Below are 138344 nucleotides of genomic sequence, written 5' to 3'. Positions count from 1 at the left end.
TTAATTAGAGGTATAACAGTGTCCAGTAGTTAGAATTTGTTTGTATTGTTAAAAGGACAAATTTTTTAAGTAACACACATGCATCCCTTGTTTATGTATACATCATTTAAAATCATTATCAGGAAATTAATAAGCTAAAAGTAATTACTTTTAATGTTTCTCCATTAGATGATTGTTCTGTGTGGTATAAATCTGTAGGGTTATCAGTGTACATTTTGGTAAGATCATTAATTAATCTGGAATTTATGAAAAGAATCTTTTGAATTTTCGGGGGAAATTTTTTTTATTATATTTTGGATGTAAACTCTTCATATATTCTGCTAAAAATTTTAAGAATATACATGTAATTAAAATGCATTTACAAAAATCTACATGAAATATTAATGCAAAATAATGACATAAAACGTATATTGCTTGACAAAAGAGTGAAGATGTATACATATTATAATGCAAGATGTATTTATTTTATCGAATATTCGAATATATTCGAATACTACTATCGAATATTCGAATATCAATTATTGACAATTTTGACATCCCTAGTATTTATGAAAGAGGATGCGTTAGAATGAGAGAAAAATATGTAGAGGGGATGAGAGAGAGATTTGATAATGAGAGAGAGAGAAGCGTCACCCATAAGAGAATCCTATTGTTTTACAAACAACGCTAGCGTCTCTGGTGTCCCAGTTTTCATCACATATCGTGCCCCAGTCTCCATCCTCATAGATTTCAACATGGCCCTCCATCCAAGATTCTCCGTTAACCAATCGAACACCATCTGTAAGTTAGTGATGCTTATAAGTGGCCTTATAATGTGATATAATACAATAATGGACTCTTTCGATGATAAATACGGTTTGTTTATCATTCACAAGAAAATATCAACAATGACCGAGGCGTTTGTACAGATTATAAAGGTGCTATTCTATGTCTCCAATTTAACCACGTGCAGGTGATGAAGGTATATTGGTACATGTATATATGTAAGGAAAACACACGTACGTATCAATCAATTCATGCACAGAAAACTGATTTAACCACAGACAAATGGATGAAAACAGAAACATTAAATGACAAACCATGCAAAACATAATAGTTTACTACTCCTTGTCAACTGGAAGGATACTTTACCTTTAATGGCGCTGACATCACGTATGTTGTCCGTTTCCTTGAAAGATTCAAGATTGGAATCACCTTTATCTATGCTAGTTACATTTTGATCCAACATATTGCTTTTTACTATATATCTGTCACGATTCTTTAGTTGTCTTAGAACTATTGATAGGTCAGAGTGGATATCATCAAGTTCGGAACGCTGCTCTAAAATAGTTTTGCTGTTCGTCGCCACTGAAATAAAAACAACCATATTCCATTTCTCAACCGCAAACTCATCAAAACTGGAAGTAGTAATGTGAAAGCCTACCTTTTTCGTGAATGGATCCGTTTATGTCTCTCACAAAGCCCTGTATTGTTGAGTTTACTGTCAGGGACAAAGTTTGGAGTTCACCTTCCATCATCTTCAACGCTGCTCTTTGTTGATCCATCTCTTGCTTTTCGACCATATTTTCTCTGACATCTGTAACGTTTTTACGCTGGTTCTCACATATTCGACGTAGTTCATTTATTTCTTTCCCGTAAGTCTCAAAGATAATACTCACTTTCTCTAAGGTAACGTTCATGACATTCACATCATTCTGTAGGGCTCTTATCTGGTATTTCATATTTTCATTTTCTTTTATTAATTCAGACATTTTATCCTTTGAAGTAATTTGTTCCTCTGTCAAAACTTCAAGTTTTCTCATCAAAAAATCGTTATTTTTCTTCATTTCTATGACGTCCATTGTAAACTCTTGCATTTTCTGGACCATGGAGAATCTCACCATACTCTCTTGATTCAATATATCTCGCAGAATTCCAGACTCCTTTCTCGGGGTGGAATTTAATGAGGAAACATCGGTTTCTGTATTATTAACAACCAAGAGAGAGAGACCAAAAAGTACATTTTGTAGAATGAGGAACACAAGACATTGTATAAAACAAACTTTCTGCATTGTACTCGTGCTTGTACAAATTAAGTATTTTCTCGTGAATGAAAAAGGACAAAAGATAAAATGAATTGGAGCTTGTACCAACAACAGTACATATATATATATATATATATATATATATATATATATATATATATATATATATATATATATATATATATATATATATGTTAATTAAATTAATGAAATAATGGATGATATAATAGTTTATTCACTTAATTGGACAATTAAGAGGTAGATTATTAGATTATTATAAGAAATAATATATTTTGTGTTTTACATCTAAACGTTCCTCTATAATGTCATTATTGTTATTATATGTAATTATATAGAAAATATGAAGATTATATATATGCTGCATGCAAATACAAAACTTCACTGGAATTGGCTTAAAACATTCCCCGAGCAAAAGTCTTACACAAAGATATCATAAGAGTTTTGCATATCTATAAAATAAAGTTGAAGATATCAGTGACCAATTTCAAAATTCAATTATTAAACATAAACGAAGTAATCTATTGACAAACAAGTTGATGAAACAAGAATATCAGCAGTCTCGTTTAAAGTCATCATTTCGTAAGTTCTATGATCGATACAACGACCTTGTCAGCAAATACAATCTATCATTATACAATCATCAAATGCTGACCGACGTTTTTCACACTTATTGTTAAGACGTTATTTACTTAATTGTCCACAAATTTTCCCGTTATTTCCCGATCATGACAGAGGATGTGACTGGTCGGCAGGGGATGTTCATTCCTCCATGGCATTCGATGTTTTTGGAGGTCCATGTTTGATCTGCTTCCGTATTGCTGTATTGGACTTGAATACCATTCATTATCACTATATTTAAACAAAACGGATATGTGAACAGGACTCAAAACAGGAAAGACGTGATAAAATTTTCAAACACACTTAATAAAAAATAAAACAAAAATACAATCACTTTTATTAAAAAAAAATTGAAGTAAATATGAAATAATTAAGAATAATTACGATCTTTTGAATTTGCTACAATCCTGATAAATATTGAAGTAAAACCAACCAATTATTTTAAAAAATAAATCAATTTACACCTGATGCACATGTGAATATAGAGTTTATGGCCGATTGTTATACCCCCGCTTGAAAAGTATTGATTAGTAATCGGGATTTCCTTCCGTCTGTACAGCCGTCCGTCCGTCCGTCTGTTACGCTTTATCTCTTAACCGCAACTCCACTTATACTACTGAGTGAAATTTAATGAAACTTTCACAGAATCTTGATTACATATTGCCATTGTGCATATCCTATTTTACTTTTTTATTCGACACGTATTTTAGGTTTCCCATAGCAAAACATGGACATTGCCATTATATTGTAAGCTCCCCACGGATGGCCATCCTGGAATGGGGGCTATACAAAATAATAACACACAACACTTCTCAAGGTCACTCCTTATTACTTGTTTCATATTTTTCAGTAATGCAACTTCTCAGTAAGGACAAGGCTTGGTATCAGTTTAATAATTGGTTTATTAATTGATCATTCAACAGGAAATAACAATAGGTAAACAAACATCTATATTAGATACACATAGATAATTAATATTCGTTTTTGGTCCTTAATGTCAACCGTACTTTAATGGTAAAAAATAGTAAGAAAGTTGATTTGGCATTAAAAAGCTCTAATAGAATCTAACATCAGGTGTCCAGTGTGTTGGGAGATAATTTTCAGTTGTCTCACCTAGGATTAGGCTTCTCCTGCGATGTTGCTTGTGCAACTCTATCTGCCATAGAGACTGGCGAGGCACTTGTATTTATAACCTTCGGAAGTAGTCAGGTGACACGAATTAACCAATGAAAAAGCTGTACGGCGACGTTCCACCAATCACGGCACTGTACGGTACCGTACAAACAGAGATCTGTCAAACAGTGTCAAACAAGGCTGTCGTACAATGAGGATAATAACTACAAAACGGAATTAAAATGAGAAAAGACAAAATAACCAAAAAATATATATGGATTACAAAAGATGTGTCTATAATAAGTAAGTAAACAATCCATGTGAATTAAACGCGTATTTCATGATAGAAAACTGCAATCGTATAAGCAGACGATATTCACATAGCTTTGTCAAAGTAAAAATATGTAACTACCATTAAATCCCGTTTAACGTAAAAACCCTTGATAAATCTTAGTAAAACATATTCAAACATTAATTTTGTGGATATTCACAAGCAATTATAACATCGAATTGCATAACAAAATACAACTTGCTCAAATACGAAACTCTGGCTAATACAAATAAGATGTCGGCGGGTTGTAAACAACATTCCATGACACCAACAATCGTGTGCAATTGTGGCTATGTCAAGCGCTTATTTGACTCAAAAATAATCAAGTAAAATACAGCAACATGCAAAGATTCTGAAGGTATGCACATGAATTCATAAAATGTAGGATTTCCTGTATAAATCCAAACAACAAGTATGTCAAATGTGCTAAAAATAGACAATACCACGTTGAGTAAATAATCAAAGGACTGAAATGTCGTAGTGTAGTTAATGCATAATAAAATCTACCCAGATAATATTCCCAATAAATGTTGACACAATTAAATCATTAAAAAAATAACTAATTAATTAAATTCTACCCCAGGCCATTACGCTTCCCTCACCCGAAACTCTTAATTCTCCTGAATTATCCTAAATTAAAGCATTTCTGCACAATGTAGAAAACACACATATAAATTTGTAATATATGCACTAATAGTTAGTAAATGTTAATTTTCTTTCTGATTTAGTCACTTAAACTTAGAAGAAATCCAGCATCTAGGTGAAATCGTCACAACGTCTCTTCCACTGGCTGCTTCCACACTCCAGAAAGTCCACCACTATTCCATCCTCCTACCTCAGCAAGTACCATGCAGCGATGTTCCCAATGTGCCCGCCAGGACATACTTGACTTCGAAGATGGGGCTCTCTCAACTTCCCTGGAGACGAAGTAAGCGCTCTAGGCAAGGCCAAATATTAAATCCATTCAAGAGGCCGGGATGCCCCATGCCACATCCACCTGGCCAGTTTCTCCCTAGAGTGAGGGCTGCAAACTCCCCCTGTGGAAATGGACCTGATTCCTTTGGTTGGCATGACACAGAAACATTTCTGGTGGAATTGGCATACATCCCAGGGCCAGGATGTGTCCTGTCTGTAGTGGCTAGTGAACCTAAGGTAAGAGGGGAGGAACTTGGACAGGATATTATCGGGATGGACATGGAACAGGTCCAGATATGGTGTTTGGAAAGGTTATACTGTTGGAAGCCAATGGGGTTGTGAGGGCTGTCAGAAAGATGGCAGGCAATGGAATATTAAGGGATCCACTGGAATACGGGGCAGTGAGGTGGTATGGCGGGAGGACAGAGTTACCAATGGAGGATGTACAGGCTTTGGATTTTTTTTCTGTCTATCAAAGGATTTGGCAAGGTACAAGGAGTTGTGGACTGCAGAGGTAATTATGATTGATGAGTGGAGGATCTAGGATTCTATACAGGGAAGGATTTGATGTCACCACAGCTGAGTATTAATAAACAATAAGAACAACTACAGCAATCAATCTTAATTTATTTTCGTTGAAATAGCTGGATACAGGTAAACTTAAATCATCAACTGGTTACACCCGTGAGATGCACTGGCCAGGTACATCTCGGTGCCTACCTCTGGTTAGGGCCAGAGATTGCACGTGTCCGTCACCTCCCTATATCAGAGGCGTGGGCCATAGATGGTGCACCATCCGTCCCCTCCCTCCACCTACTGATGCGGGCCATAGACCGTGCACATCCGTACCTCCCTCCACCAGCACCAAAATCCACAAGTAAAAATAAAAAAATATATATCTGCATCCAGTATCAATCATAGGTTAAATCTTCCACTCAAGTCTAATTTCGGCTTTGGCTTGGTACAGTGGTTTGGTTAAGTTTTTGTTGATATTGGTTTTGGTATGCCTGGAGCCTGTGAGGGCAAGCTCTCATGAAGTGATTTGGTGAATTGCATATATGGCAGTTTTTGTGCGATGGGTAAGGCCTATGGTTCTTATTGGAGCTGTGTTCAAGGCGATCTAATCTTGAAATAAGGTTTTGAAGAATGGAGTTAATCTCGCTGTTTACATCTTTTTCGGGCTTCTGCTCATCAAATGACCTTTTTGCTCTCCCGTGTGATTCAACTGCACAAACATTCAACTTGCGCTTTCCGGAACTATCCCCAAGAATAGACTCATACCGTTCGATTACATCTACCACTTCAGCCACCGTCTGACAATCTTTGTCAATGCACCGATACTTCATTTCAAGGGAGATAACTTTATACAACTGATTGAGAGCTAATGCTTCTTGAGCTAAGGCATCTAAATTATGGTAGGCTCTTTGTGCCATCTGCCTGATGTCATCACCCAGTTCTGCTATGGACTCACCTGGAAGGCGTTGTCTCATCTCAAGTTTAGAAAGCCATCTGTTCTGATTTCTAGTACTACCAAACCTTTGGTTAAGTTTGTGAACAAGAGACTGAAAGGTTTCTTTATCTTCAGGAGATAAACCCATATAGTAAGTTCTGGCTTGCTCGCGAAGACTTGCGGCTAGGAAAAGTAACTTAGTGCGGTCAGACCATCTGCCCAACTCAGCACAATTTTGAAAATGGGAAAGGTATTCATCCCCGTCATCTTTACCATTGTAGGACTCTGGCTTTACAACTATATTAGTCTCAGGGAACTGTCTAGTCACATCATTCAATCTGTCATATTGCATTCTGGGATGAAAACTTTCTGGATATGTTACAAATCGATCTCTGTTGCAAAGGTCTGGTTCATCATTGGGAACTGGGCTATGGCTAGGTCTCTCTGGACGTTCTGGGGAGGGGGAAGAGTCAAAGAACTGGTCACCTTGGCCTATCTCATCATCATCATCACGAAATTACACTTCAGGGTCTGGGGATTGAGTTGTTGCCATCTTACTAGTATTAATTAAAATGCAAAACCACAAACTATAAGTTAACAAACACTCTATCTACATTATCTACATGTAATACCAACACACTGGACAGCTGAGCGGTTACTTGGCAGGGAATGGGCTTGTATCACTGAATGCCTTAAGGAAAATAGGCATCCCACTTCTGACACCAAAGATTGTAAGCTCCCCACGGATGGCCATCCTGGAATGGGGGCTATGCAAAATAATAACACACAACACTTCTCAAGGTCACTCCTTATTGCTTGTTTCATATTTCTTAGTAATGCAACTTCTCGGTAAGGACAAGGCTTGGTATCAGTTTAATAATTGGTTTATTAATTGATCATTCAACAGGAAATAACAATAGGTAAACAAACATCTATATTAGATACATATAGATAATTAATATTCGTTTTTGATCCTTAATGTCAACCGTACTTTAATGGTAAAAAATAGTAAGAAAGTTGATTTGGCATTAAAAAGCTCTAATAGAATCTAACATCAGGTGTCCAGTGTGTTGGGAGATAATTTACAGTTGTCTCACCTAGGATTAGGCTACTCCTGCGATGTTGCTTGTGCAACTCTATCTGCCATAGAGACTGGCGAGGCACTTAAATTTATAACCTTCGGAAGTAGTCAGATGACACGAATTAACCAATGAAAAAGCTGTACGGCGACGTTCCACCAATCACGGCACTGTGCGGTACCGTACAAACAAAGATCTGTCAAACAGTGTCAAACAAGGCTGTCGTACAATGAGGATAATAACTACAAAACGGAATTAAAATGAGAAAAGACAAAATAACCAATAAATATGGATTACAAAAGATGTGTCTATAATAAGTAAGTAAACAATCCATGTGAATTAAACGCGTATTTCATGATAGAAAACTGCAATCGTATAAGCAGACGATATATTCACATAGCTTTGTCAAAGTAAAAATATGTAACTACCATTAAATTCCGTTTAACGTAAAAACCCTTGATAAATCTTAGTAAAACATATTCAAACATTAATTTTGTGGATATTCACAAGCAATTATAACATCGAATTGCATAACAAAATATAACTTGCTCAAATACGAAACTCTGGCTAATACAAATAAGATGTCGGCGGGTTGTAAACAACATTCCATGACACCAACAATCGTGTGCAATTGTGGCTATTGTCAAGCGCTTATTTGACTCAAAAATAATCAAGTAAAATACAGCAACATGCAAAGATTCTGAAGGTATGCACATGAATTCATAAAATGTAGGATTTCCTGTATAAATCCAAACAACAAGTATGTCAAATGTGCTAAAAATAGACAATACCACGTTGAGTAAATAATCAAAGGACTGAAATGTCGTAGTGTAGTTAATGCATAATAAAATCTACCCAGATAATATTCACCAATAAATGTTGACACAATTAAATCATTAAAAAAAAAATAACTAATTAATTAAATTCTACCCCAGGCCATTACAATATGTTTACCTATGACGTCACATATAGAAGTTTCTGGATAACATTTGATAGGACGAGTTATTCCTCTTTACACGTTACCGTAAAACAATATATATATAGCAACACGTGGACATTATGGGAGGCGGTGGTATCATTTAGTGAGCTCATTGCTCACAGTACCTCTAGTTTTTATACCCCGCTTGAAAGTGGGAGGGTATACTGTAATCGGTATGTCCGTCCGTCCGTCTGTCTGTTACGCTTTGGGGTACCCATCTCTTATCCACAACTCCTCTTATAGCAATGAGTGAAATTTAATGAAACTTTCACTGAATCTTTATTACATATTGCCATTGTGCACCTCTTATTTTATTTTTTGATCCGACACATATTTTGGGTTTCCCGGCCACAGCAAAACATGGACTTTGCCATTATAATCATATGGGAGGCAGGGGGGGGGGTATCATTTAGTGAGCTCATTGCTCACAGTACCTCTAGTTTTTATATGCAAAAAATGTTCTACGTACAAAGAATTTCTTAAATAAAGCAATTTATCGACAAACAAGTTGATAAAACAAGAATTTCACCAGTTAAAGTAAATATTTCGCAACTTTTAGGTCGATGCAATGCAATTGTTAGCAAAACAATCAATCATCAGTTCAAATGTTGATTGATGCTTTCATGTTTATTGTTTGGCAATTACTTTTATTCACACTGAATTGTCTCCGATTTTTATGTTTACCCGATCATGACAAAGAGCACATTGCGGGTTTGACCTGCTTATGAACAGGGAAAGTTTATTACCACATGGCACCTGATTCCACCTCTGATGTTTTAGAGGTCCGTGTTTTCTGTGATTTCTCTGCCTTCGAAATAATGACTTCAAACGAGACCTGTTTCATTAATTTGTTTGACAATAGTTTGCCTATTTTTGGAAATTGTTCATACACATTTAGCATGCTCTTGTGTATCGAATCATATGAGACACTAGACTGCATATGCAGGTGATATATATAATATAAGCATCTTTTAATTAGTAACAGATTGCGCAAACAATTGATTTTTTTACCATTCGAAATTGCCATTTCGAAAATGTAAAATCTCCTATTGGAATAATTGATATCATCCATTCAAATAGGTTATATCACATATTTATATAACTGCACTGCATATCATAGTATGATTTTTAAGATTGAATAGTCGAAATCTTTAATGGGCAATAAATAAAAACCCGAGCCTGATAGACATACCGTCGTTATATATATAAATGTGAGATAAGATCAATGTTTATTGTTTATTAATTAAAGAGAGCTACAAAACAATGCCTCGGTTTTGAATAAAGTTCTTTGATCGTTTGTTTGAGGACAATGTCCCAAAGAACTAGCGATGTGCGTTTATTTGTTTAAACAATTTAATGCAGATGACAACAATTTTAACATGTAATTACCTTCTCTGACAAGGACAAATTCCCAAAAAGATAATGTATATGAAGAAGAAATGGAGGAGGAAGAAAATGTTGTGGATGATCCTTTCCCTGGCATTACTGACATAGCACTTATCGTGGAGGATAGAGAAATCCACACCGTTAAAGCCTTCTTAATGAGTGCTTCTCCGGTATTCAACGCCATGTTCACCTCTGATTTTAAAGAAAAATCAGAACAAAGGATACATTCGCCAGAGAAAACGTACGATGATTTCGTGTTGTTTTTAAAAATGTTACACCGCAAGGAATACTTAGAACTGAACGGTGAGATATAAGTATGCTTCTTATGCATTGTTTAAAAGTTACTATAATTACGTAATAAATTTTCCACAAAATACATAGATATACTTTTTCTTCAAATGAATTATGTATACTTAAACATAAACCGAATTTTTAATCCTTTATCTATATGATCATATTGTTATTATTTACCAGAAATCCCTCTGGAGGAAACCAACAATTTTTTTATCATCTTCATGAGTTTTTCCTGAAATTCTTTATAATGCATTTCACAGAGGACAAAGTGTTCAAAGCGAATCCTTCCGTTGGCAAGAGAATATGAAACACGGCAGATAGTGAAAGACTGTGAAGCCTGGATGATATCACGACTGTCTGTAAAGAAAAGTCAAGAAAATGCTTTCATGTGGAGGGGCAACAGATCTCAGGATCTTTATTACCTGATTGAATGGTTGACAATTGCAGACGATTATCATCTTAACAATCTCCATAGCAACCTTTTTGACATCATTACAAAGTACGATTTTCTGATGTCATTAGATAACTGTGGAGCTTATAAACGTCTATCCCCAGAGACAAAGACAGAAATTTTAGAAAAAAGACTATCCAATGTTGAAAAGAGCATACGCGATGCATATCACTGTGCATGTCAACGTGAATATGCTTTGAACTGTCCCATTGCAAAAATAAGAGAGGACATGTGGATCTATAAGTAATAGCCAGATTGAAGTATTACTTTTGGACAATATCTCGTAATAATATAGAAACTTAAATAATATTTATTTCCTTTTGGAATATCTTGTTTCAATTCCTATGTATGATAATGAAATTCAAAAGTGTTTTAATTCGGAAAAAAATGTCCCATTTTACTACAGCAAAAAAAAAAAAACAACAACAACAACAAACAACTAAATTTCAATAGACAAGGTCAGTAAAATGGTGCACCTCCTTTCTTACCTTTTCATGTATTTCTTTTGATTTATTTTGGGTTTCCCAGAGCAAAACATTGACTTTGCATTTATAACCATATGGGAGGCGGGGGATGTCATTTAGCTCATTGCTCATATTTTTCATTTCTTTTCTTAGCTCACAAGTATCCACCTGTATTTTGCACTTTTAAAGTAATTTATAACTTAAAATACTGTGTAATAGGTCATTTAACCCGAAAATTAGTTTTCATTAAAAGTCGACAAACTAAAAATGCTAATAACAGCAATGAAAAACAACTAACCTAACCTCGAGGAGAGACATCGGGGCCCCAACGTCTCTCCTCGAGATGAGGTTAACTGTTTAAGATGCATGCTGGGAAGGGGCCGGCTACCCTCCCCCTCATACAGCAGTAAAATGCTCGTTTTCTTCATTTATCCGGTTGATATTTTCGTATTAAATCTATTGTGTTTGAAAATGTGAATTGTTTCCTCTTTTCATCAAAAGAGAATTAATAAAAACGTTGTTATTTTTTAAAAGATTTGTTTTACACCAAACAATGCATTTACTCTTTAGAATCTTGTATGATTGGTAATCTGTTTTGTCCAATGACTTTGAAAATAATTAATGAAAAAATTACCAGTCTAATCAGTAAAACCAAAACACGAAAACGAAAGTAGCATATATTTCAGGTGTCTCCATATTCTGTTTTTATGCCCCCCGTAAACAAAGATTCGGGGTATATAGTTTTTGCCCTGTCCGTCCGTCCGTCTGTCTACATGTTAGTCTGCAAATGTTTTAACCTTGCTCATTACTTTTGAGAGGGTTGGGCTTTTGCTTTAATACCCGGTATTTGACAGGCGTATGTCCTGGTTTACCATCAAATTTGGCCTATTGACGTTTTGGAGTTTGACCCACTTTTACAAAAACTTATCACTTTAACCTTGGCCATGACTTTTGAATAGTTGGAGCTAGCGCTTTCATACTTCACATATGTATTTATTGTGACAAAACCATTCTGTTGAAAGAAATATTTTTCACCTTGAACTCAGAGTTTGACCCACTTTTCAAAAACATAAACCTTCGCCATAACATTTGAACAGTTAGAACTAGGGCCTTCATATTTCCTTGTGACAAGGTCCTTGGGTTCCAACAAATATGATTTTAAACCTTGACCTTTGGAGTTTGACATTCATTTTAGAAAATTCAGCCTTTGCCATAAGTTGTCATACGGGGGCATCAGTGTTTCACAAACACATCTTGTTTTTAATATTTTCAAATGACATGTATACTTAACTAGAGCTAAATGTAACGGGGACCGTTACAGATGTTCCCCAAACGCTCCCCAACTCCCTTTTGGTGCCATATTCCCTGTAAGCTCTATTAAATAAGACATACTTTATGCAATTTAGACTTAAACATCGTTTTTCCAGAAGAATACAAATTATATTTAAATTTTAGCTTTGCACGCGTGCTCATTTGAATGCATGTGCGTAATAACCATATCATCTTGTCTACACTATCTATATATTTTGATATACTTAATTTCAAAGCATTTAATCCAAAAGTATTAAAAATATACTCATTCAAACGTATTTTTAATTTTACTCATTTCACGTGCACGCACGTGCAAGCATGTGCATGATGACCATACCTTCTTGTAGGATTTTATTATGTCTATCTATATTCTAAATCCCATCTTGTTTGGTTGAAAAACAAGGGAGTTATAACCATTTTAAGCTTAGGCCAATCAGATTGCAGCGCACGTGCATGCGCGTACTCTCATGACAATTTTTATATATCATATTGTAGGACATCCTAAAGTATGCTTATGTTTTAAGTTTCATAGCATTTAGTCAAAAAACAAAAAAAGATATTGAAATTTTTGTTTCAGCCAATCACAGCAAAGAGCACGTGCACGCACTTGCATGCATGTACATGAGGACCATACCTTCTTGTAAGAGTCCATTATGTCTGTCTATGTTCTAAATCCCGTCCTGTTTGGATGAAAAACAAGGGACTTATATCCATTTAAAGTTTAAGCCAATCAGATTGCAGCGCACGTGCATGCGCGCGTTTTCATGACAATTGTTATATATCATATTGTAGGACATCCTAATGTATGCATATATTTTAAATTTCATTGCATTTCGTTAAAAAACAAAAAAAAGATATTAAGGTTTTTGTTTCAGCCAATCAGAGTGAAGCGCACGTGCACGCACGTGCATGCATGTGCATTATGACCATACCTTCTTGTAGGAGTCCGTTATGTCTGTCGATGTTCTAAATCCCACCCTGTTTGGATGAAAATCAAGGGACTTATAGCCATTTAAAGTTCAAGCCAATCAGATTGCAGCGCACTTGCATGCGCGTGTTTTCATGGCAATTGTCTTATATCGTATTGTAGGGCATCCTAAAGTATGCATATATTTTAAATTTCATTGCATTTCGTCAAAAAACAGTTAAGATATTGAGATATTTGTTTCAGCCAATCAGAGCGAAGCGCACGTGCATGCACGTGAGTTCATGCTAATTTGACAGTGTCATATTATATACACTATTAATATATTCTTATATAATGAGTTTCAAAGAATTTCATCAAAAAATGTAAAAGTTATGGCTATATTAAATATATCAGTCATTTCACCCATTTCACGCGCACGCACGTGCATGCGTATGCGCGCAAAATGACCTTCGTTCCGCAAACCTACACTACACACCTATTAACCCTAAAAAGGTTTTGAGGTTTCGTGGTCTAGCGGTATGTCTCACGCTTCTCTTGTGAGAGGTCCCGGGTTCCACTCCCAGCCGTTCCATTTTCTTTTTTCCCGAAATACTTTTTTTTTTACTAAATGATAGTATTCAGCACGTGAAATGAAAAATTTATGAGGTCTGGATTGTACAAACTCATAAAATCATCATTACCGTGTGATAAATATTCATCTAAAAAGAATCTTCTATGCACATAATAAAGAATAAGCAATCAAATCTTTATATCCATATTGGCATATTTTATTTACTTCAGTATACATGTATACATTTAATAATTTTACAAATTCAGTCAGGGGGATCCGACTCCCCCCCCCCCCTCCCTCCTCCGAACTGCGCGTGGTTTACTTTTTCCCTCAGCGGGGGACACACATTTTCTGAATTAGCTTGTTCACCCCTGCATTATTGATTACAGAAGGATAGACGTGTTTCATACCAATTTTTTGTAGGCTTTTTTAAAACTAATTTTTTTCTACCGGATGTTATACTTACTTGAGGTTTTAGAGGTCCATGTATGCTCTGCTCCAAGTTTGTATTGTTCAAGCTTTTATTGTTGATTGTACCAACCTCTCTATAGTGGGTGCGTTCAGAGTACTACCGTTGACTGACAAAAGTTACCACTGGTAGAATTTCTGATCATTGGTATGCCAATAGTACCAATGTTTGCCGACAAAATTTACCATGGGTAGACTTTTCTGCAGACGAATTAGTGCTCTGTTAGCGATGGTAACCTTTTTAATGACGTAAGACAAAATGACGGGTACTGATCGAGTCGGTCCTACTAAACAGAGAACACGAGAGAACTCAAAGTTTTTTGGGGTAAATTCAAATAAATTTTATTCATAATTGAGTTCATATTTACTCTCCAAATCTTTTTCTATCATAACATAAATAACATGATTGTTCTATGAAAGTTTTCCCTCGGAAAAAAGTTGAAAAGTTACAAATCTGTAATTATGTTTTTATCACACCTATATGCATGAACTCTGTATACATATATATATAGGTGTGGTACGTCTGATTTAAATGTAGTTTTTCATGACTGAAAGTTTCAAAATCTTTATTTTATAAAAACTTCTAACTGTATTTAAATGTAGAATCAAAATTTTATTAATTTGATTGTTTTATATTTGACAATCCGGAAGACAAGTTGAGAAAAATTCTGCTGGGGAGAAGTGCTTAACTGTGCTAAAAAAGTATTTCTGAACTCATTCTCTCAAGATACGAGTACATGTGCATGTACACTTAACAAAACTTCTAAGTGTTCACTTTAATAAATGCATATATTGAAAAACTACTTTATAGAATGGTATGATATTTTCAAATTATTACAACAAATGAGTCTTCTCAACAATTGTAGAAAAAAATAAAATATCACCGATGAAAACCAATGTACCGTGACGAAGCTTAAAAACGATAAATCTTTACTTTGTGGCACGTGTTTCGTGTAATAAACATCTTTTTGTGATCATTATCAAATTTTAAATGCTGGTTTCACTAAAAACCACAAAAGATTGGAAAAATGACCATTGAGATAGAAGGGAGAGCCGTTGGAATGTCGATATCTGGATTATTCTTTCACCATGTTTTACTCACTTTTATTTTAGTGTTTAATTGACCTTGATATTACTTTTAAAAATTAACAACCAGTATCAAAACCCATTTAAACACATTTTTCTATAGGCTGTGCGTCATTTTTCACCGCAAATTTATCACAATTTGAAAGTTATGGACAAAATTTAACCAAACCGGAAGTGACCTTGATCTTTGTCAAAGGCCAAAATTTCGCGTCACACCAGGTTAAAAGAGTGTAAATTGTTCTGAAACAATCTTAGAAACATGAAAACAAACAATTTCAATCACATGAAAATGATATGAAATCGGTGCTCGTCACAGTCTAATATCAGCTCAAGCAGTCTGAATCATCCTTAAATCGGTGCACTTGAGTGCTAAACACCCTAAGATATTGACCAAAAGGCATCTGTTTGATGATACACTGTCAAATTTCCGGATCTGAATCTCACTGAACACATTTGGGATTTTTATACGGAATGTCAAAGCCCCCCCCCCCCCTCCACACAATTTCAACGGTTTGGAAAGATCTATGCAGTAAGTGTGGCAGCAGATGGGTCAGTCTCCTATTCAGGGGTACTTGATATCCTACAGTAAAAATTGTCTTGTAGTAATTAGAGCGAGTGGTGGTCTTACTCCATAGAGATTTTTTGTGTGTGAATTTTCATTTTGAGGGTACATCATTTCTTTGACACTTTGCTTAAAATTCTGACGAGATACTTACATGAAATTTATGCAACATTGATCTTAAATATGCATCATTAACCATGGATTAATGAAATCATTTATTGTATGCATTTGTTCTTTAAAACTTAAAAAATGTTAGGTGAACACTTAGAAGTTAGGTTTAGTGTATTATCGATAGTTTGGGGTAATGCAACACTTTTGCGTTCTCCATCCATATCGAGATTACTTTGAGCTTTTTCAACGACAGTGTCTTCTTAAATGTCGACCATTGATCCCCCTCTAGATCCGCGCATGCTCCTCGATCCAAAACGTCCAGATACAACCGGAATCCTGAGAAATTTTGAAATAGTTTTGTCATTGATATTATGTGTCTTCGGTTGTGTATTTATCATCTTCGCTAGCCTAGGGTTTCCGATCCGAAATCTCTACAACGTTGTATGGTAGATTTCGACAGGAAACCCTTGGCTAGCGAAGATGGTATTTATAAGAGAGAATGTGTTAGAGTGGGGAAAAAGATATATATGTAAAAAAAAAAGAGAGAGAGAGAGCGAGAATGAGATAGAGAGAAAGAGTGTCACCCGTAAGATAATCCCATCGTTTTTCACACAACACTAGCGTCTCTGGTGTCCCAATTCTGTTCACATATCGTGCCCCAGCATCCATCCTTGTAGATTTCAACACGCCCCTCCTTCCAAGATTCTCCGTTAACCAATCGAACACCATCTGTAAATCAGTGATGCTTATAAGTGACCTTATAATGTGATATTATAAAAAAAATGTAATGGACTCTTTCGGTGGTTTATACGGTTTGTTACTCACCAGAAAGATATCAACATTGACCGAGGTGTTTGCAAAGATTTTAATTTTTAAAGGGCCTATTTTTAGACTATATAATTTTTGTTCCATGTCTCCTCTTTCAAAAAAAAAAATGCGAAATAGTCTATTAATATCCTTGTTTCATCAACTGTTTTGTTAACATCTTGCTTTATATAAGAAATTTTTCATACGTAGAGCACACTCCTGAGTATCGAATCAACTGAGAGGCATAAATCCCATATACAGGTGATAACAGTATATTGGCACATACATATGTAAGGAAAGTTCAAGATAGAGTATCGAACCATTTGGCAATTATACATACATATCTATCAACTGATGCACAGAAAACTTATTTTACTACAGACAAATGGATGAAAACAGAAACATTAAATTACAAAACATTATAGTTATCTACTCCATATCAACTGAAAGGACACTTTACCTTTAATAGCGCTGACATTCCGTTTGTTGTCCGTTTCCTTGAAAGATACAAGATTGGGATCACCTTTATCTATGTAAGTTCAATTTTGATCCAACAGATTACTTTTTACTTTATATTTGTCACGATTCTTCAGTTGTCTTAGATCTTCTGATAGGTCCGAGTGAATAGCAAGTTCGGAATGCTGTTCAAAAATTGTCTCTTACAATGCCCTGTTGAGTTAACTGTCAGGAACAAAGTTTGGAGTTCATCTTCAATCATCTTCAACATTGCTCTTTGTTGATCCATCTCCTGCTTTTCGGTCATATTTTCTCTGACATCTGTAACGTTTTACGCTGGTTCTGACATATTCGACGTAGTTCATTTATTTCTTTCCTGTAAGTCCCACAAATAATACTTACTTTCTCTAAGGTAACGTTCATGTCATACACATCGTTTTGTAGGGCACTTATCTTGTATTTCATATTTTCATTTTCTTTTCTTAATTCAGACATTTTTGCCTTTGAGGTAATTTGTTCCTCTGTCAAAACTTCAAAAAAATCGTTATTTTTCTTCATTTCTATTTTGTTCATTGTAAACTCTCGCATTTTCTGAACCATGGAGAATCTCACCATACTCTCTCTTGATTCAATATGTCTTGCAGAATTCCAGACTCCTTCCTCGGGGTGGAATTTAAAGAGGAAACATCAATTACTGTATTATTAACAACCAAAGCAGAGTGCATTCTGTAGAATGAGGAACACAAGACATTGTATAAAACAAAATTTCTGCATTGTACTTGTGCTTGTACAAATAAAGTAATTTCTCGTGAATGAAGAAGGACATTTGATGTAATGAAATGGAGCTTGTACCAATGACAGTATATATATGTTGATTAATGAAATAATGGATGATAAAATAGTTTTTTACTTAATTGGACAATTGGGAGGTAGATAATTACATTATTATAAGAAATCTTATATTTTGTTTACATCTAAACGTTCCTTTATAATTTCGTTGTTGTTATTATGTGTAATTATACAGAAAATATGAAGTTTATATATACTGCTTGCATACAAAAATTTAACTGAAATTGGCTTAATAACATACCTGAGCAAAAGTCTTACACAAAGAGATCATAAGAGTTTTGCATATCTATAATATAAAAATAAAGATATCAGTGACCGATTTCAAAATTCAGTTATTAAACAAGAGGCCCATGGGCCACATTGCTCACCTGAGAAGCTTTGACCATTCGGTTCTTTACCACATTTCCCCCTTGTAAAACATATTGTCACCCCACCCTACCCCACTGATCATAATTTGAACAATTTGAAATCTACACTACCCCAGGATGCTTCTACATAAATTTCAGCTTTTCTGGCCCAGTGGTTCTTGAGAAGAAGAGTTTTAAAGATTTTTCCTATATATTTCTGTGTAAAACTTTGATTCCGTATTGTGGCCCCGCCTAACCCTCGGGGTCATGATTTGAACAATTTAGAATCTACACTACCCCAGGATTCTTCCAGATAAGTTTCAGCTTTTCTGGTCCAGTGGTTCTTGAAAAAAAGATTTTTAAAGATTTTTCCTATATATTTCTGTGTAAAACTTTGATTCCCCCATTGTGGCCCCGCCCAACCCCGGGGGTCATGATTTGAACAATTTAGAATCTACACTACCCCAGGATTCTTCCACATAAGATTCAGCTTTTCTGGTCCAGTGGTTCTTGAGTAGAAGATTTTTAAAGATTTTTCTAATATACTTCTATGTAAAACTTTAATTCCCCATTGTGGCCCCGCCCATCCCTCAGGGGTCATGATTTGAACAATTTAGAATCTAAACTACCTGAGGATGCTTCCAAATAAGTTTCAGCTTTACTGGCCCAGTGGTTCATGAGAAGAAGACTTTTTAATGAACCCACTCTATTTTTGTCTTTTCTTCATTATCTCCCCTTGTTAGGGGACTCGGACCTTCATTTTAACAATTTAAATTCCTCTTTACCCAAGGATGCTCTGTACCAAGTTTGGTCAAAATTGGCCCAGTGGTTCTTGGGAAGAAGTCTAAAATGTGAAAAGTTTACAGACGGACAGACAGACAAAATGTGATCAGAAAAGCTCAATTGAGCCTTCGGCTCAGGTGAGCTAATAAAACGAAGTAATCTATTGCCAAACAAGTCGATAAAACAAGGACATCAACGGTGTCGTTTAAGTCATCATTTCGTAAGTTCTATGATCGATACAATGACTTTGTCAGCAAATACAATCTATCATTAAGTGTGACTGAAGTTTTTCACACTTATTGTTAGGTCATTATTTATACTGAATTGTCGACGGATTTTCCCCTTATTTCCCGATCCTGAAAAGGAGAACACAGTGGATGTGACCGGTCTGCAGTGAAAAATTACATCTCCATGGTACCTGACGTTTTTGGAAGTCCGTGTTTGCTCTGCTTCCGGTCTGTATTGCCGAATTGGACTTGAATACTGTTTGTTATCACTATATTTAACAATACGGATTTGTGATCAGGACTTAAAACATGAAATCCGTGATAAAATTTTCAAACACACTTAAAAATATATAAAACAAATATCACAATCATACTTTTAAAATAAATTAAAGTAAAGATGGAATAATTAAGGAAAATTACTATCTTTCAAACTTGCCTCAATCCTGATTGAAGTAAAACGAACATTTTTTAAGCCCGATGGGAATTCTTCCAAATTGAAAAAAAAAATCAATTTCAGTCTGATGCACACCTGAATTTATTTGGAGTTTATGTCTCCTTTTTTATATGCAAAATAATGCTCCACGTACAAAGATTTTCTTAAATAAAGCAAGTTATCGAAAACAAGTTGATGAAACAAGAATATTAACAGTTAAAGTAAAAATTTCGCAAGTCCCAGGTCGATGTAATGACATTGTTAGCAAAACAACCAATCATTAATTCGAATGCTGATTGATGCTTTCATATTTATTGTTAGGCAATTTCTGTTATGCACACTGAATTGTCTTCGATTTTTACCCGAACATGACCAGAAGCACATGGGGGGTGGGGGGGGGGGGTGTGATCTGCTTGTGAACAGGGGATGCTCACTCCCCTATGGCACCTGATTCCACCTCTGATGTTTTTAGGCCCGTGTTTTCTCTGCTCCGAAATGATAAAACTCAAACGAGACCATTGATATCCCTGTTTCATTAACTTGTTTGACAAAAGTTTGCCTAGCTTTGGAAATATTGTTCATACATATCCAGCATGCTATCGTGTATCGAATCATATTAGACACTAAACCGCATATACAGGTGATATATGATAAAAACATCTTTTATATAGTTACAGATGACATAAACTATTCATTTTTACCACGTGATATTGCCATTTCCAAAATGTAAAATCTTATATTGGAATGATTGATATCACCTTTTCGAATAGGTTATATCATATACTTATATAATTGCAGTTTGAAAGATTGAATAGATGATATCTTTAAATGGCAATAAATACCAAAACTGTGCTTGGTGGTTTATAAACATACCGTCGTCATGGGCGACACGGGTAAAATTAACTTAATATAAGATCAATGTTTATTGTTTATTAATTAAAGAGAGCTACAAATCAATTCCTTCGTTTTGAATAAAGTTCTTTAGAATTGTTTGTTTGAGAACAAAGTCCCATAGAACTAGCAATGTGTGTTTCTTTGTTTGAAGAGTTTAAAGATTACAACTAAATGTAATTACCTTCTGTGACAAGCACAAATTCCAAAAAAGTTGCAATTTACCGTATACGAAGAAGAAATGGAGGGCGAAGAAAATGTTGTGGAGGACCCTTTCCCCGAGGAGCCTGGTATTACCGACATAGCTCTTATCGTGGAGGATAGAGAAATCCACACCATTAAAGCCTTCTTAATGAGTGTTTCTCCGGTATTCAAAGCCATGTTCACCTCCGATTTTAAAGATAAATCAGAACAAAGGATACATTTCCCAGAGAAAAAGTACGATGATTTCGTGTTATTTTTAAAAATGTTACACCGCAAGGAATACTTAGAACTAAACGGTGAGATATTATGCTTCTTATGCATTGTTTCAAAGTTACTAATACTCAATAAATTCTCCACAAAATACATAGATATACTTTTGCTTCAAATGAATTATGTCTACTTAAACATAAACCGAATTTTTAATCCTTTATCTATATGATCATATTGTTATTTACCAGAAATCCCTCTGGAGGAAACCAACAATTTTTTTATCATCTTCATGAGTTTTTCCTGAAATTCTTTATAATGCATTTCACAGAGGACAAAGTGTTCAAAGCGAATCCTTCCGCTGGCAAGAGAATATGAAACACGGCAGATAGTGAAAGACTGTGAAGCCTGGATGATATCACGACTGTCTGTAAAGAAAAGTCAAGAAAATGCTTTCATGTGGAGGGGCAACAGATCTCAGGATCTTTATTACCTGATTGAATGGTTGACAATTGCAGACGATTATCATCTTAAGAATCTCCGTTGCAACCTTTTTGACATCATCACAAAGTACGATTTTCTGATGTCATTAGATAACTGTGGAGCTTATAAACGTCTATCCCCTGAGACAAAAACAGAAATTTTAGAAAAAAGACTATCCAATGTTGAAAAGAGCATACATGTACGCGATGCATATCGCTGTGCATGTCAAAGTGATTATGCTTTGAACTGTCCCATTGCAAAAATAAGAGAGGACATGTGGATCTATAAATAATAACAAGACTGATATATTACCTTTAAGCAAAACTTAAACAGTAGAAACTTTAAACAAAATCTATTTCCTCTTGGAATTTCTTGTATCAATTCCTACGATAATGAAATCCAAATGTGTTATTATTCTGTAACAATGTCTTATTTTATAGATGCAAAAATTAAAAGGCTCCATATTTTATTAGAAAAGGTCAATAAGATGGTTCACCTCTTATTTTACTTTTTGATCTGACACGTTACTTGGACTTTCTCATTATAACCGTATGGGAGACGGGGATATCATTAGTGAGATCATTCCTCACAAAACCTCTAACTTTGCTTTCTTTCTTAACTCTCAGGAATCCTTCTGCACAATGAACTTAAAAGGTATTTAACACTTATTTACACCGTGTGATAGAACATTTTAAACGGAAATCAGTTTTCAGTAAAAGAAACAGTTGAAAACTAAAGATGCCAATAATCTGACCACGAACAGCAATGAAAAACAACTAACCCTGCCCCGAGGAGTGAAATCAGGGCCCCGACAACTCTTCTCGAGAAGAGGTTAACTGTTTAACATGCATGATCAGTAGGGGCCGGCTACCCTACCACCATACAGAATTAAAAATGCTCATTTTCTTTATTTATCCAATTGATATTATCAAGTTTCATTATTTGTGTTTGAAATAATGAATAGTTACTTAATTTTCATCGACAGAGAATTAACAAAAACGTTGCTTTTTTAAAAAAAAAGATTTGTTTTATACAACATTGCATATCTCTTTAGAATCTTGTATGACTTGTAGTCTGTTTTATCCAATGGATTTAAAAATTGTTAATAAAAAAATATTTCAATCAAAAACACAAAAACGAAAGTAGCATATTTCAGATATTATATCAAGTCTTTAAATGTATTCAAGGTGCTTAGACACAGATTTAAAGTTAGTGTTGTTCTCCAATTTTCTATATAATATCACAATACTTTGCAATAGCATTTTACACTGTAATAATATAATAAAAATCTTATTTCATCTCGAAGTCATTGACAGGTCTGGTACAGTCACTAGATTTGGCTATGTAGCTTGAATTACCTACATTATAGCTTTATATACCTACCTGAAGTAGATTTATTTAGCTACCAAATCAGACTTTTTTTCCTTATACAGTTTTCTCAGGATGCCCTTTAGATCGCACTTTGATGCGTAAGGTACGTGTATATCTGAACAATAGGTTTCTTTATAAGGGACATCTGATTTTGCTTGTTCTCTGTCTGAGTAAAATTATTGGGCGATAAATATTTTCCTTTAACTCTTCCTGAGTATGATAATTCTGTATATTAAAGACAATTAAAACACCATAGGCTTTACCAAGTGCTATATATCTAAATGTGACTGGGTAACCTGTCACCGCGTATTCTTGATAAAAGGGTTCCTATTAAAATAGAGAACCAGGCGCCTCGATTAGACCCACTACCTCCTGGCTCTCAAATCAATTCCCTTAATACCCTACCACTGGCGCTTTTATTCTATTTCTACACTAGCCTTACTCATACGTTTGTCTTTAGTCCTCTTACCACACTCTGTAGTCTTCTGACTTCACAGAAATTCTCCTCAGCTTCTCCACTTGTAGGCAAATCTTTGGTCACGGTTTCTGAGACACTAGCGTTTCTTCACTTAATCCCTGGTGAAACTAGAGACGTCTTCTTTCGGTACGTTCTTCCAGCTTCTAAGTCCAACTCTTCAAACAGAGGTGGACCAGGATCCTACGGAAACGTATAACCGCCTCGTGTTGTTGTTTTAGAACGCGATATTATGATATAAAAATGTTGTTAAATACATACACTTCAAGGTTTTGCGATTTAATAATGACGACTTTCTTTGATGAATTATATTTTTCTGCTATGTTTTACACGACTTATACACTCTGATATATCCAAGTTGAATTCCTAAATGTCGCACTTAAATAATGTGTAAAAATTAAGCCGCTAAAATTAAATATCGCAGACATTAGTGCAATATAACATATATGAAGACTTCACGAAGACGACAAGATTTAATCAAAGAGGAAATTCAGCAAAAGTCGAACGACGTGTAACATCAGATTTATTAATATAACGTATTGCATTGCATCGATGTCTGATTTAAATAAATTAATTCAAATTGTTATAGCACTACTTGCAGGCCCGTAGTGCATGTCTAGACAATGCGTTCCTCTTTTTCTGAGTGTGTGCTTTTGTAAGGACTCTGGACACTCTTTGAAAACCGTAGCTACCTGATTTTCATTCTCCGAAATAGATTATTTTGAAAAAAAGATTTTTAAAAATAAAAATCTAAAACTTCAAGCAATCTTTTTTCTTAGAATAAACAATAGTTTTCTCTTGTTGAATTATGCTATTTTACTATACAAGAAGTGTTTAATCCACTCCTACTTGGTTGGATTTTCTTCTTCTATATTAATACGGTGCTTTGTGAATGACATTCCTTCAAAGTCATCTTTGCTTTTTGAAAAGATTGGACGGAACTTGATAAAATCTTTCACTTTGGTCGCCAGTTCCTTTGACAGATCAGTTTTTGTTTCATCAAATAAATCTTTCAAATGCTCAGGAACGTTGCCTTTCTCATATGAATTAACAAGGGATCTGGCCATTATGGGTCTTCCACCATCCTGAAACTTAGCATAGGGTTCAATCAATAAAGGCATCTGTGGAAGTTTTGGTAGGTCCAACACTTACGCGGGCATACCATTTCACTTCTGGGAGGAATAGATATGGATTTACATAGACTCACGCGAAATCAACCGATATTTCCTTAGAGTTCTAATTCATGTTCTACTCCATGAACATGCATCTTGGTCTTGCAAACATCGACAAGACATTGGTTTGTTTGTAAGAAATCTAATCTTATGATACCATCTCCTTTGATGTTTGCTATTACTGCCTGTGTTTTAAATTCTTGAGAACCAAGTTTAATGTAGAGTAATTCTTTTCCCAGAACATTAAGAGGAGTAACATCATCACCAACGATTCTCTTTGTAACAGGTGAAAGTCCATTTTTCCAGGTCTTTTCTAATTTAGCATACAAATGATCTGATAAAATAGTAAGAGTTGCCCCGGTGTCTAACAATAAATTACACCAAGTTCCATTTACCATCGCCTTAATAAGCAACCCAGATTCTTGGACTTCTTGGTCAACCTTTATGAAGTTTTTTTGTGCTTGAAACTAACGAACCATTTTTCTTCTGTGAATCTGCATTTTCCTTCAGACTGGTCGAATTCTTCAAGTATGTTTTTCGCATCTTAGATTCACCTGACTGTTTTTCACAAAACAATCTTTCATCATATGACCTTTTCTTCCGCAATTGTGGAATTTAAAAACAAAACGTGCCTTGCTTGCTTAAAGAAGTTGACGCCTGTATTTTATTCCTCAATTGTCTTAGTTCTTCCCTAAAAATTGAGTCTTGTTGAGCATCAGTTGTTACTTGATTATTGCTTGTGTTTCTGACATATCCACCGTCTCCTCTTTTCTGGCGCTCTGCTCTACAGAAGGCCTCTATTTCCACGGCGAAGCGTACAGCATCATTTAATGACTTTGAATGCGAAGGCGCATATTAAAATCAGCCAGTGCGTCTACAAATTGATCCTTGACTATCATCTCGGTAACTTCTCTGGGTGCCATTGGATAAGCGAGATGTGCCAATAGTCGAATGCTTTCACCAAGTTCTGGCAAAGATTCACTAGGCTATTAACGTTTTTCTCTCAGCATAGCTCGATAGAGATCAGTTTGATTTGCAGGTACGAATCTTGAATCTTATGCGTCACACAGCTCCATATAGGTTCTATTTGCAACTGGTCGCATAATACCAAGGACAGTTTAAACATGTCCTCTTAAAGAGACTGCAAAATACAAACTTTCTGTTGAGGGTTACATGAGTTGATAGCGCTACATGCTTCGAAATGGGCTTTACAATCGATCCATGACCTCGACCCATTATTATATGTTGCAGGTTTTATTACTGTTTTGGCCTATGAATAGTACTAATTGGCCGTGCATCTGAAATGTTTTTGCTCAAATCAAGAGTAGATAGGTGCCTGCGCTGGATTCTGTTGTTTGATCATGTAACTGTGGAGGAAGTTGATGACGATACCGCACACCTCAGTATTATTGAAGGAAGGGTTTGGTGTCAAATGTGTCTCGGTAAATACTGGATGACTTATCACATACCAAACCGCCGCAGCGTATTTTCTGTATCCCTCTGTAAGGTTCTATTTACGGTCTGCTTATCTTTGTACAATGTATAACCAGGCTCCGGATACCGCATACATGCATCCAAGAGCATGTCCTCCGCTGCTTGGTGTTCTGTAATTTGATTCATCTAAAATGTTGTCTGGGTTTTTGTACTTAACATCTACTCCGGAATCTGGTACCACTGAAGATTTGGTAATCCGAGATGTAGATTGTAATTTTCTATTTCTCTTCTGAGCTTTTACCTTCTGGCATCTATAGCACTGAGGTCAGCTAACAATTCATCCCTTCCATCACTCATTCTGGTATAATTTGTTATATGTACCTGGTTTTCTCTTCCCCGGTAATCTATAATTGCACCAGGTTATGTACTTGGTAAACTTTACCGAGGCATATGTACAATGCCAAAGCCATAGTAAGTCTGACATATATACACGGTAAAATATACAAAATTTCTGAACTTAGTGAATCTAAAATGCACCTGGGAAAATAAAATGAACAGAAGTACAATACTACTGTAGTTCAAAGCTTTGTTCAAGGGTTGTTCGAAAAGTTCGTGGACTTATGTTATATCTTTTTTATTTAACGTAAAATGCTATCCATTTGGTAAAAAAAAATTAACATTAAAATTCAAATGATTTGTCTTACACGAACAATATGTTTCGTATTTGAATATTTTACTTGAAAAAGACGTTAGTGGTAATCTAACAACCAAGCACTATGATAAACGTAATGACTTTAACTTTTCTATTGTCCACTTCCCTTACTTATGCAGCAATGTACCTTCATCACCTGCATACGGAGTCTATATATCTCATTAATTCGATACGCATGAGCATGATCTACGTATGGACAACTTCTGAAACGAGGTAAATTATTGACAAACAAGTTGATGAAACAAGACTTTCAGCAGTCTAATTTAAAGACATAATTTCGTAAGTTCTATGGTCGACACAATGACCTTGTCAGCAATACGATTTATCACTGAGTCAAATGCTGACTGACGTTTTTTATACTAATTGTTAATTTGATATTTACACTGAATTGACGACGGATTTTTTCGTTATTTCCCAATCATGACAAAGAACACACAGCAGGCACCTGACCCCACCTCTGATGTTTTGCAGGTCCGTGTTTGCTCTGCTCCTATTTTGTATTGTTTTATGGACTCTTGATCTTGAATACTGTTCCTTATCTCCATACGTTTCATTAAAAACTATTATCTTTAAGATTTATTTCAAACCTATCCAGAATTTAAAGAAATGCAAAAATCGGACCGCGGAGCAGGACAAAATTTAGTAATTCACAAACAACACTCTAAATAAAATGATAATGTTTGTAGTCAAATTCTCTGTAAAATGGAACAAAAACGAAAATAAATCCCACACTTTTTAATTAACTATATTTTGTCTCCCGCTTTCATTGAAAGTTAAAGATATCAATTTGGACTCTGTCAATCCGTCTGCATTCCTATCTGTCCAACACATTCGTTTCGATAACCCTTTGACCCTTTGTAGTGAAATTTATAACAACTCCCTATGGAGCAAGGGAAATGCCTAATTACTTTTAGGTCAAAAGTCAAGGTCATAAATTTAATAAATTCTTTCTGTTTTAACACCTTTGTTTCCGCACGATATCTCGAGAACCTGGGATGTGCGATTTTATGGGTATAGGCCCTTAGCTACCAGTACGTCGTGATTGTTTACTGCTTGATATGTATACATTGTACCGTGATATGGAGACCAAAAACTGCTGGTATTTAGTATGTCATACTTTCCAGAAATGATTAATAATCATTTTGTTCAAACTCTTCAACTACAATTACATTTTTATACCTAATAAAATTGTAAATGTCAAGTTACATTTTCACACTCTTAGTCTATTTGTTAGAAAAAATCAAGGACATTTACTTAAAATCATAGTTAAAATTACGTGTAAAAACAATCTGATTAAAATCAGATCCTTTGATCCACTCACACTGATCGCTACACAAGGTAGCGATCTTTATGTGAGCGGATCAAAGGATCTGATTTTAATCAGACTGGTGTAAAAATATCAAGATATTATCGAAACCTTGGAAGGAGAATCGTGATACCGGGTATTTCGCGATACAACACTTTTATAACACCGCTCCGAAGGAGAGGGGGGATACTGTTTTACCTTTGTGTGTCTGTCCGTCTGTCTGTGTGTCTGTCCTTAACAATATTTTGGTCGAATTTTTCTAAGCAACTACTCATCGCAGATTCTTGAAATTTTTACACAATCTTCTCTGAGGAATGCCATATGATGAGATTTAATATTTGTTCAAATCCGATGTCAACTTCTTGTTTATCTGTGCGTCTGTCCGTTTCATACATAACAATTTTTCGTCACAGTTTTCTCAGCAACTCCTCATCGCAGTTGCTTGAAATTTTAACAGTCTTCTCATAGGCATGCCATATGATGGGATTCACTTTTGTTCAAATCTGATATCAACTTCCAGTTTGTCTGTGGGTTTGTTCGTTTCATGCATGTTTCATACATAACAAATTTCGTCGCAGTTTTCTAAGCAACTGCTCATCGCAGATGCTTGAAATTTTAACACAATCTTCTCATAGGCATGCCATTTACTTAGTTATTTTTGTTGAAATCTGATGTCCACTTCCTGTTTATCTGTGGGTCTGTCCTTTTCATACATAACAAATTTCGTTGCAGTATTCTAAGCAACTTCTCATCGCAGGTGCTTGAAATTTTAACACAGTCTTCTCTGAGGCATTCCATATGACGGGATTCATTTTTGTCGAAATCTGATGTCAACATCCTGTTTGTCTGTGGGTTTATCCGTTTCATACATATCAATGTTTTGTGAAAGTTTCCTCAGCAACTACTCATCGTACATGCTTGAAAATTTAGTACGTACTTTGTTGAGGCATGCAGTATGTTGGGATTTATTTTCATATGAATCTGGTCAACTTCCTATTTATCCATGCATCTACTAATAACTGATCTTATGTTTATAAACATGATATTGTACATTCACATCAGAGCAGGAGTATTACTAGTGAGCATTGGCTCACAGACTTCTTGTGAAGATTCAAAAGCGGGGAACATAAATTATAAAGTCTGGTCAGATGTGTGTCTGGGTTAGTGCACTAAAATCAGTGTTCAAACTACTCAACCATGAAATGTACGATGTCATGAAAGGAAAGTTGAAAATGGTGTATTACACAGGATTTTCTTTAAACGTTTATATTTCAAAGAAGGTGCAAAAGAATAATACAGTCAAAATGATTTAAACATTCATTTCTTTCTCTCATTAACTGATCATACAAAATCGTCATAGACAGCTATAACGTACTGATATTCCTTTGCATCTTTACAAGCTGTCAAAAATCATTAAATTTATGAATATTCATAACTATTTTTCATACGGTTGAATCTATTTAATTGTCAAGGTCTGCAACTACTGCACAACTGAATAACCTTGCCAACTTCAGACAAACTAAAATTATACCTTCATGTTTAATAAAGAATACCAGTAACATGTAAATATTTCAAATGCCCTTTCAATTATATTATTGCGATTGTAATGAACAAACTTGTGTTAAATTTCATAAGTATTCATATACTTTGCTCTTTTATAAATAATCATTGTAATCTACAGTAAATAATTTTGTCTCTCTACATATTTTTTCCTGTCAAACATGAACTGTTTTATGTCTACTGGCTAACTCCTCAAAGTAACGAAGTCTCTTGGAATTCACATGATGCACAAACTGTTCTATCCGTGCTTCCCTATGTTTGGCGTATTGTAAGACAAGGTCTGACACAGAGTTTTTGGATTGGTCTGTGGATTCACACTCGGATAACACACAGTTATAGTCCGATTCCCTCTGTTTTCTTTCTCTGTCACACAGATCTGACTCTATAGCACGCTGAAAAATCAACCATAAAATTGTCATTTAATCTGTGAATTCTATATATCTAAAATATATATTTAATATGCATATCTCGATCTAAGATATAAGCACATCAACAAAATATGTTTAATACAGAAAATTCATGAAGATGAATCAATGTTTAAAACTAATTTAAAGACATTGGAGGTTTTCAATTTTAATATAGTAAAACACTGTTATAGCAAACATGTTTACAATGAATTAATGGCAAAGTTATTTTTATTCATAGTGACTTTATTATTAAATTACCTTGACGGATATAACAAACTGCACCTATTACGAAACGTTACAGTTTTTCCCTAGCATTTATTTAAGAGCGTGCTTTGCCATGTTTACTGTAGTGAAATCTCTTATGAATATTCTCTAGAATAAAACTTAAATTATTAAGACCTTGGAAAGAGTATTGACGTACCTTAATTACTGGATAGTTTCTTTGATAATGAAGAATAGCACCATATAAATGCCATATACTGAATTCTGGCCATAAAACATCAACAAAGGAAAGACAACTATAACTGGTCTAAAAGAAAAAAGCACTTTCAGTAGCATGGGGAATAACCGCTGCTCCTTAATATAAGCCTACATCCAAATTTTATGAAACATATGTAGCAATTTAAAAATTAAATGTTTAATTGTAACTTTAAGAAAGGACATATCCTGTCCCCTAACATGTAACATACTTGCCACAGGAGGAAATCACTCAGTCTGACTTCTCCTGAGGTTCTTATGAGGAGATCAGGGTTAGGGGACTGACATGTTAACTGATCTGCCAGAGGAGGAAATCACTCAGTCTGACTTCTCCTGAGGTTCTAATGAGCAGATCAGGGTTAGGGGACTGAGACGTTAACTGACCTGCCAGAGGAGGAAATCACTCAGTCTGACTTCTCCTGAGGTCCTAATGAGGAAATCACTCAGTCTGACTTCTCCTGAGGTTCTAATGAGGAGATCAGGGTTAGGGGACTGACATGTTAACTGACCTGCCAGAGAAGGAAATCACTCAGTCTGACTTCTCCTGAGGTTCTAATGAGGAGATCAGGGTTAGGGGACTGAGACGTAAACAAACACTTCTCCATCAGGTCTTCTGAAATATCACTGTAAACAGAAAAATATATAGCTGATTATCAATGTAAACAAAGGAATATACAGCGTTAAATATCACTGTAAACAGAGAAATATACAGCTGATTATCACTGTAAACAGAGAAATATACAGCATTAAATATCACTGTAAACAGAGAAATATACAGCATTAAATATCAATGTAAACAGAGAAATATATAGCTGATTATCAATGTAAACAGAGAAATACATAGCTGATTATCAATGTAAACAGAGAAATATATAGCATTAAATATCAGTGTAAACAAAGGAATATACAGCATTAAATATCACTGTAAACAAAGAAATATACAGCTGATTATCACTGTAAACAGAGAAATATATAGCTGATTATCACTGTAAACAAAGGAATATACAGCATTATATATCAGTGTAAACAATGGAATATACAGCATTATATATCAGTGTAAACAAAGGAATATACAGCATTAAATATCAGTGTAAACAAAGAAATATACATCAGTGAATATCGTTGTAAACAAAGAAATTAACAGCACTGAATATCACTGTTAATAGAGAAACATGCATCATTGAATATCACTGTAAACAAATAGATTTGTTATACCCTTATACATAGTTTTCTATATATTTCTTACTAAAAAAAAACTCTAACAAAAGAAATGTTTTTTACATTGCTCTAACAATTTCACTGTTGACTGGCCTGCCAGTCCAACATAAGAATTGTTTGACCGCAATGTCACTGCTACATCACAAGTAATTAATTATCCTTAATATCGGCGACACGGAAATAGCCTAAGTTAAGAGCTGCAAGAGTTGTTGCTACCAGCAAGGTAAGGAAGAAGGGAAGAATATGTTTTGTGAAAAATAATTTTTGTGATATAATAAAAATATAATTGATTTCTCAGCTATTGTTTTATATTTACTGATTAAGCCATAATTTTCCATATAAAGTAATTGATAATATAGTGTGTATTAATTAAGTACTGAAGGGTAAAAAAACAGTTATAGACTGGGATTTGGGCAACAAATGATTTGTTGGACCTGAAGGTGAAAATGCAACATTTTCAGCTTCAGGTCCAACAAATCATATGTTGCCCTCATACCCAGTCAATAACTGTATAATATTGCATTTAATATCTTTGTATACAGAGAAATATTCAGCATTTAATATCACTATAAAGATAAGAACATATGTATCATTGGAAACAAAAGAACATACAGTAAAACTTGTTTAGTAAGAACACAGACATTGTGAATTCATGGTTATAGCGAAGTTATCTTGGATACCCAGCTACATAAATTTAATTAATTCCTTATACAGATATTATACATTTATTGCATGATAGTGAGGGAAATATGAAGACTTATTCAGCCAAGAAAAATCATATTCCCCGAGGGCTTCATGATATTTCTTGGCTGAATAAGTCGTCATGTTTCCCAAACATTCATGCAATGAATTGTTTATTATACCGAAACAAGCAAAACCTTTAAAATAAACATAAACTTTCCAATTCGGCACCGCTCTCAAATTCACTTTCATTTTTTACGTAAAGTTACTATAAAACCCTTTGATCAACACATTATCATCAGTTTTGTGACGTAAACCAGGCCGTTGTGACAACTACTTCTCTCAGGAGTTTTCGTACAACGAACGAGAACTATATTGCGAGAAAATACACTAGGTGTTCCGAAGAGGTGGAATAGGATGAAAAGCGTGCCGACGGCCGGGAAATAAGAAGTTTTATGGCCCGATCACGTGACAACTTAGAACCAATCAGATAACGCATTGTTTAGAATATTTATAATGAGGTATAATAAAACAAATTATGGATATAGCGAAGTAATATCACGGGTCCCAGAGACTTCGTTATAACTGAGTTTTACTGTATTGATCAATGAAAATTGATGTAAAAATTTGCAAGATTCAACCATGCATGTCATGAGTTACCTCTCTTTGATGAGGCCGAGCTGAACACCTTCTGCCATTTCACGCATGGCTGCACATATTTCATCACGAGAAGTGTAGGCAAAACACACATTCAGCACAGCCCTAATTAATATAGATTTTACAGGAAAATTAATATAGTAATACATGTAAATCTAGTGGGTCATTTGAAAATATTTTATTGTCTTACATTTAATCAAAAGGATTCTTTCAACTTAGTGAAGCCTTTCCTTGTATAACACACAATGATAACAATAATTTTTATAAGAGGCAGTTCCCTATATCTAGTGCTGTTACATTATGGAATGTATTTTAAGATTATAAGAGCAGAGTATTGATCGCCAGATACAAGATTCTTAAACATCTCTGAAAATCAATGAAAATATCAATGATTAATACTGCAAACAATATTCAAAGCCATATACAGTGTATTGACTTTAATCACTATAATTCAATAGTATATATGCTAGATAAGTACTATAAATGTTATTTAAATTCAAATCCATAAACTGTGAATGATATAGAAGAATTTCATAATCTAATCATTTAACATATTTTAATTAAGGATTTGTTGTCTCATCTATATATAAATTTTTAAATTATATCTTTTATCTACAGGAAAACCACAGTAAATTCTGCCTAATGTAAACACTTTGATACTAGGATTTAGATTAAAACCTCCTTAACAGTTGAAGGTTAATTACCATATTTATGAGAAAGATAATTAATCTCCAAAGATATGAAAAGTTCACATCCTCTTCAAAAATAAATGTTAAGTGTTTTTTATTTAAAAACTTGTATTTCACATGTTTTATATTCAAGGATTATGTGGCCTCCATTATTGATTGATGAAATGTCTAATTTGCTTACTGGTCAAACCACAGATAGGTTAAATAGTACTGCTCAGCTTCACATTTATCTTTTATTGTCAGTTATAGATATACCTTGACTTACTACCTTTTATTGTCCTTGGAGAAGTGAACACATTCTGCGATCTGCTGCTGGATATCCAAAGGCAACAGAGTCAGGTTACCAAGGACACGGACACACACCTGATGTTTCTGGATCAGCTCCCTGTAAATTTCATGTGTTTATTATTCTTTATACTGTAAGTGAAGATTTTAATTCTAAATCAATGAATTTACGGTTTAAGTGTATGAAAAACGAGAAACAATACAAGATGTGTTTCTAAAACACTATGCCCCTGATGGTTACACAATGCTGGGGGGGACGTAGACTGAAGTGGCATACACTTACCCTTACCAACAGGCAGACTGGACAGAAACAATATACCCTTGGGATCTTTTGATCCAGGGACATAATAAATTCATTAAAATGAATGTGTTTCTGTTCTTGTCTAGTACAATATTTTCATCAAGGTTCTTACATGCATTTACTAAATTCTTTTACAAACAAGAGGCCCATGGGCCACATCGCTCACCTGAGAAGCTTTGACCATTCTGTTCTATACCAGATTTCCTCCGTGTAATACATAATGCATCCCCAACCTACCCCACTGATCATAATTTAGACATTTTGAAATCTACACTACCCCAGGATCCTTCTACATAAGTTTCAGCTTTTCTGGCCCAGTGGTTCTTGAGAAGAAGATTTTCAAAGATTTTTCCTATATATTTCTATGTAAAACTTTGATTCCCCATTGTTGCCCCGCCCTTCCCCCGGGGACCATTATTTGAACAATTTAGAATCTACACTACCCCAGGATGCTTCCACATAAGTTTCAGCTTTTCTGGCCCAGTGGTTCTTGAGAAGAAGATTTTCAAAGATTTTCCCTATATATTTCTATGTAAAACTTTGATTCCCCATTGTGGCCCCACCCTTCCCCCGGGGGTCATGATTTGAACAATTTAGAATCTACACTACCCCAGGATGCTTCCACATAAGTTTCAGCTTTTCTGGCCCAGTGGTTCTTGAGAAGAAGATTTTCAAAGATTTTTCCTATAAATTTCTATGTAAAACTTTGATTCCCCATTGTGGCCCCGCCCTTCCCCCAGAGGTCATGATTTGAACAATTTAGAATCTACATTATCCTGAGATGCTTCCATATAAGTTTCAGCTTTTCTGGCCCAGTGGTTCTTGAGAAGAAGATTTTCAAAGATTTTTCCTATAAATTTCTATGTAAAACTTTGATTCCCCATTGTGGCCCCGCTCTTCCCCCAGGGGTCATTATTTGAACAATTTAGAATCTACACTACCCCAGGATGCTTTCACATAAGTTTCAGCTTTTCTGGCCCAGTAGTTCTTGAGAAGATTTTCAAAGATTTTTCCTATAAATTTCTATGTAAAACTTTGATTCCCCATTGTGGCCCCGCCCTTCCCCCGGGGGTCATGATTTGAACAATTTAGAATCTACACTACCCCAGGATGCTTCCACATAAGTTTCAGCTTTTCTGGCCCAGTAGTTCTTGAGAAGAAGATTTTCAAAGATTTTTCCTATAAATTTCTATGTAAAACTTTGATTCCCCATTGTGGCCCCGCCCTTCCCCCGGGGGTCATGATTTGAACAATTTAGAATCTACACTACCCCAGGATGCTTCCACATAAGTTTCAGCTTTTCTGGCCCAGTGGTTCTTGAGAAGAAGATTTTCAAAGATTTTTCCTATATATTTCTATGTAAAACTTTGATTCCCCATTGTGGCCCCGCCCTTCCCCCAGAGGTCATGATTTGAACAATTTAGAATCTACATTATCCTGAGATGCTTTCACATAAGTTTCAGCTTTTCTGGCCCAGTGGTTCTTGAGAAGAAGATTTTCAAAGATTTTCCCTATATATTTCTATGTAAAACTTTGATTCCCCATTGTAGCCCCGCCCTTCCCCCGGGGGTCATGCTTTGAACAATTTAGAATCTACACTACCCCAGAATGCTTCCACATAAGTTTCAGCTTTTCTGGCCCAATAGTTCTTGAAAAGAAGATTTTCAAAGATTTTTCCTATAAATTTCTATGTAAAAGTTTGATTCCCCACTGTGGCCCCGCCCTTCCCCTGGGGGTCATGATTTGAACAATTTAGAATTTACACTATACCAGGATGCTTCCATATAAGTTTCAGCTTTTCTGGCCTAGTGGTTCTTGAGAAGAAGATTTTTTAATGACCCCACCCTATTTTTATCTTTTCTTGATTATCTCCCCTTGTGAGGGGACTTGGCCCTTTAATTTAACAATTTAAATTCCCCTTTACCCAAGGATGCTTTGTACCACGTTTGGTCAAAATTGGCCCAGTGGTTCTTGAGAAGAAGTCGAAAATGTGAAAAGTTTACAGACGGACAGACAGACGGACAGACAGACGGACGGACGGACGACGGACAATATGTGATCAGAAAAGCTCACTTGAGCCTTCGGCTCAGGTGAGCTAAAAAAGTCTCAACTTTTATGTATGTTAACAACATCACTCTTGTAAAATAATTACAAACAGGTTATCTTAAAATATTGTAAGAAAACTTCCTTGGTATTTCATTTTCTAGCTATTCAGCCTTCTTCAATGTACATGATGAAGTGTCAAAAAACAGTACTGTATTTTGTATACAATCAAACCTGTATTAAGCAGTCACCTATGGGAACCATTAAAAGCTACCTTTATACTGAGGTGACCTTTAAATAGAGGTTAAAGCACAGTAAATGTTTCAAGGTAGATAACTTACTTTTCCTGCATCAAGCGGGTAAATTTTTGCCTGGCAAGTTCCATCAAACAGTCCACCTCATCTTTTGACCGCTTGAAGTTTTCTATACTGAAGGCATACACAGTTACTTCTGTTATTCCTATGTCAAGACACCACTCTAAGGTCTGAAAGAAGAGGAATAAAAGTGAATACACTGTATTACTGGAATATGTATTTTTTTAATTAATAAAGAATGAGTAACTCACCAGTGACATTTTTAAAATTACTGACCTCTGACAATTAATTGAATCACTGACCTCTACCATTTGATTTAACCACTGACATTTGATTGAACCACTGACTTCAATCTGACATTTGATTGAACAACTGACCACTAACACTACATTGAACCACTAACCTCTCTCATTTGATTGAACCACTGACCTCTGACATTTTATCAAATCACTTACTAGTGACAGTTTATTGAATCAATGACCTCTGAAATTTAATTGAATCACTGACTTCTGACATTTGATTGAATCACTGACCTCTGACATCTGATTGAATCACTGACCTCTGCAATTTTATTAAGCCACTGACCTCTGACAGTTTAATGAACCACTGACCTCTGACATTTGATTGAATCACTGACCTCTGACATTTGATTGAACTAATGACCTCTGACATTTGATTGAATCACTGACTACTGACAATTGATTGAACTACTGACCTCTGAAATTTGATTGAACCACTGACCTCTGACAGTTTATCGAATCCCTTGAAGTGACCTTCGGCCCTCTCTATGTGGTTCTTGACAGCGAACCTCCTATTGCCGTCCATGATGAAGGCCACATGTCTGGGTATGGGGCCGGTCCTGAGGATCCTCTGACACACCCTGTGTACCCAGCTCTGTCCTGACTTCTTCTCCGGGAACCAAGACATACCACTCTGCCTGCAATCAACATCATTTTATTATTAATCAAACCACTGACCACTGGAAACCATGACAGAGTAAGTCAGCATTACTATGCATTTATATACAAGTACACATAAAATATACATTATCTCATAAAAATGATTACAAAAGATCTAAGTTATGTAGCAAAACCGTGGATGATGTGAAGGCAAAGACGCTTCTCACAGTAACCTTTTCTTAATATTCCTTTAATTTAAAAAAAGAATTCCTGAAGTATGGGAAATTTAATGATACATAAGAGTAACTTATACATTTGTGTAGATTTTATGAATGTGTTATTTGCTTTAGTATCAGGAAACAATATGAGACTATGGAATATGTTGATTGTTCGACGCTTTGTAATATGTTCAAAAAGTTCTATAAATTAGGGCCTAATTTATGAAAATCTCATGACCATGATGACCATGATGACAGGGACAAAGGATTTTTAATATATTCGATCAGTGCATACTATTAGTTCAAGATATATTACTGTAGTCAGCGGCGTCTCACACAAATTGTTCCGACGAAAATAGTTCCATCATTAATAAGTAGATACAATATAATTGTTCATGATAAGAATAATGTTGTGTATGTCATTCGTTAAAGAAACCAAAATTAATGTTAATTTTTCCTCCAAAGATCACTTTCCCCCCTAAATGCAAATAAAAAATGTGAATATTCCTACGCTCGCTCCCTCCTCAGCTTTTTTTTTTAACATGTTTGATAACGGAGAATATCTAGGTCATTCTTCGGTTGATATTTTTTCATTGATGAATTGATTATACTATATCAACAACTGTAGTAAAATCATGTTAATTGTTAGTTAATTATCATATAGTTTCCTCTAAGAGAAAAAAATAATCATTCTGTGTGTGTAGTATATTAACTGACGGAATTTTCAATCCCTGAGCAGACTCCTGCACGTGTGTAGACAAACTACACATCGGGAGAGTACCTGTAAAATGTGCAACAAAACCCGAACTGGCCGGGGATTTCTAAACTGACAATCGTTTAATTTTTATGAATCAGAATTTGTATGAAAAAAAAGTTCTGTCTGCCATCGTAACTTCTCTGTTCGCGGGTGTCCGTTTGACAACTCCATCGCACGTGTGTATAGACCAAGGCTAACTGTCTTGCGGACATAGGTATGTGTACTGTTTGTTAGCATGGTTAGGAGACGGGTGACCGTAATGCTATGGACTCACGAAATTTACACAAGTTCTATAACTAGACAGTGCAGTTTTATTTTTATAAATGTCATTAAACACTGTTAAACATATTAAATCTAAAAGTCTAATATCTTTGGATATGGGGTAACCCATATCTATTCTTGTTAAAATTGCACATTTATTAACTTTTTCAACAGGAATAGGTGATAATTGTAAACATTATTGATTATTTATTTCTTTCAAAATCTGTATAAGAAAAGGCAAGCAGGTGGAAATGTAAATTTGTTAGGTCCTAATGATATCATGCATTATATCTACAGAGATGGAGTAGAACTCAAAGGAATATTTCATACAGGCCCCTATGATGAACTGAACAAATGTTTTATATTAAACAACGAAAAAATATATTCCACAGTTGTCATCTCTAATAATAATTAGGGGACATATATCTACGTGAGGTTTCATCATATTTCATATGCTCTGACACTTATCAGCACTTTATGTCTACTTCTAAATCTACGAAATTTTCGTAACTTCATCAATGTAGTTCGAATTTCATGCCTTGACAGGTGTATATTTTTACCTGAATGTTATTTGTACTTACGATCGACACAGGTGAATCACTTTTACAACTCTAAAATGCCTTTTAGTCTCATTCTTCCTTTACCAACAGGATTGACATTATCTAGGTCAACTACACGTGTGCAACGAAAATGTCTATCCTTCCGCTTAAAAATATAGTGCATAACCTGCTTGCTTTTCATAATTACAGCAATAAAAAATAAACTAAAGTTAAAAATGGAGTTTGTTTACATCTGTTATTCATATTTAGTACAATCTTTTGATAATTTTGTGAAGATAAACAATTTTTTTATTCATCCGCGGTCATTCAACCGCGTTTACGCGAAGTGTTTGCCTATGGAAGAAAAACAAATCGAAAATGGCGTCTTCAATACTTTGCGTTCACACGAGTTTCTTGATTGGAATTTTAACTTGATTTAGCTTACGTCACAGACATTCAAGATGCCAGGTCATACACCTGGATCTTCAACCTCTTCGTCAGTAACAGAAGGTAAGAACTTTTTACTGATTTCGACGCGAAAAAGCCCGATAAACCGAAGCGATGAACAACCTCAGTTTGTCCATTTTCTGTTTCAGAGCTGTATTTTCTCATCGCCCGGTTTCTCGCCCAAGGGCCTTGCCGTGGTGCTGCAGAGGTATTTTAAGTCCCTTATTAATGAAATTAAATATCGTTTGGCTTATTTTTAAGTTTTTGTACTGTTCTTTCTAGGTTTTACAAAGAGAATTGAAGGAAAACCAGGTTGGTGTCTCAGCTGTTTTCAGTCAAGTTATATCCAAATTACGCGCTCTTTACGCTATTTTACGATGAAAATACGGGAAAACTGACTTGATTTTGATTGTCAATTGCTTATGAATGAAATTTTTTCGCGTTGTGTCAGTTTTTGCACGGAACATTAGAAATATTGAAAAATTATTTTTTTGAAGCTTTTACCAAAAAGAATCGACTGGGAAGGCAGGGAACACGAAAGAAGTTATGAAAATTTGGTACGTTTTGAAAATGCCGTATTTTCATGTTTTTTGCATGTGACGTGCATCTATGTGTGTTTTTCACTGTTTTTGTTTCGTTTTGTTCTTCATTTACAACATTAATTATCTGAGAAGGCCAAAAATGTCACCATATTCGATTTTTCCTGTTTTTACACTTTGTAAAGTAATTTAGCATGGATTCTAATAAACATTTTCTGGGGAGATTATCATATCTTCAGTACAAGGTCATTTCTCTCTGATGTCACACGCCTTTTCATTTCTCTCGATTTTGATTGGCTGAACATTAGTTCAAAGGTAAGAAGTAGTCAAAGGGTTTGAATTCTTATTGGCTCTCATTGACATAATGCAGAGGTCAGAAAGGTTAAATTTTCTTTTCAGTAAGAGGTTCAAAAAAGGGAGTACTATTTTCTTTAAATAGATTTAATGTCCTTTGCAGAATATATATATAGATAATTTTTTAAATTGCTTGTTATTCTTTGCCTATTTATTATCCTCATTGACTTGCTATCATAATTCTATATAATTCAATTTTATATGAAATTTATATGGATCCTTTTCATTGTAAAAAAAAAAAGAAATTTAGAAAAGAAAGAAAGAAAAAAAAAGAAAAACCCAAAAAACTTAATCCACCTTTTTTTAAATGAATTTTTATTTTAGTTTAATTGTGTGTGTGAGTGTGTGTGTGTCTTTTAATTTTTTCCGCTTTACTTTTTAACCCCTTCCATGGCAAAGATTTTGAGCATTTCTAGACAAATTGATATTAAGATTTCAATGCATTTTTGGGAGTATTTCTGGTAATTGTTGTGTATACCAATGTATATATATTCTGAAAGCAGGTATTGTGTTGTTTCTGAAAATGATTATAAAAATTTCATTTCAGTTGCCATGGCAACGAAATACACCATAATCATGCTGGAATTTCCATTTATTAAATAATGAGTTTCATTCTAGTTTTTTGCTTAGTTAAATATATTAAAAAATATTTTATTGTTGTGTTGAAAATTATGAAGATGTTGTGCAACATATATTAAAAAAATATTTTATTGTTGTGTTGAAAAATTAACGTTTGGCGAAGTTTTTGTTGATTTTTTACAAACCAATTTTAAGTATTTTGCCAAATTATATCATTTTGCCCTGGGATGTAATCATCAGAATTTAGCATTTTTACATATAATGTGTTACCCCTGCATTGATTTCGACAATGGCAAAATCGCTCAAATAGTGCGCAAAGTTTTACTCAAGCTAGTAAAAAATTGGTACAGCCAATAAAAATATTTTCTGCTTAATATTTTACCGTATTTATTTTCTCTTTCCAACGGTGCAAGATTTATTCTGATATTTCCAGTATTAACGAAGTTATGAATGTTTTTTCACACTATCCTTGTTTTTCAAGTCAGATGCGTAGAAAAGCATATATGCCATGTAAGGGGTTAAATGATTAATTGACTTGGATTAACAGTTCAGTACTAGCAAATTTGTACATGTAATTGTATGCATTGTGTTTTATTTTCCGTAGGTGGAACTAAACAGGCACATTAAATCGGACCACCTATTGAAGATATGTCAGCGACTGGGGCCCCTCCTAGACAAAGAGGTCAAACCCAGTGTCTGTGGGGTCCAGTCTCTACTGGGGGCTGGAAGTCAGTCACTACTCAGGACAAAAGAGGGTAAGATGTAAAGCTAATGTCAAATACACAGCACATGTATATATAGATCTATAAACACATAATTTGTTATCATTAAAAAGAAAATAGCTTGATGTAATCAACTGAATATATCTCATAAAGGTGGGTTTGCCCCCCCCCCCCCCCCCCACAAAATGGAGAATACCATCAAATGCATGAATGTATTGACAAATGACAATGTATTAAAACTTCATTTTTATTGTTTGAATGAGATAATTGAAAATGTACACCTTTCCTTCACAGGTATAGAAAACCCAGTATGGACCCCACCCACCCATGCAGTCACTCATCATCAGCGCCCTCTATTCCCTCCAAAAAACCTTGTCTGTCCAGAGTTTGGTAGGTCTTAATTTCAGATTACATACAAGTTATGAACAATGAGTACTTGTTTTGACTTATTAATAAATTGTCAGAAATACATTAGATAGAAAGTTTTTTTTTTAAATTAAATTTGCAAAATCAATGCTTTCTATACTGAACGTAATATTATGTAATACTTTTAAACTGAATGTTATGTAATACTTTGTAGTTTAGTACGTAATATACTGTACTACTTGTAGTCTACGTGATGCGGGGAAGGGAGATGTGTGGACAAGCCCGCAATGACCACCTGTGTCCTAACCACTTCTACACCAAGGTCAGCATGCACGCTCGTAAGCTGGGGCACCTGTCAGCCGTGTACTGTGTGTCATTCGACAGGACAGGCCACTACATATTTACAGTAAGTTTATACACATATTGCTTAAAAAGTGTTTAACTGTGGCTCTCTTACGGCTCATGGAGAACCTTAATGTAGCTTTATATAATAATACTATTAGAATAATAAAAAAAAATTTCATTTATTCAGTAACATAGCCAGAGCATGAACTTTCAAAAGAATTTGATAGATTTTTTTGAGGCGCATCATTTTCGAGGCAACCTCATTGCGATCACCTGGCAATTCTTTCTTATCTAAACTGCGGTGGCAAAGGACTCAACAATATTGATTCTTAACACGTTATTAAAAATAGTGCTAATGTACATTGACAAGTTGGCGATATCCATTGTTATTTTTAAACAGCTAATAACATAAAATCTCACATATACATGTTGTTTTTACTTTGAATCAACAGAGGTTACAAAAAATGAGAAAATAAACAATTAAAACAAAGAGAGAAAACAACAACAAACGTGCCCTGCGCGGAGTAAGATCTATTTGCATAACAACAGCTCGTACTGTAAATTACTACGTTTTGTATCAGGTTCATAATAAACTGTATACCACGCCCGATTGCTTATTTTAGTCCCGTATAATTTACATGAACATTTCATGTATATAACATTTGTTATATATTGTGCCATTTATATTGGGAAAAAGTTAAAAACAAAGAGTGATATTTATAAAAGTGCACATAATGAAAGAAACTGAAATGATTCAGATATGAAATTATATAAATTTATTCAATAATCATTACTAGTAATTTCTATATTGACCTTCATTATTTCATCTTTCTAATAGTAAAAGAATAAAAATAAAAAAAGAATTAAAATACAATTGAAATCAATTATGATTTAATTTAAATATCAATTAATTATAACCGATATATCAGACAATCTTTTTAAAAAAAAAAGTTTTTCCTCTCCTGCACATGATCGATTGGCTAAAACTGAGAGCCATGGCTCAATTTTTTTAACCTCAAAGAAACGTTAGTTATTTCTTAAATTCTTATTCCTGGATTCTTTCATTCCCTTAACATTGATGTTGAATTTCTCTAAGAAAAAAAAAGTTTTATACCCTCAATGCGATGCGCCTCTCAGGCCGTCAGGCCTTTGATTTTAATTACATGTACATGTATTTATAATATGTTTGAGTTAGCCAGCTGCAATGTCATTGAGAGATGTAGAATATTATAGGTGTAAATTAATATCAAGGTTTTCTATAAACTCTGATGTATTGAATGAAGAATGTAATATTTGCAAATTAATATAATTTTCTTAAGAAAAATAATTTTGTTCCTTTCCACATTAGGGAGCTGATGATGCATTAATCAAAATCTGGAGAGCATGTAATGGACGACTAATGGCTACTCTCAGGGGACATAACTCTGAAATCACTGACATCGCTGTAAACTACGAGAACACACTGCTAGCCTCGGGAAGCTGTGATAAAACAATTAGAGTGTGGTGTCTGAGGACCAAGGCTCCCATAGCAGTACTACAGAGTCACACAGGGACCATCACCTCACTTCAGGTCAGTGGGGGAAGGGGGCTGGTAGAGGGGAGGATTATGTAGAGGTTTTTAAACATTTAAAGCAGAATGTTAGATTGTTATGTTTTTAGAAACAAATCAAGATGAATCCAATTTTTTAAAACATATTGTACACATAAACATAGGTATGAAGAACTTTTCCAGGTCTTTGTACTTATTTTTTCCCTTTTTTCAAGAAAGTATGTTTGATTGGTGTACAAATTGACAAGTTTTGTTCAAAATGAATATAAATACATTTTTTTCTTTTAGTTTTGTCCCCAGGCCAAGGGTGAGTCGCGGGTCCTGATGTCAACAGGAGGGGACGGCTGTGTCTGTTTCTGGGTCTGGGACGTGACCACCAACACATTCAAGTAAGAACTTGGCAGCATTCTGCTGATTATTAATGTAGCCTTTGACCACCAATACTTTCAAGTAACAATTCACCTACATTCTGATTGTTTTACTTGTGATATCAAAATTGATTGTTTTTCAATAGCTAATTTTATCTGCATTATCATTGAAGGTTTGAATCGAATTCTGGTGAACATAGTAAATGAATTGTATATTTTCTCCATTGCTTTATGATAAAGTAGAAAATTTCCAATTAATTAAACATAAAGAAGAGATATAAGGGCATGTTACTTGAGTACTTTACCATCTTTACCCAATTTACAGTGCTAAACCTCACAAGTTTATAGAGCGGTCGAGGGCCGGGGCCCAGATGTTGTGTTCCTCCTTCAGTCCGGGGGGCGTGTTCCTGGCCACAGGAAGTGCTGATCATGTGATCAGGGTTTACTTCCTGCACACCACAAAACCAGAGAAAATCTGTGAGCTGGAGTCCCACACAGTGAGTGATATGAAACTTTATAGATCTTACTCTGGAAGTTAAAGTTGATAGATTGTTCATTGTCTTTTCAAAAAATATATTTGGAATGTGTAATGTACATGAAATGCAATGTATAATTTGCAATCATAGAAAATCATTTGGTTCCATTTATTTGGCAATTTATAATCAAATGTTTTGATTGAAAAAATTCACAGAAAATTGTTAGTTGTAGGAATAACTTGTTATGAAGGCATTGCTTTTTATGGGGTAAAATATTCATTGTTTTCATGATTTGAAGAGACCTATAAAGTAAAGTCCTCACTGTAATCTTAAAATGTCTAAAACATACAACTCTACATTCTTTTTTGACTGTAGTAATAACTCTACCTTTAAAGTAAAAGTTGTTGAAATCAAGCTTTCACTTAAGCGAGATGTTTGCTCCTTGTAGGACAGAGTAGACAGTATTTGTTACTGTAACCATGGAGACAGGTTTGTCAGTGGGAGTAAGGATGGAACAGCCAGGATTTGGCGGTACGACAGACAGGAGTGGAAGGCCCTGGTCCTCTACATGAACACAACTCTAGAATGGTATGTATTGACACACAAATCTAATTAACCTTTCAAGGACCCTTTAAAAGCAAATTTAATTGAAATAGGAGAAAGGATATGTAATAAAGCAATGAAAATTTTGCTAGAAATTGATTATATTGCAGAACCATTAAGTTGTAAATAAAAAAAAAAAATCAGAGCATCACAAAGCTGTTGTATTGTGATTTTAGCTGCAATGAAACTGTATGATTTCTAGATTATTACCTTGAAAATTGTTATCTTTTACAATTCAGCACAAACAAAATAGATTTAGAAGACATTAAGAAATATTGTGTTACCATGGTATCCTGGAATATGGATGACTCCTTGGTGATTACTGCAGTCAATGATTTCTCTATCAAACTCTGGAATTCCAACACAGGCAAACTGGTTCATGTACTCAGGGTAGGTATCTTCTGAAATTAAACAGAATGATTTCAAGTGTACAATTTGACAATTTTTATACAAGAATCATTATAATTAATGCTCATAATCATTTCATGTGAAAAAAAGTGAAAATAGTAAATTTATTTTAGAATTTTGTTTAATAATGAGTTGATGCAGTAAAGATTTGGCATTATACATGTAATAACATATACATCTAAATTGTGCCCCGTATTTCACAGGACCATGAAGATGAGATTTTTGTGTTGGAGCATTGTCCTACAGAGCCCAGAATTATGTTGAGTGCCGGCCATGATGGAAATATTGTTATCTGGGACCTCATTAAAGGGGAGAAAATCAAGTCCTTCTTTAACATGGTAATTCAAAACATGTTAATTTTTGAATTGCATCCTTAACAGTAAATAGGACAGACACTAGAATGATCAGAGCTAAATTTATTAGAACATTTTTAGAGTTTATTCTTTCCTCTTTTTCAAAGGAAATATTTTTTCTTCTTTATTGGTATTGCTTACTATTGATAGCATTGTTTGTATCTGAATGTTTTAGATAGAGGGCCAGGGACATGGAGCCGTGTTTGACATTAAGTTTGCCCCAGACGGCCTGAGTTTCGCTGCCACAGACTCACATGGGCATCTGCTGCTGTTTGGATTCGGTTCCAACGAAAAGCATAAACAGGTACGGGTCATAATCAGGGGCTGCAATTTCAGTTGGATACTGTAAACCAACTATTATTCGTCTCATCTTTTATTCACAATATGTCAGTTTGAAATCAATCGGTGACGATTAATTTTCACAAATAAGGAGACATTTTCTACAAAAACAAAGCAAAATAAGTGGTTCACGGAGATAAATATTCGCAACTTAAAGTAGGTTTTGAAACCCGTGAATATTTCTCGCACGCCAATAAAAGTTGGTTTACAGTATATTTAAATTTATCTAATTTTGAAGTTTCAGTAGTATTTTAAAATTTCAGTTTTGATTATGAATGGTCACTTTCATTCAGTTCCTTAGAAAAATTAAACTGTTAACAGCTGTTATTAACATATTTTATGCATTTTTGTAGTCTTTTAAAATTGAGTTCCCTAGTAAGATTTTTTATAAATTAACAGGTCCCGGAGGAGGTTTTCTTTCACACTGATTACCGTCCGCTGATGCGGGATGCTAATAACTACGTCCTGGACGAGCAGACCCAGCAGCCTCCCCATCTCATGCCGCCGCCCTTCCTTGTGGACATTGACGGTAATCCCTACCCCCCAAGGTTCCAGAAGCTGGTACCGGGGAGGGAACACTGTAACAATGATCAGCTGATACCTCAGATGCAGGTCAATGAAGAAGGTATTGAATAGGATTCAATATCCACTCTATGTAGTCTCCTAATTATTGATTGATAGACTGACATTGAAATCTTTCACTTCATGAATTTATCATGATCTTAATGTGATTATCAATCCTGATAAAAATTCTTCACCAACATACATGTATTTACAACATTCATTCATTAGAAACAAACATATTTACATTTCATTTTGATAATAATGAAATTCTTGATGATTATGTACTCATCCTATACATTTATTGATGTGTTGCTGTTTATGGTGACCTCTGATTCCTTCAGGGTCTCAGGAGGTGGTAGGGGACCTTGATGCTCTGATAGAGGAGAACCACCCAGAGGAACCACCCCATGCCGAGCCCCTCCCCCCAGAACCGCTACCTCAGGACCACCGCCCAAGTATTGACAACATGATTGAACAGTTACAGAGAGAACAGGACCAGAGGATAGCCAGAGAGGGGCTGGAACCCCTAGGAAGTCCCCCACCCGCATTGGGGTCACCCAGAGTTCACAGGTCAAACTCAGGTCAGCATGCTTTGGCTTAATTGTTAGATTTACCATAGGCACAAGTCAGTACAATCTGGCCTGCCTGTATGTTTTGGGCTTCTGCATCATAAACTCTTTTTAAGTAACAAACTTGTGAGTTTCTTATCCGTAATTATTGTGTTGAAATGAAATTAGGTTAAAGATTTACATTTTGACTTCTTCTTCTTCTTTGATTATTGTAGTTGGCAATGTTGGGGGAAGGAGAATCGGTGAGAGGGAGGGAGTGCGGCAGTCCCTGGGTAATATTACCCAGAGAGCCACACAGTCAGACATCGCAGCCTGGAGTCGCAGAGTGGTTGTGAAAGAACTCGACACTGCTGCCTTATTGTAAGTTTGAATGTTAAACTCAATGTTTCAAAGAGGTTAGGCCGAGTTATTGTTTCTAATGGTATTTCTGTTCATTTTGATTGTTACTACTCATGCATGACTAGGTTGTGTATAATGTTTGCAGGAGAGATGAAGAACAGAGAATGGCCTATGCAAATGAGGAGGCAAAACATTTTATGGCAGAAAGAAAGAAAAAGCCCTGTCATTTTGATGTAAGACATATTTATGCTTGAAAAATATACATATAAAAATAAATAGATATTTGTGTAATTGAATATTTACATGGTAAATCCAATTTCGTAGGCTGAATCCAGTGACTCTGGATCTCACATTAAAACAAGACGTAAACACAAAAACCGGCGTGACAATGTGGGAAATCAGCGTGAGAATGAGGAGGTGGCGACTAATCGACTGGTGACGCGGGCTCTGTATGACACCGAGGAGGAAGAGGTAAACAGGCACTGTATTAACTGACGAGTCACTCAATAGACAGGGAATCTGTCTCTATCAATTTATCATAATTCTTGTTATTTATCAGCTAATTTTTTATTTTAATTCACGTTTGAAAAATGTTTTATCTGATGGAATTTTTCATCTGTAATCCAGATTTTCGAGATTACTAATTAAAATACTTAGATACATGTTTTCTTCTTTACCTTACAGGAGGAAGAAAATGCTGAGGCCTCTAACTCTGACGTTATGTTCAGCAGTGATGATAACGAAGATGGGTAAGATTAAAGAAAATTAGTTCAAATCTTGCATACTCTTTACAATAATATTTAGTCAATCTACAAATTTATTAAATTTATTTCTGTAGCATTCAATATAAATTTGAATTAACTGATGTGCAGTTTACTTTGTAAGCTATTTTGTATTTTTTGCTTGACAGGAGGAGGAAAATGCTGAGGCCTCAAACTCTGATGTCGTGTTCAGCAGTGATGATAACGACGATGGGTAAAGTGTATGTGTCTATTTGGTTAAAAAGACTTTGATCGTATTAATTAATCGTCGCGAAGAATGGTTTTTTGTAAATCGCATTTAATGTAAATTTTAGGTAATAAAAGTTGGTTTACAGTAATTTCCTGTTTCCCAGCAAAGCCTAATACATTGTAAGTATGAATTTTAAGATTACATTTTAGTCCAGAAGATAGTGAGTTTATTGCATCATGTTTATTTTTGGCACAGAGAGTCCAGTGAGTATTCTGACTGGGTGGGAGATGCTGGGGTCAGTCTCCAGCCCCCAAAACGCAAGTCCAAGCGACAGGTCAAACGACGTAAAATGTCGTCTTCAGAGGACGAGGAGGAGGTAGAGGTCGTAGACGATGATGATGACGATGACAACTTCGAGGAAGAGAGCACGCACGACTCGGCAAGGAGTTCCAGTAGTCGTCGACAACAGCCAAAGAGGAAAAAACCACCCCCACCCACCCGTAAAAAGCCATCGAAGAATAAACCAGTGAGATTGAATTTTTCTTGACCTCTCTGAACTAATCATCACCCTGTGTTTCTTTTTGTATCAATGTTCTGTCTTTAATAGAAGACTGTCACATTGCTTTAAGATTTACTTGTCCATGTGTAAACATGCAGATGAAGAGCAAAACAACCATGTGATTTTAAATAAGTATTGAAATGGATTTTAATAAGATGGGCAATTTTGGCAAGGTCCCCTTTTTCAAGCTTGGTGAACAAATCAAAAAAACAAAAAATAATTGAAAACCGTAATTTTGCCTAATGCTTGCAATTGGATCATAAAAATGTAATCTTAACACAACTTGTAAAAGTTGTTATCAGCCAAAATTACCTGCATACCATAATGTATTTCTCTATCTAATTCATTGCATTTTTTGCTACAGTGTATAGATTTTGAAAATTTTATGCACAGAGTTGTAGAAAGTGATTATTTTTAATGTAACATTGCACATTTGTAGCATCTAACTCTCACAATCTGTGTAACCCATTTTCATTCATCTATTTCATCCTGTTCTCAATATGTACATTTGTCAAATTATGATCTTGTGTATTATTGATCATCATGATCTGGTAAAATAAAAATAGTTCAATCAAATGTACAGTTTTATAACTGAGTGAGCATTAAAAAAAGCAATTATTTTATTATCCTTGAAAGACTTGCTTGAAATTTCCTTCTGAAAAGGTGTGCTGAAAAAAGGGTATTTGTATATATATCTTGCTGATTTATTTTCAGAGAAAAGAAAAGATCGTCAAAAAGATGGAGGATATTTCTGAACTTCCAGAAGAGTTTCGTCCTCCGGAATGGTTGACAGACGTCATTCCCAGGAAGTCTCCGTACGTGCCGCAGATGGGAGATGACGTCATGTACTTCAAACAGGGTCATGAACTTTACCTCCTCGCCGTGAAGAAACGCAATGTCTACAAATTTGATATACGCAAGAACCAGCCCTGGCACTTGAATCAAAACCTCAGGGTGAGACTTTAGATACCATTTATATTTCCATCATTTCTTGTCCAATTTGTCCAAGTGTACTTAATATAAATGTAAGGCATACAGTAACAGTCTAGAAAATCCGTGTAATTTTCTACCTGCGGACCAAACAGAAATTGAGATTTCGCGGAATTATGATTCCATGGAAAAAAGTGTGTCTACAGTATTTTGTGGGCAAGTACATGTACATCTGGATATGAAACAGGCCAAGAATTTTTTACAGCTTGATGTATGAAATGCGTCTTTCAGAATCATTTGATGATAGTGTCTTTTAATTTTAGTAACAGATATATGTGTATCAAGTATGAAATGAGTTTTAAAAAAATATCTTTTAAAATCATTTTACAAGAGAACTTTATAATTGTAGGAACAAGAACACATGAAGATTGTAGGAATCAAGTATGAAGTCCGTCCCCCTCGACTCTGCTGTCTTAAGATGGCTTACGTTGACCCGGAAACCGGGAAACCCACAAAGAACTCATTTACATTTAAGTGAGTGTGTACTGTCAGATTTTACCTGTATAATCAGTATGTACATGAATGTACTGTGTGTTTCTTACAAGGGTTAGATCTTTGAAATGGTAATTACTTGTATATCCATATGATGTACAAGTTTGTATATGTACAGCAACTGCAACTGCAGGCATTTTCTGTGGTTTGTTACCTGGTAACTAAAAAATGTAATGATTTTGATAATTGTCTGATTGAGTATCTTGTCAAAAACTCTGTTACTAATAAGCTTTATGATATTACAGGTACCATGATATGCCTGATGTCATCGATTTCATCGTTCTAAAACAGTCCTATGACACAGCTATGAGGAGAAAATGGAAAGCAGGTTTGTTTTCTGATAAAGTCAATATATTATAAATCTAAAGATTTACTATATTTGAAGGTGGACAGTATTTACCCATATACAGTATTTCTTTTAAGTTCTGATTTGATAATGAAATCTTGGCATACTTGATTTTTAAAAAGATGTTGCTTTCTAAAGGAAATTCAGAATATCCTGGTGTACATGTAAGATCGTATTTTATAAAGGTGACAGATTCCGTTCCATGATTGATGATGCCTGGTGGTTTGGGACCATTGTCAGTCAGAGTCCGTATGAAGCCATTTATCCTGATAGTATGTTCCAGTGCTTCATTGTCAAGTAAGTACATATATGTATGTGTATTGAAACCAATAAAGGCAGCAAACTGTGAAAAATCTTTGGTTATATTGGCACAATCTGTCGTTACTTGTCCATATGAAGAAACCTGTTGTACATATTTAATAGAAAGGATTATAAAATTAAGCTGCCTGTTTGTTGCAGTTGGGACAATGGAGAGACAGAGAGACTGAGTCCGTGGGACATGGAGCCTGTCGATCAAAATCGTAAGGCATTTATTCCAGCAGTATTTACATGTATTTTCTTGGAAAAATTGGAAATATTTTTGTTAGTTAGTGTAATTGATCATTCATACCAAAATAAACATTTGTCTGCACTGTTAATTAAATGTTCCATTTTTGAAATGTATTTACATATTGTAGCATTAAATTTCAATTCTAAACCGAATTTTTTTCCTTCTAAAAATTTGAAAATTAGGTATAAAGGAATAAAAACATGTCAGACATTTTGTGATTTTGTGTGTTGTTGATTAGATCTGCCAGCCCGTAACGAGTCCAGTGTACCCGTACAGCCGGAGGAGTTAGGGTCCCTGATGTACACCCCTGTGGAGGGGGAGTGGCCGTCGTGTGGGCGTGATGCTGAGTGTGACCGTATTGCCCACGGGATGGAGAGCATCATGCAGCATTCTATAGCAGAGCAGTTTCTGACACCGGTGGATCTCAATGTGTTCCCAATCTACGGCATCATCATAGAATACCTCATTGATCTCACCACCATCAAATCTCGACTAGAGAATAGATTCTACAGGTAAGATTGTTCATTCAAAATACATTTTACTCAAGTGACTTAGTGAAACTTGGATTTATTTTGTAAGATATGCATGTTAATGTAGGACAATATATTTATGATACTGATTCTCAGTAAATACTGTTTTGTACAGGAGAGTGAGTGCCCTGCAGTTTGACATTCGATATATTGAACACAATGCCAAGGCCTTCAATGAGCCAGGTACTCCCATTGTGAAAAGTGCCAGAATTGTTACAGAGGCCCTTCTCAGGTTTACCAGGTAATTCTCAGAATGTGTCTTATAATGAGTAAGGAGAATTTAAGTTTGTCTTTCTTTAAATGAGTTAGAGTTTATGTGTAATGCAGTAATACTTTCAGTATACTATACTTTACTGTTTCCAGTGATACTGATTGTACTGATCCTATGCCGATCTTGAATCAGCTGTGTCACCGAGAAAAAGTGGGGGGCGTGTCCTCTGGTAGTGAAACTGAAGATACCTCGGACAACAACAGGCTCAAGCATGTAAGTCAAACTGAAAGTTTGTAGTGGGAAGATTCATATTCTTTTTAAGTGTTACATTCACTGTTCATACATGTATATTTTTAGCTCTTCTGATCTTTGCTACCATTTGTGCGGTGTGCGGTGCGGTGTGCGTTAACTTTTTAGAATACACAAAGTGTCAAATTTGTCAAGGGTTCCTTGGCCCAACTTTATGCTAAAATAAGGGTTGGGACCTTGAATCAAGGGGAGATAATCAGGAAAACAAAACAAAAAGTACTGGTTGCTAAAAAATCTTCTTCTCCAGAATTTTAGATATACCATTACGTAATCAAAAAATTAAAAATTGTTCAAGGCATGACCCTGGGGCAAAGGGCGTGGTCTCAAGGTCACTTTAAAGTTGACCTAAATTTAGTTTAAAAATGTTCATATTTTGCTTACAATGGACTAGGATCATCAAATCTTGTAAGTTGATGCATCTTAGGACTTCACATCATGTTATCTGACTCAAAAGTAGGTCACGACCTATTTTTATGTCACATTTGTTTTCAAAGATTTAAAGATTTTGGATACTTTAAGTATATTTCAAACTTAGAAATTTGAAGTCACAATAACCGTGACCTAAAACTTTATATTAAAAACATTTACATTATCACACTGAAAGGTAGAATCATCAAATCAGTTGTTCTTTTAAAATATTTTCAAAAAGCTCACTGTGACCTACTTTTAGAATTTTGCAGGCATTAGTTTTCAAATAGTTTAAATAGCATATTTTGATTACCTAAACCTATGATCATAAACTTGGTCAGGAGATGCATCTGGCAATCAAAAAATGTCAACCAAAATGTAGGTCAACCTTTACATTTAAGTGAATTGGCTTAGACCAAACTTTGTGAGTTGATGCATCTTGGGTTTTTGGATAGTGGCAACCAAAAATTAGGTCACAGTGACCTTATTTCGACATTTTATGGCTATATTTAAGTATCTCCGATACTTATTGGCTTAGAATCATCAAACTTTGTCAGTTGATGCATCTTGGGTTTTAGAAACCATAGGTCACGGTGACCTAACATTTTATGTATATTTAAGTACTCTAGCTTTTTGGTTTAGAATCATAATATTTTGTCAAATTATGCACATTGGTTTTTTTTAGGTCATGGTGACCTATTTTGACCTATTTATTGGCTTAGAATTATCAAACTTGGTCAGCAGATGCATCTTGGGACTCTAAAAAATGTCAACCAAAATGAAGGTCACGATGACCTACTTTCAACATTTTATGGCTATATTTTAGTATTCTCCGGTACTTATTGGCTTATAAACTTTGTCAGTTGATGCATCTTGTTTTCGAACCAAAAAGTAGGTCACAGTGACCTACTTTTTGACATTTTATGGCTATATTTATCTATCTCTAGTACTTATCGATTTAGAATCATCATACTTTGTCAGTTGATGCATCTTGGATTTTCTGAGAATGTTGACCTAAAAGTAGGTTATGGTGACCTACTTTTGAATATCTCAGGTATTTATTGGCTTAGAATTATCAAACTTGGTCAGCAGATGCATCTTGGAGAATTGTCAACCAAAATGTAGGTCACGATTTCTACTTTCGACATTTTATGGCTATATTTAAGATCTTGGTACTTATTGTTAAGAATCATCATACTTTGTCAGTTGATGCATCTTGGGTTTTCTTTGTTGACCAAAGAGTAGGTCACAGTGACCTACTTTTGAATATCTCAGGTATTTATTGGCTTAGAATTATCAAACTTAGTCAGCAGATGCATCTTGGGACTCTGAAAAATGTTGACTAAAGTGTACGTCAAGATGACCTACTTTCGACATTTTATGGGTATATTTAAGTATCTTAGGTATTTATTGGCTTAGAATAATCAAACTTTGTCACTTGATGCATTTTGTGATGTCCAAAATGTAGACTGAAAAGTTTGTAATTGGCTAAGAATCATCAAACTTTGTCAGGTGATGCAACTTTTTTAATAGGATACTTAGGGTTAGAGGCTTCAAATACAAGTGATAAGTTGTACAATTTATCAGAAGAGCGATTCAAGGCCCTTGGGCCTCTTGTTTGAAATGCAGACTTTTGTTTATGAATGTAGTCAGATGATGACCAGCCAGGAACCAGCACAAGGAGAAAGTCAGCACCACCAGTCAATAAAACACCTGACTCCTGGAAATCCGAGTGCCTTAATCTTCTGGAGTCCGTATTCCAGTGTGAGGATTCTAGTCCATTCAGATTCCCAGTCGATCCAGATGAAATCCCGGTAAGCTTGAAACATTTGAAGACTCGTGCTGTAAAAATGTTGAAAATGCATTGATTATCAGACAAAGTAAAATGTCCCTGTGATACAATATGTATTTCATGACTGAAGTTTTGCTTTATCCTTAGGAATACTTTGACATCATTGAGCACCCGATGGATCTGTCCACCGTTAAGGAGAACCTACTGAGAGACAAGTACTCCAACCCTAACAGTCTGTTTAAAGACTTCAGACTTATATTCTCCAACTCCAGGACATTTAATACCAACAAACGCTCACGGGTAAGCCACTTCAAACCATGATCTCAATAACGCTGGGTAAAATGTTATTTATTTTCTGGAAACTAGAATTTATCTTTTGTCTATATTATTTAAATCTGACCTTGACTTTGTCTACATCATTTATAGATATATGTCATTGCATTGGGATTATTTGAACTTGACTTTGTTTAAATTTGCCATAACATTGAAGTTATCCAACCTTGACTTTTGAGATGCATGCCATGACATTGATATTTACTGACCTTGACCTCGTAGATACATGCCATGATATTTAAATTATTTGGCCTTAAATATGTAGATATATGCCTTGACATTGAGATTATTTGATCTTGACCTTGTAGATATGCCATGACATTGAGATTATTTTACCTTGACCTTGTAGATATATACCCTGTCATTGAAATTATCTGACCTTGACTTTGTAGATATATGCTATGACCTTGAGATTATCGGCCCTGATTGAGGAGAAAATGAAGGACATAATCAGTGGGTGGAATTCGGCTGTCAAACAGAAGAAGAGCTCCCCTCGTCTCTCCCAGAGTAACTACAGCTCCAAAACAGAAAGGTCAGTGTAGACACTCAAAGTCAGGTAATCAGTTTGTATGAATAAAGTCCCTTTGATTTATTATTTGAGATGAAGCACCAGCAAGGATTTTTATCTATAGTCTAAATGAAAGCAAACCTTTGCTAGAAATCAAGAAAATTGTATTTACTGTGAAATCTCCATGGGATATTTTAGTTCAAGGTGTAAAGAGATAAAATTGTCATAATTACCAGACTTGCCTAGTAATGTTCTTCACAGCCATGACTGTGTAACCTTTTCCTACTCACCATAAAATGTTAATATTGTCTTTGTGATACAGCAGCAGCAGGAGTTATAGGAACCAGCCTCGTAGAATGGCAGCAACAGCAGCGTCGTCCAATATCCGGGCCAGCTCTCTCCAAAGTGAGGCAGGACCCTCGACCTCTGGAGCCATGGAAACCACCAACTCTGACCTCAATACGTCTGCCACAACATTAGAGGTAGATGATTTTGAGGACGATGATGATGATGATTATGAACCAGTGAAACCTAGGACCTCCTCTCCCAGAAAAAGACCAGGTTAGTACACATAACTGTGTTTATCCTCACCAAGAAAAGGACAAGGTCAGTACACAGTTTTGATATGTATAAGTTATCCTCTCCCAGAAAAAATGCCAGGTCATATAACAGATATTTTGTTCAACATTAGAAAAGTATTAAAGTAAAAAAAATTCACTTAAAATAGTGAAACTGTTACATTTACAACATTTAAATCAGGGCATTCATTTAATATTTCAAAAAAGTTTGTGAATAAAAAAAATTTGGACTTTACAGTCTGTAATCTATTAAATTAACTTGGACTTTATTTTCTGTACTATTAACCATTAGCTTAGCGTTTATTTTCTGTACTATTAACTTCTGTTTATCTTCTCTGTAAAACCATTAAAGTACTTTATTTTTGTAAATTAACCATTAACTTGGACTTTATTTTCTGTTACTAAATACAAAAATTAACTTGGACTTTATTTTCTATACTATTAACCATTAACTTGGACTTTATTTTCTGTACTATTAACTGTTATCTTGGACTTTATTTTGTGTACAGTGAGGAAACCTGTACCCAAGCCTCCTGTAGAGAGTAACCACTTTGACTCAGACACAGAACTAGAGGAGGATCAAACAGAGAGTGAGGAGGAGGAGGTGGTCTGCAAGGTCAAAAGGTCAACCAGGAACAGAGAGGACAGTGACAATGAAGAACCAGCAGTTCGCAATGTTAAAAGGCCAACAAGGAATAGGGGTAAGACATAGAAATATCCTGTGATCATTTAACACAGACATCAGGTATTCCAGGCATTGTGCATTATGTCCTTTATACATATTTACTAAGAAATATTCGAAGGTTTATATTGGCCTTCTAAAAGAACAAGAAAGCATTTTAAAGTAATTTAATCATGATCTTAATATCGATGGACACATTCAGTATTAACATGCAATCTGTATGCATTCATATATTGTGAACAGAAATATGACTCAGGTAATCAAACTGCCAAGGAGCTCCTGGGAATTTTTTTAAAATAAAAATTTATTTGAGCTTTTGTAATCAAAATTATTTTGTTTTTTTTTTTAAACATTACCTCATTATTAACAGTAAAAAGGCCTCTGACAAATGGAAATGCAAGCAACCATTACACCACTCGGGCCTCTACAGGGTCAATCAAGGTCAAACACTTTAAGAAGAGTGGATCTTACTCTGAATCGGACACCCAGTGTAGTGACAATGAATCAGCTGAATCATCTAATGAGTCATCGTCAGATTCATCATCATCATCAGATTCTAAAACGGAGTCGGACTCAAAATCTAGTGACTCTGAAGAAAGCCCCATCACCCGGCCAAAGAGGATGGCTCCACGGTTACGGACTGAAGTTGACTCCAGTAGGAGCCAACCGAACAAATCGCGGGAGGGGAAGGGTAAAGCCAGTGCCTCGGGGTCTCGACAAACTCGTAATCAGGGAAAACGAACAGTTCGTTATGAGGAGGACAGTGACTTTGAGTACGGTGATGGTGCATCATCATCCTACAGGACTAAAAAACGGGCTCGTTATATTTCCCCGGAGGAAAACAGTGATACTGAGGAATCGGATGGAAATTCAGAGGTCATGAAAAGCAGTCGAGGTCGAATTAGAAAACTTACGCCCCGGGCCAGGGCTAACCTACGACATTAACGTCATAATAGGCATCAAGTGTTTACATTGCTCAATATGGAAGACATTAGTTCCAAATTCATGAATTGTTCCGATAAATATTTCTCATGGTAATCAAAATTTCGGCTGTACAATATCTACCAGTGCAGGGTGTTTTGAACTGCTGTGGTTTTTGTTAGACTATCTGTTACCTCAGTCAAGTGCACAACTTACTTTTACCTCAAGCAAGCTTAGTTTATTATCAAATCATTTCATACATTTTTCTTATTCTACAATGTTCTATGATTATTACTAACTTCATTTAGATTTTTATAGAATGCAATTTATGAACTGATAAAGAATTTTTAAGGATACTAGATACAAAACTTAGTAATATAGACAAAAATCTCCCAAGCTGCTATGCAGAAAAAATTTTGGATAAAAAATATGACCTATTATAATTACCCAAATACAACATACTCAGCAGCTATAGGGGAAATGTGTCATTTATATGAATTAACTTGTAAACTTCTTACATTTTCTCTATTCATCTGGTCTTCCATTACAAACATCATGTTCATTTTTCAAGCAGGAGATATTGCTACAACAGATGCAATAAAAATGTGCCAAATATCACCTTCATTTCACTGTATCATGTTTTGTAATAGAACTTCTATGCAAGTTCATAAAAAGTGCTTTCATCCTTGCTAGCAATTTTTTTTTAAGGTTCATAAACCCTCTGCTCACTCATATGAAATTTTTCTTTAACTTTTATGATTTTCCAATGATAAATGTACCGTATATGCTGAATAAAATAGAAACAGTTATAGCATGGCTTGCGGGGCAAAATTTGACAAAAAAGGCACGTAAACTTGACAAAGTTATAAAGGAATAATAGAAATTTGTGTCATTAAGAGTTATCTCTCTTATCAGAGTATCATTGTACCTTAATTGTCAAATCTGTATAAAATGATATTTGAATTAACTCAACATTATAAGCGATAAGGAATTTGCAACCTGTTTGAGAACTTCCTTTATTTCTTCTTCAAACCAAGAAAAATCTTTAATTTCATACAATTTGAAATATGTTTTCAAAAGTAGTAGGATTTAATAGGGGCTTTCTTTTGTGTGGAGAGTACTAAATGAAGAAAATTAAAGTTGTGTTTTCAGGTTTCAGGTATCCAAAAAAAACAAAACAAAACTATTTCCTATTTTGTAACTTACATCTACATCTTAGATTTATATGAAATATCAGAGATGTACTGGTATATTTGTGTAGTGTTGCAAAAAATTCTTAAGAATTTTGGCATTTTAACAAAAAAATGGTATTATAATCATATTTAGCCATTTTCCTTGAAATGCCACAATTCTCCATAACTAAAACCAATTTCACAAACCAAAGTTTTTGTTTTGTTCTGGATTATCTTTTTTACTCAAAATTATAATTTTTTGTGTATTTTTTTTTTCTGTAGATCCCACAAATTTTGAATCTGCTTTTTTCTCTAAAGACTCGAATGTTGTTTAATTCTAAATTATGTGGCTTTAATAAATAAAACTGAGAAATGAACTTTATGAATAAAAAATTTAAATAAAAGATACATTTTACAAACAATACATAACATTTTTTTCATGTAGATTGACATCTTAGTAAAACTTGATGCCTACTGGTTTATGTATTGTATTTTTTTTTTCCATGGAACACAATTCATTCACATTGATATTTGATCTCACTGCCTGAGTATATTGCCTGAATCCTAGCTAAGGGTGACTGCTGCTTGTATGGTGGACTGCTAGTGGATTGTGTACATTTTTTCTGTTATTTATGTGTTGAGACAGTTGTTGCTTTGTTATACATTTACAAACTTTTTGATAACATTTAAAGTACAATAAATAATGACTTAAAAGTGACTTGATGTCTTTTGTTAATGGATGTGAAATTTAAAAACAAAGACCTCCCCCCCTCCCCCCAAGTAAAAAGGATCAAATTTATATTCAAAATTTCTAATTATTGTGAAAATTATGTACCAGTCAGAGGCACACATTTATTGAAAGTGATCTCCAATAATGCTCATCACGAGGAGTAAGATCCTGTGTCCAATTTGACCTTGTGACCTCAAAATCAACACAATCATGTCATCTACTTCTTAGTGAAACAAATGAACCAAGCTTTATTTGTCTGCCAAGCAAAGGATTTTCAAGATACTGAGCAGTCAGTATTTTCCTCTTTTTGGTTATACATTGTGGCTCCTGAATCAGTAGAGGCCATTTCTCTTTGAGAGGAACAAATTAATGTACCAAAGTTTGATATTGGTCAGGCAAAGGTTTCTGTGAACCTATACAGTGTGACTGTGAACTTTAAATCAATAGGTGTAAGTTACTCTTTAGATAGAACCAGTACATGTATACCAGATTTGATGTCTTCTGAAAAGCAGATGATTCTTTAAAATATTGCATGAGAAGTCACTGTCTATCTGTCTCCATGTGACCCATGGTTTTGTGACCTCAAATCAAAGGTCATCTGCTACTTATGGGAAGACACTGTAACAAGTTAAAGATCTGTCAAGGAAAGGGATCCTAAGCAGACAATATTTTCCTATGTCCAAAATAGTATGACCTTCAAGCACATGGTTCTTAGAATATTGAGAATTCACTATCCAATTTCTGGTTTGACCCTCGGCTTTGTGACCTCAGCAAAATGGAGTCATATCCTTGTGGGGTGTCAAATAAGGGACCAAGTCAAAAGTATCTCACAGTAAAACTAGTATGGAAGAGTAATGGTTACACTGCATTCACAAAGTAACCTTCTGTCTCCAGATGCACCAAAGACATTAGGCCCCCTGCAGGTGAAACCAGAAGCGACTCTAAGTTTCGTCTGTGTCTGTCTCTCTGTACAGTTGTCTGTCTGTAACACTGTCATTTCCACATATCTCAAGACACCTTTGAGCATAGGAACTCCCTTTGATGGAAAGAAGACACATATTGCTCATGAGGTCAAAAGGTCAAGGTGATAAATAAAAAATTCTGTCAATTTTAATACTTTTGATTCTAGACAATATACATGTATCAAAAGGCCTTTGAACTTTTGCAATGACATTTTATACCACAACTCCCTATGGCCTGAGGAAGACACCTATTTATTTCTACAAATAGGAGACACGGATTCTCTGAATTAGCTTGTTCAAGTAGATATTATTACTGTGTTTATTAAATATAAAAGATATCATCAACATTTATTACATTTATTTTCTACCTGTACATTTTTACACCTGTATATACAATAAAACATCAAGTTTTCCCCAGCCCTGTTAATTTAGGTCTAATGGAGGCAAGGCTGATAAGAATAGCTTCTTCTGTACGAATAGTTCGACTTCCCTGGTTAGGGCAAGTGTTCATATAGTACTGAAACAACAGACTGGGGTCATCAATGTCCAGTGCTTCATCTGACTCCAGACTTGCCTCGAGTCCCTGTACACCACCGAATACAATCAGCGCATGACCAAAACTCTTGTCAATCTTCACATCGTCCACACACTCCCCTCTCTCGGACGTCCCTATAGTCAAGTCATAGCCGTCCTTGTACGGACACTCTGTAAATACTGCTCCAATACTTTTGGCGAGTCTGACAGAGTAGCCCCAGTATAGACCAGAATCTTCCCTCGGGGTGGACGGGGAGACAACCTGGCCCTTCAGTATCCTCCGCGATGAATCGTACTGGTTAATCCTCACAGTGACTCGAATTCCTGGCTGCAGAAGTTTGTCTATCTGTACATCTTGCTGAGAAAAAAAATTTGAAAGTGTATCAGTCTGTTTTGTTTATACATGTAACTTCCATGCCTTACTATTGAATTCAATTTTTACCTTTGTGATCTATCAATTTTAGTTACATGACATAATTCACACTCTTCTAAATTTCTAATACCCTATATGTAAAATTGGATATTTCAGGAGCAAAGCACTTGTGTTGGGGTTATCTTTGCAGAAGTCAACGAATCTACAAAGGGTATAGGTTTGTTGTTTAAGATGATTCTTTACAGGAAACTGTTTGCAGGGTGAATTTTGAGACACCATATTAATAACAGTAAAAATCCCCCTAAATATTGTGAAGTTTGCAGTCCTCTCTCCTCTTACCTTATATAACCCACAGTTGACCAGTGATCCTTTCCCCGCCTTGACTGGTTTATTCTGGACCACCCCCTCTCTGTACAACACTTCATCCTCTGCCCTCATGTGGTGGGGACTGTCTAGAGGGTTCAAGATCCCTGCATACTGGAGATCCTTGTGGTGCGGGAAGAAGGATTTCCTGAGGTACTGAGGACACTCCAGATACTGCAGGATCCGGGCCATCTGGACGTTAGCATGACCTTTCTTGCCCACTCCTTGGAATTCTCCCTCTATGGAGGACTCTTTAGAGAATATCTCATCAAAGATGATGATTTCATCAATGTTGAAGATCACAGCTGCTCTGGCAATCTGTAAGTAAGAATTAATTTCACTTTTGCAAATATTTTCTTAAAAGCTTTCTTACTGTCTGTATGGGAATAATCATTGCAGAGCACAGATGTTGTAGAAAAATACAGAAACTGTAAAAGCAAGTTTGGTATTATTTTTTCACATGAAATTCATGTGAAATTCCTGTCACTTGAGATGCAGGCATATAAGGCATTGTACATCTCTAGCAAAACACAAAGTATTTCCCTTCCATAAATACCCCCAACGATTTTACTTGAGATTCGCACAACTTCTGGCTTTGTTAATGCCCTGTTCACACGGAGAGTTAAATTCAAATTAAACGTAAAGTTACTGTGAATTAGCTTTGCTTAGTGTAACGTTCACATGGAGAATTTAATGCTAATTAGTTTAATTCGAATTAGTTTACTGTGCATTAAATTACTTCGCATTAGCTCCATGTAAACGCTAAGCGAAGCTAATTCGAATTAAATTCTGATGCATGCGTAATGGCAAAATTTAGTCAAATGCTACTTGTCAGTGGTCAGCTATAGGTACAGTACTTGTGGTATTTTTGAGTGAAAAACTAAGGAAAAGAACTTTATGCGGTATTAACCAATATTTGCCCCCCAAATCAAACTTTGATGGAGTAATATTTAATTAAGTCCTTAAACAGGGGAGTATATGCTGACTTCAAAGCACTGAATAATTTCATATTAAGTAATGACGTCATATGTACGTAATGACGTCACAAATATGACGTAAATTTCAGTTTTTTATGAATTTTACAGAAAAATGTACATATTTCGTCGATATTTTATATAAAAGTCACCGAGCGCATGTGTGTTCAGGATAAATATTTTGATATAATGTGTAGAATGATAATATCAATGAAATATGTCAATATTGTTCCTGAACACACATGCGCTCTATAACTTTAAAAGCTAAAATTGTTGAAATATTGTCCATTTTGTCCTTTTTCTGAAAAAGGATATAAAATCAGACTACAGTCGTGTGCCAAAAGTGAAGATAATTTTATTTTTTCTCTATATATTTCATTGAAAACTACATTTTTTAAAATCACTGGTATGACAACATTTCTTGACAGATTTTATCACAAATTTCATGGTAATCCAATAAATTGTTGTAGTTGATATAAGCAATATTTTTTATCTGATCAGTATTGATATTTTAAAAATATTGTAATTTTACTGCGACATGAATTTTTAAGTCACATACTCACAATGAATTATATAGTCAACGTTGATCTTGAATTTTAGAACTGATGTCAATTGATGAACAATCTTTTAGTAAAAACTAAATATTTAATGATCTTTTAAAGAAAGAAAACTGTACATTTTCTGGTTTAAGTACTGAAATAAATAATTAAATTGGACAAAAATTGACCATTTGCCAATGCTTTTAAAAAATGTTGTTTTCAATGAAATATATAGAGAAAAAATAAAATTATCTTCACTTTTGGCACACGACTGTAGTTTGTGACGTCATAAAAACAAAAATTGTGAATACACTGCTTTGGAACTATAATATTTTCTGTTAAGAGGGAGTCTATAAGAAAACCATGCAGAGAGCTATTCATGTTAGGTTCTCAATTTCACTTCCCATTATTATATTTATTCATTTCAAGGTATTGTAAGACTTTTCTGTAAATTTGGTCAAAATCTGCTGATTGGCATAGTGTACATGAGCACGATCTATGTTTGTCATTGGCAAATGGTCATAATGTTATAAAACACATGAAAAATACCAGTTACCTTTACAGCTTTGCTTTATTACAAACAAATTTCTGGGAAAAGATATGGTGTATTTTATACACATATGAACAGTGTTAATCATTGCCATTATAAAACTTTTAAATTTGTTAAACTTTCAACGAGAGACAACTCTAATTATCTCAAGATGTTCTAAAAATAAATTTTTCTTGCCTTAATTCTAAGAGCCATAAAACCTGATACACAGTAAAGAGAGAAAAAAATTTTTTGTTCCTTGAAAGGTCATTAAATAGTGTTTTTACCAAAAATTGGAATTTGTCGGATAATAAAATATAACAATGTTATGATGAAAACAAACTTTTACCAATTTTTAAATCAACATGGCCAATTTCAGCCCATATTAGACCTAGTTCTTTAATGTGACAAATCTAAATATTTATTACATATTTTGTAAAATGAACATAATAATCTACATCTAGTATAAAAAAATATTAATTTTGCCTCAATTACAACATTCTGAAAAGATTGCACTAATATACCATTCTTACAATTATTTTCAAACATCAAAGAGTTTGGAGGGAATTAACTTCACTAATATTTTTAAAGATGATTCAATAAAAATAAGATGTGTTTGTGAAACACTATGCACCCTTTGGCAACGAAGTTCTAAAAAGTTATTTTTCATATATAGGTCAAAGTCAAGGTAACAAGTTAAAAGTTATGGCAAAGGTTAAAGTTGACAACAGAAAAACAGATAATCAGACAAACAGATAAACAGACAGACAGGACAAAACAATATACGACCCGTATCTATGGATCGAGGTGCATAAAAAGTATTCCATTACAATATAATGTACACATCTCTATTTACATGTATTTTGAATATCAAATATCTTCAGTAAGTATAGTTGAAGGAGAGTATGATGATTGATGAAGTAATAAGCTCCATAGACATGTATGCTTGGAACTTTGGAGGACATCCGGTTGAAATGTACTTATAAGACCACATTTACAAATTTTTTTAAACTTCCAATAATCCTTTGAGACACAAGGCCACAATTGCTAAAAAATTAAAACAAGAATTGATGCAATTTTCATACCATAAAACTACTTGTATTGTTTCTGTCCTCTAATACAACATGATTTGAATGTAAATGGATTTACTTAACCACCATGCAATAAATTCAAGTACAAGTAATATTATATGTAATATGACTGTAAATCTATAAAAACTGTAATGGAAGGTTTTATAGAAAAAGAAAAAAAACATTCAAAATTCTACATTAACATTCTGAAAAAAATATTTTACCCAAGTACATGTATCATGTTTGAGAACAAATAAAAAAAATTTCGGAAAAGATGTACTTTCATTCTATTGAAAAATACACAGTTTATCAATGAAATAACATCTCAAAAAAAAATGAAAATAGTTTGTGGAAACCATCGAAAATCATCAATCCCAACAAGAATAAATGTCAATGAATTAAAAGTAATTATATGGGGGATACACATCTGAGTACAGGTATTATTTTTATAAACATTATAAGTAAAACTACCGGTACACAAATATTGAACTTAATGAGTTTCAGTCACAGCCATTTATTCCGTAAGTTCATTGGCTATTGCTTGGACACTGTCAAACTGTTCTGCTGCCTGAAGTTTCTTCTGCAGGATTAGCATTGTTGTTTAAATCTGAAATTGTAGTAAGTTCTTCTTATGATGTATTTAAACTTTATATAAAATTATTAGTAATCACAAAAAGAGAAGCCTATGGGCCACATCGCTCACCCTTTGGCCAGGAACTTTGGAACTTTAGCCATGATGCTGTTCTTAACCAGGTATTTCCCCCCTTGCAAATTAATATTGCCCCCCCCCCCTCGGGTCATGAACTGTAAAATTTAGAATCTACACATGACAGACAAAATTTAATAGGAAAATGTCACCTGAAAAACTCAGGTGACTTAAAGATTTTTTTCTAATTAATGTTTTGCATAGTCTGAAAGTTTAATGAAACCATTCATAAACATCATACCATTGACTTCAGTGCAATCTCTAAGATTAAGTGGAGGTATTGTGGCACTGGTTGAATTGGTCAGGTGCTCAACTCTGTCTAAGTAAAAAGAAAATATATGGAGATAACAAACAGTGTTCAAGCTAAAAAGTCCATTCAAAAAATACAAATCAGGAGCTGGGCAAACATGGGCCTGTATATAATAAGGGACAAATCCAATATCAATACGTGTCTTGTTTGGCATGCATAATTTGGTCAATCTACACACACACCCAACTCCAACGAACAAAAAAAACCAAAAGAAAAACAAGAGGCCCATGGGCCACATCGCTCACCTGAGAAGCTTTGACCATTCTGTTCTTTACCAGATTTCCCCCTTGTAATACATATTGTGACCCCACCCTACCCACTGATCATAATTTAGACAATTTGAAATCTGTACACTACCCTGAGTACCCCAGGATGCTTTCAAACAAGTCTCATCTTTTCTGGCCCAGTGGTTCTTGAGAAGAAGATTTTCAAAGATTTTTCCTTTATATTTCTATGTAAAACTTTGATTCCCCATTGTGGCCCCGCCCAACCCCCTGGGGTCATGATTTGAACAATTTAGAATCTACACTACCCCAGGATGTTTCCACATAAGTTTCAGTTTTTTTGGCCCAGTGGTTCTTGAGAAGAAGATATTTTAATGACCCTACCCTTTTTTGTCTTTTCTTGATTATCTCCCCTTGTGAGGTGACTTGGTCCTTCATTTTAACAATTTCAATTCCCTTCACCCAAGGATGCTGTGTACCAAGTTTGGTTAAAATTGGCCCAGTGGTTCTTGAGAAGAAGTCGAAAATGTGAAAAGTTGACAGACAGACGGATAGATGGACGACCGACAAAATGTGATCAGAAAAGCTCCCTTGAGCCTTCGGCTCAGTGAGCTAATAAATGTGGATTCATCCCTAATGTTGTATTAACTGGATATTTTTATGATATATTTATTTAATAAAAGTAATTACCTTTTATTTCTTCCAGAACTTGTTCACCAAAACTGAGATCTCCGTTGTGTTTAGATACACATGTTCATATGCATGATATGGGGAATAATCTATGTATTCATTCTAGCCTACATGTTCTTCAGTAAAACATCATATTTTGTGTTTCTGTTGTTGCAGGTTGGGACCACATGCCCAAATGGGATATAATAGTCCGTTTGGGATATAACATCCTAAATGGGATGTAAATTTACAGTGTAAAAAATGAGCATTTTTATTACTTTGGCAATTTTCATTTTTTGCACTGCACATTTTATATCCATTTAGAATATTATATTCCAAACGGAACTATATCCCATTTGGGCGAGTGGTCCCAACCTGTTGTAACTGCAGAACTGTACCTCTCTGAAAAAAATATAGACAGACTGGAAAGCTACACCCATTGAAAAAAATGCATATTTATTGCACACAAAAATGTGTGTATCCGTGTATATGTGTTCCTAGCACATTCTTTCCCTTTTTCCACATCAAAACATTACTATTTTTTAATAGGTCTTCTGGCCCTAAAATTGAGATCATTGAAAATTATTCCTATTTATAATGCCATTTTGATTTGCAAGATAATTCAGTCAAACACGCTTCGTACATATAGTGGAGTGACATGACCATCAAAAAATTGAATTTAATGTACCACCCTACCCTACGGCTGATTTGTACTTTTTTGGTCAGATATATTATCAGGCAATAATTATTGCCCGGTCGTAGAAAATTCTATGGTCAAAATTTAAAATAAAGGGAGATCAAAGATCAATGAATGAAATCTGACCATAATATTGTATATATGAAGAAAAGTTCAAGTAATTCATGAAAATAATGTATATTTGTTTAGGAATTTTATTTATTCGGTGAATATATTGATTTCATGGAAAAGGAGCGAATAATTGAATAAGAATGCCCTGTTGTCTGTCTGTAAAATGAAAGGTTTGTCTTATAGTATTTTATTTAAACTTAAAAGGTTTAATGCTAATGTACGTTATTCTTTACATACAATGACGTAATATTTAGTACACAAAATAAAGAAAAATAAAAACAAGAAGAACAACATCACCCATCACCCCTAACCCCTCCCCCCCCCACCACCCCTAAAAAAAAAGAAATATGACCATAAATTTCGCACTTTTTTAAATGTAATGTTTTTATTATTTTTTAAAGAAATTGTTTGATGCTCTTTGAAAAGCTTTTTTAATAAAAATTCTATAGGTCATCTTTGCTCTCACACTGAATTTCGGTACTCCGGTCTCATCCAAAGGACAGACAACAGAATACTTAAAGTCTAAATATTATTCATTTCTCTGTCTAAAAAGGTCAATTTTTTATCAATGAATGTTGTCTATGATTTGAAAATTTACGTTTAATTTGGTGAACTTTTGATAAAGCATTTACTCATAAACTAAGCAGATTACATCGTGTAGATTTTGGGGTTTTTAAAGATGTTAAACACGTACTGGTGTTAAAGTTGCAATTCTTTGAAAAGGGGTGGGCTTAAATTAAAGACGTAATACGTTTGCTGGAGCTGTAATTTCTATTCATTGGTTTTCATGTACATGCACGTATAGGTATATCTTAATTGTTAACTTTTCAAGAATATGTTTCATTTGAAAACTATAAAAGTAGAAAATTTGTAAAAGAGCTACACTGTAAAAGTAATGATAGCCGATCCTTAAAAAGATACTAAGGTGGGTAGATATATGTAATAATTAGAACATGGCAAAATGTTGATCGAGTGGCAATATTCACATTAAATGCATGTCGTGCGTGGCTTTTTTCATCTGCTGACTGGAAATATCTTTGAATTTTGAAAAAAAGGCTGATTGCCTAAATACTCAGTAATCTTTGTCATTTCATCAGAAGTCCTAAAAAGAATTTTGAAAACCCCTTGTTGTTTCTGTGGTTGGTTAAAAGATACCGTATATACATAGTGTCTTCTGTCTCCATTGAAATTTGTAAAATTAATATTAGACAATTAATTCTTGAAGCAAAACTGACAATTCTTTCTCGAAAGGAAAATATCGAAAAAGCTTTCTTATGACAGAACCATGAGTTTTCCAAGCAAAAACTTCAGTGGATTGCGTTTACGGTTCCGTTTGATTCATATCTTCATTTCTTGTACGTCTTTTCAAAAGAAAAGTACTGTAAGCAAAATATGATACCCCCGCTCATAAAGGATTAAAGTAACAGAGTTTAATTTTTGGCAGTATGTATATGTAAATGAGGAAATGCGTAAACAAATTATATGTATCTCTTAGTTTGAATAATTACAATGTCCATGTTTTTGCTTTAGAAAACAATAAATATATTTCCGAAGGAAACATCAAATAGTTTCTGTAAAGTGATGGACAGTGTTTAAGATGAAATAATAAAAACTTTTTTTTCTCTTTCTGTTTCATACTTGCGTTAATCTGTATTGCTTATGAAGTAGAAAGGCAATATCCAATCATGCAAGATACCTTGTTCAAACAAGAATGAGAGGGAAAGTGACATGTTTGTCTTTTACGTATTTTTATTAAATTGAAAAAAGGAAAATTACTTTCAAATGCTAATGAATTACTTACTTTAAATTCAAACTTAGCAACTAGCGTTATCTTATTAATAATAGAAGCCAATTTAATATATTTAACAATATTTTGATCGATGAAGTCACTGTCATAGACATAATGGGATTATATAATCCGTTTCCAGTTACACAAAACATTTTAGATCAAGTAGAATACAAGACTTAGTGTGAGGATGTCTTTAAAAAAGTGCGGTTTATTTGATCAGAAATCATTGTCTTATAAATCATTCTAACGCTTAAGAAAACATTCGTTATTAATATTGCATGAAATAATTGTATTGAATATATTTTGTTGAAATTAACGCAGTTTCATTTACAAAACATAAGTTTTTTTTTAAAAAAAGGGGGGGGGGGGACAAATAATATTCCTGATTAATTTTGCATTGTTAATTAAGATACCTGTAGCTATCCTATCACACAAAAATTAGTTTTTTTTTTAATTTATAATTAATCTTTGAAAAAAAATATTATCAGCAAGTAAAATCAATGACTTAAATTCCCCCCCCCCCCCCCCTCTTTTCTCTTTCATCGCAAGTTAAAAAAAATTTTGACTTGAGAAAACTCTACGACCAGGCGAAAATGCATGAGGAGGGAAGTCTCTTTTATAAAATATAACTTTCAGCCGTAGGGTATGCCGGTCCATTAAACTCGAAAACTAAGCATCTTTTTCTAGGATTGTCACTCCACTAATATGTAAGAGTACTTTAAAGAGGAGTAAGATTTTTTTGAAATCTAGTTTTTTTGCAACTGAGGTAAGAATTTGGAAGAATTAATCCAGAACTATGTGCAACTTTTTGTATGCAATGAATATACATTTTTTTTTTCAATGGGTGGCACTATAGCTCTCCGGGATGTCATTAATATGTATTTTTTCGGAGAGCTACAGATCTGCAGCTAAACCTATTGTTAAGTTATTTTGTTGCCATAAACTTTTAACTACATAAGTAGCAAGTTTAGGCATCATATATATGCAATACTTGTTTAGGAAAAAAATTAAATTTAAATATAATAATTCAAGGATATTCTTTCATAACTTGGTCAGTTTGACAAATTTCTTATTACCTTCACCTATCGGGTCTGACAGCTGTAGACGCAACCAAAGTTTCCGGCTCAGAACTGGTGTGATGCTTCTGTCTGGTTTCGTTTTAGATAAACCATGAAAGGGATGTACACAAGATATCTTGCTCCGTTTCCAGTACAGACCAAACGCGTCTGTTTCTTTGGCAAATTTTCTTTAGCTGTGTCAGCGTGATTACATTGACACCCGATCTGGATAGAATTAAATAGCTTTCGGGCAGATCTATACCCTTAGAGTTAGAGTTCAAATATCTGAGGTGGTGAAAGGTTTGTTTACCACAGTCTTTCAAATAATATATCGCCGTTTCTTCAGAATCTTCCACAGGCACTTGTTTCTGTAATAAATTTTAGACCCCTAGTATAATAATAACACAACCTTGTGTTATTATTATACTATAGGTCAAAAATTTATTACAGAAACAAGTGCCTGTGGAATCTTCACCAAAATCACACACACCTGACGATAGATAGAATGTTCTATCGTTAAAATGATATTGTCCTACGGACCCGGTTTAACGATAGAATTCGTTCCGTGTATTCGTAATGTAGCAGAAAAAAACACGGGCGATAACTCGCATAGCGGTGCGTCGATTTACCCAAAAGGACCCAAAAGGACCCAAAAGAACCCAAAAGGACCCAAAAGGAACCCAAAAGGACCCAAAAGGAACCCAAAAGGACCCAAAAGGAAATTAAGAACGACCCAAAAGGACTTGAAATAAAGAGATTAAATGGATATATAATGAATACTTTCATATTTTATTAAAACTAAAACTAGTTTTTTGAGGGTAAAGTGCGTGTTTGGGTTGAGGTGGGAGCCCCCCCCCATCCCCCACCCCCACCCATCCCCGATACCATATGCCTAGAACATGTCATTAAACATGTTAAATAAACTTATTTCTTTATTTATCAAATATCATATAATAAGATATAATAAAACAGAAGGAGAAATAGAATAATACAGTGCACTTTGTTAAATTCAGCTAAAAGAAATCAAAGCATATTTGACCAGATTTAATGATTGATGTGTTATAAAAGTCGTATGTTATTTCTTTAAGAAAAGTTGCAACAATATAAATGTATGTTTTTGCCAATTTTTAGGTAAATTTATAATATAATATTCAGAATTTAATTCAAATTATTAATTTTCAATGTATTATAATATATTAATTCGAGTCCTTCTGATTTCCTTTTGGGTCCTTTTGGGTCCTTTTGGGTTCCTTTTGGGTCCTTTTGGGTTCCTTTTGGGTCCTTTTGGGTCCTTTTGGGTAAATCGACGCACCCCTCGCATAGTGCATTTACTTGGAACAATCTAGAGAGTTCCGAATGTAAACATGGCCGGTAATTTGAATCGCGAGAAAAATGTTGAGAAAATTAATTGGATTTGCGTATTTATATGGATTATTTTTGGGGATAAAAGGCATAAGCAATCTCAAGAAGGTTTGTTTTGATTATTTTGGTTGTTCTTCCCGGTGCAAATCATTTTATATTCTTCAAAATCGTTTCGGAGCGGATCCGCTCCGATTTGCTACATTACAAGTATATGGGACGTATTCTAACTGTGGTGAGGGCCTGTACCGAGACACAGTTAGATTATTCTAACTAACCTGACGACATCGCTGCCATTTTCCCTCCATGTAAATAATGACTTTTTTTACTCTTCATGCATTGAAAAGTTCGAAAAGATCGATAATTCCGGTAAAAATATAAAGAGATTCAAAAGTGTATTTCTTGAGATTCATTGTAAATCCAAGAAATTCCTTGAAAGATGTTGTGTAAAATAACTCATTAAATCAGATAGATAATTATAAACAAAAGTTCACCCGTTGTATCAAACACAGCACTGCGTTTCTCATAGAGATATAAAAAGTCAAGTGGATTTTCTTTTATAAAACCTTTTGAATTTCCCAAATGATGAAGATCTGGTAAACAAAATTCAACTATAAACAAAAAGTTATACTTATCAATTCAACATAGTTTTCAAAATTTGACTTTTGTGGGGGCAAACAAATGTAATATACCGCATATAGTTCTTTTGTTAATCATTAAAATGTGTATACAGACACTTTGCCATTATGTCAAATGGATCTGCTTCTGCATAAGGTGACGTGATTTGCAAATGACGTCAAAATAGCCGTGCTAAAATTTTAATTCGCAATTAGCTGTCGTGTGAAAGCAATATTTGATTCGCATTAGTTTGATTCGCATTAGTTTGATTCGCATTCGTTTACTTCACATTAATTTATTGCGAATTAAACACTCCATGTTAACAGGACATTACATAAACTGCATCATCTCAGCCTACCTGTCCTGCTAAGTAGGTCCTTAGCTCTGGTGACTGCGCATTGTCCAGAATAGATCCTGGTAGAGCTATAGACACAGTGTAGGGTCGTCCCCCTTTCTTCTCTGTGGAATTTTCTTCACTTTTTTGCTCCTCTTCTTTTTGTTTCTTTGCTTCTTTTTCCATCTTCTTCAGTAGCTTTTCTTCTTTCCATTTTCTTTTCTGTGCCCTTCTCTCCTCGCGTATTTTCTTCCAATCTTTTCGCTACAGTTGTAACAAAAATAGTTTGACAGGATTTACAACCAGTAATTTCCGATTCATACAAGCGAAAAGCAAGAAAAAAACATTAGAACGCACTGAACATTCTGTAGCAATGGAAAAGCAAAGGGCAGTAACTCTAAAATTTGCCAAAATTTTGTTGTCAAAAAATGGTGTAAAAAATAAACAAAAGGGTGGTAGTGTATTACGGGCTGGTACAGTGAGACGATGACGTGTACAGTCTTAAATTTTTTTCAGAAACCTTCTTGAAGTATTACTGCAAGTGTATATCGATGAAAATCAATTAAGTGCATCATTTTTATGGGAAAAAAGTAAAAATGAAATATTTCTTTCGAGAGAAAAAATTGAATTTCCGAATATACATCAAGAAGACCTGATTTTTATAAAACAGTGAAGTAATTTCTATGAGAATTTGATCTAAAATATTTTTTAAAACCTTGTATTCAACGCCAGATCAAGTTATATCACATATGGCTTATTTTTGCCCGATAAGGTTATTTGCCCTTTGCTGTCAGGATCCTAGTTAATTGCTAGGTGCAAAAAGGTCACAACACTATGTGCATATCTTGCTTTCAACAATTTAGTTTATTTTTACTTTGTAAGATTGCATACGATGAAGGTCGTGCCGTGGGGGGGGGGGGGTATGCAGCTTATAACAGTGTCGGCTTTAAACGTTTAGTATTAATTTTATTAATTAAAAGTTGAAGATGGTTTACTAAATACACAAATACACTCAAGAAATGATAGCTTACTCAATTGATGATTCCATTCAGCATTTCATTACCCCCCCCCCCCTTTTACCTATCAAGCCAAGCTTATCCATATCAACTACAGATTACAGATCGATTTGATTTACTTCATATAACATGTATAAGTTAAAATAAATCAATACTTTAAATTGAACTTAGAAATTAAAGTACAATCAAGCAGAACTTTGTACATCACATCTGACTGAGAGAAACAACATCTGTAATGTATAAAAGTAGGTTAATGAGAAATTATGGGATTTAGAATCGAGTCATTTATCTTCTTGAACATGTCAGAATATAAATAAATCATGCAATTTCAGAAATATCTGATCATGTTAACAAGTTTCTATCTTGCAAAGAATAAAAAAGAGGTTGAAAACATGAGCACATTTCGAGCTTAAAATTTCTGGCAACCATACAATATTTGATTTTCATGTTATTAATATATTATATACACTACAAAACAATTTAAATACATATTTTTGTTTACATACTTATTTAAAAGTAATCTGCATTAAATGAAGAACTGCAGCTTAGTAGATTTTGTCCCTTTAATTTTTTTAAAAAATGGCAACACTTTTTGTTTCAAGAGAGGAAAAGATGATAACAAAAAAAATATCATAACTTTTTAATTTTTCAACCGATTTTAAAAATTGAAGCTGTTTTGGAAATGGTATTGAAGGCTCTTAAATATAAAGCATTGCTTTTCAATCTGAGAAGTGCTTTTAAAAATCATGTTCCATAGCTACATTCTGAAAGTTGCTCTAAGGGCCTTTTAATTTTAATGAGGTTAACTGAGAAACCAAGACAATATTATTCTAAAAAGGAGAAAGATGTGTAAAATTTTACCTGTTCTTCACTTCGCTTATAATTGATTTCGTTCTTTTCCTTTTCCATCGTGTTTTAACTTTCCACACGTGTTTACAGTTTTCCTTTCGAATTTCCTTCATATACCACCTACACTAAAATTGTTTTTTGGAATTTAGAGAGCTCTAGTGTGGAAAGATAACTCGCGCAAATATATGGAACAGCATTTGTGACTTCAACAAAATATTTTTCACTGGCTGTTGTATTTTGATGTAACCTTCAATTTCGTACATTGACGATATTCTATCAATTAACAATATTTTGATATTTTAGTATTTTCATTCGCATGTCGAATATAATTATTTAAAACATCACAGAGCCCTGCATGCGAGCATAGTACTAGATCTAGAAATAACCAGAATCTCTGTCGAGACTGTAGCTCTACTGGTTTGTACTTATAATAAAGGAAGAGAAAGGAAGCAGGGAACTTTACAAAAGCAATAAATAGAATAATGATCCTTGATGAAGTCTCTTTTTGTGGCTAGATTACAATCTACAACTGTAGGAGTAGCTTTTTAAAAAAGTTACAGAATTTTCAATTTTAGTTACCATAGCAACATCGCTCATCAAATCAAAAACACGGGATAGAATGCACTTTACCGGTACGGCCGCCATTTTGATTCTAGATCCGCGCGTGAGAGTGCGCGGCGTAAAAACTTAGCAACGTATCAACTATGATGGGCGACGCCATTTTGTTGTGTAAGAAACTCTCGAAGCGAGAAAAAAAGATATCTAAATGGGTTTTCGCTTTTTTAAGCGGGGGTGTGGGGGCGGCAGCCCCCAATACGTAAAAATAAATAAAACAAACTTACCTTAGTCGTTAGATAAATCTGCGTTAAGACTCGGGGCCACACCTACGTGTCACTATACATGTAGAACCATTGTGTCTTTTTTTTGATGAGTTGTAAATACGTTTTTATGGGTGATGAAGGAGATAAACGTCAATTTTAAATTATAGCTACTATCCTAGTGCATTCTTGTTTTAGTAGAGATTTCCTATATAACTGCATTCCATGTGGTCTCAATGATTGTAAAGTATCCAGTGTTTTGCAAATTGAAATAGATAAAGTTCGTAAATCCAGGATTTACTGCAGCTCTGTTTCCAGAAATCTAAGATGTGACTCTTACGTTTCATTTTTCTTATACTGCCGATTGCTGTTTCTCGAAACAAGACCGTCCTCACTGCATGTTTACAAGTTTTGCCCCTCCACTTATTCAACATTTCCATAAACTAAGGATCACATTTATCGTTAAAATTTCCAAAAATTCTAGTATGTTGCAGTCAATCAATTAAAAATATCCATTCATAGAAAACACAACACAAATCATCTTAAATAAAGTGCATGATGAATCACTGTTTACAATCAAATAGAGTGGAAGTCAAACTTTCTATTTCACGTCACCTACCCTGACCAATCACAGCACTGAAATAAGTCACGTGCTTAACAACGTCACGACTTTGGAATGTGGCCGACAAAATGAAAGCCAAAGGTTTGTTTTGAAAGTGCTTTTAGTTTTAATTAATAACTTCGTTAATTAAACGAAGTTTATTAACATGAAAAATGACGAGGAATTCAAAAAATAGGTTATTTTTGCATTTTATTGCCTTTTTAGCGAAATCGTCACGCTGACGCGTGACTCTTATAGAGAAGGAACACGTGCTATTTCCATGTTATTTGGACGTACCGGTAAAGTGCAGTTGTCCCAAAACACGAAACTGATAATCATGTATCTCACATAGGGGCTTGTCTTCCGGATTGATAAATGTAAAAAAAATTTTTTAATTTGTATTTACATTAAATTCACTCTAAAAGTTGCTTTAATAAAGATTCTGACATGATCAGGCGAGAAAAATAATGTTTTAAAAAAAGTACTACACCTATATACATAAACTCTCAAAGGGACGCAAGCTGACATCTTGGAAAAAATACCCCCTCCCACTTCAGCACCTATTTCTGGACTCTAAGGCATTAATTTATTTCGTTGCCACAGTTCTCTTCCCTACAGTGATGATTTTCCTAAATGTTGATGCGGCTGTCAGTTGTGAACACGCGTTAAATCAACAGAAAACGAATACAATTTCTTCGATTTGGAGCTCATCTCGCTGAATCGACTCAAAAGAACGGAAGTTGACAAAATTGCAAGGGCAGATATAATTATTGTATACGGAAAACTCAGAGGGTAATCGAAAGCAAATGGTAACACCAAAGGACTTCCAGTTTCGCGGAAAAAATGTTTACCGACAAGAAAAAGACAGTGAAAACTGATAAATACGGGCTAAAGTTTGGTTTCACAGGCTAAATTCATATATAAGTAATTTGTTACATAATTTACAGGACACTTGCTCTAAAAGCGCGCTGTATGCAATACCACGATTATAGCCCTTTCGTCGTTACCAAGCAACCATGTCAACTTCCGTTCTTTTTAGGTCGATTCAGCGAGATGAGCTCCAAATCGAAGAAATTGTATTCGTTTTCTGTTGATTAAACGCGTGCTCACGACTGACAGCCGCATCAACATTTAGGAAAATCATCACTGTAGGGAAGAGAACTGTGGCAACGAAATAAATTAATGCCTTAGAGTCCAGAAATAGGTGCTGAAGTGGGAGGGGGTATTTTTTCCAAGATGTCAGCTTGCGTCCCTTTGAGAGTTTATGTATATAGGTGTAGTACTTTTTTTAAAACATTATTTTTCTCGCCTGATCATGTCAGAATCTTTATTAAAGCAACTTTTAGAGTGAATTTAATGTAAATACAAATTCAAAAAAAATTATTTTACATTTATCAATCCGGAAGACAAGCCCCTATGGTATCTCAGTGTAGTCTACTTGCATGCCACATTATAATGTCGGTAATCAGACTAATGCTGTATTTGTATTAGCATTTTGAAAGTATTTCAAAGAATTTTCTATTTTAGTAACCAAAGCAACATCGTTGACCGAAATCATAAACTGATACACAGAATTATATAACTTAGTGTAGTCTACTTTTGTGCCAAGTTACATTGAAATCAGACCAAAACTGTAGCACTTTAACGGTATTTCACGTATATTTCTATTTTTAGTAACCATGGCAACACTGTTTATTGAAATTAAAAACCGATGCAGAGAATTATGTATTTTAGTGTAGTCTACGTGTATACACAGTTATATTAAAATCAGACTTAAACTGTTGGAGAAGTAGCATTTTGAAAATATTTCACAGAAATTTCTATTTTTAGTAACTACGGCAACACCAATCATCGAAATCAAAAATCGATATCTTAGTGTAGTCTACTTGTGTGCCAAGTTATATTGAAATCAGACCGAAACTGTTGGAGAAGTAGCATTTCGAAAATACAGGCACTTGATTCTGTCAAAAATTCGCATATTTGTCTTTATTTTTTCATACAGTGTCAAAACTCTCTCGCCAAGGAGGGTGTGGGGTGGGGGTGGGGGAGGGGGTCTAATCACCCCTTAAAATGGAATGTGCTAATGGTTGGGTACATGTACACATATGTACCTTGTGCTGCTTATTATACTACATGGGTTTTTAAAATATTACAGATTCAAGTGTGTGAGTCAGCTTCCCTCACGTTCACTACCACCCGAAAACGGTGCTTATACACACGGGTCGCCCACCTGATTCAATATATGCAATGGAAACTGCCAACAGTCGACTAGCGTTAGTACAATACAAAGTATAACAATTCAGAATAAGCCTGTCACTTGCTCAAATTCAATTTGACAACTATCAAAAATATAGATGTTGTAGACATAGTATCATTCTTATTCAAAAAGTTCTGAGATTGCCGGCATTCCACAAATTAGCTAGTATTTTAAATGTACAGAAGACGACATTAGTCTCATATACGGGCCATTTTCAAAAAAAGTCCACTTTTTTGTCTTTTGATCAGAATAATAGGAAAACATTTTTTAGAGTGAAATTTTTTTTCCCGTTGGTTAATATACATGGTCATATAGCTTATAAGTAATTTTATGATCATCTCCCAGGTGTTTTATAAAAAATATTCTCTGCATTCCGAGTAAAATTTAACAGTAAAACCATGTCACATTAACAAAAATTTTATAACGCGCTTATTTAAATGATAGGGAAAATATTACCCTGTGAAGATATGTACAAATTTTGCACCTCATTTTAATTGAATTCATTTACAGATTAATTTAATATGATTGTTTTACTTATGCCGCCCACTAAATACTAGTATCGTGCATTTAACATTCAGGAAGTGACATGTCCCACCAGTCTATGTCATTCCTGTTATCAAAAAGAAAATGTTAAAATAAAAGTTATCTCACTTTCCTAGGAACTGTTTTCATGATCCACAATATATCATCATTTTCTGTTGTCTCAAGTTTATGAGCGCCATGATTTGAAAGTGAGTAAAGAAAGGGTTCAAAGGTCGATAAGTTTGTCTTATTGGTAGAGTATAATGAAAATATGTCCTATCTGTTACCTTCATAATATGCAAATACTCTTTAAATTGTTTATTCTGCTAAAACAATCAGATTTACTAAGTTACAAAGAAACTGTTTCAATGTCTTGATGATGCAAAAAGAGTACGTTATACTAAATAACCGGTGATTTATATGAGAAATGTCCATCCTGTTACTGTCATTCCTGTTACCATTAATATGGTAACAGTAAGGAAAACTGGACTTCATATCTTGAGTTTTAACAATAAAAACAATTACTTTTATTTTTCTAAATAATATAATTTTAATAAAACATGTTAAAAAACTTCGTAAATCATATTGAAATAAGTTAGTGCTTCAAATTGTGCCATTATAACTTAAACATGCACTCTTGTAACAGAATGGACAAAAATTGTAACAGGAGGGACAAATTATCCTGGTATTTATATACCTATTTAAGTTTCATCATTTGTTTTTCTTAAAATTATGAAAAATTCTTAGTTTTGCAACAGCATAGAGTACCTTTAATAAACAAAAATTGAACTGATAAATATTTTAATAGCACTTTAGAATTAAATTTCGTAACAGGATGGACATAAATGTCTTTTATTGTCTCAAATTTGCCAGATTTGACAAAATCATTTTTTTTATTCTACATTTATTTCTCTTTTCCTAACCAATAAAGTTTTAAAAAAGTCAATTTTTATATAAAATGTAGATTTCATTGTCCATCCTGTTACACTGTTTTGTCCATCCTGTTACTGTTTTGTCCTTCCTGTTACCCGAGTCCTTACTGTTACCAGTATATTTTCCTAGTTTAAATTGCTTTGGCAGAGCACCTGTTTAAATAACTTTCTGTAACTGTTTATTCTAATCACAAAAATAATGTACAAGAATGTTTTTTTCAACTATAGCATATAAACATTCCGCAATAAGACTTTTCATGAAGAAAAACCCGTAGATTTTGCTTCTGTTTGGTATATGGTAGTTTGACATGCTTTTAAACGCTCATATATTAGATGAATGTCAAACATCTTGGCATTCAATAATAATTTTTTCATTTATTAACGGTATACAAAAGATAATTTGATGAAAATTTTGAAATAGAGTTTTACAGCTCTTTTTATGAAAGTAACAGGAAGGACATTAAAGTTTAAATGACTAAGATAAAATGTCAATATTTTTTAAAAGAAATATTTTCTTTCATGCAATGCAGTGGATTTTAGTAGTTTATTACTATATTATTCAAATAAAGTTGAAAAAGTCACAGTAAAACCACTTTCATTTTTCAAAATATGTCATTCAAAAAATAGACTTTTTTTGAAAATGACCCATACATGTATTACCTACACAGATATTACCTTAATCATTATTGTTTCAGCTAAGTTAATTCTTTCTACACATAGGCGTCGGAAGCAAATTGAAACGAGGGGGGGGGGGGCTAAACCAAAAAAAAAAGTCAACCCCAATTTTCAATGCCTATATTTTGTATATATTTGCAAAAAAAGCGAGGAGGGGGCTTAGCCCCCCCCCCTCCCGGTTCCGACGCCTATGCTACAGTCCAAGATGGACACGTCATTTCTGGTTGTACTAGTACTTTGACGATCGGAAGGTAACTTTAAGTTGTCTTTGCTTCCAGCAGGAGCTCGATCTTTGAACTGCATGGCGACAGAACTTCATTTGTATTAAAATTCAGTAGAGGGTTATGTCGGACGATGGGATAAATATGAAGGGAAGGCTGTTGTAAGAATGGACAGAGCTTCAAATCTATATCAAAGAATCGAATCGGAAAATTAAGTGTCAAAGTGAGTAGATAATATCTACATTTTCATTCCTGTTAAAGTATTAATACTAAAAGTGAAAAAGAAACATGGAAAGACTACACATGATCAATTTATTTTGTCTCCATTAGGAAAAACTTTAACGATGTTTTTTCATTCCCATTACTACAACTATATCTTTGAAAAAAAAAACTTGGCAACTCAGGCCAATATCTACCATTACAGATTACAGTATTACTTACACATGGTGTTTGTATCATCAGTACATAATAGCATGCGCTGAGTAAGACAGGCTACGTACAAAAAAGTTGACGTTACAAGATTTCATCAAAGTCGTTATACCGACATCGTTAATATGTTTTTTTTTATTTACGTATGTATGTATGTTTGTCTCTCGGTCATTTTCATTTTCCCTCTGAAATCTGTTACTTTTTATTCACCAACTTCATCATTTATAGTGTACGTTGTTTGTTTGCGTTTTAAAACAGTGTTTAATGATATAAAATAAATTATTATTACATATTTTTAGTTTTCTTTAATTTATTATGCGATTTCTAATATTAGATATTTATGAAGTGTTTAAGACTTTTTATTTTAAAAGGTTCGGTCCATTTTTTACATTCACTTTAAACCCAAAAAAGAAAATCGCATTAATATATACAAATAACATATCAAATATCTGATTTGTAGAAATTAAATCTATCAAAACAATGTATGTAACTTTTTTGATTTTTAAAATATTTTCCTGAGGCAAAACGCACCGACTGACTTCGTTTTACAACACAGCTTATAAATACAACAATCAAAACAATTATAATGTATTTTATGATGTCGATGTTTCTTTTTAATCATCTTCGCTAGCCAAGGGTTTCCGATCCGATACCTATCGGATCGGAAACCCTTGGCTAGCGAAGATGCTTTTTAATATGTGTCATAATGTTTATATTCCTAACCTAAATCGGGTCATTTGGATTAACAGGTGACCTATCCCCAAAAACAAAACTTCTCTCTAACTACGTGTGGCAAAGACGTCACCTCAAACAAAGCAAATAGAAAACGGTTAAATAAATGGAGGAAAGCTGCCAGAATCTGTCTACTTTGCCAGTGATTTTCTTATGATCAGCTCTTGGAATTAAAACTTCTTTTCCAATCCACCACTGCTCTAGTGTTAAATCCGATTGTCGGAGATCAAACCTTAAAAATTGTTTAACACATATATGCGGTATTGCACATCAAAGCTTTATATTTTGGAACTAATTTTTTTCCAATGATTGCATACGATGCAACGATAAGGTATGTTTTATGTCTGTGTGATGCCTTTCTGTTCGTAAAATAATTTGTTCATCTTTCTAACCCCAATTTGTCTAAACCGTCTGTTGACATCCATGGCTTACTTTAAAATAACCAACATTTCGTTAATAACGGGAGATTAACTGTTTATATAATGAACTTTACGGTAATTGGATGACTGTAAAAGATACTTCTAATTTTGCATGATTAACAACACTTATACTTTTTTAAGACAAAACATTCAGATTCGTGCTATACACTGTCAAAGTGAATCTATACAGTTCAAATGGCGGATCTTGCTGGGGTGGCAGCTACTAGTATATTGGCGGGGTGTCAAGTGCAAATTGGTTTTTGCAGCCACATCTTTCATCATGCTCATATTCGTTGTCTTGCTCTTTTCTTTTGCAAAACATTGAAAGAAATGAAATGTTGAATTATTTATTTTTGGGGGGTGGGGGAGAAAAGAACATTTATATATACAGGAGTATCTGTTAGATGTGGGAGATCTGAAAATTCTTTGTTCATTACCAAAACGCTTGTTTAATGCATTTTTTGTTGACATACACGTCAAAATTTGGAGAGGACTTTTATAGGCCTGATCTCCAATCCAATTATGTAATCTTACTTTACATAATACAATATTGATTAAATTAAATTAAAAAATTTGGGATATTATTGGGATATTCCAAGTTATCAATTTTTTTTTTTTTGGAAATAAAAATGATATGAGAAATATCCCTGTACTTTTACAGGGAGAAGTTATTGGATATAATTTCGCGTGTAAGTATTTAAACTTTTTGGGTCATTGTAAATCCGAACCGTTAAAGACTTTATCGTATCCTTCATATACGGTGTACTGTATTTATAATTTTGGCAAAATGTCGTGAAATTCTATCGACCATGCAACAACTTTATATTTGTACGTATTCTTTCGATCAAGTAATTGAGACATGAACGTGTTACTTTTCCAGGGTTCCAGTACAAGACTAAACAGATGAGAAAGAAAAACAAGAACTGTATTGATTACACAAGGAAATTCAAAAAATGAACGCATCGCTTAAGAATGTGCGCGAGCAGCGTCTCTTGGATCGCGAGCTCCGCCATATTGATTCTCTTTGGCATCACGAACTTCGTGTACTGACAAAGCAGAAGTTAGAGATAACGCGGGAGTATACTCAGCTACAGGAGGATAAGAAAACTGTGGAATATCTCAAAGACCAGATCCTGCCACATGAAACAGACGATAAAAAACGAATAGAGCGCCTCAAGGAATATGCAGAATTTACACGAGAAGAGAAGAACAAGGGAAAGAAAGAACATAAGAATTTGACTAAATTCGATTTTGATGTCACCAACTTTGAAAAGAAACGTGTTAAACTGGGAGAAATTGAGAAACCGATGGAACTTTTGAGAGAAATTGGACTCTCGCAATCATTTCCACCAATTCCAGAAAAGCCAAGACTTGCACGATCTAATTCTGTTGTAGAAGGTCTAATCAAAGCAAAGAGCACGTCTGATACAAGCCTAAACAAAGGGACGGAGTATGGTATAATACAGAGAGACACGAACAAGTCCAAACATCTGTATCTCAGTCTCCCCGATATTAAACAGGAAACCGCCAAACCACGGCGATTCCGGAGTTTCCGCGGCCGTGACGCCTGCCTGACTGCCATACCTGATATCAATGAGCTCCCAGAAATCATGGAAAATGTCACGCTGAAAAAGAGGCGCTTCGTTCACACATCCATGTCTATGAACAACCGACGACACACCGTCATCTTCTGAGAGCTAGTCACGTGGTGCTACATGTTTGCATTTGATAATTTTTGTTATTTGTCTTTTTTATTTGTTGACTTTGATTCATGGAATCGCTGTTAATAAAATATAATTTTTTTATTGTCACATTGATTGCTTCTAAAATTACATTAAGAGGTAGTCATGTTTTATAATGGTTGAACAGGGTATACTAATTCACAACCCGGATTCTTCTTTAGCGCTTCTTTCACCGCACTACTGTCAATTTTAAAGGCCAGACTCTCAGATCTAGCTACCAGCTTTACACGGGGCTTCATCCACTCATTTGGACCTGTAGTAAGACAGAATAACATTTACTGAATCGATGAAAAATAACTCTTAAAAACATGATCGGAAATAAAGTCAACCTTACAGAAAATTTCCCCTTCGTTGACGGTGTAGGCATATCTGGTATCGGGATCCGTGATTAGTTCTAACTCTCCAACCAAGACTAAGACTAGACTACCATCATCTGTATATCAGACAAAAATAGCAGATAGGAATGGTAGCCTCACACAAAATATCTTGTAATGTTGCACTTATATGATCTTTTTGCCTTAAAATGTTGCTCACCTATCTCCTCCTGAATGCACACGTAGTCATTCACCTGGTACTGTTCAGGGATTCCGTGGAGGGCTAGATGTTGAACACAGTCTGTTGAACACTTGGAGAGAACACTGCTGTTTTTCAGCAGTTGGTAGATCACCTGCATTAAAATAAATCAGATTACCCTTTAAAGGCAGAAAAAAGGACTTGAACTCTAATTCATAACAGTAGCAAGTATACATTGGAGGTAAATTTACCTCAAATTGAAGAAGAGCTGGATATTGTTGATAAACTTCTTTCTTCTTGTTTAATAGTGCCCTCCATCTTGTCTTTCTTTGTTTCCAGAAACTCCCTGCATCTTCTGGATACTATATTAGTTAACAGTATTAGATGAACTTTACTTGGAGATCATGTTTTTGTGAGAAGTAAACATTGATTTATATAGAGGAATTTGCGTCTTTATACTAGTATTATTATTCGGTTCAGAAAGTTTTACAATATGCAGAATCTTGCAAAAATTAAACTCTTAAGATATACCCAAATGGGAACAAATGAACAGTTCAAAGCAGAAGGGTTTTATCGAAACAATGCAAACTGGAAGCAGGGCAAAAAAAAAACAAGAACAAACTATTGACTATAAAAGAGACTCTAATTATCCTTGTTTAATCAACTTATTTGTCAATAGCTTGCATAGTCTTAGAAATTGTTTGCACGCAGACCTGCCCTTGCTATTGAAGCAACCGGGAAACTAAATTCCAAAAGGAGGTATGAGAAAGGTATAAATTAACTTCTTCATAAGAAAGGAAAGTTTATAAGATGCTAAAGTTAAATTAATGCCTTTTATCAAAAATGTTTGCTATTAGATTTCTATTTAGTATTTCTAAATGTTAAGTAATAGTTACATGATGACACGAGATGATGCATACAAAATATCGTTGAGTTATTGCACGCGAGGAGGCGTTAGCCTCCGAGTTTGCAATAACTCAACGATATTTTGTATGCATCATCGAGCTGTCAATCATGTAACTGATTTATCCCATGACCCTTCATTTGACCTTTTCCCATATTTGGTATTTTCTTCACATCAACTAATAAAGACTCTGAAACAGAACCACGTGATAGTCTTAACGCGAGGGGTTTTTGGTATCCAAGTAACGGATTTACAAATTTGGTAATTTTCATAGTACTGTAACACGTGATCAATTTCTTGAGATAATCAATTCATTTGTTCTATGATCTGGCGAAAATGGCGGAAGGGGTCCAGCGTAAAGAATCGTCGTTTTTCAGCAAGCCTACGACGAGGATAATTTTCAAGAGTCAAGCAGTTCAGATGTATGAACTAGGGCAATCGGATTTAAATGGCCCATGGGGCCAGGACTTTATGAATTTCCATTTACAGTTTCCGGAACTGAAACGGGAAAATATTTTACGGAATGGACTGAAAATACTAGATTCGGAAAACATGTGTCGGCCATTGAAATAAGTGCGCTTAAAAAATCAAGAAAGTTAAACCACGAGCCGTAACACTTCATGGGCAGTCAACATGGTTCAAGTGTTCAACGACTGGAAATCTCAGCAAAACAGCAACTTGGTGAGTTTAAAATCATTCCCGAAACTAGTAAATACCAAGAACTTGCGTACTGTACACTGTAATTGAAGCCAGGTGCGCATATGGATTCCCCTACCCCCGAGGACTTTATATCCGATCTGTTCCGATATTCTACGGTACATGAGAGCAAGGTTGTCAAGGTGTTCATTATATGAACTTTTCAGAGGATGCCGGGAAGGAAAATGCTATTATTGAATGTGCGAATTCCTATCATGGAAGATGAAGTTATCCGCTTCGAGAATTATGCTCCGCCAGACCGTGTCGATGTCTTTTTTGTTTTGATTTAAACTGTGTTATCTGTTATGTTTTGTTTTTCTCTTGTTTTTGTTAGTTCATTAAAATCCAGAAACGAATTTTTGTCTCATTTGCATAGCTCCTCCTACATCCAGGGTATAACAGTTGGATATCACTAGCTTTATATCACATATGTGATATTTAATATATCACCACACTTATGTTGATATGAGAAATACACCCTTGCGAAGATCAAAGAAAAAATTGTCGGTCATGGGATAAACAGTTGCACCAGACTCTTTAACTGGTGTCTTTTACTAGTATTTCGAGTAAAAATAGATATATAACGAATCAACATAGGAAAGAAAATGAATGTTATAAGATCTTTTAACGTGAAAAGCCACTTGGAGACATTCATAAATTATTTTAGTGGGAAGCTGATATTACTAGCTGATAGACGATAATTGTACCTTATCCAGCGTGTTCTGTAGCCATTCCTCCTTGATGTGTATGATTTCACAACACGTGGTGGTCATTATAGAGACCCTGCTCGGCTGTTCTAGATACATTCCTTATAAGGAAATTAATAATTATGATACAATATCTAGCATGGTAAGACTAAAAAAATGTACAGTCGTTATTGTTTATTACACTAGTCAGTTTCCCACATATTGATAGAGATACAATGCCCTTCTTTTCCAGGAGGATTGCTACCAAATCCTTCCCTAACAATTAAACATATTCCACGGTTAACTATAGTTTACTATTAATAGTTAAGTATAGTAAATCGAGGTGTCAAAGTTATCAATCACTATATCAAATCAAGTATTTCAAAGTGATCATTATCATAATAGTAAATAAAAGTTTTCAAAGTGAATACTATAGTGCCATTGTTATCACTATGTGAAAGAGTTCAAAGTTATCACTAATATAGAAAATCAAAGTTTTCACTGTGATCAGTACGGTAAATCACAGTTTTCATAGTTATCACTATAGTAAAACAAATTTAAGTTTTCACAGTGTTCACTATGGTCAATCAACGTTTTCATAATTATCACTATATTAAATCAAAGTGTCAAAGTTATCACTATAGTAAATGGAAGTGTCAAAGTTATCACTGTAGTAAATGGAAGTGTCAAAGTTATCACTATAGAAAATCAAAGTGTCAAAGTTATCACTATAGTAAATGGAAGTGTTAAAGTTATCACTATAGTAAATCAAAGTGTCAAAGTTATCACTATAGTAAATGGAAGTGTTAAAGTTATCACTATAGTAAATCAAAGTGTCAAAGTTATCACTATAGTAAATCAGTGTCAAAGTTATCACTATAGTAAATCAAAGTGTCAAAGTTATCACTATAGTAAATCAAAGTGTCAAAGTTATCACTATAGTAAATCAAAGTGTCAAAGTTATCACTATTGTAAATCAAAGTGTCAAAGTAATTACTATAGTAAATGGAAGTTTCAAAGTTATTACTATAGTAAATCAAAGTGTCAAAGTTATCACTATAGTAAATCAAAGTGTCAAAGTCATCACTATAGTAAATGGAAGTGTTAAAGTTATCACTATAGTAAATCAAAGTGTCAAAGTTATCACTATAGTAAATCAAAGTGTCAAAGTAATCACTATAGCAAATGGAAGTGTTAAAGTTATCACTATAGTAAATCAAAGTGTCAAAGTTATCACTATAGTAAATCAAAGTGTCAAAGTTATCACTATAGTAAATCAAAGTGTCAAAGTTATCACTATAGTAAATCAAAGTGTCAAAGTTATCACTATTGTAAATCAAAGTGTCAAAGTAATTACTATAGTAAATGGAAGTTTCAAAGTTATCACTATAGTAAATCAAAGTGTCAAAGTAATCACTATAGTAAATGGAAGTGTTAAAGTTATCACTATAGTAAATCAAAGTGTCAAAGTTATCACTATAGTAAATCAAAGTGTCAAAGTAATCACTATAGCAAATGGAAGTGTTAAAGTTATCACTATAGTAAATCAAAGTGTCAAAGTTATCACTATAGTAAATGGAAGTGTTAAAGTTATCACTATAGTAAATCAAAGTGTCAAAGTTATCACTATAGTAAATCAAAGTGTCAAAGTTATCACTATAGTAAATGGAAGTGTCAAAGTTATCACTATAGTAAATCAAAGTGTCAAAGTTATCACTATAGTAAATCAAAGTGTCAAAGTTATCACTATAGTAAATGGAAGTGTCAAAGTTATCACTATAGTAAATCAAAGTGTCAAAGTTATCACTATAGTAAATCAAAGTGTCAAAGTTATCACTATAGTAAATGGAAGTGTCAAAGTTATCACTATAGTAAATCAAAGTGTCAAAGTTATCACCACAGTAAATCTAAGTTTTCAGAGTATCAAAGTTATAACCAAGTTATAGTTAACTATAATTTTTTTTCGTTAGGATTTATTCAAAGACTGCTTATTTCATGCATACCGTCAAACAAAACAACATTTAATAGTCAATTGCAAGCTTTTTGTGTTACAAACTAAACTTATTAGATATCAGGTGTATCTAACAATCAAACTACCAAGGTTTATTAATCAAATTTTAATTGACCATATTTAATCTATTTAAATGATCTATTGGTATATTATACTTTACCTTCCTCTCCAATGACAACAGGGTCGTCTCCTTGGTTACTTACATCAATGGTTACCAATGTTTTTGATTGTTCGTCCTGGATGACTGCCCTGTTTTATTTATAGGGGCAAATTATATCTTAGTCTGGTACTTGACATAGGAAATCTTGAGCATTGATAGTTCAAATTCATTTTGATTTTGAGACAAAGAATTACCTTCCGCGGATAATGATGTCGAGAGCTATGGGCGGGTCATTGTTGCAGATGATAGAGGTGTTTGGTTGATACAATACTACCATAGCCGGGTCCAAATCTAAGATAAGAGTCTTTAAAGAATCCTCGCACCACTTTTTGAATACAGGACACTAAACCAAAGGAAGTGTTGTTAAAACTTGAAGATGACCATATTTTCACCAGATCGTTTTTGAAAAATTAACAACTGAAGAAATGTAATATATACTTACTGCTTTGAGGTATGTATACGACATTCGCCGAAAACATCGATCAACGTCGATATCGCTGCTTATTGGTAGATATCTACGTGTAACAAACCAGTCGAGGATATCGACACTAACTTTGTGGAACAGTCTCCTGGCGGTATGAGGCTCCAGGTGAGCCAGAAGGCAACTGTGTGTCGGAGGAAATTATGTGACATTTGAGAAGTGTTCTGGTTATTGATCAATGTATAGACAAGATTTACAAGTATTTTTTTTTCAAAAGCCAACAATATCAATAATCTATTTTGGATATACAGACATTGTTTTTGATTCAAGGCCAATGGTCGAGGCGATTTCTATATACATTTTATTTTTACATTGTATTTTTATGAACAATATTATTTGATTGTTTATAATTATATTATGAATTTATCAAGTTCATTCAAAACGAACACATCTACTTTTTATTGAACTGTACCAGTACTTATTTTCTTTCCATTTAGTAATATCTGACCTTGTATCTGTTTGAACTCTCGCAGTACACGGGATGTCAAATATCAACGAGATTTCCCCGAAGAAGTCGCCCTCACTGAGGTTGGAGAAAATTTCGTCCCCACCCTCGGACCGAACGCTCAGACTTCCTTCTATAATAACAAAGATCCCTTTTGTGGAATCACCTACAAGCAAAGGGACATAAGAAGGTGTACAAATGTGTCATTGTCACTGATGATCACGTGTCACTGAAATGTACTCACAGAAGTAACTGACCTTTTAGAATTATGTCTTTGCCAGGATCGTATGTTTCCACGACAATGTGTTTGGCGACTCTCTCTATTGCCTCCTCCCTTATTTCCTGTCCCTCACCTAATGGGAGACGAAGTAAACATCGCCTAACTCTCTACAGGAAAAGAGAGAAAAGAAGACGAAAACAAGAAAAGCATAATGACAGATAATTAGTTCAAAGTAACCATGCTGTGTAAACCATGTTAATATTTTGTTGTACCATTGTTTATATTAAAACAGAGTTTATTAGGATATTTTATGTACCTAATAATTAAGGTTGTAAATTTATGTTTTAAATAAAGTTCTGTGTTGCTGCAATATGTCTTTTCGCCTATAAATAAACCAATCTTGTTATTTTGCAGGGCAATAGAACTTTAGTACAATGTACCTGAAATGCCAGTGGTGGAAGCACGTGACTGCTGACTTCCGGGTTTTGGGAGCGCGCGCTGATCAGGCTGTCACTTCGGGTATATGACAGATCTTCCATTCCGCCAGATCCATAGTTCTCTTTAGATTCCTTGGCATTTGTGTTCCCCATCTCTTGTTAGAATATCCTTGGACATAAACATTCAGAAATCTATTCTTATTAAAGATCATCTTACTTTCTTAGTGTTAATGACGCAGTGATAAAAATACCCTTTTCTGTGGCAGCATTTCTGTGTGGAATAAGCTAGGAATGATCGCCATTAACATTCGGTTTTTGCTTACTGATATCAGATAACAACAAAGAAACCTTTACTTTTAAAGTTATAAATAAGCGCAAAAACTATCGGTTTGAATTTAAAATTCAAATCACTGACGTGTAACAGATTTTGACAAGCGATATTCAATATCTCATTTAGAAATTTGAAGTCAGGGCAACTCGATACATATAGCCCACGTGTATTTAGTGTATGTGTGCGTGTTTGTGTGTGGGGGGGGTGTGGGGGGTGTTAAGTAGGTACCGTATGCATTCTGATTTTTTTTACCATTCGATGATTTTTTTTTTAATGAAGACTGTGAATTTTGTCTTTAAAACAATGCTACAAAACACGAAGTCCTGGAAATCCCTTAAGTGGGATCAGGTGCCTGAGAGGAGTGAATGAGCATGATGAGCATCCTATGTCGACTGGTCAACAAAGTCTAACAATTTATATGAAACAATTCAGGTAAATTAGGACCAAATAATCTGTTATATTTGCAATCAAGATCATTATAACGACAATAGAATTTGCGAAATGCAGACTCAATTAAAGTTGTTTTTAAAAAAACCCTGTAACATCAGCTCATATGTTAGTAGCTGGCTTTATAAAATTATTCGTATTCGAAACGTCTTCTTGAGTATCGTATAAGTATAATTTAAGTCATCTCGTTTGACATACAATATAAAGTTATTAATGGGCCCTTATCATCTAGATATCGCCAAACGCGCCAAATACGGATAATAAAACACCCTTAGCATATATATAAACAATGCCAGGGGTCCTGAGTCATCATGTTTTACTGTGCCGTTGCCGCCCCACGGTATTGCGGGGTTGTACACTGAAAACTCATTGTTTTTTTTTCCTTACCTCACATTTTGCAATCACAATGCAGAATATCCATTCTCAAGTGACGTTATATCTGACGTCACAATATGCGTGCTGTCTTTGTTATGCATTTGCATTAGTGACTGAAAAAATGTCGCGGCGCCTTATTATTGAAAAAGTGCACAGTAATGTTATTTAACGATCAACTTTCTTCATAATCGTGGATAAAAAGTATTCACAAAATAAGTGTATACATAAACAGAAACTTGCATCGAAACTTCATAAAAAAAACTTCATTCAAAATTCCAGGGGAAAATATATAATATTCTAAATTTATGACCGTTATTGTAAACCGTAGGACAAGATCTGACTAAGTTTTGCGGAAGTTGGCTTTAGGTACATATACATGTAATTTTGCGTTTTAAATGGTAATGCAAGTGATTTTATGTCATCCTTTTTTATTTTATTTTCTTTTTTTGTTAGTTTTTCAATAAAAATATTTCATAACAATCGGTCATAGGATTCATGGTTATTTCGCAACTTAGAGAAATACGGCAGATCGCACGTATAAGAAGCTCTCGTACTCCTACATGTCCAATGAATCTCTGGTCCAAAATGGCATCAAATAATTCTAAAAGCACGTTTGGGCTAGAAACAGAAAAATATCAGGAACAATTAAAGCGATGGCCCAAAGAGGGAAGACATATTCTTGCTCAGTACGACGACAACACGATCATAGTCTACCAGGCATTTCGCAAAGAAATAGCTGAATATGCGGATAAAAACGGAAAATTCGGTGGCCCTCTATACAGCTTTAACAGAATGACTTGGATTAAAACAAACTTTCTGTGGATGATGTATAGGTCTGGATGGGCCGAAAAATCTAATCAGGATCGAATCCTTGCCATTCGATTGACTATTGATGGTTTTTTGGAAATTCTACGGGTCTCGCAAGATGCCAGTAAGGATGCATACGGCCCAGGGGGTCCACAAGTTGGTATGTACTAAAAATTAGTATTAGTGCTCATATTTTTTTAAAAAAATAGACAATGTGTTTGAGATATGAATTCGTTTTTTTTTTTTTATAATTAACACACTTTTTTATACAAGTTGTAATTTATATCATGACAGGTTTTGGGGACGGGGGTGTTCGATTGCAGTGGGATCCCGATCACACACCACACGGCAATAAATGCACAAGACGGGCAGTACAGCTTGGACTAAAAGGAGAAATTCTAGAAAAATTCAACGAGCAATGGATCCGCAATATTTACGATATTACTGACTTTGTTAAGGAACAGAGACAGTTTGTGCTGAAGAACGATTTGGACTCATTAATGACCCCTCGTGAAACGGTATTCGTGCCAAATAATCCAAATCTATGCCGTCACATACGTTTAGATGTGGATAACACAGAAGACAAGTCTGAGGAACCAACATAGAATTTTTTGCATTATTACAAGTGAAAATGAGGAAACAAGGGAATTGTTTACCGTTTCCTGAAAATCCTCTCGACTGTAGACAGCCATCATTCTAAAATGCTCGCATCCTTGTCAGTGCTCATTGACGGATGTTGAAGCATTCTATTGTAAAGTTTGTGCTCTAGGAAAATTATTGCGGTACACACCACTCCTTACTTGCTCCTTTGTGCCTGAATGTAGCTCAGTCAGGTTTTGTCAAGTTCTGTGTAAAGATCGCAACTACTAACATTATATCTGTAGTTAAGTCCCATACTAGTCATACAGAATGAATAAAACAATTTTATTTACTCTTCTTCCTAATGAATGATTTGGAGGCATTTCATTTTGCTCTGTCTGTCCGTCTCTCGGTTTAATAGTCGTTTGTCTGTTTGTCCTCAAAAACTTTAACCTTGCCCATAACTTTTGATTGTTTCGAGCTATGGCTTTCATATTTATTTCTTGCAACAAGACCTTCCCTTGCCAATAGTTTTGATCTTTAGTCCTTGGCCTTGATATGTTTAACCTACTGTGAAAAAAAATCTTTTGGCATATATATCTTTGAATGCTTGGTGATATGGCTTTCATAGTTCACAGGCATATTCATTGCATTGAGACAATATGGACAAGTCGGCGGGTTTTTTTATTTAAAGAAATTGGGGGGGGGGGGGTACCAATATTTTTTTTATCTCTTCACCTTGGAGTTTGACACGCATTTTAGAGACTTTAATCTTCGCCATAAGCTGCTACTCAGGTATATAAAATCCCCCAAAAGGCCGGGGCATTATCAACGTTGTGATTGTGAATATACCGGTATAATTTCATAAGTCGATAGCGTTTCCTGGAGGAAGTTGGGGTGTTCAAAGATAGCAAAGAGCGGTCGATTTCATAAAACTGGGAATGGGACATAAATCCTAGAGGTGGAATCATTTGCCTATAGGAGGAGTAACACCCCATATAGACCGGGTTACATCCGCCGTGAGCCTTATATGTATTGATCAATTAGACGAAATATTCCGTCAAATTTAGTACAACAACTGGAATGAAATCTGACAATTGCAAAGTACGACCCAATGCATGTTAATTTATTACAAAGTATCATTCAAAAACCATAAAATTTACGAAATGCTGATTATATTCACGAGGTTGTTGAAATATTGTAACATCATCTGTCGTAGTTAAAAACTGATCTTACTTAAGAGCTTTCTCTCCACTAAAAATAGAAATAGAAAAACACCATATGCAGCCATTAGCTGCAGAACTGTAGCTCTCTGTTTGAGAAAAGTCGGACAGATAAAGCAAAGAACTGTCCGACTTTTCTCAAGCAGAGAGCTACAGTTCTTCAGCTAATGACAACATTCAAAGAGGAAGTTGACGATGGAAAAGTGAAGCCATCTCGTTAGTCGTTCATTTTATTTGGTTGTTGAACCTTTTTGTTTTTAATCAGTTAAGCAAGGTGTGGCAGTCTCTGTGTCTTTTATTTATTACATATATTCGACATATCGGGTTGACATATGAATGATACATGTAGTAAAAATAAAAGGTCGTCAATATATCTGTCGAATTGAAGGCCACAGCAGCAGTTTTCCTTTTCTCGTGTAAAAGTTCTTGAATAAATTTGTAAATAAAGTCAGTCAAAATGTGTCTACTGATGTAATGTTTTGCTTATAAGGTCCTCTTAACGACCACAGAATTTACGAAATGCTGATTCTACTGAGATTGATAAAACCCCAGTATCATCAACTTATGTGCAAGTAACCTGCAGCAAACTAATGAGTCAACAAAAAATGTTGTATACAAAATATTTTATTTCATATAGACCAGTGACTACATACATTCAAGATAATAACTAAAGCATAAACAATCCTACTTTGTGGGAAAAAAAATTATCTTAATGATTTTTACAGTTAATAAATTTGAAGTGGAAAAAAAACACAGAATCATTTAGTTATATTTTCCATGTAATGTAAAATGGTTATCGTAAAACCTCATACCCAATGTACATACTAGAAGCATTAATTTATGTTCTCAATATGATAAAATATAATTTCTACAATTATGTACATACTTGCTGTGGATACTGATTTAAATACCTTGCATGAAGGAAGCTGACGAATCAACAACAAAAATTAATGCCTCAAAATTTCACTGGGATAGCAGGAAACAAGAAATAGGTGGAATCTTTTATATGGTTTAATTAAATCAGATTTTATTTAATTATTATCATTATTAAATTCTATCTTTTATAACATTTCTTTAAACTAAAAATCAGCTTTCAGAAAATACAGTTTTGAATAAAAATTAAAAACAAGTAAAATAAAGAAAAATATTACTTTTCTACAAATATAAACTAACCTTCTAAATTTAAAATCCATAAAAAATGATATATTAAGGGAATAGACATACCCCTATACTGAGTATTTCTGGACAGGTTAATCATGTTTGATAAAATATAAATATTTACATGGAAGCATTAATATACATTTATGATAAAAGGTGTGGACTGATTTTCAAACAGCTTTCATTTACACCTTCGTCTAAAATATTAATCAAAAACCTCAGTAACTGCGAAAAATATTCTAAGACAATTCACTTTAACTGATCAAAATATCTATGTAAAAACACCAACACAAGCACACATTTATTCGTTGTTAGCTACCAGAAGGTTTCTCTTAATAAAGCTACAAGAACACAAGTATTTAGCTATTTTACAACCTTAAAAGACATCTCAAATGACAATCTCTACACTGTAATAAGCTCAAAATATAGCAAACAAAAAGTGTATACAGAGGTCGATTTATTTCAATTAGTGATAAAAACAATACAAAACAAAGTTATATTGATGTTCATTAATAACAATGAAAATCTAAACTTATTTTAACAACATTCTGGTAACATAAGAAATACAATGAAACTTGACTTCACTGGTTCCAAAGAAATTGGCCAGGTAAGACTAAATTCTAAATTATACTAACTGAATTTAATGGGTCTGGAAGTCATATTATACAAGATTTTAGAACAGACAGTATATGAACTACACAGGTTTCACTGTAGATAAAAAAAAAAAAGAAAACCGTTGTGACTTTATGTGAACAACATTTTCCTAGCATTTCTATAATTTTTTTTGGCATTCAAAACAATGTAAAACACTACTTTTCATTAACAGAAACATTTTAATTAAAAACAATAATATTCCATAACAAACAATCACAATATATATTCTTACACATTAACCCTGTATAAAGTTATAAAAACACACAATTCATTATATTAGAAAGCACCATTTGATCATCATAAATAAACATTTAAATACATCACAAATAAATCCACATTCTCACAGACCCACACTCTTACTGAAAACCACCTTCCTATAGCTGTCATTAACCTGCATCAATTTTGTGGACAGTAAATTTGCAAAGATTTATTGAAAGTAACAAATGATTCATATTTAAACCTCAGAGGAATAGTGTCACAAATAACAAATTGTCAAAGAGTGAAATTATAGTGGAAAATTGATTAACAGTAAAGCATTCACTCTGACACATAACAAGACCGAATGTACATGTATACCAAAACATGCTAGATTAACCAATAAGAATGCTCCTATGGGTTTAACATGAAAAAAAAAAATATATTACTGATCTAAAACATAACCTTTACAAATTTGGAGTGTATAAAAAAGCAGATAAAAATGTTGAAGCACAGTAAACAGACAATATATATTTATTAAATTGGTTTGTACAGATGACAAAAAAAATATAAAAAGAACATTTTTAGCATCAAAAAATCAGATCTTTTGACATAAACTCTTTGATCAAAACAAAACATTTTTTTTTTGAAAAGAGGTAATACTTGATAATACATGATGTATATTCACAACACACATATCTCAATGCTTAAATAAGAAAAGAAACTTTTTGTTACCTTTTAAAGATTAACAAATGCTATCATTTTCAATGGCATTATAAATCTGTAAAATCAGAAAAAAATTATGTTCACGAGTTAAATTCAGGACACACTGATGCACTAGAAAGATTGTTAAGAAGACGGCCAAAATTGACCTCCTCAGATGTGACAAAAGCACAATTTGAAATTGAAAACCTAAAATTACATCTGCATCAACATTTACAGCTAAGAAAGTTTAAAAAAAATTGTAACGGGGTAAAGCTTTTCCCTATAAATTCCTAATTTTTTTCTGTTCAGAATTTTCATTTTCCAAAAACATTGTCACAGAGGTCTTTCTTTGATAATGATATACAAGATGTACATGTCAAAAAGAAATAAACAAAACACTGAAGTTGTACTGTCTTGTGTTTTTCTGAAGGAAACTGTAGCTCTGGATTCATGAAATATATATTGTATATGCAATATTTTAGTAAATCAGATCTGAAATAATTCAAATTCATACTTTCAAGTTTCTATTTTAAATGTTATTAATTTAAGACTAATTCATCAAAATGAAATCAATAATTTAGTTCTTTTGCAGTCAAGACACAAAATGGAACTGATATTTTTTCTTCTACTGACTGTGAAAATCAGAGTTTGTTGTATAAATATGTAACTATGGCAACCAGCAAACAGGAAGTTGATGCTGTAACCATGTGAGCTAATCCTCTGACATTTTGACTTTCTTGGTACAATGCATATGATTGGTATCCTCCCTGAAACACACTCCTGAAAAAAGAAAGCGTGTCAAATTACCATTGCTGCTGTGGAGTACCTGATCTAACGGAACCGGTTATAAACTGATAACTCTAATGTATATTATTTTGAAGACTACATTAATACTAGTCTTTGGTTTTAAACATTTGGTAAAGAAAACTACATTTGTTGACAAAGGTCTTTAAATCTTTGAATATGAACTGAAAAATGTATAATTTGCAGAAAACTTTATGGTGTGTTTACGCTCTTTTTCTGTTAACTTTACTACAAACCTATAATCCATGATCATGGCATAAAGACCAGCCATCGGATTCTTGTTCCTGAAGTAAATTCCATTTGCACTAGTAATGTCCTTGATTTTCTGTGTATCTAAAATGTAATTTGCAGCACTTCCTGTGGCGGTGTATATCTACAAAAATAATTTTATAATAAAGTACATATATAAATCTATTACACTTAATCAATTTAATCAGTCATGTATGCATTTTTAATGATTTGAATTATGCATATTTCCTTTGAGTTATTCCCCTTGACAGCCATTTTGAAGGTCACTGGTTACAGTGTACATTTGTCATTTTACATATTTAGTTTTAATAAATACTGTATACAGGGAAATTTTCGCCCTTGTTTTATTTTCATCCCTTTCGCCCTATCCTCATTTGGGCGAATTTAAATTGGGGCGAATTCAAAGAATACAATATAATTTCTTAAACAAAACTAGGACTGGGCGAATTTAAAATGATACAAAATTGTTTTCCAAGTGTGAAAGGGTGAAAATAACCCTGTATACAGTAGTTTCCCATATGTTCCGATCTTATATAACCAGTCTGTTTGTTTGTCTGGATAACTCTTACCACATTATCTCCTGCGGAGTATACAATGACAATGTCATTATCACAAGCTTACCACATTATCTCCCGCGGAGTACACAATGACAATGTCATTATCACAAGCTCCAAAGTTCCAATGCTTGCTCTCCAAATTCAGGGCAAAATGTTCCACCTCCGGTAAAGCTGATGTCCTCCTGTAAATAATAACATACCGGACTTTATCTTCTCTGATCCTCACACAACAAAGCAAACCCAACTTTGTCAAAATGTCTCTAAATCAACACAGTGTTCACATATGGATTTTCTATAAGGCCTAGAAAAAAAATATGTGTGTTTCCGCTTTCCCGACCGACCCTAATTTATAGTGCCGACCCTAAACATTTTTTAATGCTTTTGTCCAATGAAGTGCAAGATTTCACCCAGGGAATTAGTCTCCAGCTTTGCAAGCTTTTCATGACAGAAAGAAGTTTGGGTCACCTTTCTTTTATAAGTTTAAGTCACAGAAATGCTTGAAACCACCATTTCTTTTGTCATTAATGTTACTTCTATACACGTTTTGATTAAACAAGCAAAAAAAATTTTCAAAAAAAAAATAATTACCTACCTACCTACCCTATTTTTTTTTCAGCCTGAAAGCGGAAACAAACATATTTTTTTTCTAGGCCTAATGTTATGTCTGTATTACCCTTATTTCTTCCCCTTAATGTCTATGAGAGAACTGATGATATGAAAAAAACTGGCTTCCATATTATAACTTATTCCTGTAATAAAAGGTTTGTAATCTCACCCTTGGGTTAACTTGAGGTTAGCCAGAACGGCAACAGAAATGTGAACTCCATGGCGATAATTCAGATCACGACATTTATAGGCGCTGCATATACATTGTGTGTCCATGAAGGTCTGGTTCAAAGCATGATCAAGTTCAGCAACTAAAAACAAAATACAATATTCTAAACAAGAGATGTTTGTAAAACACTTGTGCCCCCCTCCCCCCAAATTGGAATTTTTCAAAGTCCAAAAGGGCATAACTCTGTCAAAAATTGCGTGATTGTACCCAAAACAGAACTTGACCTAGATATTCATCTGATAAATCTGTATACTAAATTTCATTTCAGTATGTGCAACTGTTGTGAAGAAATTGAACAGAATTAACTGCAAATAATTGGAATTTTTCTAAGTCCAAGGGGCATAACTCTGTCAAAAATGGCGCAACCGTACCCAAAACAGAACTTGACCTAGATATTCATCTGATATATCTGTATATCAAATTTTATTTCAGTCTGTGCAACAGTTGTGAAGAAAATGAATGGAAATTAAGTGGACCGACAGACAGACTGACCGACCGATAGAGAGCAGCAAAGCAATATGCCCTTTGAAGGGGGGCATAATAATTTCCAAGAGGGACACTGATGGAATAAGAAGGAATTCTTTTATAAGAAAGAACTAGTACATAAGATTTTGTAGTTATGGATTTTTTTTTATTTATCATGCAAATTAACACACTATTCACAAAAAAAATGGAACACTCAGAATTGCAGTATAACCATTATTGTTTTATACGTTATGTACATAAAATCTTAAATAATGATTAATCAAGAGAAATATAGATTATTCTGCCGGTCTATACATGTAAATTTGTTCAGGGAAGTAACTCTTTGAAATGAAATATCAAAATGGAGCATTTGAAGTTCATTATTTTGGTATCATATAGACTGCATACAAAGTTGAAATGGCAGTTTTTGAGGTCATGAAATGACACTGATTACTTACAAGAAGAGGTCAGTATACTATTTGGGTCACAAATATAAGATGGCCGCCCCCTTATTCCTCCACACTTTTCTGGCTGTGTCATGGGATTAGGGAACTGTTCTACGGTCCATTCCGTGATGATCTCGTTCTGACCCCAGGTGATGGTCACTAATGCAAAGAAAAGGACGCAATAGGCAAGCATCTTCTGTAAGATCAAAGTAAACTACTGTTAGAATTCATACTTCTTCACATCTTGTGCATGCTATGTATTGTGCACTAATTATACCAGTAAAGTTCTTTTCATCATATAGCTGCAGGTACATTTTATCACATAGCAGGTACATATCTGAATTCCATTATTGTGACTTACACATCTTTAAATCTATTTTAGTGGAACAACTTTTTAATTTTGTTCAATTACTCATGGACTTCCAGCCAAATGCATGCTATGGGAGATTTCACTTTACATGATTAACTAGTTTTAAGTGCCAGGATTTTTTTTTACTTAGACTCCATCTTTGCAAAAGCTTTAATTAGCATACACTTGTAGCTTAATTAATAGGTTCAACAACTGTCAATCATGTTTAAACAAATTTGCTTCTAGAGGCTCTATTTATCGTCAATACCAGAAAAATATAAAGGTAGTGTATAAAGAAAAACCTCTCTAAGTCACACACACCCCCCCCCCCACACACACACATGAAACCCAATGTTTGAAATATATGTTTACATAATTAAAAACATCTACAATCTACCACTTGCTTGGAAAGTAACTGAACACTTTCCTTCTTCAAAGCTACTGACTCAAATATAGTCGCCATATACCTGGTACTGCATGTGAAGTATGCAGCAATGGGATAGTACATGCAAATGTCTTTGTAAAATCCTCTAAATATTATGGTAAGAAAAGATCTAAAATGAACACCTGCTTAAGAGACCAGACAAGACATGGGTACCATGAAAAGAATGATGATGATGATGATGGATGGGTTACTATGGAATGAGCTTCAGAGAGATGCCTCATCCAATAACAAGGTTCCATACATGGTGGGGCTAAAATAATGCTGACCAGGTTTCCTCCCCTGACCAGGGCGGCCTTCCCTATAGACACTATATTACTCATAAAATGCTTGCTTTAACCTCCTGTGTACAGGGTATTTTTGAAGATGGGCATATACACTTGATCCATGCTCTTCCCTCCCTCCGCCTCCCCCCCCCCCCTTTTATGTTTAAGAGGGATTGAATTTTCACAGATTTATAGACATAATCATAACATCTAAAATCATGATCACAGTGTAAAGCATGAATTTTGGAACGTTTTTTTTTTATGTATATATATACATTGAGTACATCTCTCATGTTCACTTGTCAATTTTCTGATTAAATCATGCATTTATGATTGTAGAAATTAAATAGAAAAATCTTACCACATATGAGATAGATACATGTACATAAACAAATTCCATTCATAAATCCAATATAAAACAGCTGACAAACTACTCCTGCTTTGTGCTCCTACTAATAAACAATGGCAGGTTTACATACAGGTGCCTGAGTGGGAGAGAATGCACTCACTTGTGAAGTACACGGAGGCTTGTTCATTCTTCTCTACTAGTGACTCACACAATTTTAACAATCTCTGTAATATTTTTATCATTAGACATCACTGCTTATATCACTGCTTCCTGTGCTCAGACAGAAATATTTCAAAAACCCCAGTGCCGCTTGTGGTTAATTTTTACTTTGGTGGATTTGACAAAGAGCATATAATCAGATGATCACATAACTTTATCTCGTATGATCATCATTTCAATATTCCTGGCAGCTACTTGTGTTCTTTGTACAAAATATGTCAGAATAAATTTACTTCTGCCAAATGAAGACTATATTTTTTTTACCTATACAGTATACACAAAAAGAATCTTCTTTTCTTTTTACAAATATTTTAGATATGATCCTGATGAATGATGATTCTACATGTATATTCATTCCCATAAATTCTACCTTTCACAATAACTCCTGCACTGCTCTTGTGCAGTATTGGCACTTGATCACCATTTAATTCATTTCATTTAGTAAATGGCAGTTAATGAAATGGTGTATCCTGTCTTTATTGTAAAATCTATGCATATGTACATTTCTTATTTACTAAGTTATATACGAATTAAATTAGACGGGGAGTACCTAGTATGTTTTTGCACGGCTATAATTGAATAATGTTTGGCAAAGTTTTCTTATGTTTCTGTTGGCAGATATTTAAATTATGTTTATTACACAATTGCTTTTATGTCATATTCACCACTATATCCAATTTGCTTTGCAAAAAAACAGTGTGTACCTTAGTTATGTGAAAGCGTATACATGCATGCAGTCATGCGTATCTTAAAAATTTAAGCATACATAGCTTGTTCCATGACAGATTTCTGAAATATTCTGGGCACTGTATACAACTGTCCCTACTAATAAGTAGGCTACACTTGAATAATAAAGTAATCTTAGAGTAATTATCTTATAATAAATCCTCCACACTGTTAGAACTTTCAGTGTTGTTATATGTACAGTGGATAACAGATGAGTTAGTCTGTCAGAAGGGAGTTAACTCTGACAAATAATTCAGTGAACACCTTACCCTCAAGGCCAACACTACACATACACACACACCCTTGTTTCTTTATCTCAACCATGAAATAAAAAAAAGTCATTGTGATGTTTTAAACAAGTAGGTTAATGCATGAAGACATTTTGCCTTGCTTGACATCTTCTAAGTAAACTATTTTTATATATAATTATATGATATGCCTAAGTAACATTTTGTATATTTGTGAAAGCGTAAGTAAAGAACTTAGTCTAATACTAGATGCACAGGCATTAAAAGTTAAAGTGTATATTGAGTATGTGCTTATCCTTATTTAATGCATAATTATATATACTCAATATTTTAAGTAACTTTCAATGCCAATGATGCCTCAGTAAATTTAACATGGAAAATGGGAAATGTCAAAGTAAATACAGTAAGATGTTTATTACTATTATTTCAAAAGAATCACTTCCCTTAGTTTCACTGCAGATCTGTAGCATTATGGTTTTATATATTTGTCTTTGACCATAACGCTACAGATCCCACAATGCAAAAAAGGTGCAATTTACGGTGCAAGATTTTTTGCGCACCTTTGAGGAGAATTTCTCCACTTTTCAGTACGGTCAATTAACTATTACAGTAACCTTTCACTCCTTAATTCTAGGCAATTATTTAACTAATCTGTATATTTTATCCACCTTCCAACCCTTAATAGTTGTCTTTACAAGAGATAAATTCGCTTTATTAAAATTATTTGTTAGATTGCTGAAAATTCACTTCAAGCGAGTTTATTGCCTGTAGAGACACTATAAATGGTTGGGAGGTGGATAAAATATACATGTTGGCTACAGAATGTGTCTAGAATTAGGGAGTGAAAGGTAGTTGACTGACCAATGCTAGAAAGTGGAGAAATTCTCCCCAAAAGTGTGCAAAAAATATTGTGCCGTAAATTGCACCTTTTCTGCATTACGGGATCTGTAGCGTTATGGTCAAAGACAAATATATAAAACCATATAACGCTACAGATCTGCAGCTACCCTTAGTTATGCACCATACCAATAATCAGGTTGCATCTCATGATTTACTGCATATTTATTTTTTAAAAAATTTAAACAGGTACCAACCACCTTTTTTTTGCTTGTCAACTTTTTCAGGTAAGTAAAAAAAAAAATTTCTGTGGCTGCCCCTCCCCCCCACTTTCAAAATCGATGCTACGTGCCTGAAACACTAAGTGTAAAGTGAACAGTATATCAAAGCTGCGATTAAATTTCAGTTATCTCAATGTTTTCCACAGGTAATAAATTAAATACACAATAGTGTACAAACCCTGAAACCATATCCAATTCATGAAAATGAATCAGAAAATGTGTATACTCAGACTGTAGCGAACCTGCAGCCGAAGGCTAATCCTTACCACTCAGTAGCATGAATTAATAAAGATAACAAACACTTGACCCAAAAATGTAGGCACATATGTTTTACATATACAATCAAGTAATTCTTTGCTTAAAAACACAGCAGACCACTGATCAGTTCTTTTATTCTAGTATTAATGGAAACTGACTGATAGTGATACCGATTTTGAGTGTTGGCTGTTGCCAGTGTTTGCATTTCATTTTGACATCACCCCTTACCGCATTTCCATTCGGTTTTATGCTTCTGTACAAATACCCTCTAATAAAACATGTAGATATTTCAAAACAATATGTTTTAATTACGCTGAACTACTCTCATCGTGTTCAAAACATAAGAAATTGGGCTGAAAACGTTTTTGTTGACATTATTTTTACCCACGTGACGGCAGCCATTTTGAATATTTACATGTGCATGAAGTGGACGTAGGCTTTGGAAATTCGAGCTTTTCTACCTAAGAACGGTCGATTACGTGTCTAAAACCAATCCATCTGTGTAGTATGACAACCAAGGTTGCTAAATATATCAGTTTCAAGGCTGTACTCGTCCGTGTAAGAAATTGAACAGTAAAACCATATTTCAACATTGTTGTAAAACATACCTTCCCGCCATACTTCATCCATCGAAGGTCAGTAAATTTGGGGGGCATCTCAAACTACATGACAGCATCACCAAAACGTTTGAATACACGTCGGAAAATACCGTAAAAGCCCGTACTTTACAAGGCCTTTTCTGAGACGGAATGAAAACGAGGCTGTGGAATTTTAGAAAGTTATCTCCCCCTTGCTTGGGCATTGCTACACTCAGTCTATGGTTCTTTTGTATATTCATTCTAAGGTTACGTTTTTTTTGTTTTAAATGGTTTATCCTTATATTTAATTTATCTAACAATAGTAAATAAAACACCAACACTAACCTGTTCCAATACAATCCTTGCCAAAAATGGAAAACTTGTTTTGGTAGTGTATCGGAACTCTCTTGAGTTTTCGTGGTGACAACGAGTCAGAAATTAGAGATATTCCGAAAATTTCACTTCGTTGTACCAGACCCACAAGCAGATCAACTGAATATAAAATAGTTGTTTGCTTTTGAATTAAGCTTGGCCACTGAAAACTACAGTAAAAAGATGAAATAAAGGTAATAGATAACTTAAATGTTTTTTATTATTGATTTGTATTTTTAAAACCGCGGATAAAGTAAGTGATCCGATGTGGTCTAGTGGTTAGGATTTCTGGTTTTCACCCAGACGGCCCGGGTTCGATTCCCGGCATCGGAACGACATTTTTTTTCGTTTTCCTAAAAAATTAAGACATTTGTTTGTTTTTTTTATATACTATGATCTACATTGTTTTTGCAATTGCATCAGAAAACAAAAGGCTCACGGGCCATATAGGTTACCTGAGTATCATGTAACAACTTTCCAACAATTGAATTTAGTTTGTGTTTTAAACCAGAGGCCATGAAAATCACGATTTTGAAAGAGGCACTATTGCTTATCATAATTATACACTTAGCAATGCTTACTAGATAGTCACTTAACACCCATAAGTAGATCAGAGTAACTAAGAGAAAAATGCACTTCCATTCTAAACCATGCAATTGTGCACCCCACCCCACAGGAACCACAGACACTGGGGCCACATATTTCAAAATTTTATCATCATAAATGTTATTTCATCAAATATGGTTGATTAATACTAATGAGTAGATTTCAAAGCATTCATTTATTTTCAGACTATGTACCCCCCCCCCCCCCCCATACCCCTGACCCAGGGGGGCAATGGGCAAAAAATAACCATTTTGCTAGATGCACCTTTCCTCATCATAAATATATATACTTAGATCATTGGCATAATACCCAGGAGCAAAAGGAAAGATTTTCTAAGAATTAATGTAATGTAGAGCCCCCCTCTCCTTACACCAAATAGCTAAAACCCTGACATAGGGGCCATGAAATTAACATATTTGGAAGAGGCACTCTTGCTCATTATAACTATGTACTTAGTTAGTTTATTTAATACTCAGGGTCAGAGGAGAATTTTTTTTTTAAAAATAATGCATTTTCACTGAATAATCTATATAGCCCCACCCTAGCACTAGAACCCCTGACCCTGGGGCCAAGAAATTCACAAATTTGGAAGAGACACTCTTGCTCATCATAACTATGTACTTAGTTAGTTTATTTAATATCCAGGAGCAGAGAAGAAGATTTTCAGAGATTTAATGCATTTTCACTATATAATCAATAGAGCCCCGCCCTAACACCAGAACCCCTGACCCTGGGGCCATGAAATTCACAAATCTGAAAGAGGCACTCTTGTTCATCATAACTATGTACTTAGTTAGTTTATATAATACTCCAGAGCAGAGAAGAAGATTTTCAGAGATTCAATGCATTTTCACTATATAATCAATAGAGCCTCGCCCTAACACCAGATCCCCTGACCCTGGGGCCATGAAATTCACAAATTTGAAAGAGGCACTCTTGTTCATCATAACTATGTACTTAGTTAGTTTATTTAATACCCCAGAGCAGAGAAGAAGATTTTCAGAGATTCAATGCATTTTCACTATATAATCAATTGAGCCCCGCCCTAACACTAGAACCCCTGACCCTGGGGCCAAGAAATTCACAAATTTGAAAGAGGCACTCTTGTTCATCATAACTATGTACTTAGCTAGTTTATTTAATACCCCAGAGCAGAGAAGAAGATTTTCAGAGATTCAATGCATTTTCACTATATAATCAATAGAGCCCCGCCCTAACACCAGATCCCCTGACCCTGGGGCCATGAAATTCACAAATTTGAAAGAGGCACTCTTGTTCATCATAACTATGTACTTAGCTAGTTTATTTAATACCCCAGAGCAGAGAAGAAGATTTTCAGAGATTCAATGCATTTTCACTATATAATCAATTGAGCCCCGCCCTAACACTAGAACCCCTGACCCTGGGGCCAAGAAATTCACAATTTTGGAAGAGGCATTCTTTCTCATCATAACTATGTACTTAGTTAGTTTATTTAATACCCAGGAGCAGAGAAGAAGATTTTTAAAGAAATAATGCATTTTCACTATATAACCTATTTAGCCCCGCCCTAGCACTAGAACCCCTGACCCTGGGGCCATGAATTTCACAATTTTGGTAGAAGACTCAATGCTCATTACATTCATGTCAACAGTTAGCCTGCTTGATGTCCAGGAGTAAAGAAGAAGATTTTTAAAGATTGCACTAATTTTAGTGGTTTTGGCCCCACCCCTCAGGCCCCAGGGGGGGGCGAGGACAATGAAATTCACAATTTTTGTTTTCCTCCACCCATAGATGCTGTATACCAAATTTGGTTGAAATTGGTTCAGTTGTTTCAGAGAAGAAGCTGAAAATGTTCAAATGTTAACACACGACACACGACGGACGAAAACGGATAGCAATAGGTCACCTGAGTGACTCAGGTGACCTAAATATACTTACAGCCTTCCCAGCTTTGCTAACTCCGACCAGTTTGCAAATTACAATACAGCCATATTTACATAATTCATCATTAATTCATTAAAGTGTACACAACTATATCATTCGCGTAGGGAAAAATGCATTTGCAAGGGGGGGGGCAGCCTCAGCCATGCATTTTCAGCTGGAAGGCATCATCACCTAATCAACTAACGAATAATTCCTAAGGGTTTTCACTCATATGGAGACGTTCACTGTGACCACTTGCCGGTGGAGAGCTACAAATTGTCCTATTCTCGGCACTTAGGGCTATTGAGCGGTGAGGGATCTTTTTCGTGCCAGCACCTACTGCGACATGGGACCTCAGTTTATACGGTCTCATCCGAAAGACCGGTCTCCACGTCCCACAGTGGGATTCGAACCCGCGGCGTAAGGGTCGACTCCTTACTCCGCGACTCTACAGAGAGAGAGAGATATATAGTGGAGTGACAATCCTAAAAAAAGATGCTTAGTTTTCGAGTTTAATGGACCGGCATACCCTACGGCTGAAAGTTATATTTTATAAAAGAGACGTCCCTCCTTATACATTTTCGCCCGGTCGTAGAGTTTTCTTAAGTCAAATTTTTTTTGTAACTTGCGATGAAAGTGAAAAGGGGGGGAGGTATTTAAGTTGTTTACTTTACTTGCTGATAATATTCTTTTTCAAAGATTAATTATAAATTTTGAAAAATAATAATTTGTGTATGATAGGATAGCTACAGGTATTTGAATTAACAATGCAAAATTAAATTAATCAGGAATATCATTTGCCCCCCCCCCCCTTTAACAAAAAACCAACTTATGTTTTGCGTTAATTTAAAAAAAAATATATTCAATACAATTATTTCATGCGATGTTAATAACGCATGTTTACTTGATCGTTAGAAAGATTTATAAGACCATGATTTCTGATCAAATAAACCGCACTTTTTTAAAGACATCCTCACACTAAGTCTTGTATTCTACTTGATCTAAAATGTTTTGTGTAACTGGAAACGGATTATAGAATCCCATTATGTGTATGACAGTGACTCCATCGATCAAAATATTGTTAAATATATTAGAATGGCTTCTATTATTAAAAAGATAACGCTTATATGCAGTTTGAATTCAAATTAATGAGCATTTGAAAGTAATTTTCCTTTTTTTCAATTTAAAAAAATACGTAAAGGACAAACATGTCACTTTTCCTTCACATTCTTGTTTGAACCAGGTATCTTGCATGATTGGATATTGCCTTTCTACTTCATAAGCAATACAGATTAACGCAAATATGAAACAGAAAGAGAAAAACGATTTTAGTGTTTCATCTTAAAGACTGTATATCATTTTACAGAAACTATTTCATGTTTCCTTCGGAAATATATTTAGTGTTTTCTACAGCAAAAACATGGACTTTGTCATTATTCAAACTAAGGGATACATATTTTGTTTACGCATTTCCTCATTTACATGGACATACTGCCAAAAATTGAACTCTGTTACTATAATCCTTCATGAGCGGGGATATCATATTTTGCTTACAGAACTTCGTACCAGAAAGGAAGATATGAATCAAACGGAACCGTAAAAGCAATCCACTAAAGTTTTTGCTATAGGAAAACTCATGGTCTGTTCTGTTATAAGAAAGCTTTTTCGATATTTTTCCTTTTGAGAAAGAATTGTCAGTTTTGCTTCAAGAATTAATTGTCTAATACATGTATTAATTTTACAAATAACAATGGAGACAGAAGACAAAGTACTATATACGGTATCTTTAACCAACCACAGATACAACAAGGGGTTTTCAACATTCTTTTTAGGACTTCTGATGAAATGACAAAGACTACTGAGTATTTTGGCAATCAGCCTTTTTTCAAAATTCAAAAATATTTCCAGTCAGCAGATGAAAAAAGCCACGCACGACATGCATTTAATGTGAATATTGCCACGTGATCAACAATTTTTTCTGTTCTAATTATTATCTACCAACCTGAATTATCTTTTTAAGGATCGGCTATCATTACTTTTACAGTGTAGCTCTTTTACAAAGTTTCTGCTTTTATAGTTTTCAAATGAAACATATACTTGAAAAGTTAACAATAAAGATATACAGGGTGTTTCACAATATATGTCACATATCTAAAGACAAGATAGATAAATGACAACTAAAGCAACATATACAATTTATATATCGTTTTAATCAGTATCTATTCAAAATTATTTTTTTGGCATCAGAAGTATCCAACATTCTCCACTTCAGTTACTATGGCAACAAATCCTAAAATGACATTCTCCAAGTTTTTCCCAACATTGTCCTAAATAAGAGACAAATGCTAAGAAATTTCTGACCACTATTTTGAAAGTTTCATGGGATACTTGAAGCTTTTCTTGGCTTTTTAGAACCCCCAAAGTGCATATCTATTGTTATTTGAAGTTGCATTTTAAATGTGTCGTTTCGGAACTAACACTACCTGTTAGATGGTGTCCACTTCTTTCGCTCTTCCTTTCAGTCAATCTTGCAAAATTCAATCGGCTCTGAACGTCAATTGACTTAAAATGCTGAAATCTTGCATGCAGACAAACTTAACTCAAATTTAAGACTTCTAAATACACTTGATACTCTTACCGGCATTGTTTCAATCCATTTCCCTAGATCAGATCTAAATTTCATGAGTTTTTCTCAATGATTGACTTCATTTTGATATTGTTGTCATTTCTTGATTTTTTTTTCTTGGGGCTTTGAGGGAAGGGGGGGGGGGGCTGGGGTGGAGGACGCATGGTTTAACTGTCTTTCATCCTTATATCATAATTTAGTTCAAAATCTTCAATTTTTCTTAATATATGAAACCTAAACAGCAATTTCTGTTCTGGATATTTTTCATCATCAATCCTGTACAATATTTAGGATATCGTTCTTATAATAAAAGTTTAGAACAAATCTTTGCTGCAAGTTGTTCTCCATTTTGAGAACAGCTGAAATTATGCCATCACTGATTATATCATCAGTTACTTCATGGTATATTATAATTTCTCCAATACTTTGCAACATCATAATTTTAGATCAATATGCTTACTTATGGTGTTTTGGTATTTCCGGTATCATGCACAATATTCAGATTATGCCCATTTAGATGTGTGACATATATTGTGAAACACCCTGTACATATACGTGTTCATGAAAACCAATGAATAGAAATTACAGCTCTAGCAAACGTCATTAATTCAATCTTCACCCTCTTTCAAAGAATTGCAACTTCAACACCAATACGTGTTTAAAATCTTTCGAAACCCCCAAATCTCTACAATATAATTTGCTTAATTCATGAGTAAACGCTTATTCAAAAGTTCACCAAATTAAACATAAATTTTCAAATCATAGACAACATTCTTTGATAAAAAAATTGACTTTTTAAGAGAGAGAAAGGAATAATACCCGGTATTAAGACTAGTCTGTTGTCTGTCCTTTGGATGAGACCGGAGTGCCGAAATTCCGTGCGAGAGCAAGGGTGACCTCTGGATGAATTTTTACTAAAAAGGCTTTCCAAAAAGCGTCGAACAATTTCTTTAAAAAATAATGAATCAGATGAAAAAAGCTTAATAAAAACGTTACATTTAAAAAAGTGCGAAATTTATGGTCATATTTCGTTTTTTTTAAGAGAGAGAGTGTGTGTGTGGGGGGGGGGGGGGGGGGGGCAAGGGGTGGTGGGTGTTGTTGTTGTTGTTGTCTTGTTTTTATTTATTTTTTTACTTTTTGTACTAAATATTACGTGATTGTACGTGAAGAATAACGTACATTAGCATTAAACATTTTAAGTTTAAATAAAATACTATAAGACAAATCTTTCATTTTACAGACAGACACACGGGCATTCTTATTCAATTTTTCTTTCCTTTTCCATGAAATCAATATATTCATCGAATAAATAAAATTCCTATACAAATATACAATTATTTTCACGAATTCCTTGAACTTTTATTATTATGTACAATATTATGGTCAGATTTCATTCATTGATCTTTGATCTCCTTTTATTTTAAATTTTGACCATAGAATTTTCTACGACCGGGTAAAAATTATTGCCTGATAATATATCTCACCAAAAAAGTACAAATTAGCCGTAGGGTAGGGTGGTACATTAAAATCAAATTTTTGATGGTCTTGTCACTCCACTAATAGAAAAGGCATATAGCTAGTCGTTTTAAATTAAGGAACACAAGCATATACATGTAGTTGTCTTCTCTCATTGGTGTCTTGAATTGAAAGTGGCGGGGAGTGCTAAGTGAAAGAAAAAAATTTCAAACCTACAAAAAAAAAAAAAAAAAAAAGGAATTGTTCACCACTTTCCAAACACGAAAATCCTATTTAGTGGTGTGTGTGTGTGTTGGGGGGGGGGGGGGGGTCGAACACCTTTCAGTACCAGATTTTTTACTACATTTAAAACATTTATTTACCCTTTTTTGACTGTAACATGTCTGTTGAAAGTGGGGGGGGGGGGTTACCCGGTTCCGACGCCTATGTCTCTATATAGTATTATATATCTTGGCAAAATTATTAGGAGAGGGAGATCCCCCCCCTCCTCCCCACCGGTTCCTACAGCCATGAATGTCAATCAAATAAGGTTGAGTAGCCCCCTTTTTGATTTTATGCATCTGGATTTCCCCATTACCCGCCCGTTGAGTTCAGTAGGGCAGAGACCTAAATCGATGGTGATAAGTCTTCTCCTTGACCTTAGAGTTTGAACCACCAAAAGTTAACTTTTGCCATAACTTTTGAATGGTTAATACAAGGACTTTCCGGTATATCTATTGACACAAGGCCCTTCTTTGGGTAACAGTATTTTATATCTCAAGATTGACCTTGGAATTTGATTTGTATTTTAATTGAGAAACTTCAATCTTCGCCATATTTGACATTTTTGCTAATGGAAATATATAACAAACAAAGATCGATCTCGTATAATTCCATTAAAAAAAATCATGAACAGGGCACACAATGACCCTATAAACACCAGAGCTGACATCAGGTGCTTGGGAGAAGGAATTCTTCCCTGTCGACCTGTCACACCCGCCGTGAGCCCTATGGCAGCAGATCGATCATGAGCAAGAACAACGACCTGTTAAACAGATCGAGTCAACACCAAATATGCATTAAACGTGTTAGACTAGATACGACAAAAATAGGTGGTACATGTATTTACAGTATTTACTTTTCCCAGAAGTTGATTAATCGGTGTGTTGAATGCCTTGTAACCTCAACTTATTTTGTCACAAGATTGAATCGGTTTCAAATTGATGGAACTCAGAGCATGCTCTCCGTATCGACCCAGTTCTGAGACATTAACAACATATGTAGAGGTGTTGTTGTTACTTCAAAATTATTTAGTGAATGGGAACATGTCTAGCTATGTTAGCTAGGAGGAATGAGAATACTTTAATTAAATCATTTATTTCATTCATGATTGTCATTTATTGTAAATCACCCAAACAGCTTCATCGTTGATTTTTTTTCTCCAAAGTCCATGAATGGTACTAATTTTACTATATACAGGTAGGGCCTATATTTCAGAGAGTATCAAAGTAAAAATTGCTACTCAAACAGTCTTGAATTTTAAAATACAAGTTATATCCCTTTATTATAGAACTCTTCAGCTTTTGAAGTCGTGGTTGCAAATGTCAACAACAAAGTGAAACCGAAAATCGAAGGAATTTTTTAGAAAATCAAAAGAAAACAGATTTTCCAGTATCTAATTATAAACAACAAAGAGAAAACACAGATATGAGTAGATCATTTACAGTTAAACCATCTGTAGCGTACAGTCAGGGCAGAGGAAGGGGTGCCCCTACAAACCAACCGTCGGTAGGGCGAGGGAGAGCGAGAGGAGGAACGAGCGTGAGAACACAGACAGACAGACTAGCAACACGATCCACCCAAGCTGATATGGATAGAGATCAGGGACAATTGGGGGATGGGGGTGTCGACGGTCGACAGCCCGGGGGAGGGGGAGCTGGGTTGGACCAGAGAATGAGCCACCAAGGTGCCTATACTATGATAACTCCCAATGAAAAGAGACGACAACAGATTGCGGAGCAAGCCAGGCGGGAAGAAGAGGCCTATCAGCGGTACGGTAGCTGTCTAAATATAGGACCTGATAATCTTTTTTTTTTTTTGTTCATTTAATATTGGAATGGCAAACAGTGGATATGCTTAACTGCATAAAGACATATATACCACTGTATACCTTGATCCTTTATCGATAAATGTTAAAAAAAATTGCTGTATATCAGCACAATTAATGAACTCGGGAGATTCACCATGTTCACAGGGATGTCCTTAAGACCCATCGGCCAGGGATTTTCCCTATATAACTATAATGACCAAATCCCCAAGTTATTCTGATTTTCCTCTCAATTTCAGTTAAGGGAGAAAATCCAGATCCCCAGCTTCTCACTGAACTTCTAATTTTTTTAATGTTCCTGCTGTCTCAGTTCTTAAGAAAACTGTAATCATAAATCATTCATCATCAGTTACAATTATTCTCATTGATAATATGAGTTGTCCTTCTTTGAACACCTTCTCTCTAGGCACAAGGAAAATAACAGACTTGGTCATGTGAGCTACGTAGGAACAGTTGGAGGGGCACAGAAAACTGAGAACGAGGCTAGAAATCAACAAGCCCAAATCCACAAGTCTTCAAAGTTCGACAGTATTCAGAAAAGACAAGCAGCCCGAGACGCTGTGAAGAGGAGAGAAGATGAAGAGGTCTCGAAGAAGAAAGCTGAACAGAGGAGAAAAGCTCAGCAGAACACGCGATCAGATGAACAGAGGCAGCAGAAGCTACAGGAGGACCATCGCGCGAAAAACGAGGCATTCCTCAGACGAATCGAGGCAGAACAGAAATCAAAGGCCAGATCTAAATATAGTCAACCCAGTGCTAGCACAGTCCCAACTGTTGTGGAAACAGTATGTATATTTTATAAACTGGGGTTACATAAATCAATTATTTTACACGGAAATGTTTTTTCACACTATGTGAATGAATTAAAATTTAGTTTGTTTCTATTTAGGCCTTTATAATTGACATTAAAAATCCCATCAAGTCAGAATTTTTATAATTTTCTCTGAGTTAATATTTTTCTTAGATAATTCATGGAATTGGATCTGAAACTATGTACAGTGATTTTAATACTTTGACTAAAACAATTATAAGCAGCCTCATTAGTTCAAATCTGTGGAAAAACAAACTAAACTTTTATAAACCTAATGCAAAGTGGGCATCTTTTGCTTTTTCAGTGTAAAAAAATTCTCTTCAGATTAATATATGCATACTATAATTCTGATCAATATTGAATTTTCTAACTAAAACTGTACGATTTCACTAGGAGGATAGTGAAAGAGTCTCACGTGGTGACACCCGCCATAATTATGGGGATCCTGAACTTGTGAACACTCTTGATGACATTTCACTCGGTAACTCCTACAATGACCCCTCCCTCAGGGAGCTGCAGCGTATGTTTCCTTCGTATGACCGGGAAATGTTACGAGACATTTTACTACAGGCAGGGTCAGTAGAGGATGCCGCGGCACTACTGTCGAGTTGATGGAATGATAATTTTATATCAAACTTATCATGCTGCAGTGTTCTTTAAAATATGCCAGAGACAACTGGACCCTGCTTCACATAAAGTCTACATCAAAGCTGATTTTTTTTTTTTGTATATTGAAGAAAGTGAACTTTTTAAAAAATGATACATTGTACATGTATACACATGTAATATGGGCATAAACAATTAAAATGGGTTTTCATTCTTAATAAATCTAATCAAAACACATGGCCCAATCAGCCTGTAGTCTTCAAAATTCAAAAATGCTCCTTTCATAAAAGTAATAATTTGCTATGCTTTAATTTTTTTCATGCAAAATATGTACAGTGGTCCCTCATTTATCCGGACGCTTTAGTTCCCAGTCATTTGTCCGGATATGTGAAGCGTCCGGATATCTGAAATACCAGTTAAACAAAACAAAATAACATAAATAAATTCTGTTCCCATGATAAATCGTCCGGATACTGAAGCATCCGGATATCTGAAGGTCCACAGTATCATTACGTATGTATATATATATATATATATAAATCTAACTTTAATATCTGTGGTATGTTTTTATCAATTTATACATTTTAATCCTGTAGACTTTATATTTTGTTTTGTTGAATTCTTTTATCTCTAGGTCTGTATATCAATTACTTCATCAAAAAAAATATTAACAGTTTTTGTTCATATAATTGTCATGCCTAGTAAAATTTTCATATGTGACAGAGCAAGTTATCAACCTTTTTCTTAATTTAGAGGTGCTTTATTCACAGCTAAGACATAAGAAATAGAAACTTGCACATACGATATTTTGTAATAAAATCTATATAATATATGTAGTATTATGTATGAGTACTTTGAAAATATTTGATATTCTTGTAGATAATTCATAATTTTTAAATGAATTATTTGTACCAATTGTAGAACTTGTCAAATCTAGACACCACTGCTTCTGTAAAAATTTCCAGATTATTTCACAGGCACTTGGGGTATGGACCCCCTTTTTTCCAATTTATTTTTAAATTTAGTGTTGAGGCACCTTTTTCCTATTTTTGTATTCTAACATGCACTATACCAATAACAAGTTATCAATAATGTAGCCCTTTTGTCTCTCTAAGCTGTTTCTAAGTAAATTGTTCTTGACTGATATGATCAGGGAGGGGAAGGGGTCCATACTATAAGTGCCTGTGGATTAATCAACACTTCTGAATTTTCTGAACCTAGATATATGAAGTGATTTAGGTGTACATTATTAATAAAGTGTTATGCAACAGCATGAATACACTCATCAAAAAATTACAATTATGATCTTAAACAGTTCAGAGTGCAAGAAAATCATGTCAACCTTGATTCTAAGATTTCCATGACCTTTTCCATTCTTTAAATATTTGGTTATCCATCCTTTGTGGTGTAGGCATTAATTATAACAAATATTACATCATTGATTGATTTCTATACTGGTTGTGTTAAACCTTGTCAAATGCTCATCATATTAAACAATATCAAATTATATAGTCTTAACAACTTAATCTATACCAAATTAATTTTGAAATAAAAGGCTAGCCATCAAATGACATATGCTTACTTTAAACTGACCAACAATTCTTCTGTCTAATTCCCAAAGAATACAGATAAGACTGCTTGATCAGAGATGCTCTAAAGAAATGATTGAGACAGCTAGCCTAATCCTGCATTGAACCCATTAATTGATAATCTTTGACTGGATGCTTGTCTACTCATTACTCCCAAGAGATGAATGGATCTGCAATATCTACAACAAAACATTTTTAAAATATTAAAAATACTTAATGTTTTTTTTTATTTTAGATTTAATGTCAGACAGGTTTTAATATGCAATTTACATGGACAAATGGACATGCCGATTCCACTCTGACCCCATAAAATTAGTTTCTAAATTAATTATATATCAGATTAGTTTATTAAGCAATATCAAATTAGTTTTCATTACTTTTCATCAAATTCATTTCAAAACTTAAGCTAGCAAACGAGAACTATTTGTAATTCAATAGGCTGACCCCATTAGCTCAATTCCCAAGGGATATAGATAACACCTGCTTGATCAGAGATGCTCTACCAGTTAGCTCTTCACACTAAATTCATTAATTTTCTCTAATTTGACATGCAATTTTCTGTTATCAAAATTCTTCTTGACCAGTGCTTGATAATAACACTCATGGGGAAGGTGGAATTTCTCTAACATACATAGAGGATATTCAATGTTTTGTAGTTGAATATGGAATTTATTTCACGAGTGGGACAGGATTTTTGATATTTTCACGAGTGCGAAGCACGAGTGAAAATATCAAAAAATCCTGTCTCTGAAATAAATTCATATTCAACTACAAAACATTGAATTTTCTGTTTATTACATTTTTAAAATAAATTTCTTTTATTTTTCCTTTGCCTATAGTCTTTTTGTAATACAGCCATAGGCTCGTGACGTCATAGTTGAGCGGTTGAAACGTCATAGCAATGTGAGGTGAAAACACTGTAAACTTGGATTTAGCAGCATATTTTTGTTAATTTTAACAGTTTTATTCGCAGTCAGAATGGTTTATTTATTTTCATCTATCTTAGATTAGGTCAAGGAAGATATTTTTACAGCAATCTTCGCTATGGGAGGGGAAATCGAGAGTTTTCCCGCACTTCTGATATTCGTCACACTGTGACGGGATATCATTTTGATATCCTTTCACACTGTGACAGGATATCATTTTTATTCAATGAATAAATTACAGTATTTCACGGGTAAAAATGTAATAAATTATATTTGTTATAGATTGCTGTCAAGTATATGCTTAAAAAAATAAGTATTTTCTTAACACTTTTTAAATAAGGATTAAGTGCAATACTCTGACATTTTTGGAATGTGTGATTGAAGAGTAAAAAGATACATTTTCTTTATAAAATTTCACTTAAATTAAAGGTCACTGTGACCTTGAAATAGGTCGCGACACACTTTCTACCTAAGATGCGTTAACAGGCCAAGTTTGATGATTCCAAGTCTAATCGTTTTCTAGTTGTGGGCCTTAAGGGATTTTTACATATTTGGCTATGACTTTTTAATCATAGGTCCGAGTGACTTACATTTTATGCGCGACACACCTTCTATGCAACATGTATCAGCTGACAAAGTTTGATAACTGTAGGCCTAATAGTATCAAAGTTATGAGCTGGACACGAGAAAGGCTACCAGACAGACGGACGGACTGACACGAAGCTTATAACAGAATATGTCCCTTCTTAAGATGGGCATATAAAAACTTGATGTTGAAACAATTTTTGCCAAGTCTTTGCTATAGTTTTGTTGAAGACTCAAATTAGAAATGTTTATAAACATTCCAGTTCATTATTACTCTGCTTGATGTACAACATTTGGGTAAATGCTCCCTAAACAGAGACTGACTGATCTATTGTGGGCACGAGCAAATCTTTGCAAAACCCTAATTATCATAAAAATGGTTTAAAAAGGAGCTATGCAATCAAGGTATTTTAAAACATCCATTGACTTGGTACATGTGGTGTGTGTATAGCTTACTCCAGAACCAGAAGTATATGTATTTACGTCATGTTTGATGGCATATGACCTGGGTTTATCTTGAATGCACAGAGGCAAATTAACTGAACACAAGGTTTGATTGTACTTAGATAGTCATTGCAAAATCACAATTTGAAAAATTAACTGCCAATAAAAAATAGCACATCTCGTAAGCTCCAAGTAATTTATTTGTAAAATGCAATAAATATGACATGAAGAACAAACAATTTCAATGTCAATTTATAAAATAATTAACATTATCTAAGTTTGACAGCAAAGTGACATGGAATTCATCTGAATTTTCTCCCAGTTACATTTTATAACTTGATCTACAGAAGCTCTGGAATTTGAAAGTTAAATTATTTTTCATGACTTTACAGTCGACACACTTCAATCAGAAAACTCAACGTCCAGCTATTAAAGGTGATCTATAATGAATAAAATGATTAGTACTGGATTCTTTTATTTTAAATACAGTACACCACATGGACTCGTATAAATATAGATACACACTGTATATAATTTAATGATTGAAAATTCAAACACATCAATCAGTTCACAATTTTATAGAATACTTGGACATGTCGGAATAGATGGTCAGATTTAGTGACACATTTTTACTATTTCATAAGTCAATATAGACAACGTCATGACTATACATTGAAACTCCTAGAAAAATTGATTTCGTATATTACAAAATTTATAAATCATAGCATTCTGATACAGAATATATGTATTTATTACAGTTATAGTAACACGTGTGTTGATCGAACACTTGTTTGTTTATTTATATTTATACCGGAACCCAATTTTCATTGGTTAGTTATTTCAGAAATAGAACCTGTTTAACAGGTATTTTACGCGACAAACCTTATCACCTGTTTAACAACTAAACCCCATTCGAAGGCTCTCTCTTCGTGTAGTATAGACATGGCGCCCACCCACGCACCCTCACAGTGTTTATATTGTAATACATGTATTTCATATTATCTTTTTTCTCGTTATTACAGAGAATGGACTTAACAAGACTTTATATTACGAAGATTATTTTTGTATGATGTTGTAAATAAACTGCACTCTTGAGAGCGCTTCTGTACCTACACACTGTGTTTATTTATGGTATAGATGATTTATGTTCGTTTGAGTGTGAACGAATTAGAACATAATGTTTTTTCAAAGCTGACACAAAAGTCCTCTAAAATCTAGGAGCTTCCTGTGCTTTAAGATTGCACTAGTTTAGGTATGGGTATCTCGACTTCATTTTACATGTCAAAAAATCCTATTTTTACTGGTTTACTTACACATACTAGTATTTGTACCGGTATTTTTTCTGAAAAGCTAGATGTATGAAGAGTTTTTTTAATCATAAAAATCTACACATACACCATTACAATGTTCACCAGGTAATAAACTGTCAGAATGGAAGCTTTATTAAGCTCCATAAAGTTTTCAGTCCTCAGTCATCACACACGTCATTCATTTGCTTCAGCATTTCTTTCTGGAATAAGCTGTTTCTATCGCTGAATCCCAGACGGCCTTTTCCAAAAGAGTTAGGACCTGTTGATGTGGGGGTATCTCTGAAAGACAAAATATTTTTTAAAGTTTTCATCATCTGTAAAATTGCCACCTTGTAATTTAGCACTCTATAAACAATATTTGTGTAGTAAATCCATCACACAGACATAACATTAATTCTATTCTCACCCTCAATTTGTTTAAATTTGTTTTTCATTTGGTTTGGAGCCTAATCAAAACAAGATGCACCTGGGCCATATTGCTCACCTGTTCTGTGACTCTTTTGTTTGTTGACAAATTCATACATAGATAAAAAAAGATCCATTACTGTCATCATCAAATTAAATCATGCAAACATTTCTATAATAATTAATTTACACTTAATTGAAGAATGGCATCCATTTTTGTTTGCAAATGAGTTCTTCTTGCATGTTTATATATTTCTGAGTTTAAAATGTTTGTGTTCCTGCCCTATTTCCATGGGTCTTGAATAGAATAAAACTAAATATACATTATACATGTATGGGAATGGTTGCATATTGAAGTCTTTTCTGATATTCTTAAAATCAAATTTAGATCCTATCTCAGCTAGGATTTGAATTTACAATAAACAGGAATGCATGAAAGCTAATTTGACTGAACAGTAAACAAGGTCAAATAGAGCAGAATTTTCAAGGCAATTGTTGTTAAAAAAAAAAAAATATATATATATAATATATATATATATATATATATATATATATATATATATATATATATATATATATATATATATGTAACAGAAAAAAAATCTTGCTTTTATTTCCAATCTTACCTTCCCACATTCTTCATTCTCATCTTTGCCTCTGGTGGCATCTCCTCCTCTTCATCACTCTGAAATATTTATATTGATAATATTAACCACTATTTATAAAAAGCAAACCAGAATTTGTTACAGACTTCCTATGCTCTTTTAATAAGAAAAGGCCCACAGGCCTTACAGGTCACCTGAGTATCATGTAATACCTTTCCAACAATTGAACTTGGTTTGAGTTTTAAACCAGAGGCAATGAAAATCACAATTTTGAAAGAGGCACCACTGTTTATCTTAATTATACACTTAACATTCTTACTATAGTTACCAAGAGGTAGACCAGAGTGACAAAGAGAAAATGCACTTCCACTTAAATTTAAAGTCACTTTATAACCAGTTGTGCACTCCTTCCCTTAGGAACCACTGACCCTGGGGCCACATATTTCAAAATTTTGGAAATTTTATCATAAATTTTATTTCATCATAAATGGTTGATTAATACAAAAGAGCAGATTTCAAAGTATTAATTTATCTTCAGACTAAGTACCCCCCCAGCACCCCTGACCCAGGGGCCCTGAAATTAATCATTTTGGAAGAGGCACCTTTCTTCATTATAAATATGTACTTATATCTTTGGCATATTACCCAGGAGCAAAGAAAAAGATTTTCAAATAATTCATGCATTTTCACTATATAATCATTGGATCCCCCACCCTAACAACAGAACCCCTGACCCAGGTGTCCTGAAATTCACAAAGTAGGAAGACACATCCTTCCTCATCATAACTATGTGCATAGTTCATTGGTTTAATACCCAGGAGCAGAGGAGGAGATTTTTAAAGAATTCATGCATTTTCACTTTATAATCATTAGAGCCCCACCCTAACACCAGAACCGGTGACCCGGGGGCCATGAAATTCACAATTATGGATGAGGCAGCCTAGTTTTTTATTCACATAAGCATGTACTTGGTGTTTATTTAATACCCAGGAGCAGAGAAGAACATTTTAAAAAATTAAAGTATGTTCACTATATAATCAATAGAGCCCTGCCCTAACACCAGAACCTCTGATCCATGGGCCATAAAATTCAAAATTTTGGAAGAGGCATTCTTGCTCGTAATAATTACGCACTTAGTTTGTTTACCAGTAATAGCCAGGAGCAGAGAAGAGTATTTTTCAAAGAATTAATGTATTTTCAGACTTTCAGTATATAATCAATAGAGCCCCACCCTAACACAAGAACCCCCGACCCAAGGGCCATGAAATTCACAATTTTGAAAGAGACATTCTAACTCATCATAACTTTGTACTAGGTTGGTTTAATTAATACTCAGGAGCAGAGAAGAAGATTTTCAAAGAAATAATGCAATTTCACTATGTAATCTATTTTGCCCTGTCATAGCACTAGAACCCCTGGTCCGTGGGCCATTAATTTCAAAATTTTGGTAGAGGACTTAATGCTTATTACAATCATGCCAACAGTTTGACTGCTTGATGTGCAGGAGTTAAGAAAAAGATTTTTAAAGATTGCATTAATTTTAGTGGTTTTGGTCCCACCCCTCAGGCCCCAGGGGGACAGGGGCCATGAAATTCACAATGTAGAGAAGAAGCTGAAAATGTTCAAATGTTAACACATAACGGACGATGGACGAAAAGAGATAGCAATAGCCTTAGGTCACCTGAGTTTACTCAGATGACTTAAAAAAATATGCCTCTAAGAATGTTACATCAGCAAGTCCTTTAAAATCTTACACTTTCTGGTCATATGATATTTCCTTGTCTATAAATAACCTATGAAATATCCTATGCATATGCATGTATCATGCTATATTTGCTGAGTGGAAAAGTATGATCTTTTTTTCTCTCCATTACAACATTATGGTATGGAAGAGAGTTTTACACTTTCACTCTGTGACCTTGTCCAATTGAAAGTATGCCAAGTATAATCTATTGTTCTTCATTTGAAATTCTTGTCCACAACTTTCATTCAACATTTCTTGACCCTGTGACCTTGTTCTCTTGCAAAGAACTTCGGTACATGGTCATTGCAATGGCAAAATGCAACCTTTTGAACTGAAGTTTCTTGGTTGATTTAATCACCAACTTATCATCAACACAGATATGCTTCCTTCTTTTCTACATGCGTAAAATGTTTGGTACGTGTAGGTAATATAAATAATATTGTTAAGGCTACATAAATTTAATTCTCTGGTTCTCAGGCCAATTTTATCCAAAACAGATGCGGGAGGGAGGCATTTTATTTATCATTTTATTGGCAATAAAGTAGATGAGGGAGGTATTTTTTTAATTTTAATTTTTGAATTTTCTTGAAAATAAAGATAATTTTTTTTAATCACAGATATACGTTCCATGTCTGATCAAATGGTTTGCTTTATCCATTGCTTATCAGCGTGTGAACATCGTAGGCAATGTCTTTGAATGTATTTTCAAATGAAGTAGCCAAAATATCTTTGAAAATGGCTACCGGAAGTGATATCTGAATACTAAACTACAAAAAAATGAGGACGAAACTTTTTTTTCCGGATTGGTTTCCGCAATACCAACTTTTTATTTTATAAAAAATACAATAAAATTAGCAATGCGGCTACCTCAAAACAAATGCGCATGGGCCTGAGAACCAGAATTTCAATCTAAGGTAGCATCCAGGTGCATATAACTCTTGAGTAAACTTAAGTCGAATGAACTTATTCAAATAGCAAATAATGAATTGTATTGGGAAATGATTAAATTATGTCATAAATAAAAGAGAGCAAATAAGCTTATTGAAAACTGAAAAACATTAAAATTCTTCAAATACACTATCATTTCTTTTATTTAAAAATTTTAAATCTTACAACATCAGAAAAAGTTAATTATTTTAAATAAAATCCCATTATATGTCTATTTTTTTACTTAAGAAAAAATGTACTTCCTGAATTCTAATTGATTTTTTAAAAATAATTCCCCAGAATATGTTTCATAAAAGCCCTAGTGTATTTGTGCATGTCAGGCTCTCCAAGAAAAGAAATGTCCATTACATTAGGACTTAATTAATTTCTGGATGTAATTCCTTGTTAGTCTCTCTTGCTGGACATTGACCTTTTTGCTAACAATGACCAGGAAGACAGAGCTGTGTTGGTCATCTAACAGTGATATTGTGATTAGGCCTGGACACTAATAAACCTCAGTCAGGAAACTCATTACAAGAATAGATCTATTGTTACACTAATTCCTGGTTTCCAAAGTCATGCTTGGAGGTATTAAATGGCCAGCCTCCAACACCTAGGGTCAGTTCTTGGTCAAGCTTTATTTATAGCTGTGGTTTCTTAAGCGGATTTGACTCTTGGGTGTCGTTATTATCATATTCATAAAATAGACCACAAAAAATCACAAAAAAGGCTACTACAGTAGTTTGCATTTATTTATAAATACACATGGGGTGGATTATCCATAAGAATTGGGTATATTACTGCCTGCTCGAGTTTCTCAGGCAGCAGGCATCTGACAAGCTTCAGATGAAAGCCTGGTAGGGGGATAGTTTAAACAGCTAGTCTCTGTAACTATTATTATGTTTTGCTATCAAACTTATGGCATTGTATAAGGATATTGTTGAGAATTGTATAACATTACAAATTTGAATTAAGTTTTATTTATAGATCTAGTAGACTAGAACATGAACATTTTAACAGCTAGGTCTGTGAATCAACTCAACAGATTTTCACCAAAGCTAGCAGAAAGGTCACAGCCTCTGAGAGAGCTGCTTATACTTAAGAATGTCAAATTAGAGTGAAAAATGTCTAATGTATTTCTTACCTCCTCTTCATTAAAAACAGAAGCTATTTTTTTAGTCTTGGGTAAGACAGGGGCTACTTCTTTTGGCTGAAAATAGCAAGCAGAATTATGCATGTAGTGTTTTCCATAGTTGAGATTTTATTCAAACTGCATTGAATTCACAAATTGAGTACATAAAAGAAAAAATTAACTACATAAAGCTGTATAAAACATGTACCTGTGAAGAGAGAGAGATTTTAATTGGAGCTGCCTTAGCTTTCTTTTCATTGGTTGATTCAGTATTTGGCTCTTTGTTTGCTGGTTTAGAGCCAAACTTCATGGCAAATTTCTGTGCTTTAGTTGGTTGTGGGGGTTCCTCGCTGGCTTTTCTCTTCCCGGGACTTTGTACTGTGGGTTTTCCTGCTTCCAGAGGGGATTTCCCTGGGTCATAAGAAGGTTTCCCACCTGACTGGCTGGAAAACTTGGTCCCTGGTTAAGTGGAAATACTGGCAAATTTGAGAGAAGTACATTTTACAAAAAGCAGAATAAGGGCTTTTAAAATTAATCACCTTTTGGAATGCATGAACAAGCATTCATGTAAAACTATAAAACTAAAGTTGTAAATTACAACACTTTTAATTCATACAGTTTTGAAATTTGAGGTCTCATTTCAAATTGTGACTTTTCTGGTGTGTAACTTTCCTTATTAAAATATTGCCTTCCTGCAAACATTTGCTGCCAGTCTGTTGCAGGCTTGTGGCATACATTGCTGCAAGCTTGTGGCAGTGAAGCTTAAGAACCCAGAACAGCATATACAAAGCCTATGTGTTGGCAGCAAGTTTGTGGCAAGTATGCAGCAATCTTGCAGCAAAGATTTTACCATGCAAATGAGGTTTGGTGCAAGTCGGTGGCAAACACTGTGATTTTCCAAATTAGGGATGCCTTGCTGCTAACTTGCACGGGAACATTGCTTTACCCTTGCAGCAAACATTGCTGCAAACTTTGCTAAGTTGGGGCAAACAATTAAGTTATTGTTTTTGGTCCATTCCTGCAGGAAGTTTACAGAGTCTTTGTCCTGAAAATCCATCACATGCTTTTGAAATGTTGAAGGTTTCTGGTAGCTATTGGCAATCATCTGCCAACAAAATATATTCTTCCCAAGAACAATTCTGTTTGCTGCAAACTTGCTGTTAGCCTGTGGCCAATATAACCGTTTGGTAATGGTTTTTAAATCTTTTCACTCTTTCTTTATTATTATCATAATTAGGATTATGATAAGGATTGAGACATATCATTAAATAAATATTCAGAATTCGAAATCTAAAAAATATTTCCTGAAAAATTATCAATCGTACTTCAATCAGAAAACCTCACTAGGGAATTTTGGCTGTTTTAGCTTAAAAAAATATTGCATAAAGAATTCTGATAAAAAACTTTTCCAATAATATCAGACAGTCAATAAAACAGGACTTCCTCAAAGTCTAAATAGACATAGGTGCTCTAGGGGATTGATAAACCATTTTGTCTTATTAGTCAGCTTATTAATGTCATTCACCTACATGTACTGTGCCAGCCTACTCATAATGCAGGCTTTTAAATTTAATAAAATTTATTTTTATTTCAAAAAATAGGCCACCCCCATTCCTTTAGCATTTATTATGGACAAAACATAAAATGTGTTGATAGCTATACATGTATATAAGCTATCAAATTTTGTTTTTTAATTTAAACAAATGTAATCAAAGATTACAAGGCTTGCCTAAATTTTTGTTTAATTTTTAAGTGAAGACAGGCTCTCATCAATTGAACGGTTGCTGTGTGCATATCTTCATGCAATATTCCCTAAGTTTGGTGTGTGTACATTTAATTTTTTTGGGGGATGGGGGTGGGGGGTGAAAATGTAGGTCACATCATCCAGACAAGTCAGATGTTACACCTAAGGCTTCATAGTTTATTTGGAATGAACCTACTCCAAAAACATAAACAGTCAGTCATCTGGAAATGTAGGCCAGATGTATAAGAATCTAAGACCTTAGATGCATCATCCAGGCAAATTTAATTCCCATTGGAACTTAAAATTAATAAGGAATGGGGCTGTTGAGGACCTTCAACCTGTTCATTCAGTCAGAAAATGTGGGTCAAATCTAGCCTCTGAACAACTTCTGATGTGTGCATACCTAGATGTTTGGTTCCTGACTGTAATAAATCTAATCTTTTCAAACCTAATTGTGCCAGTCACCAACAATTGGCACAGATGGCACAGTAGCTGGAATTTGTGCTCTTGCGTTGTGAAGTAAGGAGTTGATCTTTACTTTATGGGTTCTTTGAGGGACCTGGAGGCTGGTCCTTTGGGTGAGACCTCACGTCCTGTGTCATACAAGGTGCTGGCACAATAAGGACCCCCCACTGCTTAAGGGCACTGACTGTAAATTAGTGCTGTGCGATACTACCGGTTAACCGGTGTATCCCGATTTCGTTCTTCACAATACGTATCGTGGTATTTTTTTGTGAATACCGGTTCGGGTTCGATATGCTATAAATTGTTACAAAAAGAGTTATTTGCCCTTTTCAAGGTAAAATATGGCGGCAAGCGACGTGAAGTGTGATCAGAAACCAGAGACATGTCTCTTTCAAAAACGAAAAACTGTTATATGAAACCCCTTCATGTTAAAGCTGAATCTGAATTCAACAAGTTGTCTTTGTGCCACAAAAAAACTTATCTTGCAGCTTGTGCCGACATAACGCTATCAGGCACTTGGAATATCAACTCCAGAATACATGTAATTTGAGTTTGTGTTTTCATTTAACCTTGACGAAAAGCAAAAAATTATAAAATATTTATATCGTGATATATTGCAATACAAAATATAATATTGCAATATATCGCGATACGATTTTTCCTTCGCGATACCCAGCACTACTGTAAATTACAGATCTAAATTTGCCTCCCTCCACTGGAAAGTGATGGCATTTCAATACATGTAGTGTGAAAAATTTAACTGTACTTGCATTTTTTTTCTATTTCAAAATAAAAAGCAAAATCACACTCAGATCTCCTCAGGTGGCTGGTACCTTGCACACTAACCTCTGATGTCAAAGGTGTTCTACCATCTTGCTTTAATTCAATCATGTGATCTTATTTGAATTTCATTCAAATGTTGTACTTTTAAATTCCGAGTTACTTTGTGGCATGCCCAACACTATAATCCTTGCTTTCAAAGACTACTTACATATATGTATACAATGAAAAAATAGACAAGTTAATTAACTAAATATTAGTTTAAAAACCTTTTTGAAGAACTTTATGCAAAGTGAATCATGAAGTGAGTTTACAAGGCAGTTTCTGACTGAAAAATGTTTCGACCTAATGCGTTTTCCTATACCAATCACCTAATCACATCCAAGGTTTGAATTGAACATAGCAAAGTCAGTTGAGGATTGCCAATTGGCAAAATTATGAAAATCTACATTGAAATAGCTACTTCTAGTAGCTAATAAATCTTAGGCCTCTCCAGCTAGCAAAGAAAAATATCTCAAATGCTTTACATCACTGGTTGTTAAAAATTTATACAAATTATTACAGTCTATCCCAAAAGCACCAGTCCGTCGGACAAAACAGGTGAAAATCTTATTGGTCTGATTCACTAACTAGTAAAATCGGTCCGATTGTCCAATCGAGGTTTGTTTTGATTGTGTTTTAAATTTTATATTTTCTATATCATCATATAGATGCTTTAACTAATACCAAAACACATTATTTAAAACATTTTGTCGATCCTGATTGTTTTAAAACCTACTTTAATGTTTCTAAAATAGTTCGATAGGACAGTACCAGGAAAGAAAAAGAAACATTTCAGTTATATTTTAATGTGCTATTTGTTTATTGATTCATATGATATATAGAAACATCCTTATGATCATTATATGATCAAAGTTTTGGACCGGTGAAAACTTGTTTGGTCCTGTGAAATTGTTTTAATTGTCTGTCCAAATGTCCTGTGATGATTTTTCTTTTTCATGAAGACTGTTATTATTGTCAAAATGTAATCCCTTCTACAGACTGTGGACAAAAGTATCGGAACGATTTACGACGTCATGTAATATTTGGAAAATACTCGCGTTTGATTGGATGCTCAAAATAGCCATATTACGTAACAACTAAGAAAAATAAATTACATCATTTGAAAGATGAGACAATTTTGCATTTACCTGACAAAAATAAGCTTATTAAAACTTACCTTAATATTTTGTGATGTATCCTTTGGCCCTACGTACCGCGGCGATTCTTGAGGGGAGAGATCGATATAAATTTTGAATTGTTACGCAGTCAAAACTTGTCCAAATCGAAAATATTTTATTATATAATTGTTCCACAGAAGTAATTTCATGCATGGATTGTTCTATTCTTCTTTTAATCTTTAACCATAAATTTTCTATGATGTTAATATCGGGGCTTTGTGCTGGCCACTCCATTGTATTGATATGGTTGTTTTCCATAAAAGCTTTCGTTGCCCTATTGAACTATTATCATCTTGAAAAACGTATCTATTGTCTGGAAAGTGTCTTGCTATCACTGGCCATAGATTGTCATCTATAATTCGAATATATTTATCTGAATTTATGTTTCTCTCCACACGTGTTAATGTCCCAACGCCATGATAGGTTATGCAACCCCAAACCATTACGGAAAGTTTTTTGTTTTTTATTGGTGAAATGCATTCTGGTCTAAATGCCTCATCACTTTTTCTCCAGATATAAACTTTATTGTCACTGCCAATAACAACTTGACTCTCGACTGAAAAAATTACCTTTTTCCAGTCATCGTCTGTCCATGTTGATTTCGCACGACACCATGCTACTCTCCGCTGTCTGTTTACATATCCTTATTTTTTTCTTACAGACACAGCGATGATATTTTTGATCCTTTAAAAAACGCCACACTGTCTTTTTAGACACATTTCTGTTTTCATTTTTGTTGAATGTTTCTGTCAAATCAGCCAGCGGAGTTTTCCTGTTACTTTTCACTTGTCGCAAAATTTTTCTCCCGTCACGATCGCTCAAACTTTTTTTCCTACCTGTTTTCGGGGCAGTTTTAACAGTTCCTCGTTCACAAAAATTTCTATAAATTCGGTGCACAGTTGTTTTAGACATATTAAGCATATCTGCAACTTTTTGAAAAGAATTTCCATTTTGAACTAATAAAACAACAGAATTTTTAAGACCATCCGATGCATAATGACGATTCTCAGCCATGATTTTTGTGGACAGATTTAACCTACTTTTAGATTGCAGACGATAAATAATGACGTAGTTAATGTAAACAGGAAGTAGTCATCAAAAAAATAAAGGTGTAGCATCAAATCGTGTCTACACTGAAAATGCCAGCTATAAATAACGCGAACATTTGCATCAATATATAAACTAACGTATTATCTGTATTTATTTCAGTACAGGATAAACTTCCTTTTCCACTTGTCTGAGAAAGGCTGGAGAAGTTGACATTGTGGAAAATTTACTGATTGTACCACAGGTACTACACGTACTAGGACCTTGATTTATAATTATATGTAACAACCACATATATTTATAAACCAAAACTCATGACCATGTGGCCTGTCAATCATATGATGAAGACTGGTCACTGTCCTTCATTAACGACCCTAATGGAAATGAGTTTTCAAGAAAAACCCTTTTTCCCCTTTTGTGTTGCATTTTTCAAGAAAAACAAAGACAGATAGCAGTAGGAATAGAGCCATGCACTGACACAACATGCCGGCAGTGTCTATATGCACGACCGTCGTGCACTTACTTTTTCAACGGCTATTCGCACGACCGTCTTGTACATAATTTTTCAGTGACTATTTGCACGACCGTCGTGTATATAATTTTTCAGTGTCTATTTGCACGACCGTCGTGTTTATATATAATATTTATCCACGATATATTTCTTATTATGGCGTTATCATGAAAAGAAGTTCGGCACGCAGTAATTAAAGCCCCAAAAGCCTTTTGGTAAGAAAACATAAAAACTTTCTTTCATGATGTTAATTTATACAATAAAATGACATTTAGGTCCAATGGACAGATCGTTGTAATGTAAATCTGTTTCTTTTAGAACTACCCATGTATTTGTATATATATAAACAAGTCATTTTAATAAAATATTGACTTAATATTTTGGTAGGGGGGGAGCCATGGCGCATTTGATAAGCATTTTCACCTACTCTAGTACTGAATTCTTAATACACACTTTTATAACGGTAAACCAAAAACTTGTCATAAAACCTTAGTTTTATACTGTTATACTCGTGAAATCTCAAATTAAACAATTATATTGATATTTAAATGTTAATAGTTCCCTTAAAATGCTATTTATAAAAATCATCAAGTTTTTATGGAGTATGTAGTAAATATTGACATATGTATCTCAATGATGATAAACTGTTGATAAAGACCACATGTGCTTCCCAACCCCCCAACCCCCCCCCCCCCCCCCAACCGTGTTCCGTACTATTTTTCTATGACATATTTACAAACTATTACTTTTTAAAAAAAAAATCAAAAATTTAAGCTAAAACTTGCCTTTTATATATAAAAATCCATACCCTCTGATACCGAAGCAGAAGTGTTTTAGTGTCAGAGGGTATGAATTTTTATCCCCCCGTCCCGTCCCCAAGCACCTGTGATAAAGACGACCTTTAATCAGAAAAAAACACATTTAAATAATTTTGTGTATGACGGCACTTTATTTTGGTTGAAGGTGGCTTCATCTTAAAAATGGTGAAAAAAAAATTTTCCCAATTTTTCTTCTCCTATTTTAAGATTTGGTATAAGATTCTTTCTTGATTAAATTTATCCATCCAATATCGATGACTTCATGGTGTGATTGCTGAAATTGTGATTCCAAATTTTATTTGAAGATTTTTTAAGTTGTGTATTTTTTTTTCTATGATTTCTTTACTACTTTTAAGAAATATATAAGATGTCATTTCAAGAGTTTCATTGTTATACCTGGGTATGAAAGGAAGTTAGTCACATGATCAAATCCTATAATGCCAAAAGGTGCGATGATGCGATAGTGAAATGCATGGCCCTATCCGGATTCCATACAATTCCCTTTTAATTCTTGAGTCGCCTGTAAGATAGCTATGGCTCTTTGATTCACTGTTCACTTTTTTTTTTCATTCATCAATTTGATCATCGCTGCAGATCCAGAATACCGTCAGCATATATGTGCGAGTGCATGCACTCTGTGGGTCAAGGACCGAAAGAGTATATAGGAGGTCCGAGGATATAACCCTGGTAGTAACGTAGGTGCAAGTGTGAAAGTTATTGTCTATACACTTGGTGATCCGCACTTCTCTTTTACAATGGATGGCCAAGTGATCACCCCTCTTTCCTTTATTTTTTTGGTTTCTATTAATCTTCATTATTTTTTTTAAAATAAAGATTTGTTTCTTTTTTATGGCTAATAAACTGCTTTATTTACATATTTATGAAACAGGTAGAAATTATAGTACGATTCGGTTTCATTCTTTGGCACACTTCAACACTGAATACCATCCTTGTGCTGGTGCGTCCATATATTTTATACATGTATGTAAAATAATCAATTATAACATATCCATGAATTTCAAAGCTGTACCGTAAAAAGAAAGGGATGTGAAAAGAAATGACTGTGGAGTAGGGCTGGGCAATAATATCGATATTTCAATATATTGCAATACAATGACAAAAAATATCGTATCGCAATACGATTTTGAAATATCGATATATTGGCAATATACTTAAATTAAGGAATTTTGTCATTAAATATAAAAATGGACTTATGAAAGTTTGTTAGTAAGCCAAACATTAAGACAGAAGTTGTTTTTGTGGGAACATTTCAAAGCATAACTCAAATGAAATCAACACGATTTTTTCCCGTGTTGGTTACTTATCATAGTTAGGTACATTCTGCATGTAAATTAAAGTAAATAAAGTAAGAAAATGCCATTTTTATTACATTGAAAATATTGCAATACATATCGCAATACAGTTAAAAGTATCGCAATATATCGCAATACGAAATCTCGGGCCAATACCCAGCCCTACTGTGGAGTATCATTGAGATGTTGAACACACAGGCAAACGAACACCTTACGATCCGTTATTTTTGAAAGTGCATATTGTCGTTTACTAATTATTGAATTAGAAATTCAAATAATGAGTACACGACAATTAATAAAAGACAATATTATTAAGTCATGAATTTGAGCAGGCATATGATATAACATATAACATTTTATCTTAAAGTTAATAAATAAATTAAAAAAAAACAAAATGTGATATATTTAAAATATAACGTGAGATATTGCGCGCTGAAATCGGCGCGAATCGTCCTGGTGCGAACCACTCGGGCGAAACAGAATCGGTGCGAACATCCCGGATTCGTGTATACAATATTATCGTCGTGTGCAAATCTCTGGCATATGCGATTGCAATTTGCACGACGGTCGTGTAAATAGATTTTTTTCTAACCTATGTGCACGACGGTCGTGTATATATCTCAGCAATTTGCATTAGCTATTCGCACGACGGTCGTGTAAATAGACTTTCTTTACTATGCGCACGACGGTCGTGTATATATCATCGGCCCAACATGCCCATGTTCTTGTTCAGTGAACTGCTTTAGTTGGTCACTCACGGCAGCGAGGAACACGTAGATATCAGTGTTATAATAAAAAAAAAATTCTGTAGTAAACAAAATCAAACCAAAATGAATTATTTTTCACAGGGAAATGGGGTACACAATAAATAGATTTTTTTTGACTATCCAAGATCTACCTTCTGTTTGATCAGCCATCTTGAAAACAATACTTTTTAAAACCAATTAGGACAACCTTGAAAAAGCCGAATTATATTAGATGAATTTTTAAAAAATGCTACCTACGAAAAGAAAATAAATCCAGATATATGGAGTTATCATGAAAAGACGACGATTTTCTATAAATTAAGAATACATAATTACATCTTTGTTGATATCAGGAACGCAAAGCATGGGGGGGGGGGGGGGGGTTGCTGGCCCACATATTTCCCAGACAAAACTATGCAACCACCGCGTACCCCACCTCCCAAAGAAATAGGATTTTCGAGTTTAGGGGCACCCCCCTTTTTTTTTATCTTTTCAAGAAAGAAATAATACCCAGTCGTATTATATTTCTTGACAATTTATACGTTATCTCCCCCCTTTTTAAAATTGAACAAAGAGATTAGGCCTTTGAAGGTTAACAAATCACAGTCATCCAAATCACAGCTTTGTGCAGAGTTGGCGTTCGTTTTTCTCTGCAATGGTCAAATAAAAGCATGCTATTCTAAGGATTACAAATAGCTTTAGATTCTTTTAGTATCTATCTGAAAGAACACACAAGAGCTCATACAGCTAAATAATGATTATTAAAAGAAACGTTCTAGATATTCCTTGTTCTATGTAAGCGAGCAAAAGGGAGTCAAATCCTGGTTCGGTTTCATGGTGTGTTTCCAATGCCATTAGATCTCGCCCAACGATAATTCAAGTAGTGCCAACCATCTCAAATAGGTCTCTCAGCGAATCTCATGCATTACTATGAAAATTTTTAGTTTGATAATATATGAATTAAATATACTTTTAGTATTTGAAAGAATTATAATATTGTAATGAGTAATGAATAAGGCAATCGGCCTATACCATTCAAACGCTTGTGTGACCTGGAATAATGGAACAGTCCAGGAGCCTGTTCACCCCTGTTTGAATGGTATAGCCCTTTGCTATATAAACGACTGCAGAGGCAGTCTCGACCTCTCTTTCTGAAACCCACAGAAGAGGCAAGAAGCGGAATAGAAGATTAAAGGTAGTAATAAAAAGTAGAAGTATTTAAAGGGAAAAAGAAAGATAAGGCTAGGGTACAGAGCACCGGTCTGTATTTAACCAAGGAATTGAATTGAAGCACAAGGTGTAGTAATCCTGAGTATATAAGGGTGAGCACCGAGTGCTCAATTCAATAGGAACTTGGTTACCAGGTGCAAGGAGCCCAGTCACAGTACCAGGTTACAAAGAACTAACCTCTAATTGTGTCCTGCTGTTTCAATAAAAAAAAACAGGGACAAGCATCCCCTATAAATAACGAATAATCATTTTTGTATATGATATTGATTCCACATATTAATTATAGGCTCAGATAGAGCCAGAGGAAAATTTTATATATATTTGACCCTGTATCTCCTGAAAACGGACCCTTAATTAGGTAACACGTTACATTTTGGTGGCAGCTTAAAGGGATACAGGGTACATTTAATTGTTAGAATCTGTGTTTAAGTTTATTTAACGGTGTGAACTGTGTTCTGTCACTGGGTTCTCGTGAACGCAGATCAGTTTCTTGGTTCAGATACCAGGTACAGAGTTCTGTGTGCACTGTGTTAGGTACGTGCACCGCAGTAAGATTTAATATAGTTGAGTACCAAGTATTTTTGTTTGGTTACTTGGTATATAGATATTAAACATGAAGAAAGAACAAGAATCAGAACTGTGGGCAGATCTTGAAGAAATTGACGTTAGACGACGACAATTAAGAGAAACGTTAGAAAAGTTAAAGTCTACGCCAAGCTCATTTAATGTTAGTAGGCCCTCCTTAGTTACTGATTCTGGTGTAGACTTGAGACAAAAGACTGCCGACGACAGCTTAGATGAGTTGATGGGTAAAGTTGACGTAAACCTCACAAAAGCAAGTAATGTGAAAGGAGCTATGGGTGGATACGAGGAATTCAAGGCCAAAGCTTATGATTTCCATGTTCCTGGAACCAAAGATATTTGGGACAGAGGCGATGTTTACACCACACCAAAGTCGGCATACTCAGGAGTGTCACTGGGTAAATCAGCATATACACCACGGATTTCAACGCTGCATGTACACTGGAGTACGTTAGGTGTAAGCTCAATGTCAACACCCACAAGTGTTACATGGAGTCTTGCAAAGGACAGAGAACCTATGCCGACTGTACCAAGTACACCATTAGGTGCAGCGTAACCAGTGAAGGAAAACAGTGGTTATTGTCCAAGCACTAACACATTTGGTAAAACTGTGATGAAGCCTGCGACATTTGATGGTACTGGGTCCTGGATTGATTACAAAGCTCATTTCGAGGCATGCAGTAGCATCAACCTGTGGAATGATAGACAAAAAGGCTTGTACCTGGCAGCATCATTAAGAGGCCAAGCACAAACAGTTCTTGGAAATATGAAGACAGATAATGCTTGTGCATATAGAGATTTGTGTGAAGCGTTAGAGGCAAGATTTGCACCGACTAATCAGACGAAACATTATCGAGCCATGTTAAAGGAAAAACATCAAAGGCCAAAGGAGACACTGCCAGAATTAGGGGAAAGTATACGACGACTAGTCCATTTAGCGTACCCAACGGCACCACGTGAGGTTACAGAGATGATTGCTAAAGATCAGTTCATCGACGCTTTAACGGACTTTGATATGCGCCTTAGAATACAGCAGTCTCGGCCCAAATCCTTAAATGAAGCAGTTCGGCTGGCCGTGGAGATTGAAGCTTTTTGTAGAGCTGAGCGCCAGAGAAGACACGATGTAAGTTTCGCCAGAACAGCACATAGTGAATTAGAGGGGCAATCGGAAACTGATGCAAAGGTACGGGAAAATTTGATACAATTACGAGATGAACTTCGGTCGTCACTGCGAGACCTCGAGAACAAAATAACCACTTTGTCAGAACGCAAAGAGACCAGTAGACAACTAAAATCTGATGAATCAAGTTCGATACCAAGTTCCGACCAAACCAAGTTCCCTTTTAAGTGCCATAACTGTGGTAGGCGAGGCCACACGGCTAAAGACTGTTATGTTAAAAGGAGAACGGAGATAAGTGGTAAAGCAAGCAATGCATACACGGCATCCCCAAAGGAGGCAGTGGAACAAAAAGAGGTAACCGAGGCTAAGCCAAAGAATAGGAAGTCTAATACGAGTTCAGTCACTCAAACACGAGTTGATGTTCAGTCTGGATTATTTATAAAGACTAATGTTAATAAGGTGCCTTGTACTTTGTTAGTGGATACCGGGGCTACACTGACAATTTTGTCAAATAAAGTATTTGAAAACATGCTTAGCACGGAAACTGTCGAACTAATGCCCGTAACACAGAAAATAATTCTAGCCGATGGAACTCCATTGCAAGTGCAGGGTAAGTGTACATCCAACTTTATGACGGAAAGTCGCGAATTCACTTTTGA

The 138344-nt window shown here is 34.5% G+C and overlaps 10 protein-coding genes, 1 long non-coding RNA gene and 1 other non-coding gene across 18 annotated transcripts; 5 read left to right on the top strand and 7 right to left on the bottom strand.

The window, feature by feature from the left end:
• Positions 1-620: 620 nt before the first annotated feature.
• LOC134281739 (uncharacterized) lies at positions 621-2096 on the bottom strand. The gene is made up of 3 exons (XM_062764171.1): positions 1424-2096; positions 1132-1347; positions 621-778 (listed from the first exon to the last, which is right to left on the bottom strand). Exons 1-3 carry the CDS (start codon positions 2049-2051, stop codon positions 630-632), a joined length of 993 nt encoding a protein of 330 aa, XP_062620155.1. The 5' UTR covers positions 2052-2096; the 3' UTR covers positions 621-629.
• A 7873-nt stretch (positions 2097-9969) lies between these two features.
• On the top strand, positions 9970-10908 carry LOC134281743 (uncharacterized). Its single transcript, XM_062764174.1, has 2 exons — positions 9970-10219; positions 10658-10908. The coding sequence occupies exons 1-2, from the start codon at positions 9970-9972 to the stop codon at positions 10906-10908; spliced, it is 501 nt and encodes a 166-aa protein (XP_062620158.1).
• Positions 10909-16448: 5540 nt separating this feature from the next.
• LOC134281738 (uncharacterized) lies at positions 16449-17562 on the bottom strand. Its single transcript, XR_009995151.1, has 3 exons — positions 17409-17562; positions 16726-16870; positions 16449-16477 (listed from the first exon to the last, which is right to left on the bottom strand). It is a non-coding gene; the product is annotated as an uncharacterized LOC134281738 (long non-coding RNA).
• A 12040-nt stretch (positions 17563-29602) lies between these two features.
• On the bottom strand, positions 29603-39756 carry LOC134281757 (dehydrodolichyl diphosphate synthase complex subunit DHDDS-like). The gene is made up of 8 exons (XM_062764192.1): positions 39647-39756; positions 37672-37867; positions 36958-37100; positions 34256-34372; positions 33302-33403; positions 31252-31366; positions 30687-30794; positions 29603-30250 (listed from the first exon to the last, which is right to left on the bottom strand). Exons 2-8 carry the CDS (start codon positions 37855-37857, stop codon positions 30014-30016), a joined length of 1008 nt encoding a protein of 335 aa, XP_062620176.1. The 5' UTR covers positions 37858-37867; positions 39647-39756; the 3' UTR covers positions 29603-30013.
• A 203-nt stretch (positions 39757-39959) lies between these two features.
• LOC134281750 (bromodomain and WD repeat-containing protein 3-like) lies at positions 39960-59380 on the top strand. 2 transcript variants are annotated; one of them, XM_062764183.1, is made up of 35 exons: positions 39960-40114; positions 40201-40259; positions 40334-40363; positions 40549-40608; positions 42128-42278; positions 42540-42635; positions 42857-43017; positions 44305-44526; positions 44794-44894; positions 45199-45370; positions 45798-45937; positions 46192-46342; positions 46564-46698; positions 46889-47017; positions 47452-47677; positions 47958-48197; positions 48401-48545; positions 48670-48757; positions 48849-48995; positions 49435-49499; positions 49731-50001; positions 50749-50988; positions 51374-51498; positions 51762-51844; positions 52048-52159; positions 52322-52383; positions 52651-52924; positions 53058-53183; positions 53306-53426; positions 55520-55684; positions 55810-55962; positions 56388-56527; positions 56826-57064; positions 57591-57782; positions 58134-59380. In XM_062764183.1, the coding sequence occupies exons 1-35, from the start codon at positions 40066-40068 to the stop codon at positions 58706-58708; spliced, it is 5445 nt and encodes a 1814-aa protein (XP_062620167.1). In that variant the 5' UTR covers positions 39960-40065; the 3' UTR covers positions 58709-59380. The 2 variants fall into 2 exon arrangements, with proteins under 2 accessions (XP_062620167.1, XP_062620168.1); XM_062764184.1 differs by lacking the exon at positions 49435-49499 and adding an exon at positions 49209-49273.
• A 2527-nt stretch (positions 59381-61907) lies between these two features.
• On the bottom strand, positions 61908-75785 carry LOC134281754 (putative methyltransferase C9orf114 homolog). The gene is made up of 4 exons (XM_062764188.1): positions 75683-75785; positions 73830-74069; positions 62795-63136; positions 61908-62440 (listed from the first exon to the last, which is right to left on the bottom strand). Exons 1-4 carry the CDS (start codon positions 75728-75730, stop codon positions 61952-61954), a joined length of 1119 nt encoding a protein of 372 aa, XP_062620172.1. The 5' UTR covers positions 75731-75785; the 3' UTR covers positions 61908-61951.
• A 9304-nt stretch (positions 75786-85089) lies between these two features.
• On the bottom strand, positions 85090-92797 carry LOC134281737 (uncharacterized). 2 transcript variants are annotated; one of them, XM_062764170.1, is made up of 12 exons: positions 92737-92797; positions 91575-91724; positions 91172-91301; positions 90918-91080; positions 90431-90593; positions 90183-90331; positions 89989-90077; positions 87839-87939; positions 85783-85893; positions 85553-85685; positions 85353-85451; positions 85090-85271 (listed from the first exon to the last, which is right to left on the bottom strand). In XM_062764170.1, exons 2-12 carry the CDS (start codon positions 91722-91724, stop codon positions 85129-85131), a joined length of 1431 nt encoding a protein of 476 aa, XP_062620154.1. In that variant the 5' UTR covers positions 92737-92797; the 3' UTR covers positions 85090-85128. The 2 variants fall into 2 exon arrangements, with proteins under 2 accessions (XP_062620154.1, XP_062620153.1); XM_062764169.1 differs by lacking the exon at positions 92737-92797 and having other exon boundaries at positions 91575-92048.
• A 294-nt stretch (positions 92798-93091) lies between these two features.
• Positions 93092-94462, top strand: LOC134281736 (uncharacterized). The gene is made up of 2 exons (XM_062764168.1): positions 93092-93691; positions 93826-94462. The coding sequence occupies exons 1-2, from the start codon at positions 93220-93222 to the stop codon at positions 94134-94136; spliced, it is 783 nt and encodes a 260-aa protein (XP_062620152.1). The 5' UTR covers positions 93092-93219; the 3' UTR covers positions 94137-94462.
• Positions 94463-95939: 1477 nt separating this feature from the next.
• Positions 95940-106365, bottom strand: LOC134281749 (uncharacterized). Of its 3 annotated transcripts, none has more exons than XM_062764182.1 (6): positions 106300-106365; positions 101414-101597; positions 100431-100572; positions 99720-99837; positions 99086-99222; positions 95940-98825 (listed from the first exon to the last, which is right to left on the bottom strand). In XM_062764182.1, the coding sequence occupies exons 2-6, from the start codon at positions 101592-101594 to the stop codon at positions 98687-98689; spliced, it is 717 nt and encodes a 238-aa protein (XP_062620166.1). In that variant the 5' UTR covers positions 101595-101597; positions 106300-106365; the 3' UTR covers positions 95940-98686. The 3 variants fall into 3 exon arrangements, with proteins under 3 accessions (XP_062620166.1, XP_062620165.1, XP_062620164.1); XM_062764181.1 differs by lacking the exon at positions 106300-106365 and adding an exon at positions 102968-103093; XM_062764180.1 differs by lacking the exon at positions 106300-106365 and adding an exon at positions 102820-102969.
• A 222-nt stretch (positions 106366-106587) lies between these two features.
• Trnae-uuc (transfer RNA glutamic acid (anticodon UUC)) lies at positions 106588-106659 on the top strand. The gene has a single exon. It is a non-coding gene; the product is annotated as a tRNA-Glu (tRNA).
• A 7940-nt stretch (positions 106660-114599) lies between these two features.
• On the top strand, positions 114600-117949 carry LOC134281755 (epithelial-stromal interaction protein 1-like). 2 transcript variants are annotated; one of them, XM_062764190.1, is made up of 3 exons: positions 114600-114969; positions 115432-115810; positions 116233-117949. In XM_062764190.1, exons 1-3 carry the CDS (start codon positions 114626-114628, stop codon positions 116446-116448), a joined length of 939 nt encoding a protein of 312 aa, XP_062620174.1. In that variant the 5' UTR covers positions 114600-114625; the 3' UTR covers positions 116449-117949. The 2 variants fall into 2 exon arrangements, with proteins under 2 accessions (XP_062620174.1, XP_062620173.1); XM_062764189.1 differs by having other exon boundaries at positions 116230-117949.
• A 2219-nt stretch (positions 117950-120168) lies between these two features.
• Positions 120169-134935, bottom strand: LOC134281756 (PEST proteolytic signal-containing nuclear protein-like). 2 transcript variants are annotated; one of them, XR_009995154.1, is made up of 6 exons: positions 134906-134935; positions 126318-126568; positions 126122-126187; positions 122328-122386; positions 120694-121575; positions 120169-120618 (listed from the first exon to the last, which is right to left on the bottom strand). XR_009995154.1 is itself a non-coding variant. In XM_062764191.1 (5 exons), exons 1-5 carry the CDS (start codon positions 134922-134924, stop codon positions 121455-121457), a joined length of 516 nt encoding a protein of 171 aa, XP_062620175.1. In that variant the 5' UTR covers positions 134925-134935; the 3' UTR covers positions 120169-121454. The 2 variants fall into 2 exon arrangements, 1 of the variants encoding a protein (XP_062620175.1); XM_062764191.1 differs by having other exon boundaries at positions 120169-121575.
• Positions 134936-138344: the final 3409 nt, after the last annotated feature.

Source organism: Saccostrea cucullata, unplaced genomic scaffold (genome assembly GCF_032062105.1).
Source record: "Saccostrea cucullata isolate Sc308-1 unplaced genomic scaffold, CSIRO_AGI_Scuc_v1 ctg1124, whole genome shotgun sequence".
NCBI classification, from domain to species: domain Eukaryota; kingdom Metazoa; phylum Mollusca; class Bivalvia; order Ostreida; family Ostreidae; genus Saccostrea; species Saccostrea cuccullata.
Note: the sequence above shows the minus strand (reverse complement) of the source record. Positions and strands in the feature narration are given on the sequence as shown.

What these genes read in the sequence shown, in the direction of transcription:
- LOC134281739 (XM_062764171.1), bottom strand. Translation starts at nt 2,051, where the DNA reads ATGCAGAAAGTTTGTTTTATACAATGTCTTGTGTTCCTCATTCTACAA. An exon ending in CGGATCCATTCACGAAAAAG is followed by an intron (nt 1,348 to 1,423) that starts GTAGGCTTTCAC and finishes TTTTTATTTCAG; the next exon opens with TGGCGACGAACAGCAAAACT. An exon ending in TGATGTCAGCGCCATTAAAG is followed by an intron (nt 779 to 1,131) that starts GTAAAGTATCCT and finishes ACTAACTTACAG; the next exon opens with ATGGTGTTCGATTGGTTAAC.
- LOC134281743 (XM_062764174.1), top strand. Translation starts at nt 9,970, where the DNA reads ATGGAGGAGGAAGAAAATGTTGTGGATGATCCTTTCCCTGGCATTACT. An exon ending in GGAATACTTAGAACTGAACG is followed by an intron (nt 10,220 to 10,657) that starts GTGAGATATAAG and finishes TGACAATTGCAG; the next exon opens with ACGATTATCATCTTAACAAT.
- LOC134281757 (XM_062764192.1), bottom strand. Translation starts at nt 37,857, where the DNA reads ATGTCTTGGTTCCCGGAGAAGAAGTCAGGACAGAGCTGGGTACACAGG. An exon ending in GATTCGATAAACTGTCAGAG is followed by an intron (nt 37,101 to 37,671) that starts GTCAGTGGTTCA and finishes CTCTTCTTTCAG; the next exon opens with ACCTTAGAGTGGTGTCTTGA. An exon ending in GAAACTATCCAGTAATTAAG is followed by an intron (nt 30,251 to 30,686) that starts GTACGTCAATAC and finishes TTGATTTTTCAG; the next exon opens with CGTGCTATAGAGTCAGATCT.
- LOC134281750 (XM_062764183.1), top strand. Translation starts at nt 40,066, where the DNA reads ATGCCAGGTCATACACCTGGATCTTCAACCTCTTCGTCAGTAACAGAA. An exon ending in TTCCAGTGCTTCATTGTCAA is followed by an intron (nt 52,160 to 52,321) that starts GTAAGTACATAT and finishes TGTTTGTTGCAG; the next exon opens with TTGGGACAATGGAGAGACAG. An exon ending in ACAACAACAGGCTCAAGCAT is followed by an intron (nt 53,427 to 55,519) that starts GTAAGTCAAACT and finishes TTATGAATGTAG; the next exon opens with TCAGATGATGACCAGCCAGG.
- LOC134281754 (XM_062764188.1), bottom strand. Translation starts at nt 75,730, where the DNA reads ATGGAAAAGGAAAAGAACGAAATCAATTATAAGCGAAGTGAAGAACAG. An exon ending in ATAAGCGAAGTGAAGAACAG is followed by an intron (nt 74,070 to 75,682) that starts GTAAAATTTTAC and finishes TTACAACTGTAG; the next exon opens with CGAAAAGATTGGAAGAAAAT. An exon ending in TCAACTGTGGGTTATATAAG is followed by an intron (nt 62,441 to 62,794) that starts GTAAGAGGAGAG and finishes TTTTTTTCTCAG; the next exon opens with CAAGATGTACAGATAGACAA.
- LOC134281737 (XM_062764170.1), bottom strand. Translation starts at nt 91,724, where the DNA reads ATGGGGAACACAAATGCCAAGGAATCTAAAGAGAACTATGGATCTGGC. An exon ending in TACAGAACACGCTGGATAAG is followed by an intron (nt 85,894 to 87,838) that starts GTACAATTATCG and finishes TAACTAATATAG; the next exon opens with TATCCAGAAGATGCAGGGAG. An exon ending in GTGCATTCAGGAGGAGATAG is followed by an intron (nt 85,452 to 85,552) that starts GTGAGCAACATT and finishes TCTGATATACAG; the next exon opens with ATGATGGTAGTCTAGTCTTA.
- LOC134281736 (XM_062764168.1), top strand. Translation starts at nt 93,220, where the DNA reads ATGGTTATTTCGCAACTTAGAGAAATACGGCAGATCGCACGTATAAGA. An exon ending in CCCAGGGGGTCCACAAGTTG is followed by an intron (nt 93,692 to 93,825) that starts GTATGTACTAAA and finishes ATATCATGACAG; the next exon opens with GTTTTGGGGACGGGGGTGTT.
- LOC134281749 (XM_062764180.1), bottom strand. Translation starts at nt 102,858, where the DNA reads ATGGAATTTGTTTATGTACATGTATCTATCTCATATGTG. An exon ending in AACCTCAAGTTAACCCAAGG is followed by an intron (nt 99,838 to 100,430) that starts GTGAGATTACAA and finishes TATTATTTACAG; the next exon opens with GAGGACATCAGCTTTACCGG. An exon ending in ACTCCGCGGGAGATAATGTG is followed by an intron (nt 99,223 to 99,719) that starts GTAAGCTTGTGA and finishes TTATTTTTGTAG; the next exon opens with ATATACACCGCCACAGGAAG.
- LOC134281755 (XM_062764189.1), top strand. Translation starts at nt 114,626, where the DNA reads ATGAGTAGATCATTTACAGTTAAACCATCTGTAGCGTACAGTCAGGGC. An exon ending in GAAGAAGAGGCCTATCAGCG is followed by an intron (nt 114,970 to 115,431) that starts GTACGGTAGCTG and finishes CCTTCTCTCTAG; the next exon opens with GCACAAGGAAAATAACAGAC. An exon ending in TCCCAACTGTTGTGGAAACA is followed by an intron (nt 115,811 to 116,229) that starts GTATGTATATTT and finishes CGATTTCACTAG; the next exon opens with GAGGATAGTGAAAGAGTCTC.
- LOC134281756 (XM_062764191.1), bottom strand. An exon ending in AAATCTCTCTCTCTTCACAG is followed by an intron (nt 126,188 to 126,317) that starts GTACATGTTTTA and finishes TGCTATTTTCAG; the next exon opens with CCAAAAGAAGTAGCCCCTGT. An exon ending in AGAATGAAGAATGTGGGAAG is followed by an intron (nt 121,576 to 122,327) that starts GTAAGATTGGAA and finishes TTTGTCTTTCAG; the next exon opens with AGATACCCCCACATCAACAG.